Source organism: Xenopus laevis, chromosome 1S, assembly GCF_017654675.1.
Source record: "Xenopus laevis strain J_2021 chromosome 1S, Xenopus_laevis_v10.1, whole genome shotgun sequence".
NCBI lineage: Eukaryota > Metazoa > Chordata > Amphibia > Anura > Pipidae > Xenopus > Xenopus laevis.
The window spans coordinates 61,521,280-61,665,458 of record NC_054372.1 but is presented as its reverse complement, the minus strand read 5'-3'; the positions used below and the strand labels follow the sequence as shown (position 1 = coordinate 61,665,458).

The following is a 144,179-nucleotide window of genomic DNA, read 5'->3' as shown; positions in this document are numbered from 1 at the left end:
CATCATCTTCTTTGGAGAGCTATTATCACCTGTTCCATCTCTGAGAATAGTCTTAATTGCTGTTTCCTTGCGCAGGCACTAAAACCTAAACAGAAAAAAAGAAAAAAAAAAGTAAAGCCTCCCTATTCATGCAGAACAGTGAATGTAAGCTTCCTCGTCAGACCCTAATGGGGTTTTAATAAACGCATTTGCCTGTGGGAAGACTTTTAAATGTAAAAGGAGACTGGTGTTTGTTGAATATCACAAAGGCAGATGGGCAATTTGTGTGAAAAATATACCCACCCACCCCAGCATTGACCCAGTTAGGAACAAAAATTTCAGAATATCAACGAGTGATTTGCAATCACAACCCACCAACACTAGTGTTTTGTAGGATCTGCGCTTGACATTCAGATAATTAAAATGTACAAGGGTTAAATTGAGCGCCCTTCCCTTCCACTTGTTTGAGGCTGATTATACAGTCCTGGCCAAATATCCCGCTGTGCAACATTTTTTTTAATATTAAAATAAATCTCTCAGTGGACCAAATTATGTTAGGAAACTGGTTAATCATTTGATTAATATTTTAAACTTAATGTATTTATGTACATTTGTTATGCTGATCCAGACATTTTCGTGGTGCCTGTCATTAATGGTGTACATCCTACATGTGCCCAGTATTATGCTGCATGTTTATTATGCTTCACACAATCTCATATTGTGCATTTGTGCTGATGCACACAATCCCATGCGGCATGGCTGTGTTTATAGCAGATACAGTCTCCCGTGTGTATGTATGTACAACATACATGGTGGGACAAATAATCTCTGCTATGTACAGGTTTGAGATCTGTTATCCAGAAACTCATTATCCAGAAATCTCCAATTTACGGGAAGGCCATTTACCATAGACTCCATTTTAATCAAATAATTCACATTTTTAAAAGTGATTTTCGTGATTTTCCTTTTAATAAGAAGACGGTACCTTGTACTTGATCCAAACTAACCCTATGGGGCATATTTATTATGTTGTGTAAAAAACAGATGGATACACCACACATCGCCAGGCTTTGCCATGTAAAAAAACGGCGTACATTTTTTATGTTTTTAAGGGGCATATTTATTATGCTGTACAAAAAACAGCAGAATAATACATTACACATCAGCAAGCTTCACCATATAAAAAACGGCGTAAAAATGGTGTAAAATTTGTATGCGTTTTATCTTATGTGACCTCCACCAGAAGCAATGTAAAATAACGGCACCAAATCTGGTACTCGCATGATGTAAAATTACACACACCTTCCTCAATGATTTTACACAGATTTTGATCAGCGAATTTTGTTTTACACAGAGTTATAAATATGCCCCATAGAATGTGTTGCGCCGGAAGCAATGTGAAATAACGGTTTCAAATTTGGCATTTGCATGGTGTAAAATTACACACAACTCGATAAACTCGCCATTTATTTTAGCACAGCTTTTTACACCGGTTTTTCTGTGAATTTTGTTTGAAACAGCATAATAATTATGCCCCTATATGAAAGAAAATATCTTATTGGGTTTAATAAAGGTTTAAGTGATTTTTAGTAAAGTAGTAAATATTGAGATCCACTTATGGAAAAATCCCTTATCTGGAATGCCCCCGGTCCTTAGAATTCTGAATAACAGGTCTCATACCTGTATATATTGGTGTAAACAATACAATGTAGTATGTATATGCTAGTGGAACAATGTAATGATGCACGTTTTGTAAAAAAAAAATCTTATGTTACATGTATATGCAGGTGCAAACAATGTCTTGCTGTATGTGTATGCTGATGCAAATTAATTCATGTTATATGTATATGTAATTACAAACAATCTAACGCTGCATGTAAATGCTGGTGTAGACAATCTCATGTTCTATGTCTATGCTAATACAGGTATGGGATCTCTTAGTCGGAAACCCGTTATCCAGAAAGTAATTAAGGAAAGCCTGTCACCCATAGACTCCATTTTAATCAAATAATCCACATTTTTAAAAATGATTTCATTTTTCTCTGTAATAATAAAACACTACCATTTACTTGATCCAAACGAAGATATAATCAATCCTTATTAGAAGTAAAACCAGACTATTACGTTTATTTAATATTTACATGATTTTCTAGTAAATCGACGAAGATCTAAATTACGGAAAGTTACAGTTATCCGGAAAACCCCAGGTCCCGAGCATTCTGGATAACAGGCCTCATACCTGTATGAATCTAACTTTGTATGCACAGTATATACTAGCGCAGGCAATATACTGTTGTGTATCTATTTGCCTGTGAAACAATGCCACACTCTCACGTTGCATATTACATGCTGGTGCAAACAAATTAAAGCTGTATGTATATGCTGATCCAAACAATCTTAGGTTACATGTGCGTGTTGGTGCAAAGATCTCTTGTTGAATGTATATGCAGGAGCACAAGACAATTGATATTGTATGTATATGCTGGTACAAACAATATTATTAACATTACGAATAACATGTAGTTATAAAATACCAATATGTTCTGCATCGTTGTACAATATATAGGTGCATATATTAAAGATAAAGAAAAAAATCACAAAAACCACCAATAACCAATATAAAAGAGCTTACAATCAAAATACGATGTTGATTACAGGGCCACACAATCTATTGTTGTGTGTATGTGCTTCTGCAAGCAATCTTATTTTGCCTGCATGTGCTGGCGCAAACAACGTTATATGTATAAACTGGTGCACTCAATCTCCTTTTTCTCATGTAAATGCCTATAACCATATGTTCTCCAATGTTTTAAATAACATCCCTATGACTAGAGGCCTGTCTGCTTCTCACCCACCGCATTAAAAAAAAAAATTTGGTTCCTTTAATTAAAACCCCATTATCACAACTTCTGGCTAATTAAGCACTTAAATACCAAATAAGCTACAGAGCTACAGCATGGGTTTTATGGAAATGCCTCATTATACTTTCCTTTATTATCATTTCAGCCTGAGATCACAGCACAGGGGCCAAACACCTTTCTTTTTTTTAAAAAAAAAATGTCTATGTATATTTATTGGAATGTACCATAATCTGAGTGACAGGTGCATATGAATGTAAACTCCAGTGGGGGCAGGGACTAACGTGCATGAGGTATAGGGTTGCCATCCGGCCCAGTACTTTACCAGCCTGACCGTAAAAATGATGGCTGATCCCCAGGGCTGGATTTGCCCTGAGGGCGCATGGAGGCTGGAGTCCTCCAAAAGATAGTGCGCATCCTCTTAGCTTGATGCCGAAGCATTAGCCTTTTCGGTGCTTGATGAGCTCACGAGGCTGGGCGGCATGCCGCCCCTTAATTGATGCCGCCCTAGGCCTAGGGTTGTCACCTTTTCCAAAAGTTTTTACCGGCTGGTGGGGGGCGGGAACAAAAGGTGGTGGTCCATGATGCAAAAGGGTCGGAGCCAAGCAATGTTCCACAAAAGTGGCGGAGCCATGTCGAGCATTGGCCAGAAGGCCGAATAAAAGGTAAGTTCTAAGCGAATTGAGGACGGGCCAAGGGCTTTTTTTAAGGGTATCACAAATTTACTGGCAGCTACATTGTCGGTAACTGTGTAATACCGACCCCGGCCTTGACAGGTGTTTTACTGGCTAGGCTGTTAAAATACCCGGTGGCAACCGTACCTAGGCCTGAGTCTTTGCGACCTCACTGCAAATCCGGGCCTGCTGATCCTAGGGTTGCCACCTTTTCTGGAAAAAAATACCAGCCTTCCTATATATTTATCTTTTTTTCCAATTAATAACATTGGGATCAACCTTAATTTTTACCGGCCAGGCCGGTAAAATACTGGCCAGGTGGCTACCCTAGCTGATCCCAATGTTATTAATAGGGAAAAAGATAAATATATAGGAAGGCCAGTATTTTTCCCAGAAAAGGTGGTAACCCTAGGATCAGCAGGCCCGGATTTGCGGTGAGGCTGCAAAGGTGGCAACCCTACTCATGAGGAAGGGCGGCATGCTGCCCTTTAATTGATGCCACCCAAGGCTCAGGCCTTTGTGGCCTAGCCGCAAATCTGGCCCTGCTGATCGCAATGTTATTTATAGGGAAAAAGATAAATATACATTAAGGCTGGTATTTTTTTTCCAGAAAAGGTGGCAACCCTAATGAGGTATAATCTGTGTGGAGCACTAGAGAATATGTCAACGCTATGGTTATATAAAAAGGATAATAATGAAGAGCATTGGCAGTGAAAGAGTTAAGAGATTTTACAGCCGCTTTTGACAGGATTTTGGCACCTGCTTTAACATGGAGGGGGGGGGGAAGCGGCAAAGCAATTCCGGCTGGATGCGGAAAGGCCTTCATTTTGCCACCCAGAGGAAGAGGAACTAAAAGGATTAGAAAAGTTCAGATGAAAATGATATGAAATCCAGCATTTGGCTGCAGCCCCAGCGCCTAGGCCCTGCCGAGCTAATCTGTATGCACTCTGTGACCTCCTCGCAGCGAACCCTGCTAAATATATTATTCCCACGGGGGCTTTCACTGCTGCTTGGTGTCAGAAATCAATATGTATGAGGCGCGTGGATGGGAATTTCTAATAGATCTGCCTGGCCCTGCGCTGCTTTTCAATATCTGCCTTGGACTATTAGTGCCGCCTCGGTGCCTGTGAAATAACCGAGATAATCTTTTAAGGTGCGCTGTTAAGGTGGAACCGCAGTGTTACCCTCAACGAAAAGAAAACAAAAAAAGCGAGATTTCTAGAAAATCTATATACACACGCATACGTATATACATGATTTGCTTCTGCCCAGCCTTGTCTAAGTGCCTTGTAAGGCTCATTAGTTCATTGGGGATTAAGGTATTAAGATGCTTCCAGTTCCATTTAGTACAATTTCTACACAAAGGAGGGTTACACCAATGTACCACAGGGCTGCTACTGTATAGCTCCATATTCTCCCTTTCTTATGGCAGCTCATAAGCCACACATATAGAGACCAGCTGGCTCTTCTTTTTTCCACATGTTTTTGCATACTGGCACATGGCTGAGTTCTATATTTACAGCAGAAACAGTGGCACTATATAGAGATGATGGAATTATTTTCTATCAAGCAGTACTGGGTTCTTCTATTAACCAGGGCTCATTTTAAAAAGGTGGCAAAACAATTATGATAAGAACTGCCTTTCCTTAAAGGGGACCTGCCACCCAAACATAAAAAGCTGTATAATAAAAGTGCATTTCAAATAAAACATGAAACCCAAATTCTTTTTTTTTATTAAAGTATTCATAGCTGTTATAAACTCATTTAAAAATCTCAGTTAGGCATAGGGGCGGGGCAGGCAATTACTTTCACTTTCCATTCAGCACTTCCTAGGTGTAACTGCTCTCCCCACATTCCCCCGTTCTCTTTACCATTTAATTGTGTAGCCAGGGCATGGGGATGGACATCAGGTCCCCATTCTGGTGCACAAACAAGATTCTGAGATGATGCAAGGCTTGCCTTAATAACAGTGTCCACAAAATGGCTCCTGCCTGCTTGATATAATTATGAATTCCCAGACTGAGGGAAACACAATTCAAATAATTTATATAGTGTAATTATATTTTAGTGACGGGTCCCCTTTAAGGGGGAAGTAAAGTCTAAAGTAGAATAAGGCTAGAAATGCTGTATTTTGTATACTTAACATAAACCTGAATTTACTGCACAACAAGCCTAATCAAACAAACGATTTATGCTTTCAAAGTTGGGCACAGGGGGTCACCATCTTGTAACTTTGTTAAACATTTTAGCGAGACCAAGATTGTGCACATGCTCAGTGTGGTCTGGGCTGCTGTTGGGAGGCTAGGCTTAGGGATTGTCTTAAATGATCAAAACAGCACAAGTCAAATAATATCTGCCAGAAGCCGATACAGCAAGACTGATTAATAATCAGAATAGGCAGACTACACTGGGTCTTGTGCTGTCATGTAATCTTTCTCCAACTCTGCAGAACCAGTGGCTGCAGCAAAAAAATCCTCCAAATGGAATCCCAGTTTATCAGTTTAGTTTATACTTTTTGAGTTATTTGCCTTTTCCTTCTGACCCTTTCCAGCTTTGAAATAGGGGGTCACTGACCCCATCTAAAAAACAAATGCTCTGTAGGCACCACATTTATTGTTATTGCTACTTTTTATTACTCATCTTTCTATTCAGGTCTCTCCTATTCATATTGCAGTCTCTTATTCAAATTAGTGCATGGTTGCTATGGTAATTTGGACCCTAGCAACCAGATTGCTTGAATAGCAACCTGGAGAGCAGTGGCGTAACTATAGAGGAAGCAAATCACACAGTCGCAGGGTGGCCCTGGGAACAGGGGGCTGGACTGCGAGCTCTGCTTCCTCTATAGCTCCCTTTGCGGCAGAGAAGGGGGGTGCAAGTCAGCATGGGCAGGTGATCCCAAAAATAGTGATCCCCAACCAGTGACTCATGAGCAACATGTTGCTCTCCAACCCCTTGGATGTTGCTCCTAGTGGTCTCAAAGCAGTTGCTTTTTTTAATTCCTAATTTGGAGACGTTTGGTTTCTGCCAATCAGAGCCTCCGGTAGGCTGCCAGTCCATATAAGGGATACCATCATACAGATACCCAATCACAGCCCTTATTTGGCACCCTCAGGACCGATTTGGATACTTGTGTTGCTCCCCAACTTTTTTTACACTTGAATGTGGCTCAGAGGTAAAAACAAAAGGTTGGGGACCCCTGCTCTACATCATCCCCTTTTAAATGCAACCTTTGCTATATTATTGCCAAATATTGATATACACAGGGATATTAAATGGGCACCCATATGGCAGCTGCTATTATGTCAAGCCCCTCTCTAACATCTCAGCTATTTTACTCAATGCCCCTCTTTTTATAGAGGTGATGGTGGAACAGCAGCCTCCCACCCACCAGAATTTCATACAACACCAGTATCCACTTGCTTCAAAGCTGAAAAGGAGTTGTTTAGGGCTGTAGTTGCTATTGGTGGTGGAATAATCAGTGGGGTAACTACCGGGGGAGCAGGGGGTGCGATTGGGCCAGGGCTCGCACCCCCACAGGGCCCCCCGGCAGCTCACGCGCCACGATTCCAGCGGTTCCGGGTGTACGGAGGGGGGCGGGGGCCCGGCAGCGCGTCCCGCGCCAGGGCCCGTCCCCCTCTAGTTACGTCACTGGGAATAATGGGAGTTGTAGTCTATCCAATACTGAAGGGATTGGAGGAACATCTGGGAAATCTGGTATAGGTTTCATAAAATTCAACAGCATCATAGAGAGAAGAAATGCAAATCTCTTGCTAGACAGATAACGGATGCAAAGAGACAGACAGACAGATAGGAGGATAGTTAGGAAGCAAGATATATAGTGCAAGGTTCTCTTTACTTCTTTTATTGCTTATCACTTGTATAGTTGTATGTTGTCAATATGTTATATATGCATAATACACTGGTGCTTTATAAATAAGTTTTGATAATAATAATGATAGATAGATAGATGCAAGGCCAAATACATATCAGTGCCTTTTCTCTAAGAAAGTGATATGGTTGTGGGTCGGAAGCACAGTAAAAAATCCCTGTTTATTCTCGTGCTTTGTTCTCAGATCCCTTAAGAGGAAGGTGTCTCAATTCATCGCACACAGAGGCCTACAAAGGCTATAATGTGAAAAGAGGCCTTTTTATTAGCACCAGGAAAGGTAGCAGCACTAATGCTTGCATACTGTACATTTCCAGGCACAGGACCTTGCAAGACTGAGTTCAGACACTGCCAGATAGCAGGCATCTAAAATCCATCATCCTGCTTCTTTTTTTTCTTTTTTTAAATTCAGCTTGGACATGTTTGCCCTTGTGGGGTTGTCGCCTTACCAGAGGTTGGAAAGCTGGAATTCAGCCTTGAGTCTGTGCTGCACACTTCACTTAGCACAGCGCAGTCCACCTGACAAATCACTGAAGAAAAAATCTCTACTGCCTGTCTGCCCCTGACTTATCTAGGCATGACTGCAGGAGACAGCGAGCTCAGATTAAAGATGTGGAAACATTGCAAGGAATCAGAGTGTTTAGAGGGCATATTTAATTTCAGCAAGACAGGAAAACATGCGTACTTAACAGGGAATTCTGCAAACGCATGACTTTGTGGGTCACGTCCTGGGCATCAAAAAGTAAAAAAAATCCTCTCAGCAGAAAAAGTTAACGTTTGAATGAAATTTTAACATTTAATCATTTTATTCTGTAATCTGATTTCAAAGTGTGAAATATGATGAGTTGCTGGGAAGAGGATTAATTCCAAACAATGGTGTAACTAGAGATTTATGGGGCCCAGTGCAAAATTTGCTCCTACTTGAAGCAGGACAATGCTATAGTATCACAGGCCTCTGGTGCAGTCCCATACCCTGCAGCCCCTATACTTGCACCACTAAAAGCAAGACATAATCTCTGGTTGCCACACCATTACTGTGTGATGTGGACAAAAGAGTCTGATTGTTATTCATGCTTGGGAGGCAACTAAAGCAGTGGACAAAACGTTCGAGATTTTCCCATGTGCAATTTCCCAATCATATTAGAATGAGTTGTTTATACCCTGAAAATACCAAAATAAGTGATAAGCAGATAAAGTCATATATAGGTATAGGGTTCAATTACCTGTAATATAAAAAAAGCTTTAGGCTATGGGCACAAAGGCTGTTGGCTGTGGCTGTTGTCAGCCTGAGAAATGTTGCAGGCAGAGAAAAGCAGATCTGCTCCATTGATTGGAATCATATTAGCCCGTGTACAGTCACACACTGAGGTAAGCCCAAATACTGACCTTAGCTTCAGCTCCACTGTGTCTGTGTGATTTAACAACCCAGTCATCTGTAATAACACCTGAATCCTTACCTACCTGCTCCATTTTAATACATAGAAACAACTAGGCGCCCAGGTGCGTAAAACAGAGGAAGCAGACCCTGTGGCTGCAGGGGGGCCCAGGAGGTAAAGGGGCCCTATGAGTTCTAATTCATATACAATTTGAATAAATATAGGTAAAACAGGTCAACCATTATAGACATTTTGGGGGCCTGAAAAATAATTTGCTGTGGGACCCAGTAATATCTAGTTACGCCACTGAAGATGCCCTTGATCGTGACCCCTTTCATACACGAGTCAAGTCTAGGGAGCAGTTATGTGGCTATGTTGACATTTCTCTCACCCAAGTCCCAAAATGGGATAGGCAGACAGACTACATGTATACTGATCCCTGACCATTGCACCCAAGGCACATGGCTCATCTGTGTACCCTAGTTCTGGCCCTGGAGAACACTATAAGGAACAGGGCCGACTAAGGGTTGGGTGGGTTGGTGGTGTGGCCAGGGGCATGATAGGCTGAAATAAGGTTCTCCCAAATTAGTTCCAGTTGACATCTCTAAATACCTTCACTTCAGCTCGTCTAACATTCAATTCAATGGAAGGGATGGGAGGTGGTCAAGGGCACTTATAAGCAAGTTGTACTATGGCTCATATCACACAATTGTTACTGGCTACAGTCTTTGTTTCCCTTGGGGGATAATAGCTATACCCCCCCCCAAAAAAAACAAAAAACAAGGACATTTAATTCAAGACAGCCACAAGTAGCAGAACCAAATCTCTCTGTGTGATTTAAGCCTCAAAAAGCAATTTTAACATGGCAAAGCTAATGCATGGATAGAACCAATACAAATCTACGGCCACCTGAGACATTGAAAGATTGACTAAATAACTCCCTCTGTCACCTACATGATCATAGCATTCTAATTAGGAATCTGTATTGGCTAACCACACCAGTGACCATGGATTTATAAGAATCCAACAAACTGGAGAGTGCTCTAATGGTCTATGAGGCCACAGCTGGAATTGTGGTCTATACCTCATACATTTCCTAAGTAATCCAAATCCAAAGGGAATTCGGCTTTATTCTGGGAAACTGTTTCAGCGAGAAAGCTATTCTGAAGTAATGAATGGCAAATGCTCCTTCAGTACAGGAGAAAATGAGACAGTCTCATTTGGAAAGCTAAATTAGGAAAATGGTTTTTATTAGCTGTCTTCGAGCTGATTAAATCTACCTGTCTGAGATTAGAGGAGGATCAGAGTATGGAGTCTGAGTAGCCACAATTGAGTTCAGTAAGCTCCTTTCAGAGACAGCGAGACGTTCCTGATGAACCTAGTAGAAGGCACAGGTATAGTAATGGAACTACTTATGTTTAATTAGATTCTAGCAAATGAGTGCTTTGTTGTTCTGTTTGTTCAGTGCTTGTGGTATTTCAAAGGAACATTATTAATAATAATTCCCAATGAAACAGAACACTTTGCTGTACAAACTATGGTCTAACTGTCATGATATGGCCACAACATGTGTATATGTGATGAAAAAATAACTTAATAAGAATAATGTATCCCTGGTTAGCCCAGTCTCTGCTCCCTTATGATTACTAACAGCAAATGTTGGGGATCTATTGAGATATTGGGGATCTTAGGGGATCTAGGACTGCATCTATGCTGACCAAGAACAAAAACAGTGGATGGAATAAATGTCATTAACATAAATTCTTGCTGACCCTTCCTCTGTCATATGCTTAATTACAGATGCAAGAGAATTGTCCAACAATCTAAAGGGATTACCATGCAGTTTTTGGTTGCTAATATTACACCGGTCCATAATCAAACTTCACAAAGGTGGATGTAATGCTGTTTAGGCTAATGCCTGACGGGGCCCATATGTTAACATTAAAATTGGTTGAGAATAAGGATGCAAATCGTCTGACAATCAGCCCCTACACTGGCATTAGCATCCTCTCCTACCTGCACCAGGAGCAATTGTATGGACCTGGGTGCAGGCACAAGTGGTTGATTTCGGCACAAGAGTGCAAAGTCTCACATTTTAAGGTGAAATCATCCTCGTGTGACAATTTTCAGCCATGTTTGGCATTAGAATTAGGAGTTCAGACAAGGGAAAGTTGTGCTCACCACTAGTTTTTAAAACCATTATGCGGGGGTGCAATGAGGCTGTGACCACAAAATACATATAGACAAATGCAAGAGTCCTCAGCACTCAACCCATTATCAATATATTTAAGACAGAGACATTTTGTGCATATTGCTACTGAAAAATGCCTTACCCTTTAAACAACACAGGGATTGTTTGTCCATATATTGCAATATATTTAAGCTGGCCAACTACGTCAAAGTCATCCCATATCTGGCCAGTCCTATGCTTAATTTTCATCTGATTCATTAAGAATTCTATAGACTACAGCTCCCATCATACTTGTCAGCTCATGGTACAGAATGTTGGGAACTGTAGAACTACGCTACATTGCTGTGGAAGATATAGAGTATGTCCCCTTTAACATAAGTGATAAAAATCCATAGCATCTCACTTGCACACAAAGATAGCCCACTTACAGAAAAAAACTATTTTTGTGTTAAATAAATAACCCATTTTCATAGGTCTCATTCACCATTTTTATATAACTTTTAGGACATACCCAAACCGCATCTGATTCACCAAGAATTCCACTGCTTCATTATACATTCCAGAAAGGCACCAAGTTTTGGAAGCAGTGGAATTCTTGGTGAATCAGATGCGGTTTGGATGTAGGACTGGCCAGATATGGGATGACTTTGATGTAGTTGGCCAGCTTAAATATATTGCAATATATGGACAAACAATCCCTGTTTTGTTTAAAGGGTAAGGCATTTTTCTGTATGCACACAATGTCTCAGGGGCACATTTACTAAGCTCGAGTGAAGGATTCGAATGAAAAAAACTTCGAATTTCAGAGTATTATTGTTGGGTACTTCGACCATCGAATAGGCTACTACGACCTTCGACTTTGATTCGAACGATTCAAACTAAAAATCGTTCAACTATTCGACCATTCGATAGTCGAAGTACTGTCTCTTTAAAAAAAAACTTTAAATACATACTTCGGCAGTTTAAACCTACCGAGGTACAATGTAAGCCTATAAGGACCTTCCCCATCACTTTTCTAAGCTTTTTTTGATCGAACAAAAATCCTTTGATGGATCGCTTAAAATTGTTCGATTCGAAGGATTTTATCGTTCGATCGAACGATTTTTATTCGATCGTTCGGTTGTAGGATTTGCGCTAAAATCCTTCAAATTCGATATTTGAATTAGAAGGATTTTACTTTGAGGGTTTACTAACCCTTGATATTCGACCCTTAGTAAATGTGCCCCTAAATGTCTTAAATATATTGATAATGATCTGTAACTTGCAGCATTCTAAAAAAGTTACCAGGTGCTATTCCTGGTCTTTATTGTGTGGGAACCTTTACATAGAGTGTTTATATGGGCATTGTTCTGCATTGTTTTGTAGCATAAAGGTCATATCAATGCTCAAGAATTGCAGATGAATACATAAGGCTCTCATTTACTTAGGCAAATAACGATACGCCCAGTCAATAATTACCCTTTAATGAATCTAAGCTTCTATAATAGGGTCGGGATAACTAGGATTTGGTCAGGCGAATCCTGATGCTCTAGATTCATTACTAATCTCCGTGGAAAGAGAAGGCAAAGACCAAACTGCAGAGAAATGTGTCGGCTCATGAAATGTAATTACTTGTGATTTCTTCCTAGAGGAAACATTTTTCCCAGGAAAGTTTTATAAAATATTTCTGGTGAATCAGTGGGAGAAAAAAATGATTTATGCCATCCCCATAAATAATTGAATCAGCAGATCAGCAGACATTTTTGCTTATTTAAGCTGCTAATGTATAATCAACCAGCTTTAATGTTCTTAGAATATGAGTTTCATCAGGTTTCAACATACAGGATCTAATTACGTTACGTTCAGTATTTGACACGAAACAAAATAGTAGGAGTCCAAGGGCAAATTCTAACTCATGTCTTTTATTGTTATCATTTATTAATAATCACCAACATATTCTGCAGCAGCAGCATATTCTGCACAGAGATTATACATAATTCCATGCCCAGAAGTGCTGCCTGTCCCCCCTGTCTTAAGTCTTAAGAGGGGCCCCTGCTTCGCACCGACCCTTCTCCCCGCCCCTTTGCAGTCCAGGGGGGTATATTTATCAGAGAGTGAAGTTAAAGATAGCCACAGTCCACTAGAGTGAAATACCGCCTCTCTCCAGTCATTTCTATGGGATTTTTAAAGGCGTAGTAAACTTTCACCCTTTGATAAATACGCCTTTAAAAATCCCATAGAAATAAATGGAGATACGGTATTTCACTCTAGTGGACTGTGGTGATCTCTAACTTCACTCTTTGATAAAAATACCGCTAGGTTCCCTTGTTCCTCAGGTCTGCTTCCTCTATTGTTACGACACTGTCCAAGTTCATTACAGTCTAAGTCAGTGGTTGTCAAAAGTTTTCCATTTAAACTCTATTTGAAGACCCAACCTTTGGCCAGGGCGCCCCTTGAAGGTCCAACCATTGTTCAGGGCCCCCCTTAGTTCATGAATATGTTCCAATTCATAGTAAAATATCAGTACATTGGTCATTTAGTTATAGGTTTTCATAGTTTCAGGTATATCTAGGAGAACTCCTGCATATTTGCACCAACTGTCCATCATGCTGTACTTTTTGGTGTATCCAAGCACTAAAAAGCCATTTTCACCCTAATTGGTCTACAAGCTGAGCACCCCCTTCTATTGATCCAAGCCCCCCCTCTCCAAAAGGACCAGACACCCAGTTTGCTGGCTCCTTATCACGTCCAGAGTGCTACATTTTTTTGTCTTTTCATCTTCCTGTATGTTTGTTTTTGGATAGGGTCTTTGGGGATGAAAACCAGATTACTCAGAGGAACCCTGCACAGACACAGACATAGAAGATCATACAGACTCTTTGCAGATATTGGCTGGAATTGAACCTCGGACCCCACCTCATCTTTAAGACTGATATGAGAAATTAAGACTTGGTTTATCATTTTTTAAAAAATAAAACTTTTGGTTGTCAAAATGTATTTACTATTCAGTAAAATGTGGTTTATAGGAAATTTCAACAACAGGTATGACCAGAAGTACAGTGCAATTTTGGATGCCTGTTTTTACTGTCAATGTAGCTCCCCCCCCCCATAGTTGCAGAGTTGTATCTGTTTGGGGAGTTCCACCCACTACAATTGTGCAGAACGCGCCAATAATAATGCAATTGTGTGTATGTGTTTCAACAAATTACATGCAAGTTGCAGCCAAAATTGTCACAGTTAGGATTTTGTAACTGATAGTGTCAATATCGCATTTTCACACAATTTCTTTTTTAAAGGTAGCCATAGACGTGCAGATTTACCTTCACATCGGACGAACAATCGTTCTGTGACATTTCCCGACCTGCCACTAACCATACAGATCAAATAAAGTAGTAAAAGAACAGATCAGATGATATTCTGCCCCTGACAGCAATCGTATGAAAGTTATGTCCGACAAAAGCTTGCGTCAGATCGGCAATATGCAGAGATATTATCGGTAGCCAACAGAAATTTTCGAACCTGTCCGATCGCAACAACCGATTGTCAGGGCACGAAAAATCTGATTTTTGCATCTATTATCTATCTAAGTCTGTGGAAATTATAGAATTCACTCCTGTCCTCATGTTGTTTTCTTTCAATAGGATTCTCAATCTTTAGGAGGCGATAAAGAGGATTAGATGAAGAAGAAACAGGTTATGGCTGAGACAAGGCAGTGATTAACAGCTTTATTAAAGTTACAGGAATGTGATTATATTTACCCAACATTTTTCCATTTGCAAAATAAAGAGCAGAAGAAGGATCATTGATAAATCAACAGACAGTATTTTTATTGGAGTTTTAACACCATATATAATTCATTACAAAAGGACTGATTCCTGAAAACTCTGTGATTACTGCTTAATCCATGAGTATTGTTGGTTGGTAAGAATGAATAAGCATCAATGTGACTCACACTCTACTATTCTCAATCTGATTGCTTTGTGTGGCCATGAAGCTTTGCTAGGATCACGTGAAATCCCCAAGCCTTAAGTTAGCTTCCCAGACTCATGGCCGGGATTCTTTAGAATCTTGTGCTAAAATATAATTTTTCTTCTCGGAACAGAATGATTATTATTTTTGTACATAAACAGGATAAGGATGTGTTTCCAAGGGACTTTCATTTATACCCATTCATCAAGGAAGTTCACTGTATGATTTAGCTTTTTTATGATGGATACATATACAATACCTTCAGTTTTCATTTTCACACAATGACTTTTCATTGGTTCGTTAGATTTATATTGCTACATTAGGTTATTGAAAGTGAAAACTATTGGTGCAAACTGCCATTTCTCAATGTAAAAGTATTCACTAAAGACCAAAGAAGGTCCCTCATATTCAGGAAGGTCATCGTTCAGTGAGGCATGCCAAAAAGAGATAGCAGGCCTTCTGAACACTGCTGAACTGGAGGTGGCTGCAATTGTAAAGCAACAACTGATGAAATCTGGTAGTGGACTGGGCAACATAATGGTAATGACACTGGCACATACAGTAAGAATATATTTGCATGACCTACAACTGCTTGCTAAACCCACAGAAAAATTGCACAAGCTTTTACTCCTAAGTGGTTGTGCTTGTAATACAGGTATGGGACCTGTCATCCAGAATGCTCAGGACCAGGGGTTTTCCATATAACAGATCTTTTCATTGGATCTTCATACCTTAAGTTTACTAGAAAATCATGTAAACACAAGTAAATCCAATAGGCTGGTTTTGCTTCCAATTAGGATTGATTATATCTAGTCCAAGGTACTGTAGTACAAGGTACTGTTTTATCATTACAGAGAAAAAGGAAATTATTTTTCGGAGCTTTCTGCATAACAGGTTTCCAGATAATGGATCCTATACCTGTTGTAAAGGGATTCCCAACTATATGCATTTTTATAAACTCACTGTACAGTGGAGAATAAAAACCAACTGATTGTATGTGATGTACCCGTCACTCCATGGATAATAGGGATGCACCGAATCCACTTTTTTGGATTCGGCCGAACCCCCGAATCCTTCGTGAAAGATTCGGCCTAATACCGAACCGAGGCCGAACCCTAATTTGCATATGCAAATTAGCGAGGGGGAGGGGAAAATAGTGCCGTGCACGAGGTGTGTGGTAAATATAATTTTTTTACTTCTATGTTTTGTGACAAAAAGTCACATGATTTTAAGGATTCAGATTCGGTTCGGGCAGGCACAAGGATTCGGCCGAATCCTTCTGAAAATGACCGAATCCTGACCGAATACCCAACCTAATCCTGGATTCGGTGCATCGCTAATGGATAAGAAAGAGTATATAACTATAATAATAAAGAGTTATAATTATGAGACTGAAATCTATATTGGGTCATATTAGATAATGAAATATACTAAGTAAATGTGGACTATGGAGAACACAAAAATGGTCAATGGGGGCTATACTGAAGTAATGTTGGTGGAAGAAATTATGGAAAGGTCTGTTATCTGGAAAACCCCAGGTCCTGAGCATTCTGGATAACAGGTCCCTTACTTGTACTATACTGGGGAATGGGGACAATATACTGGAACAATATTAGCTACAGTATAATACTTGTTGTCAATGTGGGTCAAAGAAGCACCATACTGCGGCAGTAAACAATCTTGAAAAACCATATTGGAGCAATGTGGTCTATGAGAGCGTTACTGTATAATAGGGGCTAAAGACACTATATCTTTGCACTGTTGATTATGCAGGGGCATAGCAACAGTGGGGACAATGTGGGCTACTGGCACAGAGCACATTTTCTTTTTCGAGAACCTGTAGTTCGTGCAGTGGTGTTCTATGAAAACAAAAACTTTCTGTTAGTGTTAGGTTAGTTTGTTAGGAAAAAAAAAAGATTTTTTGAAGCTTTGGACTTCCACAAAAATCCTAATGCATTTCATGCCTACAATAAACTTAATTATTGACTATGATTAATTGTCATGTAGGTATGAAATATGTTAGGCTTTTTACAGACATGTCATTTGAATAAAAACTTTATTGTTTTCTATACTTGGACTGAATGTTGGAGTTATTGACAGCGCAAGTGCAAATGTCATTTTTACAGTGTTCAGTTCCCATTGGCTGAAGGTTTGTGCTTTATATATACTGGTGAGCCTTCTCTCCTATATCAAATAATTATCTACTCTTCGTCCATGGAAACCCTTTGTATGATCAAACCTACTTATATTTTCATATGTACCAAGTTTATTTTGGGGAAAAAAAAATAACGCATGCTCCAATTTGTGAAATTTTTTTGCAAAATAAAATATTTCTCCAGAGATCTTTCAGATATCTACTGGGCAGATTTAAAAATCTCAGCACACAAGAACCACATCAAGCTGTTTATGTGGTCTTCTCCCAATGGGTCTGCATAGTCCTCAACCTCATCAGGCTGTTTATGTGGTCTGCATAGTTTTCACCTGGGTGGCCTCTTTTTCAGCTCCAATTCACCGAAATGGGAAACTCCTGGAGGATGTGAGCACTGTTCAGTCTGAAAACACCGATCTAATACATTGCATTAATATATTATTAGTATACAGGTATGGGACCTGTTATCCAGAATGCTCGGGACTTGGAGTTTTCCAGATAACGGATCTTTCCGTAATTTGGGTCTTCATGCCTTAAGTCTACTAGAAATTATTTTAAACATTAAATAAACCCAATATGCTGGTTTTGCTTTAAATAAGGATTAATTATATCTTAGTTGGGATCAAGTACAAGCTACTGTTTTGTTATTACAGAGAAAAAGGAAATCATTTTTAAAAATTTGGATTATTTGGATAAAATAGAGTTTATGGGAGACAGCCATTCTGTAATTCGGAGCTTTCTGGATATCGGGTTTCCGGATAAGGGATTCTATATCTGTATATAATAAAAATAAATACTTGTCTGTTGCCTCCGTCATCTGGAGAGGCAAAGCTCTCTAGCCTCTAATAATCTGATCTCCCCCTGCTGGCTTTCAACTTGTTGACCAAGACTTTTGTTCAGTTTGTCTTTCATTCTTTCCGTTAATTACTCATTATTATTATTATACAGATAGTAATAAAATATATATCACTGAATATCCCAGAAAGGTCTTCCTAACTCTGGGAACTCTTTAATTCAGCTGAGTAACTTGTGTGCCATACAGTGAATAGTCACTGGATCTCCTGTTCCCCCACAGCCTCCAACAATGGTACAATAAATGTATTATGACTGATTAACACTGGATAAAAAACTGGTCCTAATGTATAAAATATAACGCTTAATATGCAAGATGCTATACATTGACTCTATGAGTTTTCTGCTATCAGAACCCCTAGGGTTGTTACAACATCTTTGTAAATTAAATTAATAATCACGCTGGTGCAGATAGCAGAATGAGGGTCTTGCTGTCTATCCAGTACAATAGAGATGCACATGAATCCAAAAATTGTCATAAAGATGCCTTACAGAAATGATTCTTTACAGTCTGGGCAGTGGATATTACTACAGAGAATTCATTCATTTACTGGATATGTTCTGGAAATCCAGCTGCCAAGGGCATATAGTAAAGTGGCCACCTGTTTAATTCTTAGAAATAGTTGAGCCAGGGAAAACATGTCATTGTTAATTTCGTACCTGTTAAAGGGTTTGTTCACCATTAAATTATTGTTTGGTATGATGCAGAGAGTGCTATTTTGAGACAATTTGCAATTGGTTCAAATTTTCTAGTTATTTACTGTAGAAGTTTTTCAGTTTGCAATCTGGTTGCTAATTGCCCTATCCACCATGCATTCAAATAAGAGACTGGAATATGAATAGGAGTGGCCCTGAATAACAATAAAATTGTAACATTACAGAGCATTTGTTTCTTTAGATTGGATCTGTGAACCCCATTTGAAAGCTGAAAAATTAGATGGTGGCAAATAATTCGCAAAAAAAAAATGGGCAGTGAAGGCTAATTGAAAAGTTGCTTAGAATTAGCCATTCTATAATATGCTTAAAGTTAACTGAAAGGTGAACCACCCCTTTAACCTGTGCAATGCATGGTTTGACATGTTTCCTTTGTTTAAAGGAAAACTATACCCCCAAAATGAATACTTAAGCAACAGATAGTTTATATCAAATTGAATGACATATTAAAGAATCGTACCAAACTGGAATATATATTTACATAAATATTGCCCTTTTACATCTCTTGCCTTGAACCACCATTTCGTGGCTCTATCTGTGCTGCCTCAGAGATCACCTGACCAGGAATACTACAACACTAACTGTAACAGGAAGAAGTGAGGAAGCAAAAGGCAGAACTCTGTCTGTTAATTGGCTCATGTGACCTTACATGTGGTTTGTATGTGTGCACAGTGAATCTTACAATCTCAGGGGTGGCCCTTATTTTTTAAAATGGTAATTTTGTATTTATGATTACCCAATGGCACATACTACTAAAAAAGTACATTATTATGATAATGGTTCATTTACATGAAGCAGGGTTTTACACATGAGCTGTTTTACTCAGTATCTTTTAATAGAGACCTACATTGTTTGGGGGGTATAGTTTTCCTTTAAATCAAATTTGTTTGTTCATGAAATAAAAATATGTGTATTAGCTTCTTACACAACCTTTCCAGATCATATAGAGATGTGCCACAAGGTTCAGGGAGTACGATCTTCAGTTCTATTCATTATATGATGTGCCATGTGCATGAGCAGCAGGGAGTTTCTGTAGTGTTCTAAATTATACAATTCTGATCTTTAAAGATTTAAGAAATTTGGTTTCTGTTGTTCAGCTACCAATGAGCAATAATTTCACTTTTTAACTTTCTTTATTCATCTGGTTTATTCAAAATAGTTTGTGTAAAGCTCCGGCGCATATTAAGAACAGCAATGAGCTGGTTAATTTAGCCAAAATCACATGGGTCTAAGTTAATGGGATTCTATAAAGCTCCCTCATTATATGGACAATTGGATTCAATGGAATCCCTTGCTCCACTGGCTGCATGGAATTTTTACAAAGGCTGCCAGATTTTTTGCTATCTGTTCCAAGAGCTAATTAAAGAATACCACAGTTGCTGTCCAGCAAATTCCATTAAAAAAACGCACGCAATTAAAGGACTCATATTTCTGCAAAATATTTGTAAGGTAAAAGAGATATTTACCGAGTAGACAATCAATATAAAAACCAGTTTCTATGTTTACCAAATTGATATAAAGTTTTGACAGGCTTAAACAATAAGGCCTGGCCATGTAACCTGTAGTAACCAAATTGAGATAAGTCTGCTTTCAACATTTAAACTCTGTTAGCGTAAGGAAACCTAATTGGTAATTGGTTGCTATGGGTTACTGGACTGCATGTAATTGATTTAAACGTAATTGAATTTGTTTATTGATATGTTTAAGTTTAAATGCAAGTCGTTTTTTTTAATTTTGTCACAATGCAAGCTGGAAGTAGGGGACAGATGTTCACAGGGAACAACTAAGACAAAAACCAACTTAAATTAAACAATAAATTGACCAGGATTGGTTGTTGCTTCTAGCAAATACTAGTGAATTTATAATTGAGGAGAAGCGGACAGTTTGGCTGGGATGTTTTCCCCAACAATTACAAGCTATTCATCTGTTGGTTGATTTGCTTTTGTCTTTTAAATAGGGCATACAATCATAACACACCTGCAGGTATAGGGTGATGAGGTCCTTAGGACCTCCAAGAGTTTTTGGAACTCTTATTGTTCATTTATATCCAAAAGAGGCAAGAAACAAAACAGTGAAAAGGGGGGAGAGAGGGAGAACAGATCAACTGGTCACCCCATATTTCTCCAGGCAGCCCTTGCCAGTTAGATAAGTCTTTTGTTAAGGAGAATTTTTTTTTTCCTAGTGCCACAGCAGACAAGGTGCCAGGGAGTGTATGTTTGGAAGTTCCAGGGTTGAGTCATTAAAAGTCAGAATCTCGGTCCAAAATTGTTGAATCCTGGGACATTTACAAAAAATGTGCATATAGTTTATTTGCTCTAGGTTGCATTTGGTACACACATCAGAGTAGCTGGGGTAAATCTGGGCCAGCCTGTAAGGTCCAAGGTTCAACTGTGTCCACAAATCCCAGCCGGCTCCTACTTGTATCCCTCCAAGTCCGCAAACCTGTTACTGAAATAAAAAAGCCAGCGCCAAAGGCACGGGAGACAGACAAACAGGCAAATAGGGTAATATAGTTTTGCGATGTTGCCACCTCTTGTGTAAGAAACAGACCACTTTTTTCACCATATATGTGTTGCCCTCCTTTACTATCGACCTCCACCAAAGGGTTAAAAAACTTTCCTTAGAAACTCGTTTAGGTGGGTACTCACAAACAGGGAATATCAACTTGCACGTAAAATCATGAAGCGCTTCTCCTTGTATGAACTGTGAATCAACATGCAGCAGCGAATAGTGTAAAAATACCTTTTAAATATTAATAAAAACAAAGCTTTAAATGCACTCACATGGCAAAAGTTTAAAAAGAGCATATCTATGCACCGTCCAACTGGAGGCTCCCCCTGTATGCACCAGTCCGCACAAAGAAAGTCCCAGGTTGATCAAGCTTGGGAAGATGTATAAGCGGTTGTTTGTGTCCGTTCGTTCCTCGTGTACGATGCTGGGCGCCTACCAGTGACGGCACCTGCCTTACGCGTTTCGTCTTGCGACTTCTTCAGAGGCTTAGTTCCAGCTGCGCATGTGTGGATCTTTTATTCCGTCTCTCTCTGCGTCACTTGGCGGTTCCTCCTCTTTGGTCTTTCGTTGCTATGGGAACGCGTCGCTTTCTGGGTGTAGTAGGGTCCAGATCGTCCAGGAGAGATGCAAAAAGAGCTACGAAAAAGAAACTTGGTATGTAAATATATCTATCGCTACAAGAGATATTGATCTATGGGATTTGGTTTAGGATTTCTTCAAAGTCCCCTCATCTAACTGGGTGAAGTCCTGCTGCCATTTCTAGGTGAAATGTATCAAAGGGTCAAAATCATCCTGCAGGAGGAGGGTGTAGAACCAGCTCAAAAGTTTAGTGTGGCCATAAGTAGGGTCTCTGCGGACCTCTGAATCGATGGGGAAAACAAGGGACATCCCCCAGTTTGCTTGGAGGCCAGAGAATTTTCCAAATCTAGATATTTACTGCAACAGTCCAGAGCAGGATTCCTTTGGGTCTGCCCAGGTATGTCAACATAACTGCATACAGCAAAACTTTTTCTTCCCAAGTCTACATTTGCAGTCCCAAATAATAGCAGGGTTCTATGGCAAGAGCAAAGAGGTAGGGCGACAATGGGCACCCCTGCCTAGATCCCTTTGTCAATGGGAATTCCTGTGAGATACCAGAGTTTACTCGTACGTTGGATGTAGGGGAGTCAGATAGGGCCCTAATCCAGGCTATAAATTTATCCACCATAGGTAATTGTTATGGACTCCTGGGCCCACTACATATTCTGGTTCCACGCAGCCCCCAGGTGGTGTAGTCTCCAGCGGAACTACTGTTAGGTGCTGCATTCAGCTCCACCCCCCCAGAACTGTTTACTAGTTATCTGGTTTATTCACTAACCAGATTTTGGTCCTATACACAGTCCAATATGCTGTCTACTCATTCTCGAGTAAAGGTGGCCATACAGAGGCCAATAAAAGCAACCAGGTAAAGGTTGCTTATTTATAATTTAGGCATGAGTGATCTCAATATGATATACTTCATTATATATTTAAAATATTCACACTCACATTTACTTTTATATAAAGGTGCTTTAGTGGGTCACTACTATATTATCAGTAAATTCAGAATTGTTTGACTTGCTATTAAGTATTTATATTTACCTTATTTAGTCTTAGTCACACTCAAGGCTATTATTGACTTGAAGGTTATCTGTAAAAACTCCTGTGAAACATATCACATGCTTAAAAAGAATGACATTTTCCTACTTTGTCATAGGATCGCCATTTGCGATCTTTAAGAATACTATCTGACATAGAGATATGTGCCATTTGTAACATATTCTATAAATCTGTTATTAATTTGCATTAACATGCATGCTTAAAATACAGAAGTGTGCCTTATTATTATTCCTATTGTTAAAAAAAAATAATAATAGTGTCAAAGTACATAGTTTGATATTCTTAACATGTTGTAAATTTCCAGATGGAAGAAAGTTATGTCAATTAATTCCCTTTACAATGCATGTAGTTAAATCATTTTAAATGTGCTATCTGTTTAATCCATTGTTCTGCTATTGCAGCAACACAAAAAGATGTTAAGCACTGCTCTAGAATAGAGATACATTATTATAGTGTCAGTCATGCAAGTTTCTTGCACACTTGCCTCAGCGATATAGAAATGATTTACAGACCCTCAAAGGGAAAACTGTATATTGCAGAGAGAGATTCCCATGCCCTGATATAGATATAAGACATATAAGGGAAAAAAAATTTTAGTTACTGCATGAAAGTTAAAATTTCATTTTTAATGTACACAGTAAAAAACTAGTCACAACAAAGCTTACAAAATAATTAGCCAGCATCTTCTGAGGTGTCTCAAATAAGAACGTTTAATTACATTCTCAAAGGAATTTCATCTTCCTAATATCCAACTTCCCTTAAGTCAAAAGGGACTAATTATTGAAAATTATACCACCTTGATTAGTCTTTAACCTGCAAATAAGATTTGTACTAATAATTGCTGATGCATTTCCCATGGCTTGTACTGTAAATAGTAACACTCTGCAGAGAGGTGCTAGTGTGGGATGGTCCTTGTTCTTACCGACTTCTTTATTCTGATTCACATTCCACTGTTTTACATGTGAGGGAGCTGAGGATAAGCCAGTGAAGCAGCGAGGCCACATCAAATGTCCAATAAACACAACAATAAAATTGGCCTAATACAGCATCAGCTAAAAAAGAAGAAACAAACCACCGAGAAGATGGAGGTATATAACAATCCTACCAGTAGAAGAAAAAAAGTTTCACTGTTGCCGGAACTGCTAGAAACAATAGGCATTTGGCTTTGTTACTTTATTAAGGCAATACTGCCCCTTTCAGAATCATGGGCTATAAATACAGTCATATGAAAAAGTTTTGGAACCCCTCTCAGCCTGCATAATAATTTACTCCACTTTCAACAAAAAAAGATGGCATGTCTTTCATTTCCCACGAACATTCAGAATCTCTGTGTTTTACTTGGCTTGTGTGACCTAACATGTATGGTTTGTTTGTGTGCACTGTAAATCTTACGATCCCAGTGGGTGGCCCTTATTTTTTAAAATGGCAATTTTCTATTTAGGATAATCCAATGGCACATACTACTAAAAAAGTATATTATTATGAAAATGGTTTATTTACATGAATCAGGGTTTTACACATGAACTGTTTCATGCAATATCTTTTTATAGAGACCTACATTGTTTGAGGGGTATAGTTTTTGTTTAAAAATAACTTTCTTAATGTATGTGTAAAGGTACATGAATTTCAGCATTTCGTTGAACCTGTCCTTGTCTAATCTTTGGTTACCGGATAGCTACAGATGGGAATTTCTTAAACGACCCTTGTTAAATGAAAATGAATGTTCACACTCAATGTGTGTCTTGCCGCATGTATGTGGTATTGGAGTAGCAATTCCATGCAGCATGGAAAGGAGGCTTTGCAGAGCAACCACTGGCAGGGGCCAATGTAGTGGGGGTGGAAAAGGGCAGTGAAGGAAAATGAGGGAGATAGGTTTATTACAGTTAAGAGGGGACGGAAGGGTGGGGGGGGTGGTCCACATCTAATCAAAAGCAACAGATTAATTTTAGCTGAAGATGCTGGAGGGGGCAGATGTGAACTGGCATGTGTGGAGCAGGCTGACTCTCAGAGCACCCTGGGAGGCATCTCTAATGTGGGAGGTGGGGGTTGTGCGAGGAAGGAAAGGCAGATTTAAGTTATAAGGGACTCAATTATTAGAAAGGTGTATAGGGTAAGCTGTCGAAAAGGACCCTTCATACCGAACAGTCTGCTGCTTGCCTGGTGCTAGGGTTTGGCATGTGGTGGAATGAGTGGACAGTTTACTGGGAGTGGCTGGGGAAAACCCGGCGGTCTTGGTACACATAGGTACCAATGACAAAGTTAGAGGAGGGGGAGAAGTCCTCAAGAATTATTGTAAAAATCAAGGTGAAAAGTTGAGGGTGAGGACTTCCAAATTTCAGAGATATTACCTGTGTCACAAGCAACGTTAAGACAAAGGGAGCTTAGGGAGATTAATGCACGGCTAAGAGATTGGTGTAGGGAGAAGAGGTTTGGGTTTTGGAGAACTGGACTGATTTCTCAATTGGCTACAGGCTCTTTGCCAATGATGAAATGATGATGGTGCAGCAGCTTGAGAAAGGACCTGGATGGTCTGAAACATTGCTTTAGTTACCGTATTAAATAATAAAGTAGGTTTTATTTTTACAAGATGGGAGTGCTGCTATCTTTTCAACTTGGAGCAACAGTATAACCAGGACAGTTAATGCGAACAAGTCTCTAAACTTGTTGCATGACAATTTTATTGCACAAGTTGTTGAGGAGTCAAACAGAAACCATGCTATACTGGATCTAATGATCTCTAATAACCAGGAATTTACAGCATATGTGCAAGAAATGAAACCCCTGGGTAATAGAGATCATAATGTGATATAATTTAATGTCTGGTGCTAACAACAAATATTCACTGAGGCAACAAAAACCCTGCATTTCAAAAAAGCAAATTTTAGCTCCTCAAGGGCTGCTCTTCCAAGCACAGATTGGGGCATTATGTTTTCTACTAAAAACACAAAACAGCAATGGTTGTTATTTTAGAAGATATTAAATTGTTACTGTCCTCTATTTATTCCCTTGAAAAGTAAATGTAGAAGCACTAAGAACCACCCTATTTGGCTTAATACAGAAGTAAAGAAGCTTATAGGAAAGAAGAGAAAGGTATTTAAAAAACTACAAGTACTGTATGTGGGGACAGAAGAGCAATTTAATGAACATAAAACTATAATAAATTTTGTAAAATAGCAATCCAGAAGGCAAAGATAGAAAATTAGGAGAGCATTGCGGAAGAGGCTAAGTCTAACCCCAAAAGTACCTTGATAGTAAAAAGATACATGTTAAGAGAGTGGCTCCTTTTAAATAATGCTACGAATCTGGTTGTAATAGATAATGAGAAGGCAAATGTGTTAAATCAGTTCTTTTCTACAGTATATACAATAGAAGAATCGAAGTTGCCCCACCCACCTCATAGCTGCATTGTTGGTTTACCTCAAAATAATCAATGGCTGACTCAGGATATGGTACATGAAGCTTTACTAAAAATTAATGTGAACAAGGCGCCAGGACCAGATGGAATATACCCTTGGGTACTAAGAGAGCATAGTTTGGATTTAGACCGGTCTATATTTCTGTTTTTTCTCAGACTCACTTTCAGTGTATGACATGTGGATTGGAGGAAGGCTGATGTAATTCCTATATTTAAAAAGGGATTACGAGCATGAAAATTATAGGCCAGTAAATTTGACATCCGTGGTGGGCAAATTATTTGAAGGGTTGTTATGGGATCACATTGAAAATTTTGTCCTGGTGAATGGCATTATAAGCAGTAACCAGCATGGCTTTATGATGTCAGACAAACAGCAGGGGAGCCGTTGATGTGATCTATTTGAATTTTGCCAAAGCCTTTGATACAGTGCCCCACAAATGACTACTTTGGTGTGTTGGGCTTAATGAGAATGTTTGCACATGGATAGGAAACTGGCTACAGGACATTCTCTACTTGGAGTAAGGTTCTTAGTGGAGTCCCTCAAGGCTCTGTATCCACTTTTATTTAACTTATTCATTGATGACTTAGGGGAGTGTATTGTAAGTAATGTATCAGTGTTTGCAGAGGACACAAAACTATGCAGCCCAATTCCATCCAGGATGTGACATCCTTGCAGCAGGATCTTAACAAACCTGCAATCTGGGCAGCTAAGTGGCAGATGAGATTCAGTGTTGATAAATGTAAATTCATGCACCTGGGATGTAAAAATATCCAAGCCACTTTTACCCTTAATGGGACTTTGCTAGACAAATCCATAATGGAAAATGAACATTCCAGTTTTTCACTAGAAAACATTTTTTCAAGGAAAAAAAAACTCGAACTTTTTCGGGATTTATTATACCCCGATGCTGCAAAAAGCCAGAATCCAAAAATACACCATCTCAGACCTGTCGAGGTCCTGTGTAAGTCAATGGGATAGACACCAATCTCAAATCAGGGTCTTCTGTGGTTTTCACCAGAAAATCTGACTTTTTCAGGGTTTTCAGGTAAGAACGTAGAATACTTAAAATAGAGCGATTCGGGGGAAAAATCTTGAAAAATTAGATTATCAGAGTTTTTCCATGATCCGATTAAATCAAATTGTTTTATTAATAAATAAGTTAAAACCTGGCATGGGGGTTTGCTCATGGCTTTTTTTTATGAAATATGAGATAAATTAGAATTTTAGTAAATAAACCCAATAATGTTTAGTCATTATTTCTGAATGCATGTTCCTTAGCATGCCAGTTAATCTACCAAGTGGTTTTGCTCTTCTGTGTTATTTATACATCCTTTAGTTCTATTTAAACTAAGGAAACCACAATTGTTTTTTGCTTCGGTGGTTGAACTCCTCGATAGTTTAACCCCTCGATAGTTTTTGTTTAAATCAGCTGATATTTGTACGAATACACTAAGGAATAAACAAGGAAAATGTTTGGATGTGGGGATGTATGTTTAACTATTAGTAATTGTTGATATGCAAAAGTAATTAGGTTTGCTAAATACCATACCTTGTTCAATCTTTACCGCTTGTTCACCTTCATTATTATATACTGTATTACACTCAGTGTCAGACTGGGGCACATGGGACCCATCAAAAAATGTATCCTAAGGGCCCCACATCGTGATCACTAATGGTGCAGTGATTGTAGACATAAAGAAACAGAGACGTGCACCCTGTTTGAGCCTCTGCAGATCAGGCTGACATACTTTAATTTTGACGGTGCTCTTCTCCAAGACACGCTTCTCATTCACATTGAACTGTGCACCTATTGGAGAAGACAACTTAGACATCCAATAGGCATGCAGCCTCCTCTTTCTCAAAAGATGCGTGCAGTCTGGAGGAGAGCAAGTAGATAAAATTGTTTTTTTTTTTGTGCTGCAAGGGGGCCGCAGGGTTGGGGCCTGATTATATAAGCAGAGCACTTCCTTACAAGGGCCCACTAATATTTTTCCCAGTATCCCATTGGACCAGTCCAAAATGGTAGATTGGTCTTATTTTTATAGAATAATCTGAGTAATTTATACATTGACTGATACAATGGTGCTTCTACTCCGACTGCCTTGGGTGCATATTTGCATAATGAACTTTCCCATTAGATATATTATCAGTAGCATTCAGTGTGCTTTTGGGCTACTGTTATTCATCATTCTGAGACTAATATAGCAAAAACAAGCCAGGTGAATTTAGCCTTGAGCCACCAGCTCTCATGGACACCAGGAGGAAAGTCTCCATCCTGTCTCCAGCCAAGGAATTCAACTACTTAGAACTTTTATTTCAAATTTTCTATGAAAACAGCTTGGTAAGAACTAGGGGTAATTAATTATGTGCATTATAGGACATTCTCATTAACCATGAATGCCTACAAATGCCATTGTTAAAGGGGCACTATACCCCCTTGTTCAGTATGAGTGCAATGAATAGGGCCTATGCTTAACGTATTTTTGCCTATTGTTTTTGTCATGAAAAAAATGTGGATTTTGTAATTTCTTTAGCTAAACATGGCAAACAGGAAAAATTAAGATTCCCAACGAAGAGGTGAAGGGATGGGGCTTGATATTGATACAGTAATCTGTTTATGTAGATGAACGGATTAGAATGTATACTGGTAATCAATAGTGATCTATGTATCCACCTTGCAAGGACAAAACATGGCGTAGCCTCTATTTCCCCATTTGCCCTGATCTATGTATCCACCTTGCAAGGACAAAACATGGAGTAGTCTCTGTTTCCCCATTTGCCATGTCATCATAAATTAAATATAACTTTTATTAAAATAAGCATATAAAACATTATTATACTGGTAATCTATAGTGATCTATGTATCCACCTTGCAAGGACAAAACATGGAGTAGACTCTGTTTCCCCATTTGCCATGTCATCATAAATTAAATATAACTTTTATTAAAATAAACATATAAAACATTATTATTAATTTATTATTAATAGAGTTAATTGCATTCTAAAAATACAATTTTATACCTCACTAAATTGCTTCTTCTAATAGTAGGCATTATGTTAAATAAGATTATCGTTCATCTTAATGTGATGTTCCACGTCACACAGAATCCATGTAAATCACAACTGGTGATGATGGACACGGGGAGTTCTCCATCAGAATGTATACTTTGTGCTAGCAATACTGTTTTTACACCATAACACTGTGTAACTTCAATGTGATGTTCCACAGAAGCATGAATTAAAATCCTTCATAGATGTGTGCAGACATTTATTTGTATCCAACCCTGGCCTCTTCCAGCAAACTATGACAATATAGACATAATGCTAAAGTCAAGCATCGTAGAGTACAATATAGGATAGTTTGGAAATGCTGTAGCTTGCAAAGCTTTCATCTGTGCAGTCATTTTATAAAACAAGTGATTGCATAATCAATAAAAACAAATCAGCTTTTCATCTTTAGTTACAAAAGTTAAAACCTCGTCATGTGAAAAAATCATTCACACTTTTTTCCTGAACAAACTCAGATCAAGTGCCTCCACTGTTTATAATAACCTCATCACCTGAGAAAAGTATTCAATAAGACAAAAGAGAATAAATGAAATAGACTTAAGAGCTCACTTCCCAGAACATCTTAGCATCACTAGAGCAATTGAATTAAAGTGCAATTAATTTAAAGTGCATTCCCTCTGCTACCAATGAAATGATGAACGAGATTTTGTAGCATCCTGCCTGGATTTGGACCAGTGACCTGCAGTTACTGAACAGTCTGCTACACCTCGGTTCTATGTGAGCAGGTAGCTAAGTTCTTGGTTCAGTGCTTTGGTATCCTTGAGTTTTCCGGACAAGCACAATTTGTGTTTCAGCAGTTATTAATCTGGTCACACGTGCTCAGAGTTAACCATCCATCAGTCTGCTAATATGGTTCCCAGCTCTGTGCTCACTCACTGCCTAGGTCAAGTTCACTTGTTCTGCTCACTCACTGCCTAGGTCAAGTTCACTTGTTCTGGGTGCTCAAAGTCCATATTCTTGCTGTTTTCCCTGATTCTTGCTTCCCTAGTCCCATCACTTGTGTTTCTATGTTCATGTTTGCCTCAAAATTCTAAGGCTGTTATCTGGTTCTGATCTGGCCTGTCTGACTGTCTAGTTCTGTCTTTACCGGCTCCTTCGTGGTATTTACATTTGGCTCTGCCACTTGCCCATGTCACATTCTCTGGATTCTTGTGTAGCTCTGGTAGCTGAAGGCCAGCCAGAAGCCAAAAAAGCAAAAAACAATAACATTCTTAACTATGTTACATTTTTTTGATGAATGACATCTTTTTATATGAGAGCCACCTTTTTAATTTTTTTTAAAAGCTGTAATTTAAATTTTTAGCACTTTTTTTATACTATACCAAGTTCCCTGGATTTGTAATCTTTGTGGTGTTTGAGCTGAGTGCAAGAGCCATATTTGCATATTTGAACTACATTTCTTCCCATCGACAGTTATTAATACACTTAACTTTTTCTTGCATTGCAGAACATTTTCATGAGAGCACATACATGCCGTGGCTTTAAGAAAATCCAATTTGTTTTTTCATACCTTTATTCAAGTTCTAGTTGTATGCCAGTAGAAGAGAATGAAAGGACAATTACCAATGCACAGAGAACTTTTCCATCCAAATTAATGCCTGCTAGGTCAGCGTTTACACAGTCCCTGCAGAAATTATACATATATGATATTCTGGAGAATGTGAACCTGAAGAAGGTCTTCGATTGCATGGTGACCTGATATTACCAGGATGATCTTTACAATAAATAAAGTAAGAAATCAATCAGTGATCAAAATTCTGAACCTTTACCTGTAGAGTCACTTGAAGATCAATAGTTTTTCCAGCACTCCATATGGCTCCTGAGAGTGCACATTTCTTGTCAGGAATGATAAAGAACATGATGTGACATTGGACACCACAAACATGTATCAAAGAGATGTCCCTTTATCAGGGTAAAGCCTCTGAGTGCATTTTTATTTTTGAAATAGTCTGAGAAACCCTAGGATTTAAAGATGGAATGCAGGTCAGAGTAACAGATTATGATAAATGAACTTGGCTGGGTTTAAGAGAAAGGATTAATCTGTGGTGGGATTTTCTGCAATTTAAGTGTGATGTGTCACAGATGCAACTACTCATTTTGAGGGGTTTAGAGATTTCTCAAACACTTTCTTCTTCTGTGTGGTAAACAGAGGTAGATTCACATGATAGAAGTATAAACCTCACTTTAACATAACCTGATTTTACGTTTTCCCTCATTATACACCATTTGTATGTTCTAGAAGTTGTAGTAACTGTTGTCACAGTCAAATGCATTTAGCTGTATTTTTCCTCTCCAACAGCTCACCATAGTAATCACTTTTGTAAATCACTCAGAGATAGCAGGTTTTCTCAATTAGTTGGTCATAGTAGTTAAAGAATTGAAAAACTCTCTGAAAAAAGGAGCAAAGAAAAAAATGAACATTTTAGCACACACCATTAAATGAGACATTTGAGGAGGAAATATGCAAAAACAATGAGTAAAATAGTGAAAGATACTCTAAAGAACAGATGTAAAAGTATGGAGTATATAAAGGAGATATTGAGAGGGATTTGGAATGGAAATGAGCTACTGTTACAATTGGTATCCCAAACCCAGAACAAACCCCAAGGTCCCAGTCCCAGACTTCTGCCTTTAACAACCACCTATCATTTTGGGAAAAGCCCTCTGCTACTTGGGTGCAGCCAGGTCTTAATATGAACGGAACAGGGAGAGAGTTCTGGACAGGCAAGGGAACCGCAAGTTATACAGAAATGGAGAACAAGGAGCATAGTTGAAATTTCAGGCCGGATCAATAACAAACAGGCAGAGCAGTACAGTAGCAGAAGACAAGAGCGTAGTCAGTAAACAGGCCGGGTCAATAACAATATGCAGCGTGAATACAGGATCCAGAAGAATGGTCTAATACAGACCTTCATCCTGATGGGTTTTCCCCCTGAAACGTTGATTCTGTAGGTAGCAAAATAAAAGGCTTAAGCTCCCTGACTGCAAACAATTGTGTGTGTGCGGATCCGTTTGAATACATTTGCTGTTCCTAAGGGACCTAACCGGGTCAACAGAGGACCAGCACCACCTGTGCGGTGGAAGTGAACTACAGGTGTGCGGTTGAATTATTACATGAATCTAATACAGGCAGAGGTCAGGACAGGCAGCAAGACAGGACTTGGTCAGGATCAGGCAGGGTCAAAAACAACTATAAGCACACAGAAATCGCACCCAGGAACTACAACTAGACTGTTATGTAGGGCAACTAGTAATTGGCGCCTGTGCCTTAAATAGACCCCGCCGTCGCACCCCCACTAGACCACCAGGGTGAGTTCTTACAGCTCCTTTAAAAAAAATGGTAGGGAGTGAGGCAGTATTTAAATAAGGTTCAGAAGTGGAGAATGCAAGAAGAGAAAAGGAAGAGAAACATACAGAGAATACACCAAGTGAAAAAAATTAAAAGTTTTCAACAAATTCTAGTTCACTTCCCAAGCAACATACTGACATGATCACAACATTGCATTTAAAATTAATTGCTATTGATGTAGCAATCAATTTCTTATTGGCGGTGTCTTTTCTAGCCATTACAAGGTGGTTATTTTAGATAATATACTGCTCCTCAAAAAGCAAGTCACTATACCACTATGCTGAGGGTCTGAGGTTACCTTCAGTGAAGACAGTAAGACATTGGAATTATGAAAAGCTACATGTAACAACAGATTCTGTCACATTCTAGCTATATCTTATACTAGCTTGTATTAAATATATGTGTTTGCCTACAAAAATGTGGTCAGTCAGAGACACTGGTACTGTAGCTTGACCTGTTTGGCTGCAATTTGCCAGTGTCCATTTTGGATGCGGATGGGTAGAGACTGCCCTGAGCTTACTGTCCATTGAAATCATTACATATTATAGAACTGTCTATAAACTGATAGGGGATTATTTACTAAACTCTGAATGGAAAAATCATGTGAAATTTGTGCTTTTTTTTATAAAATCAGACTTTTAAAAAAATCCCGAATTTTTCAGAATTTATTAAACCCTGAGGATGGGAAAAGTCTGAATCTGAAAATCCGGTATCTCAGACCTGTCGAGGTTGCATATAATGAGATTTTCTAATACCGCACACCTCCTTCCACTTTTCTGCGTAGTGGTGCTGGTCCTCCGTTGACCTGGCCAGGTCTCCTTACTGCTTTGTAGTTTTGAAAAATGGTCCGCACACACCAATATTGCAGTCGGGGATTGTGCCCCTTTTATTAATGCCACCAACAATCAACGTTTCGGGGGGAACACAGCGATCCTGAAGAAGGGAGGCTGTGTTCCCCCCGAAACGTTGATTGTTGGTGGCATTAATAAAAGGGGCACAATCCCCGACTGCAATATTGGTGTGTGCGGACCGTTTTTCAAAACTACAAAGAGGTTGCATATAAGTCAATGGGAGAAGTCCCAATGATTTTTTGATGTGCGCTGGGTAAATAATACGATTTATGGTCAACAAAAGTAAAGGAAATTGCATGTGGCTTAAACAAAGAACATTTGAAACAGTAAAGGCACAAACTGTGATCTCTGTAGTAGAACTGTTACAAAAAAGACAGACAGAGAGAGAGCAATAAGAATGATTGAAGCTTAGTTCTAATATACTGTATGTGATTTGGACAGCTACAAAATATTCTAAATGTAGAATACATGCATCAGAATACATTTTTATCAGCTAAATTGTATTGTAAGATATGTTCCCAAATGTCTTGTGTGATACATAGATAAAAAGTCTAAAGTCACTTACCTTTTTACGACAAATTATGCAAAATAAATTAACTTAAATAAAAGATTCAGTTATTTAAGAATGCCACAGGCAAACCTTCTCAATTACACCTTCTGAAATCCAACTGGGTTTATGGGCATTTTGGCAGTAGTTCTTACGTAATGCAGAAATCATTCTTTATCCTTTATTTTTCTTATGGATTTATTCTTCTGGCACCATATTCTTACTGAAATGCCTTCTGTTATCTTCACACGATACCATACCCTTATGGGATACTTGCCCACTGGTCTTTTTTTCAATTACCGTATATTACAATGCCACTATCAGTGTTGTATTTGATATACCTGTACTATTAGTTCTAATTTCTCAATTTCTAAGAGTGGGGACCAGAATCTCCTTTCTATTTTGTTGCTGGGTCCACTGGGTTTATATATAAGACTTGTATTTGAGATTTGGTCATGAAGTATCATATGGCTTCTGTTCATTACCTGGTTAGGTTTGTGTGAAAGAGAGAGTATTATAGTATCGTTCTTCTTGAGTTTACAAGAAAATCATGTAAACAATAAATAAATCCAATAGGCTGGTTTTGCTTCCATTAAGGATTACATTTAAAAACACGAAGACATGAATCATGTCTGGTGGCAAACTTGTTTTCTAACACATTGGCCATGGAATTATATGTCAAATGCTTATTTATTTATTAATATTCATTTCTATATATACATATTTATAATAAATATGTATTTATTTACCAATGTTGGAATTTTTTTTCCGAACCTTACAAATTTACCAAAATACAAAAGATGACAACTTCCCAATAAAAACAGAATGCTGTTGGAACAAAATATTTCTGTAATAAAGATGTTTTTATATTTAATGATTTTTTTTTTTAAAACAAGACACCACAAACAGGATTGAGACATATCCTACAGCAATCAACAAATATTAGAATGATAACGAAATCTACATTTTATTGGCAAAATGATGTATTTTGTAGGCTACAACGAAACCTTCCGCTCTTAAAAAATAACTAGATGACTTTGCGTTAATTCTGAATAAAACTATCCAGCTATCAATATTTTAGGTTAATCTGTTCATAATGGAACCATTGCTTAAGTTTCTGTTCTGCCTTTCATTTCTGGAGGTAAAATGTTGCTAGTTTTAACTAAACAGTTTTTTTTACAGAAATGCAAGTGTTTGTAATACTAAAGTCCTTTATTTAACAACACAGAAATGTCACAAAAACAACTTTACCGGGCAATTTAATGTGTATTTTTACAATTTTGTACATGCCCCATAGGTGATTTTTTTTCTCATAAATACACTGTTTTCCAAAACGGCTTTTTTTTCCATAACTGCACAAGCATACATACACCTTACACATATATCTGTTAGAAAATGTTATAGATAACAGCACAGTTCAGAAATAGTAGAATACTGTGAAGGGAGTGCATATTGGTGGGCCACTTAATGTTCCTAACAAACTAACAGACAAACAAAAATGAAAAAAAAAATCTTTGTTTCCTTGTTTTTATGAACGTGTAATCATTCTAGCATCCAGTAGGAGCTGTCTTTTTATTCACTAGGAACATAGTAGATCTCAGTGTGAGACTGCCAAATTTAATGACAAACAAAATCTGGAACATTTAGCTGCTACATGGAACCGACTGTTTGAAATCACTATGTATCTTACCATGATCAAAGGCCTACTACTGTTTTCTGCTGCAGATATATTCAAACCTAAAGAGTATGTTCATTTAATACATTTCTTCCCTCATTACCTGATTATAGATGTAACCAATGTAAATATTTTCATCCTTTTGAATTAATTGTAAGAGTTACATGCCAAGGGGTTTGAAACACAAATAAGCATTGTTGTCTAGTACAAAACTTGAAATGAAAATTTACTCACAAATAGCGTACATATTAATCATCACATTATTTTAATCTAGTGCACCTTGAAAGAAAATCTTTTTATTTTAAGTCCTATCTGTCCTCTAATTGCAATATACATTATAGCTAAACATTTTTTTTAATACTTGCTTTTCGAAAGAAACCCGTAAAGTAAGTTTCAATTTGAAAACATCGAAAATATGTATCAAAAAATGGATTAAAAAATAAATGTTTTGTGAGAGAAGAAACCAAACGACAATACAACATAAAGTTCTTTGATCACAAACTTCTAGAAATTTGAAAAAAAAAACAACTGAAAGAAACATATATATATTCTAAAGAACAATATCCAGAATTATTAACATGACTAACAAAAAAAATCATTCTGTTTTCAGTTTCAAACGACATGTAAAACAACACATTTACAATATAAATCCATTGTTTCTTTAAAGGAATTTAAAAAAAACCAAAAAACACTCCTACACACACATCAAGACATGCAACATTAGGGTATTGGACAGTGAGTGCATTGCTTGTAGTATCTTGGTAGATATTGTACACCTGGGGCAGATTTATTAAGGGTCGAAATGAAAATTCGAATTTACAATTTTTTCTAATGGTCAAAACTCTCAAATTTGAATTGTGAATTATCCAAACTCGATTTGAATTTTAATTAGAATTTAGAGATTTATCAAACTATGGCACTTGGTTCAAATTCAATTATTCGCCACCTAAAACCTGCCGAGTTCATGTATAAGTCAATTGGAGAGGTCCAGTAACCATTTTTAGGCCTTCCTGACATACAGGTTTTTTTCGGGGAAAAAACTCAATTCAGATTTAGTTGAATTCGATTCCAATTCAATTTGAGTTTTCGGGTTGGTAATATTCGTCCGATTTTTAGATATTCGATTGTTTTTATTAAATAACCCCCAGTCAAATTTCAAGTATATTCGAATTTAATCACATGAATTTGAAATTCAACCTTTGATAAATGTGCCTCCTAATGTATCGTGAACTGACTCATTTATATTTTTGAAAGAGTAATTCATTTTTTTTATAAAAAAAAAAAAAAAAGGTAAAGCAAGGTAAACAGCACGTGCAAATAAGGCTTTTTTAAAAGATCAGTTATTTGAATAACTTGCTATCCACCAGCCAATTGAAAGCTGGGGAAGCAGATTATTTAAAAAAAATAACTTATTGAGCTTGGCAATAAATTGAACAATTGTTTTGTGGGAGACAGGGTAGAGGGGTAATATCTATTTTTGTACTACCTTGCAAAAATTTATGGATTTCCACAATGCTTACAAAAAACCATAACGCCAAACATAGAATAAAAAGAGAAAACACTCAATTGCAGGTTAGAGTTTGATTTCTACGTTGACTTATGCTTAGCTGCTATCTACTGAACATGATAAAAATTAAAAGTAAAGGGGCAGATTTACTAAGGTTCAAATGGTAAATTTAAATTTTTTTTGGCAGTCAAAACTCACAATTTCAAATTTAAAACATCCAACTCGAATTTGAATGTGAGATTTATCACACCTCGACCCTGGACATAGGTCCGTTGAACTATTTGAAGATGTTCATAGCTTTCCTGACATTCAAGTTTCGAGGAAAACGTGATTCAAATTTAATTCGGATTTTCGGGTCGTTCCTATTTGATTAAGGGGCAGATTTACTAAGCTCGAGTGAATAGTTTGAATGCAAAAATATTGAATTTCGAAGTATTTTTTGGGTACTTCAACCATCGAATTGGTCAAATCCGATCAAATTTGATCGAATCGAATGATTCGAACGATTCGAAGTAAAAATCGTTCGACTATTCGACCATTCCATAATCGAACTACTGTCTCTTTAAAAAAAACTTAGACTTCATACTTTGCCACATTAAAGCTACCGAAGTACAATGTTAGCCTATGGGGACCTTCCAGAGCACTTTTTTTTGATCCAATAAAAATCATTTGATCGATCGCTTTAAATCGTTCGAATCGAAGGATTTTATCATTCGATCGAACGATTTTTATCTAACGTTTTGCGCTAGAATCCTTCGAATTCGATATTCGAATTCGAAGGATTTTACTTAGAGGGTCAAATTCGAAGGTTTTTTAACCCTCGAAATTCGACCCTTGATAAATCTGCCCCTAAATGTTAGAAATTAGAGTTCACTAAAGTAAAATTCACATAAATTCGAAATCAACCTTTCATAAATAACCCCCTAATTTCTAGATCCTTTTTAAGTCTTAATTGGTAAGATGGACACGAATCTTCCAAATAAACTACTGTAGAGGGATTTCTGAGCAGCCTGAAATAAATCTACAACAGAAAGGCAATTCCAGACAAAATAAGGTAAACTTGCTAACAAAGCACACTAATGACAAGGGATGCACCAAATCCATATTCAGGATTCAGCTGAATTCCAAACATTTTTCAATTATTCTGGTTCGGTTAAGGGACAGGTTATTCATTTTTAAATATAAGGTTTGAAAAAAAAATAAAGCAAATAAAAAATTAGTCGCGTTTTGTTGCAATCATGATTTTTTTTATGATCAAAAACATATTTACAAAAAACTGGAAAAATCAAGTTAATTAGTGGAAAATCTCAACAAAGATCACATTGTTCCATTTAAAAAAAATTTGGCAAAGCAAAACAGATCAGATTTACCCATCACTAGTTGGAATAGGTATTGGTGTATATATTTTATTTATGTGAGTTATCTGTATACTGTATATGTGCACTGGAAATCATTGGAGTGGTTGAACTTGATGGTCTTTTTTTCAACCTGATCTAACTATGGATCTCTTGTGGAACTGAGCTGAATCCAAAAATTATTTGTTTGGTGCATCCATCCACACTAATAACAATTACCTTCAACAGCAATGAAAAAAGCAAATTTTAATTATATGCAATGCGCATTCAGTATTTTTTTCATAAAGAGATACTTTTTTTCGGTTATCTAAGCGTCAGGATAATCTGTGACTAATCATTCCAAGTGACTGTATACTAAGTAGAACCTACTAAAAAGCTATTCAGCTATTTAATGGTGTGTAAAATATTTAAAATGTTAAAAACAATGCTGTAACATTAACCATTGTAACCAAATTTTTAATGCCAGACTAATGGCTAAAAGGACATTATTTTACACCACTCTAGACCTGGCATAATACCCTGCAGCCAAATGGGCAAATCCAGGCTGTAAATACTTAGTGGAGGGAAAAGTGGTGCAAAATTCTCAATGAACTCAACAAAGAATTTAACATGGCAATTTTATGCCATAATACCTGGCTACGCATTTTCATAAAATCATTATACAGCTTTGTCAATATTGTATTCATCGCTCCTTGGCATGAAAGTGCTGATGTTCACTGGAATCCAATGCTGTTTGTTACACACCTTTACAAATATGCCCCTTAAATTTAGTAGAAGCCTTCACAACTATTAAATTAGACCCTTGAAATAACATTTTGCAGCCCAAATGTATTCTCCTCTACTTTTGGGGAACACCTAAGATGTCTGGAATTGCTCCTCTGCTGCAATATATGTGTGTGTGCTTGTGTGTATTTTACTTTGGTCATTCCAGTGAGAATGCATTTATATTTTACAGTGTTTACAGTTACTATAGAAAAACCTAATCAGAAGGCATGTACTCAGTTACATGGTCACAGTACACTTCTGTTTCCCTGAACAAATAATTCAAAAGATTGGTCCTACTGGGCTGAACTACAATGCTGTATGCTGCCTGACACTGCCCTACAGAGAAATTGGGTCAGTTGTCGTAAGTGCTTTATCACAAGGGATATCCTTTGAACATAATGACACAAGTGCCCACCAACTGCAATGGCGCATCCTTTTGCTTGAATTGTGCCTATAAAAATGTAAAAGGTGTCCTGGATAATAAGGTAGCTCGGCCATTTTTAACAGATGCAATGAAATAAATTTTGCCCTCCTCGTTTTCCCTACGCTTGACAATTATTGATAGACGGGTCATCATCTTTTAACCTTGGGGAATTACAAATCGGATCTCTGGGGATGCATGATATAATACAGTGCTGTTGCTGCTGCTGTGACTAACCAGCTGGCAAAATAACATTTAAAGCTAGAATTTATTGCTCCAGATTTAGGTTGCAGAACCACACTGCTGAGTACAAACTGTTAATCTTCATATAGATGCTCAGACATGATTGTCTCCTTGTGTCTAAATGCACAAAATACAAGCAGCTATCTGTACAGTTTACAGTACTGAAACACATATTTGGAAATGAAGAATAGATATTTTTTTTTTCAAAGTTACATCATTTTACAGCAGGGGGTTCACCCAAATGATTTCCTATCAGTCATTTTAAAGTAGACAACAATTTCACTGTTAATTATAGCTAAATTACATCAAAGTATGAACCTGTGTATTAAATGTAGGGTGAACCAGCTGATCCCAAGGCTCAGGTGATTATTTTATTTTCGTATGTTTGAAGAACCCTCTGTACATAAATGAAAATAGTCTTTCCGTAAATTCTTCAGTTGCGGACATTTGCAGTTCCCAAAATATGACCAGTTTTTGTCATTCGCCTTTAAAATAACATATTTTTTCAAGTTTTAAAAGAACCATCGGAATGCTTCGGCGCTGGGGACCGGTGTTCTCTGTTGAAAAGAATTAAAATAAAAACATTTAATCACATTTTTCTTTCTATGGTAATATCAAACATGTACTTGTTACAGTAATGAATACCAAAATCCTATAAAAGTCAAATCTGCAGTATAACAACTGGATCTGGGTGTTTGCCACTGACACCATTATTCTATAAATTTAGGCTGCTGTATTCATATTTATTATATTTATATTGCTTATGGACTTGTAGACAATGCTCACACACACATTAACCTATAAAGCTGGGCTCTGTCCTAAAACTCTCAAATGAAAAGATGTAGTTTTTACTAGCCCAGTATCTAAGTCAAGTCAACTGGACATTTACGGGGTTATTTATCAAGGTCCGAATTTACCTTAGTATTTCTAATATCAAACTTCGAGCAACTCCAAATTCCTGAATGGATCTTATTTATAGAGAAAAAATGCCAGAAAAAATAGGGTTGGGCAAACTTCTGAGCTTTCCCCGAATACTCCGAATTGTTTGGAGTTTTCCGCAAAAACTATGATTTTTTCGAAGTTTTCTGACTTTTTTGTGCCAAATCCCCAAAATCATTGGATATCGTATCGACATCAGCGCAGACACTGGGACCTTCCCCATTGACTTATAAAGGACCTTGAGAGCTTTTAGATGCCTGGGTTTCGGATTCTGAGTTTTTAGACCATTCGTAGTTTTTTTTTTTTTTGCTCCGAAAACTACGAATAATTCGAGGTTTGGATATTCGGACCTTGATATATAACCCCCTTAAAGTTTTTCTTGAAAACTCTAAGGGGCAAATTCACTAAGGCGCGAAGCGTCGAACGCTAGCGTTAATTCGCTAGCGTTTGGCATTTTCGCTACTGCGCAAATTCACTAACGAACACTGGCGTAGTTTCGCTAGTGTTACTTCGCAACCTTACGCCAGGCGAATCTTGGCTAGCGACGAAACTACGCAAATTCACTAACTTGCGCAGTGTACTGAACGCTACCTTTTACGCTAGACTTCCTTCGCCACCTCAGACCTGGCAAAGCGCCATAGAGTAGATAGGGATTGTTTAAAAAAAAGTCAATTTTTTTTCTAAGTCCCAAAAAACGCTGGCGTGTTTTCTACATGATGGCTGATAGGCTGAAAAAGATCGAAAATTTTTTTGGGCTCCCCTTCCTCCCCCCTACATTTCCTGACTCATGGCAACTTACCTAGACAGTGGGCACATGTGTAGGGCAAAATAAAAATTTTATTTGCTGATTTGAAGGTTTTCTAGGCATTTGTAGTGCAGATACGTGTTCCTCCATTGAAATTTGAATTTCGCGCCGTATCAACGCTAGCGCAACTTCGCAACCTTACGCTACCCCTGTGCGCAACTTCGGATTTTAGTGAATTTGCGGAGCCCTGGCGAAACTACGCCTGGCGAAGTGCGGCGAAGTTGCACCTGGCGCAACTTCGCATCTTAGTGAATTTGCCCCTAAGGGGGTTATTTATTGAAGAATTAAAAAAGTTAAAAATTCAGGTTTTTTGCTATAAAATTTTAGTGGAAAAAAACCTCAAATTTAGAATAAAGATTTAGGGGGTTATTTACTAAGCTCTGAATACCCGAAATCTGAAAAATTCGTGATTTTTTTGTGTTATAGTAGCCTTTTAAAAAAAAATCACAAATTTTTCGGAATTTATTAAACCCCGAGGGCTAAAAAGCCTGAATATAAAAACACGGCATCTCAATCATGTCGAGGTTGCATAACAGTCTATGGGAACAGTTCCATTGATTTTTGATTGTGTCGGGGGTTTCGGGCAATTTCATGATGATTTCAGAGCTTTTGGGTGAAACCATGAAAAATTCGGAGTTTTCAGGGAAAATTCACAAAAAAATCGTGAAAATCTGAGCTTTTCCCGCAAAGGCAATTTTTGGGAAAATGTAATAAATAAGCGTTAAAAACCCGAGTGGGTTAGATGGAGTTTGTAGCAGCCGATATTGAGATAATTTTGGACCTTGATAAATAACCCCCTTATTGTACCCCTGAGGTTGCAAAATTCTGAATCCGAAAATCCGACATCTCAGACCTGCCAAGGTTATATATAAGTCAAAGGTAGAGGTCCCTATCCTATTTGGAAGTTTCTGTGGTATGCACTGGAATTAGCCTGAAAATCCGACTATTTTAGGCCTTTTGGGCAAAGATCTGAGAAATTCAGGCTTTTCGGGAAAAAGCTTGAAAAAATTGAGTGATTTGGGGGAAAAAACAAAAAAATTTTACGATTTGTTTTTTTCCTTGTTTTTATCAAGTTTTCTCTGATCCAGTTAAATCAAGCTTTTTTAATACTAATAAGGTCAAATTGTGGATTCTAGTTTGATCTGAGTTTTTAAAAAAAAAAAATTCGAAAAATTTGGATTTTGGTAAATGACCCCTTAAATGTCCAGTTAATTCTACTAGATACTGTATATCATGACCTGGATAAATCAGAATCTTCATAGACATTTTACTAGCCCACTTATCATCCATCATATATATTTATTGCTCCCGATAATAGCCAAGGGGCAATGTGCATCTATGTTAAGCATTAGACTGATATGTAGGGAATGTACTGAAAATGTTTTATTTTTTAAAATAAAAGTACTAATAGATCAACTTTTTGTATTTTTACTCTTTCACCTCCTTTATTTAGGGGAGTTAGTTAAAAAAGCTCTGTATAAAAAAGTTCCTATGTTCATGTTTACAGAAAAGGAGGTTTTTGTAATAAAAGGGGTTTACCTGGGAAGGATAATGTAACTCTATAAACTTCTCTTCCACCCAATGCAATTGTTTGTAGACACTAAACCCTCATATATGCACAATGGACTGTTAATCATAAAGGGTTGGTCAATTTTTTTATTTTAATTAGATACCTTGTGAGTGGCCTCATTGGCTTTTAGATGGCACCGCATATCAGAAGCTACATAGAAAGTTCACATTCCCACTATTTGCTGTGTTTGGCACAACTTGCTAGTTGGTTTATGACTAATCCCAGCATTTCTCCCAAAGAACCACCTTTACTATTTAACACATAATCATATCATAAACGTTTTTAATATTAGTCTTGTTTGCTACAAAATGAGCAAATAATTAAATAAATAACCAATTTAAGTTTCTAGTACAGAATTGTTCCTGAATATACCATATACTTTGAGTATAAGGAGTGTTAATTGGTTACACAGATTGTTGTGTGAACACACACATGCCAGAAGTTTATTGTATTTGCGCAGTACTCATACTGTCTCATACTATGCATTATGGCTTGCTCATAAACTTTCGGGCTTTCTAATGAGGCCTACAACAGAAAGGGGCACATTTACTATGGGCCGAATATCGAGGGTTAATTAACCCTCGATATTCGACCATCAAAGTTAAATCCTTCGACTTTGAATATCGAAGTCGTGGATTTACCGGTATTCGTTTGATCGAACCATTGAAGGATTTTAATCCATCGATCTAACGATTTTCCTTCGATCACAAATTGCCTAGAAAGCCTATGGGGACCTTCCCCATAGGCTAACATTGGTGCTCGGTAGGTTTTAGGTGGCGAAGTAGGTGGTCAAAGTTTTTTTTAAAGAGACAGTACTTCGACTATCGAATGGTTGAATAGTCGAACGATTTTTAGTTTGAATCGTTCGAATCGAAGTCGTAGTCAAAAGTCGAAGTAGCCAATTCGATGGTCGAAGTAGCCAAAAAAATACTTCGAAATTCGAAGTATTTTTCCTTCTAATCCTTCACTCGAGCAAAGCAAATGTGCCCCAAAGTGTCTGCACGATGAAGTGCTATATATTATGGTAATCAGCAACTTTCTCAGCATTGGTGATATTATGGCACAAATATTGTGTTGGAGCAGGTACTCTGTTGATAAAAAAACAGGTGCAAGGTTTATTGGACAGAGTATTGTGCCAGCAGCCTATTCCCAAGTTTATATCCTTTGATTTCCTGGGGATGCTGCCTGCATACACAATATAGTTTCTAATATTAATGCATTTCTCTAGAGACATGAATTTTCATAAATTGTTTCTCAGCGGCAGAACGAAGCCCAGTTTGATTGTTTCTTCCACTTAGAATTTCTCTTCCACTCTATGACAATAGGTGATTTAGAAGCAGGAGATTGCAGACTGAAATTGCTTGTCATACCAGTTAATATATTGCAGGGACCTTAACAATGAATAGTATGTGTGAGCTCTGACCATGTGGACACAGACCTTTCTCAAGGAGTAGAAGATAACCCACAGCAGTTGTGTTCTTGTTTACTGTCAAACTGAGCAGAATTATGTACAGGTATGGGATCCATTATCTGTAAACCTGTTATACAGAATTCTCTACAGTATCTAGTAAAATTAAAATTACCCAGCAACACCCTAAGACAGAAGTCACTAGGGAAGATGTGAAAGATGGCAAACTACCATTTTTGGACTGTGCAACAGTTATCAAGGAGGGAGGAAACTTGGATGTTGTAGTAAACAGGAAACCCGCTCACACCGATCAATATTTGTAATGTATTCCCATAACCCTCTGGAACATAAACTGGGGTTATAAGAACTCTACACCATGTGCAGAAGCGATAAAGAAAGAATACCAACATCTGAAAGGAGCTCTGAAAACTTGTGGTTACCCAGACTGGGCCTTTAGCAAAACAAAATCTGGGGGAAGAGCTTAGCAGGGGAAGCAATATTGTCATCCCATATGTGGTATCAGAGAAACTTCTAGAAACACCATATTTTCTGGAAATATCATATTCCTGTGTATTTCAAACCCAGCAACACCTTAAGACAGAAGTTGGTGCACCCTAAAGACCCAACACCAAAGAAGAGCAATGTGGTCTATGCTGTCCAGTGTAGTGAGGAGTGCTCTGATCTATACATTGGGGAGACAAAGCAACCATTCTGTAAGAGAATGGCCCAACATAGAAGGGCTAACTCCTCAGGACTAGACCCAGCAGTCATCTCAAGGAAAGGCCATTCCTTTGAGGACAACAATGTGCACATTTTGGATAGAGAGGACAGGTTTGAAAGAGGTGTGAAAGAGGCCATTTAAGACAAAGTGAAAAAAACATTCCTCAACAGAGGAGGGGGCCTGTGACATCCTTGTCATCAACATACAATGCCGCTTTGACATCCCTACTCTGGCGGCTTCACAACAATTCACACCTTGTGATGGGCGAATTAATTTGCGAAACGGCTGGGAAAATTCGCCGGCGTCAAAAAAAAATGGACAACGGCGTCCGTTTTTCGGACGCAGGCGCATTTTCGCCAAAAAACGAGATGCCATTGCCATCAAATTTTTCGGCGAAACGGCGCAAATTCGCCCATCACTATTCACACTCTCATAGACTCCATCTTAATCAAATAATTCAAATTTTAATTAACTTAACTGAGATATAATTAATACTTTTTTGTGGCAAAACAAACCTATTGGGTTTAATTGCAGTTTAAACATTTTTTAACAGGTATGCCTTTTTAGTAGATGTAAATTACAGAAAGATCCCTTATCAAGAAATTCCCAGGTCCCAAGCATTCTGGATAACAGGTCCCATACCTGTGCTGTGTTTTATTGCTTACTATTACTGAAGTGCCTGACTCTTTAAATTCAATTAAAACTCAACAAAACACATGGAAGTTCAGCTGCAAGATATTAAGCCCTTTTCAATCTTGTGATCCTCGTATGTAGAAGGCAGAAAACAAATCAGTTGGGATACCGAAATATCATGCCAAATAATATGTAATTTAATTTATATCAGCTGAGGATGCAAGGGCCTGATTAAAATTAAGACACAAAATAATCTGATTACAACACTCCTGCATGTAGGCCCATAGAAAACATATTGATAAAGATCTCAATGTTTTCTTATTCACAAATTTTGGGCTTATTAATCTTTTGACCTCAGGCCATTAACCTAATTAACATAAGACAAGTCAGCATTTAATAAAGGCCTATGCATAGGCAGCTTAACGTTGTAGGAAAGTTGCCCAAACCATAGGAAGGTAATGATTAGAATACATAAACATCTCTCACCATAACATACTCTCAAATAGTTCTAAATCCAATATGATTGTTTGGTCAGTCTTATCTATAATTGCATTTCTTTGCACTTGAACCTTATACACAGGGCAGCAAGGTGGTGCATTGCTGCCCAGGGAGTTTGTATGATCTGTGTGGGTTTCTTCCTGGTATTCTAGTTTCCATCCCAAACATATGATTGGGGCCATAGATTTCAAGATAAACCGGAGCATAGACCCATGTTAATTAAATATAATCGCTTTAAAACGACATAAATAAAGAATAATATATATATATATATATATATATATATATATATATATATATATATATATATATATATATATATATATTGATAAAGATCTCAATGTTTTCTTATTCACAAATTTTGGGCTTATTAATCTTTTGACCTCAGGCCATTAACCTAATTAACATAAGACAAGTCAGCATTTAATAAAGGCATATGCATAGGCAGCTTAACGTTGTAGGAAAGTTGCCCAAACCATAGGAAGGTTGAGTGCAGAGGACCTCTTGTAGTTGACTATATGTATTTTGTGGTCACACCCTCATTGCACCCCCGCCTAATGGTTTTAAAAAATAGTGGTGAGCACAACTTTCCCTTGTTTGTTATAGTTATACAGGAGCAGTGACCAGCTCCATGTTGTAGCTCCCACCCTTCCCAGCTATAGTCAGGTGATCCCACTGGTGTCTAATAAAAGGGCAGCCAAGTTTGGGAGTTTTACTTTGAAAGCAGCTAGTAAGTTGCAGGTAAAACTTAGTCCCTTTGTAAAATGTATAATTAAGCAATTGAATTCTTAATGAATCAGATGAAAATTAAGCGTAGGACTGGCCAGATATGGGATGACTTTGACGTAGTTGGCCAGCTTAAATATATTGCAATATATGGACAAACAATCCCTGTGTTGTTTAAAGGGTAAGGCATTTTTTAGTGGCAGTATGCACAAAATGCCTCTGTCTTAAATATATTTATAATGGGTTGAGTGCAGAGGACCTCTTGTAGTTGACTATATGTATTTTGTGGTCACACCCTCATTGCACCCCCGCCTAATGGTTTTAAAAAATAGTGGTGAGCACAACTTTCCCTTGTTATATATATATATATATATATATATATATATATATATATATATATATATATCTCATTAAAAGAAAAAAGGACAAAATTTCGATCCCCATCTTGGACCTTTATCAAGATAAAGGTCTAAGATGATGACCTAAAAATTGGCCTTTTTTAATCTACTAAATAAAGGATACGTTTTTATTTTTCTATAAAATCCCAGTGTGCATCCAGATTTTTTGATGAACTCTGAATAACCGGCAATTGAATAGCCCCTGGGTTAATGAAAGATTTTCAGAGTGGGAGTGCTTGATCCACCACAACATATTTTATATATATCTATATATATATATATATATATATATATATATATATATATATATATATATATATATATATATATATATATATAGATAGATAGAATATCTTGTAAAGCAAGGCACTCACAGGTCTTAAAATATGGTGAAAAAGAGATAAAGTTTATTTGTTATTCCAACGTTTCGGTCTTCCTTGAGACCTTTTTCAAGGAAACAACAGAGTGAAAAAATTCAAACCTTATACCGCTCCCCTTGAAATAGTAGATTTTGGCACGATTTTCAAGGGGAGAGGTATAAGGTTTGAATTTTGCTTTACATGATATTCTATATGACTTCTCTTTAGTGTGCACCCAGGCTTTTTCTCCAGTAAGTGAGTGCAGCTATTTTTCCTTTATATATATATATATATATATATATATATATATATATATATATATATATATATATATATATATATATATATATATATATATATATTTATATTTATTTCATATATGATAATCATATATAGTATGTTTTCACTTGCCCTGGGGAAACTGAGTGATTGAGTGTGCCACTAATTACAAAAGAAACCCTACCACCGTAAGAAGGCATTTGGAGCATGTTTGGAGTGTTTCAATAGAGAATATTAATATTTAATAATTTAAACATTAACCTTTGCCCCTATTCAATGGTCTTATCCACATAGGATATTCAATTATAACAGCTAAGGTACAAAAATGGATGCATTTCCCTGATTTAATTACAATGTAAATCTATTTTGACTACTGCTTATTTTAAAGTTGCTTATTATTATGTATTTACATTATAGAAATTATATGAAATGATGATCAACCCTATCTCTACCACTGAATTTTGCTCATACATTTGTATAGGGACATATATCTTAAAATAGGCACCTAATAATGTGAGATACATGAGTAGAATATTAGACAATAATGTTCAAGGTTGCCTTTATGTTGAGGGTAGTGTTATAAAATATTTTATATCCCTGATGCACATTTATCTGACACATGTTTGCGAGGCCAATGTCATAAAGGAATAAAGCAAGGAAGTATGGCAATATTCAGAGAAAGAGAAAGCCCCATGCTTAAAAAAATCTGTACTTACAGAAACAGAAGGGTCCAAATGCACACTGGAAACAAACAATGCTAATAAGGATTGTTTACATTAACATTAAGAACATGTTTTAATTATGAAAATACAACATAATACATTTGTTGACCCCACCTAAATTCAGCTAATACTAATATGCCCTAGCACTTTGGAATATTTCTTCTAAGGTTAAAACATATGCAATAAATTATTCATGTAAACTCCTGGCAAGCTAGATCATTCGCAGAAAAATATATGCCATGCATTAAACGTGCATTAGTGTGCAAAGCATCAGCAAGGGAAAAACTCTCAAGTGCATCTCCATTTAATATCAAATATGTATTACAGACCAACAGGGGTAATGGTGGATAATAGATCTAGCATAAGTAGGGTTTCCTATATTTTTATCTTTCTAACCTATTCTTAACATTGGTATCAAGCCTCATTTTTATTGGCCAGCATGCAGTTGCTTGAGGGAAATCATATTCTAAAACAGGTTATTAGAGGGGTAGGTCACCTTATAATTGAAGGGGTTGTTTAACTTTAAATTAACTTTTTGTATGATGTAGAGGGTGATATTCTGAGACAATTTGCAATTGGCTTTATTTTTTATTAATTGTAGTTATTAGTTTAGCCTTGTATTCAGCAGCTCTCCAGTTTGCAATAACAATCTGATTGCTAGGGTCCAAAATGTTTGGAACTTAAATCAGTAGGATAGGGCATGAATAGAAAAATAAGAACTTGAAAATAATACTGACAATATACCATTCCTCAGAATGGATCTGTTTTCTGCCTGCTGGGGTCAGTGACCAAGGTAACAAACTACATTAAGTAGTTTATTAAAGTATTAAAAAATGCAGATTTTTTGGGTGTCAAATCTAAAAAATTTGGATCTTTCAATCCGAAAAAGTAGCGGTTTTCGTGCAACAATCCAATATAGTCGCGCTTCATGGGTTTTTTTTTAAATGATAAAAAAGGGTAAATCGTGGATTCTAGTTTGGTCTGACTTTTTTTTATTTAAAACATGAGAAAAATTCAGATTTTGAAAATAACCCCTATAACTTGCAGGCTGCAACTCATAAGTGATTGAAAAGCTGCTTGAATAGGTCCATCTGTAAAATACAGATACAAAAAACTTTTGGATACCTGGCATCACACTGCATTCTCTTGCTGTTATGTATTTGCTGGTAGGTTTAGTTCATGCTAGAGTCCTGCGCGGAACCAATTTCTAAGACCCGAACCCGCAGCCCGCGACCCGAACCGCAACCCACATATTTACACACTTTAATCCGCTACCCGACCCTGACCCGCTACTGCCTTATCCGCAACCCGACCCGTAACCTGCTGACCAGCATCAAACAGGAAGTGATGGTTCTGTAAACCGGAAGTGACATCATCAAAAGTGGGTGGGGACAAAAACAAGTTTTGGAATATAGTAAAATATAGTAAAATATAGACAATATTACATAAGATAAGAAATTTAGATGAGACCCGCAAACCTGCGGGTATACCCGCACCTGAAAATCCTCCCCTCATTCCACAGGGTGCCCATTTTTTTTGCGGGTAACCCCCAGGTACCTGACCCGCTGCAGGATTCTAGTTCGTGCAACATTAAGATTTCGCATAATGCTACATTAATTCAAATCTGCATTTTAAAGAAATGTAAATGCAGGTTTTCAGGTTGGAGCCTTAAAAGCAAAATATCATGAATTAAAAGATTGCATTTAGCAAGTATGAATGGATTTTATTTAACCCTGAACAAGTGGGCATAGGGAATGCGTTTTTGTAATAATTAAAACATTATAAATCTCAAAACAAATTTTTATGCATAAAAATAAGTCAAATGCAGTTAAACACTAAAATTATTTACTAAAATCCCAAAATTTCCCATTATTTTCTTAGAACACTTCGACCAAACTCCCATCCACTTTTTTACTGTAGTTATCAATAAATTAACTAGAAAAACATCTGGTGTGGGAAAAAAAATCTGAATCGTACGATTTTTTCAGATTTGACTCCCGAAAACCACAAATGAATCCGATTTTTGTATGAAACCCAGCGCACTGGGTTTTCCAACTGTATATTGGACATCTGCCTTTGACTTTTACATGACCTCGGCAGGTTTGAAATGAAGTATTTTTATATTAGGTCTTTTAGCAGCCTCAGGGGATTTAATACGTCTTGAAAAATTTGTGGGTTTTTTTCTACAAAAAAGATTTTGTTTTTTGACTTTAATAAATAAATCCCATTCATGTCTGAGATGGTTCTTCTAAATGTCCCAAATTCCGAAAATACTACTTTGCTCAAATGTTGGTATCACAAGGCTTTAGGGTGAGCTGTGTCAGCATCGATATTCATTCCCATAGACTTCATTATCAGACAACTACATTTTTAAAAAAAATTCAGAAATGGTTCCCTTTTTCTCTGTAATAATAAAACAGTACCTTGTACTTGATCCAAACTAAGATACAATTCATCCTTATTGGAGGCAAAACAATCCTGTTTACTTAATGTTTGAATCATTTCTAAGGAAACTTCAAGTACGGAGCTCACACGCATTCTGGCTAACAAGTACCATACCTGTACTAAATTATGCCAGTAAAGAACATGAATGCAAATATTCAGACATTAAGAAGAGCTGTATTAACAAAACACACACTTTTATGATATCTTATCTATCAAATACATGTAAGTCAGTATTTGTTTTGGTTTGGTAAAACACCCATACTAACATTGCAAACTCAAATGAAGATTGTGTACAGTGCTGGCGACCCGGCTGCCTACGTCCCCTCCATCCTCGCGAGCATGCGTACAAGCATGTGACCACGCATTTGCAGTAGGGCGCATGTGCTTAATATGCGCTACATCTAGGGAAAGGCGGCAGAAGGGGTACATGCCTGGAGCCCTTTATATTTGCACCCTAGGCACATGACTCTTCTGCCTACCCCTAGTTCCGGCCCTGACAGTGTGCATACCATTATCAAGTGGATGTGGTCCACCATTTTGAAAAGTGGTCTCTGTATCATAGTTACTATATACTTGGGTTGACTTAATGCTTGTAAAAAGAGGATGTGCCTTTACTCATGCCATGTATTTGGCCAATATGGTTAAAAAGAGTCCAGGTAAATATGAATAAAAGCTCAGCCTGGGCTTTTGCAGAGGTGAGGGGAGTTGGCCCCAAGAGAGCACCCAAGGGACTCATTGCTCCTGTCTAGGTGAGATACAGTAAAAGGAAACATAGAATCAATGGTGGAGGTCACGTCTCTATCACATGGGTTAAATAGTCTGCTAATAACAGCTCTCATGACTTTTTAGTTTCAAGGGAGATCACACATGAAGAGATACATCTAATTCAGCTGATATTTGGATCAGATCTTTTTTAATGTGGCAATTAGCAATTTGCACAAAAGGTTAATGAGGTAAGTTTCCTGTGATGTAACGGTGTAAAATGATGCTAGAATGAAGAAATGATCTACCCAGCTCTCTCTCCCTGCTTCTCTGTATATTACTGACTACTGGGAGAGAGAAGCAAATACAAATGTTAGCCTGGTAACTGGTAAATATAGCATTTGCTGCTTTTTTTAAGGCAGCTTCTTTATTTAAAAAAAAAAAGTGTTCCTTTAAAAATTAAAACCCAATACTTTCTGAAAACATTTTCTCTGCGACATTTTCGCAGAATTTGCACAAGGGCCTTTATCTCTCTGGAGTAAATACTGGCCTAATATGAAATTATTTTTTTCCTTCCAATAACGTGACAAAACAGACGGCTGAAAATTGCATTTTATTGATTTTACTTCTATTCAATAAAAGAAGAAGCTTTGAATGAGGAACACCGAGGGAGAGGTTATACTATGCTGCTGACCAAAATTTCCTATCAGAATGGAAGAGATTATCCGCGTGAAAGATCTCAGACTGTGCGGCAGCGCATTAGCGCCTATGTGTTGGCCATCTCCATTTAACAGGAGAAATTCAAGGGACCCAGCTGCGGAATCGAGCAATTGATGAGATTACGGTAAATTTCTAGATCTCAGTTATGCTTGCAGGGAATCATTATCCTGAGTGACAAGGAAGACAGATTTCCCGGGAAATGAAGACGAGGGGGAAGGGCGTTATGAGATCTGAGCCGATTCAAATTCTCTGAAGCATCCTTCAAGGCTCAGACGTAAACACTGGCAAAAGCAGCTTTGCTCCCTCGGGAGATAACACATGAAACCTGCAGCCATGACTCTCACTAAGAGGTAATGCCATGAAGCAGGGTCAATGAATACATTATGCACGGAGAACCTGAGAGGAATTGACCTTAACAAACTTGACAGACCTAACCAGATAAAAAATTAAAAACCAAGCCTGCTGTCTACCAGCTCCTTGCTCTCACTCATCATACAGTGTCTAATCAATGCTTTGGTATTATAGCAGAGCTTGTATATTTCAAATATGTTTTCCCAATTTATTCTAAACTCTTTGGCTTTTGAATATGCTCTGACGTTCAAATGTGCAGTTGCTATGTTTTTTGTTGTTGCAGAAAGGGACATTTACAACAGCAAATGTAGCAGGCAAAGTGCAATTTGCTATGTTTTGTTTACCCAGAATGCATCTTTATTCCTATAATTGCAGGGTAATAGCAGGTATAAGGAGAATTGCTTCCAACCCAATTGCAGCGGCTTCTGAAATTGGAAAAATCGACTGTGAGAATTTTGACAAAACGGATGTTCAGAAAATGTTTGCATTTAAGATTTTGTGCCCTTGGCATTAAAATGATGCTTGCGATTCTTGGGCCTGCTTCTTTAGGGGCAAGTACACTGGATGGTTAAATGCTGGCCACTGTGGGAACCATGAAGCTGGTGTTTCCTTTGAGGCTCAACCCAGATTTCCATAACCCAATCATGAGCCATACTGTCGTGCCTGTTATATGTCCCCATGTGATAATGATAAAATGGAGTATCTGGCAGGTATCCATCCCACCAACACGGTTTTTGTTCTTGGCCAGTATCAGTGGTGGGCTGTAACACACAAACTATAAGCCTGAGCTTTTATTGTTGCACCTTTGTGAGAAGCACCGCTTTCATATCAGGTACTTATATCAAAATTCACTTCCATATAGTTGCAACTAGTGCCTCTCCATCCTTCTTGCCTTCCGTCCTTAATTGAGTGTTAATGCACCTACAGACATAAGGGGTCCCAATGGTTACTGCCAATTCTGGTCTAGGAGGTAGCTCCAGGATTTCCATTACATCCTGCATCAATCGCCACAGTTCATTTGCGGAGTAAAAGTAGGGTGCATATATCACTAGCATGCTGAATACCACTAATGCGGGCCCCCAACCATTTTTACCCGTGAGCATCATTCAGATGTAAAAAAGAGTTGGGGAGGAACTCAAGCATAAAAAATGTTCCTGGGTGGTGCAAAATAAGTGCTGTGATTGGCCATTTGGTAGACCCTAAATGGGCTGGCAGCCATACAGGAGACTCTGTTTGGTAGTACATCTGTTTTTTATGAAACCAAAACTTGCTTCAAAGCCAGAAATTCAAAAATAAGCACCTGCTTTGAGGCCACTGGGAGCAACATACAAGTGGTTGGTGAGGAACATGTTGCTCACGAGCCACTGGTGGGGGATCAATGCACTAATGACACCGACAAACACCAGAAATGATGCCAGACAGATTAGAAAATAATCTGTGCAACTGCACCTGATTTGTGATGAAGTGCACTCACAGCTGTGTAAATTTTGCCAGAATGGACACCATTGTGGTAGGTGTAATCATATCAAGAGCATTGCCCCTTTTTACAACTGCAATGATGCTGGAATTCTGGGGGAGAACTTTGCATTGTGGGGGGAAAAGCATGCTAATCTTAAAATTGCACTTTGCTCACTGCAAACAAAATAAGGCCAGACTGCAAAAAACATTGATTAATATCAACACACAAATGAATTCATAAGTACATTTTGATGACCTGCCAGATATTTTCATTTTAAAGTTATAGGTCCCTTCAGAAATCTCTCTCTTGGAAGACTTGACTTCCTTAAAGGGCAACAATCACAAATATAAATACCTCTAATAATCTAGCTCTTACTAAAACAAAGAACTTTGCAAATATGTTTAATTAATAATGTGTCCAGGGTTTTCAGCATTCACCTTAGTATGATATATTGCTTTCTCAGCAGTCTTCTTCTATTGGACTGTCTGTTGGAGTCAGTTTCTGTAGGACCAAATGAGCTATGGAGATATTGTTTTTGTGATATTTCCACGTTACGTAACATCCCCTCTTTGGTTACTAACCCCTCCAGGGTAGGATGCTGTTTGGGAAATACTCTTTATTCCCTCAGAATCTCCATAGAGTGGGGAGGTATAGGCACTGTTGGACTGGCCCACTGGGATACCAGGAAAACTCCCGGGTGTCAGTGGCCCCTCTTCCTTCTAAACATTTGACCTATTTCATGGTCATTCGCTATTTCTTTATGGGGGAAAACAACTTAATAATGGAAGAGAATAAAGGGGTTGAGAGGAGGAAAATAAAGAGGTTGAGTGAAGAGAGGAGGAATAATAGTTTGGAAAGTTGGCCCACGGTCGAAGGTTTTCTGGTGGGCCCCTGGCATCCCAGTCTGACACTGGATATAGGGCAGTACCCCTCATTCTGAGAGTCCTTGCCATAAATAAGATAGGGCCTTTGTTGTGTGCCAGAAAGGAAACAGAAATAGTCACGTGTAGCAGGAAAAAAAATCCATGCAAACATGAAATGTGCCAATGTTCCAGCAGTACAGTAATAGTTTTTTCCAAACTTACACTAATTTACAAACTATTTTTCATTGTTTTCAGGCAAAAATAAACACCTTTTTTATTGAAGCATCCCTATATATACATTCAGAAGGTGCTATCTCAAGCCAACACTTATTTATATTAAAATGAAAACAGACCACTGTTTGGTCCACATCTAGGATCTTTAAATATATTATATATATCTATAACCCCATAGGTAAGAATATCAGACAACTCACATGGGTTTTTCAGGAGTCATCCTGATTTGTTTAGATAAAAGCTAAACCTTGCCATTGATAAACATTGAACACATGTCTGAAAATCCTCAGGCCGAGTCAGGGCATAGGGTTGCCACCTTTTCATTTCAAGGAAAAAGGGCCGGGCTGGGTGGATGATGTCAGGGGCAGAACTGTGATGTCAGAGGGTGGGGCTGGTGTCATTGGGGGAGGAGTTGATGCCATTGGGGGTGGGACTGATGACGTGTCGATCAACTTTGGACATTAACTTCAATGTCCAAAATGTTCCAGATAAGAAAAATCGGACAGTTTTCACTTGGATAGCCCTTCCAATAACTGGGCTGTCCGGGTGAAATCCGACAGGTGGAAACCCTATCAGGGCATGATCAGGGGCATGACCATGGGTGTAACAGGTGTGGCCAAAATACAACCAAAGCTTAAAGGAACAGTAACACCAACAAATGAAAGTGTATTAAATTAATGAAAATATAATATACAGTTAACCTGCACTGGTAAAACTGGTGTGTTTGCTTCAGAAACTCTGCTATAATTTATATAAACAAGCTGCTGTATAGCCATGGGGGCAGCTCAAAAAGGAGAAAAAGGAGAAAAGGCACAGGATACATAGCTGATAATAGATCAGCCCTGTAGTATACAATGGGATTCTATATAGCTTATCTGTTATCTACTATTTATCTTATGCTTGAATAGCTGCCCCCATGGCTACACAGCAGCTAGTTTATATAAACTATAATGATGTTTCTGTAGCAAACGCACCAGTTTTATCAGTGCAGGTCAACATTACATTATTTATTCATTACTTAAAAACACTTTCATTTTTTGATGTTACTGTTCTTTTAAAGGGGTTTTTAAGCTTTACGGTAACTTATAGAATGTTATTGAATTGCTAACTCAAAGCAACTATTCAGTTGGCCTTCATTTGTTATTCTTTATAGTTTTTTAATTATTTGCCTTTTTCTTTCGACTTTTTCTAGCTTTCAAATTTTAAAAAACACTTCGTTCTATTCAGACCTCTCATCTATTCATATTCCAGTCTCTCATTAAAATCAATGCCTGGTTGCTAGGGTAATTTGTTCCCTAGCAACTAGACTACTGAAACTGCAAACTGAAGAGCTCCTAAATATAAAGCTAGATCCCTCAAAAAGTACAAATAATAAAAATTGAAAAACAATTGCAAATTGTTTCAGAATATCACCCTCTACATCATACTAAAAGATAACTCAAGAACTTTTTTTAATACTACTGGGTTGCTAGGAACCTCTGGTCCTAAAAAAAAAAAGTGTATTTTTTCCAGTCTGATTTCTACAAAACCAAACTGGATTGGATTCATTCATCCTTAAACATATTCAACCTGATTACAATAAAACACAGTTGATAATGCTTTGTATTATTAATAATGCAAAGTATATTTTGCACATAAGGTTGCCACCTGTCCGAATTTCACAAGATTTTTGGAAGGGCTACCCAGGTGAAAAATGCCTGTCCAGATTTCCAAATTAGGAAATCCAGACAAGACATTGAAGTGAATGGCATGGCCCGCAACGTCAGTGCCCGCCCCCCAACACCAGTGCCCCACCCCCACATCATTCAGCCCATCCCCCGATGTCACTGGCCTGCCCCTGACATCACCAGCCTGTCCCCTGCCCGTTTTCCCCAAAGAAAAAAGGTGGCAACCATATTTGCATGTGTATATGTATGTGTGAAATGCTAAGATGTGGAAATTGCTTCTTACTTTAAAGCTGCTGTGAATTTAATTGATAAGAGTGAAGGCAATGTAAGGACCAACACTGGAGTAAAAAAAAAGATCAGATTCAATGTATGCCAAGTAAATGGTTAATGCTAGTGATGTGCGGGCCAAGAAAAACTCAACCTGCACCTGACCCTATCCTGCTGCGCCTTAACCCGCACCTGACCCTAACCCGGCACGCTCCACTCTTTATTACCTGTGTCTGCCCTGCTGTGACATCACGAGAGGGGTGGGGCCTGTGAGAGTATATAAAAAGGTGTGTGCAAAGGCAGAAGTGGGCAGAAGAATGCTGTGGTTGGGGAGAATGGAGGCTAAAGTTCAGCCTGAACCTGCCTGCAGCCGCTTCCAAGTTAATGCCAACTTGGTTTTTGTATTCAACAAATTGGAGCTTTTGAGACAAGAGAATACAGTATAACTATCTAAGGTAAAAATGGAGAGAGGTATTACCAATAACTAAGAATTCTAGCAACAAACATACCATGTTTCTGCCTGGAAGTGTACATTAATGTGTATGGCTTCCAGTCAAGCCTCCATGGTTTAGCTATTCATCATTGGTATAATAAAAGGTTTCATTTACATTTTGTTATAGTATAGGTTTTTACAATAGTTACATCTAACACTAGTATTAACGACAGAGACTATAGGTCAGGGATTTAAGGGCACAATGGCATTACTATAGGACACCAAGGAAAATGTACACACAATGAAGCAGTCATTGACAGTCCTGGATCCCTGCTGACTGTCAGGAACCAACAATATGGTCCTGGGAAAAATAATTGCTGTGCCCTATAGCCACTGTGCGCAGACGGAAAGGCTGCCTTCTAAATATATTGATTGTATCTGCTGAATTGTCTCAGTGGGAAATCAGCATCCTGAAGTATAGTATATTTCCTGCATTTTATTTTTCATAAAGTCTCATTTTTGTAAATTTCAGTTGCCTGCATATCATCTTTTAACAGCAGAATCTTACTGTATCATTCAAAGATATTACTACAAATAAAAAATATCTAAAGATATGCTGCACATTATATTTTGGGCTTCTGTGCCAGCCCAAGGCAACCACAGTCCTTTTGCAGTAAAGATCTGTGTCTCCAAATATACCACCAGTAGCTCCCCATCTTCTTTTCTGCTGATTCACTGCACATGCTCTGTGCTGCTGTCACTTACTGAGCTTTGGGACCAACAATATACTGAAAATAAATAAATATATATATATATATTTATATATATGTCACAATATAATTCTGATTAGTAAATAATGCAGGTTATTGGTACATATTCATCTTAAAAACCAGCAGGATTAACATGTAGAATGTAATAATCAGCCCTGTAGCATCAGCTTATATTACAGACAAACCTGATTTTCTAATGGTTTTAAAAATTAGTGGTGAGCACAACTTTCCCTTGTTTGTTATAGTTATACAGGAGCAGTGACCAGCTCCATGTTGTACCCCCCACCCTTCCCAGCTATAGTCAGGTGATCCCACTGGTGTCTAATAAAAGGGCAGCCAAGTTTGGGAGTTTTACTTTGAAAACAGCATGTAAGTTGCAGGTAAAACTTAGTCCCTTTGTAAAATGTATAATGAAGCAATAGAATTCTTAATGAATCAGATGAAAATTGAGCATAGGACTGGCCAGATATGGGATGACTTTGACGTAGTTGGCCAGCTTAAATATATTGCAATATATGGACAAACAATCCCTGTTTTGTTTAAAGGGTAAGGCATTTTTCAGTAGCAGTATGAACAAAATGTCTCTCTCTTATATATATTGATAATGGGTTGAGCGCAGAGGACCTCTTGTATTTGTCTACATATATATATATATATCACAATATAATTCTGATTAGTAAATAATGCAGGTTATTGGTACATAGTTTCTTAGAAACCAGCACGATTAACATTAGAATGTAATAATCAGCCCTGTAGCATCAGCTTATATTACAGACAAACCTGAGCTTCTGCTTGATAATTTGCAATGACCCCTAAGCTTAGCTTCTCAACAGCTGCTCAGAGCTCACTGAGCATTTGAGTGTCACAGACATTCATCGCAATATCCAAGAAGGCTGAGGTGATGCTGAATCTTTTGGCTGGTAAAATTAGTTCAATATAAAACATGGCATTTCTTGCTGTAATCATTTCAGTGAGTTTAGATCTCCTTTAAGGAATTTAGATTCTAATGATGGAGATGCAGTTTTCACCTTTCAGGAAATGTATAAATTGTAGTACATACAAGAGGACGGCACTACGGTAAAAGGGAGGTTTTATTGCAGTATCCTGCAGATATCTATGGCCTTATGCGTTTTGGGAAGTCAATCCCTTAATCATAGACTAGCCTATGATTAAGGGATTGACTCCCGAAACGCGTAAGGCTATAGATATCTGCAAGATACTGCAATAAAACCTGCCTTTTACCGTAGTGCTGTCCTCTTTGGTTTTTGGAATATGTGGGGAATATGTGGGGACACTGTGGACCGAAAACCCGGCCATTCATATGAGAACAGCTACGGGATCGTGAGTTTAGAGCAGTGCCTTTTGTTTTTGTGTATAAATTGTAGTAGCCTTGCAGAGGCCTCCCTCCTCCAACCCGGTGCACCCTCCCCCTCCGTATTAGCCACATTTGCCTATCTGTTTCTAATGCAGAGTAGTGTAGAAAGGTTAGAGGGCACATTACCTAATCTTCTCTGTAAAACAATCACCAACAGTGAGGATAAAGAATTGAAGCCACTCCAGACCTGATTTAACTCCCCATGTACAAGGTGATGGATCACTCCAGAGAGAGAGTAGATTAATTGGCCCAAATGTGGCCCTCTGTACTGTGCTGCATTTAGGAACACATAGGGTAAATGGGGCTGTAATGGTGTGGCACACTGATGCATTTCCAGAGAGGGGAGGGGCTCTCCAGGGCTATTTCATTTTATTTTTGACTGAAGTTCCTTTTTTTTAAAAAAAATCTATAACTCAGCAAAAAGGGTTCAACAAAGTCATACTTATGCTTAATGGGGAACTCCACAAAATGCGTAAGAATGTATAGGCCAGTTGGAGCTTGCATCTTCTAATTTCAAAACCTAAATTAGGTTGACATTCCCAGCATGCACCACAATGCACATTGGTTTAGGAAGAGATGACATCAACTCATTTTCCTATCTAGAAAGTACAGACTATGTACATACAACATGCAGCATTTTGTGTCAGGGTCATCTATAAAACCAATTCCTTACCAAACCACCAGTTGCACTTAATGCAAAATAGGCATTGCACAATATACACAAATAAACACCTCCTAAATGGTCCCAATTTAGGGCTGACATTCTCAAACCACATACCTTAAATGGAGTGAAGCTTAGGAAAATGTGAGGAGTTTTAGATGTATGGAGGAGTGCTTGGGTATTGTCCCAGAACCCAGAGTCTAAATGACTGTAAAAGCCTATCATCCACTATAATGGATTCCATCCTGTTTGTGAAATGTGAATCTCCACTTTGGACTAGTAAAATAAATTAAAGAATGACAAATATAAGCTGCAAATATCTATCCAAGATGCCTGAAGAGTGGCTAAACTAAACTCCCTTCCAGATACAAATGAAAAAAACAACTAACCCCATACAAGCAATAAAAAAAGGATTTTCATTGGGACATGCTTCTATGGCAACAGCATAGAATACAATCTCAGGTTTTGCTATTTCTCAGTTCCAGTGACAGACTCTAAGGGTAATTAAGTGATTAACTGTCGTTAACTACGCTGTTGGTGATGGCACTGCAAATTATATGTATGCCTCCAGCACTTTTGTACCATGATATATCTTTAATATTGTAGTCTTATGGCCATAGGGTTTGGCTGCAAGTGACTACAGTGAGGTCCTGTACATTAAACAATCGGTTAGGAGTAGAGGGTTCTTTTAGCCCCTGGAAACAAGCCATAAAACTACATTTGGGTGCAAGAAATAAGGTATTTTTAATTGTGCATCACTGTTGCATATCATATCATTTGATGATTCCTTAGTGATTAAAGTATTTTGGTAATGCAAGAACCAATTCGGAGAAGAGTAAAATATAGCATATCATATCATTTGATGATTCCTTAGTGATTAAAGTATTTTGGTAATGCAAGAACCAATTCAGAGAAGAGAAAAATATAGCTTCCAAACCATTAAAAGACCGATACATTTTTAATGGGTTCACCATATTAGGTATTAATGCCTAGATCTGTGCAGCTCTCCTGAGGGCTTTTACAATTTAAATCACTCCATGGTGCTGAAAATTAGCTTGAGCTTAATGTAACCTGACAAAAACGCTGGCACCATCACATATACCATGGTTGTATTTTATGGGTATACAAGAAGTGCATATGAATATATGTAAATATTTTTTTTTTGATAGTCAGTGTCATTGTTTAGCAAGCAGCTGGCAGTGTCAGATATGCCATGGCTGTATTTTATGGGTACACAAGGACTGATCCAGCACTAACTGAGCCCATTCCTGGGTCACATACTCTCTAATGTGTATTGGCGTGTGGTATGATACAATTGATCAGAATCAAGCTAGGAGCCCTCTGTGAGAAATTCTGATTGCTTAATCCAAGCAAATGCCTAAATGAGAGACTCAATTTCATGCAGCAGATCAGCAAAGGCTGATCTGGTTGCTATGGGTTAATATATATGAAGTAAACTTTGCACCTTTCAAGGCAGTGCCCATTCTACAAATCTCACAGAAACTGTATAATTTTAAAATAAAAGGAGCAAAGTTCCTTTTATATAGCAATCTTTTATTTTGCAAGAACTGACCATGGACCTGACCCAGTCAATTAAACATATTTCCCCAAACACAATAAAAAGCGCTAAGTTTGCCCAGGAACAGTGACCCATAACAACCAATAAGAACAGTAAACTGTAACTCACAGCTAACAATAATTTTAATAATTTGCACAGGGAACCCTAATTTGCAGAAGGATCTCTAAATCTTTACTTTAAGACAGAGAAGTAGGATATAAAACTAAAGCTTAAATGTTGGATTGCTTTCAGTATCTATTTATGCAGTATATTGGAACTTCTACAACAGAACACCCACAAAAGACAAAAGCTGAAAATAATAAATATAGTATTTTGGGATTTTTTTTCTTTTTTGCAATTTTAAATGGTGGAGCTCGCCCCTAGCCACGTTTCCTTACCCATACACTGAAACAAGCAGCAGAAAGCAATTTCACATCTGCCAGAATCCTCATCCACCCCCATCATCTCCAAACTAGCTATCTTCCATTTCTCTCTCAATCCATAAAATTCAGCAGCAAATCTGTCTAAAAGATGTGCATGCCATGGGAATAAAACGAATGCTACAGTCACTAATCTCTCTGCCCTATGTCGCCCTACCTGTCAGCATGCAATGGTAATTTCATCTCAACCAATGGCATAAATCAGGTCCTCTCACATACACAAAATATGTGCCAGGGCTCTGTATATGAAGAGAGATATTTTAAAAAAAATTGCATCCAATCCACATTAAAGAATGATTCAATCCTTCATTAAAAAGATGTAATCCTACTTAAACAAATGATGTACACACATTAAGGGGCAGATTTATCAAGGGTCGAATTTCGAAGTTGAAATTGAAGTTGAATTTAAATACGAATATTGAATTTGAAGTTTTTTCAGCAAATTTGGCAATCGATTGATCGAATTAAAATCGTTCGATCGAACGATTAAATACTTTGGATCGAACGATTCGAAGGATTTCAACGATCGATCGAAGGATTTTAATTAGATGTTTAAAGACTTGGAAAAAGTTTGTAGAAGGTCACCATAGGCTATAAAAGCAATTTGGCAGGTTTAATTTGGCAAAGTATTGAAGTTTAAGTTTTTTTAAAATGACAGTAATTCAAAGTCGTAGTATCCTATTCGATGGTCGAAGTATCCAAAAAATTGCTTCGAATTTCGATTTTTTTTTACTTAGAAAATTCCCTCTAATTCACTTCGACCCTTGATAAATCTGCCCCTAATTATTGGGATAATACTAATTCATCTATAATGAATACAATTCTGTGTATGCAGCCCCCCTGACTGAATTCTGTTCACTAGCTAGCCTTGTTACTACAGGTATGTGATCTGTTATCCAGAATGCTCAGGACCTGGGGTTTTTCCAGATAACGGATCTTTCTGTTATTTGGACTTTCATACCTTAAGTCTTCTAGAAAATCAAATAAATATTAAATAAACCTATAAATTGGGTTTGCATCCAATAAGGATTAATTATATCTTTGTTTGGGTGAAGCACAAAGTACTGTTTTATTATTACAGATAAAAAGGACATTATTTTTAAATATTTGGGCTATTTGATTATACTGGAGTCAATGGCAGATGGCCTTTACATAATTTGTAGCTATCTGGGTATTGGATTTCCGGTTAACAGATCCCATACCTGTACAACCTTGACCTTGAGGAAGAACCATTTGATTGGATATTTGAGTAGTTCTTTGTTTTTCTGTGCTGTGAAGAGATATCTCTTGCAATGGTAACACTCTTGTATGCCCGTAAGTTCTTATGTAACGTTCCCAAGTTTATTTGAGCTTGTGTCAAATAAACTTTATTTTTATCTCAAGTGGTCTCCGGTTCTTGAAGTTCCACAACAATACCTTGTGCAAGAACTGTTGACCTGCTCCCCCCCCCATATCCTTTTAACCGCTGAAGGTGGATGGGTGTTCTTGGAGTTGTAGTCCAACAATACTGTGAGGCATTGGCTTGCCAATTTGTGGTTTGATTACAAAGATGTAACTTCCACAGAGTACCTTTCAACAAAATTGTTTCCCAGATTTCATTCGATTTTGCATGCAAAAGAGGTGAGTGATTTGGCTCTCTTCAATATATATGTGCAGTATTAGTATTTTCCTTATTTATACAGTACCAACATTTTCTTCAGTGCCTTTACATTATAACATTAGTTCCTTCCCCAGTGGAGCTTATTAATTATCACATACAGTAAACATATACTATAGCTAATTTTATCAGAAGGCAACTAGCCTGCTCATAGGTTTTTGGAGTTTGGGTGGAGACCAGAGTTTGCACAGGCACTGGAATAACATACAGTACAAACCCCTGGCTGGAATAGATCTAGGACCCCAGCACTGCAAGACAAATCTAACTACTCAATTGGCTGACATAAAATATGTGTATTTAAATATTATGATTTAAATATATTTTAGCTGCTTATACATGCTATTCCTCCAGTTTGTTATATGCAGAAGGATTTGAAACCACTACTGTTTACACTGAACCTTTCTTTCACCCAGGGGTTTGTTCTCTTCTTGCCTCTTGTTCCATCATGATTGCTCACTTCACAGACCTCTTCCTCTATGCTATTAAATTCCCAAAACACTACACATAGACATGTATACAGTCTAACAAAAATGCTGTAAAGGCACTTATTAAACCCCATTGGAAGGCATCTAAAAGTTAAACACTTTGAAGGAATGTTTCTTTTAACTTGATATCACAGTTATGTATGGAGCAGTCTGGCAGTGAGTTTGTATCAGTATGTATTCTTCTGTATAAATTAGGGAGGGTTTCACATTCAGTGTAGCACATTTCGCATTGTTTAGATTTTTATTGACTGGAAGAAAATGATGTGAGACGAGAAAGCTTATGAGCCCTCTAAATTCTGAAAGCAGTGCTATGTGGTGGAAGTGTCAAACATAGTTTCCAGCGATGTCAAAGGTATTGATTAACTCACTGACAGAATGTTGCCAAAGGCCAGTTCTTGCTCCTTGGAGTCCCATGGCCTATATCTCTGCAAAGAATATATATCCTGGAGCTATCTCTAACTCCTTTTTTTGCACTCTTGCATTTGACCCAGTAGCCTCAGACTTCCTCCTGCCCACAGCTGCTTTGCCAAGTGTTACACTGGAGCAATGAAAACAACTGAAGTACAGCAGAATGTCCATAACACCCAGAAGTGAATAGAATCATAGTTATAAAGTCTTCATAAACAAGCAGTTATTTCACTATGCTTTTTCTCATGTTGATGCCTGTATCTCCTTGAAGAGGCACATTAAGCTGAGCATACACTATAAGATCCGCTCATTTTTAATCAAAACTCACTTTGGCCACCAACACACTACAAAAAATCCAGATCTGGCCCAAAGGCCAAATAATGAGAACATGATGAAGCCTAGGGAAAACCTTTACGAGAGGACTGTCCCTTTACCTCTTCTGTATATATCTGTATGTTCCATGTATAACAACCGATTATTGTACAGCACCATATATCTTAGCTCTTTATAAATACATATTAATAATAATATAAATAATGTGGCCCTTGTTGAGGGGATCTTTGATAGTAAATACACAAGCCAATAAGCCGCCAACTTGGTCAGAAAGTTTATCATCAATACATAGGCATGGGGATTGTAATACTGGAACACGATCCACGGTGAAACTTTGGTAAAACAAATGCAGCTTTATTAATCCATTTAAAACACAATCAAGGAAGCAGGCAGGGAGACAACAGCATTTACCTCTTTTCGTTTCTGAAGGGTTTAGGCTTTTATCAGCATGTGAATAACCATCTTTAGGGCCAATATATGCACAAATCACCCATTTTATTTATCTAATGAATAGTGAGTTGAATGTTTAATTAAAGAAGAAAAATGTACTCATCAATGCATATTTGTAATACAGTGTATGAATGGACAACAACTGAACTTCAATCAGGTTAAAGCGACCCATGAATTATTGTAGTGCAACTGCTTTTTTATAGGCATATACCTGCTGCAAAGTTACAATACCCACAGCCCAGCCACAGGCTCTGTGCAACAGCTTATTATTAGCTTATTTTTAAGTATTTATTCAGAAGTTTGCAATGTTTCCATTGGTCACGCATGACAAGCAATCCAGATTTTTTTACTATTCATTCTTATATTTTGGGGTCAATGATCCCGACCAAAATCTATTTACTATCGTGCATGTACAAAAAGTTATTCTGCCAATGCACTGTATCTGCCAGGTGATGGTGCACTGGCAGATAAGGAAGTGAAGGGGAGCACATCTTCACCTCCTTGCTGTTTCCCTGGGTTCAATTGTTTGAACCAAGGGCATTGAACAACAGAACCATACGATGTATGGGCACTTGTACATGTATGGCTACCCATGGGACATTTGGTAAAATACCATGTATTGCCAGCCCATGTATGGCCTCCTTAAAGGAACAGTTCAGTGTAAAAACAAAAACTGGCTGTGCAAAATAAAAAGTATTTCTAATATAGTTAGTTAGCCAAAAAATGTAATCTATAAAGTCACTCCAGCCTTTATAGATTACATTTTTGGCTAACTAACTAAATAAGAAATATTTTTTTATTTTGCACAGCCTGTCTATTCACCCAGTTTTTATTTTTACTCTGAACAATTCCTTTAAAGAAAATAGAGCTAGTTTTCAGTAGCAATTATACTGTATTTGCAAATAATATCAAGACCATTGAACTTTATTCATTTATGTGGAACAATATTTAAAGGGAAAATATACCCCCTTTAAGATGGGTGAGGAACTGGCAAACACAAAGGCAGTCTATTACGCCTGTGAAATCAGATATATCTGTATAATAATTAACTACATTTATATTTGGCAGATTAGGCACGGTTTATGCAAATTTTCTGTGCATTTTCTGCGCTTAAATTACGAAGGTTTTGAAGTTATTTGTAAATGTAATTGCTACCGGAAACAGTATCTGTCAAGCTGTACTCTGCAATACTGGTTCTGCCTCCTTAAACAATATATCAGAATCCAGCGGATTAACCTGGAGAGTCAGAACCAGAGAAGAGCAAGGGACAGACAGCTACTGTTTTCAACAGATTACATTTACTGATATCTTTAAAAGAACTAAAGTTCTTTTCATTATACAGAAAGCAGTTTTGGGAGGAGTTCTTCTTTAAGAGAAGGCATAATCATTTTTCATGTTTCAGTATAAGAATCAAACATCTTCAATTTTTTTCTCTCAAGGCATAAACTTGCAAAAAATTGCCTTGATTGTGTATTTCATGGAAATTTACCATTTAAGTTTATGTTTTATGCTAAAATGTACATTGGCTATGAAATATGATTCTATAATCTGCGTGAGTTAGATGAAAGCCTTAAAATATCTGTGATGTAGTGGCAAATGAAAAGCCTGTATCTGACAAGCCAGTATGCAAACCTATGCATATCTGATGTTAGTCTGATTTGCAAGCATAGTTTATTTCTCCTATGTAATTATAATCAACAAGTAAGGGAAATTATGATGAAATATCTGAAGTAAGCACAGCAATAGTACACAGTCCATACCTGGACTGGGGTTTGTGGATTAAAGAATATGCACATTTTACATAAGTATCAGCTTTTACTGAAAAATGTAGCATTTACATTCTAGCCTTTTTGCAGTACAGTTAGTAGTACTCAATCTATGTAATTTGCATTATTAGTACACAGTTTAGTCCATATTTCGTTTCATTCTGTTAAATGGACAATCAGACTGATTTATGAAGATGCTAAAGTGCTTTATTACACTTACTCAGAGCAACCAATCAGAACTTTGTTTCTATTTTCTAACTTGTAGTAGGCTGTTCACATTCACAGCTAATTGCTGATTGCTTGCTCTTGTCAACTGCCCTACTCACTGTTTAAGTGCCACCAGTTTATTTTGATTGAAAAGCTTTATTTAACTTGGATTTGGGGGAAATGAGATTGTATAGGCAGTATCCTAGAGGAATGCTCTACCATTTGCATCGGGGTTCATAGTTAGGGTAGCCAAATGTATTCAAATTAGGAAATCTGGACAGGGCTGTGAAGCGAATAGTGTGTCGATTGGCCAATCACAAATCACTGGACCATAGCTAAGAATGAGAGCTAAGAATTCTGGAGACAGATTTGGCAGAGATTTTTTTCCTTCTGTTTCCATTCATGCTCCAATTAGGGGCAGAATGCTGTCTGGGACTCTGTCTAAGGGGTTTTCCCCAAAAACGTGTAATCCGAACATGTTGCCACAACAAATGTGGGTATTTACTAGTTTATTATTATTAATAATACTAATAATAATAACAACATTTCTAAAGCTCCACCACATCCTGTATAAATTAAATAAACAAAAAAGAGTTTGAGTTTACAAAAAAGTTTGCACACAAGCTTAAGTTAAGTTCAGAGAGAGGTATTTCATACCTATCAGTATATTAAGATACCAATTTAGAAAAGAATATGCAAAAAATGATATCTCAATCTTAACTAGACAAAAATGCACACTCAAGGGGTCATTTAGGATCTAAATTAGCCTAAATTATCAGTTACTAAAGGTACTTACACAAAAATGTGCTTGTTGCACTTCCATAAAGTTGCATTTAATGCAGCTGACTTCTTCCTGCCTCATGCCCCAAATTAAGCACAGTTGCAACCCATGGCCATGGCATTAGATGCATTTATCAAATGCTGTTAACTGCGTTTGAAATTGCACTGCACTTGCAGACCTAAATGGCTGTCTTTTCTAATTGGACATCTTATTACCCAAATGCTGCTGTACTCCCAGCAACCTCCTGCCCATTATCAAGAATTAGCATGATGAGAGCTGTAGTCCAGCAACCATAGAGATGAAAGTTTTCCAGTAGCCCAATTTTCCAGTAGCCCAATTGAAGCAAAAGCATCTTCCATTAAGAACCCTACCTGAAATGTTTATATTTGGTATTTAAGTTTCTCAAGAGGGCAAATGTATAAAGCTGGTGGTTAGTATCTGAACCCTTAAAAGGCTTGTAAAGCAGAATTATGGGGATCAACGCATGTAGAACACTTGCTACAACTGGGCTTTTTTGTGGGAAATGGCATTGTTTCTACAGGAAAATGCTTAAAGGGATTCGGCCATGATTTATATGATGTTGTTTACTGTTTACAATATGACTATGAAGATTTTCATTCATCCAGGTCATTGTATATCCAATATAAGTAATTCAAAAATAAACAACTTGGACTTGAGTAATTATTGATGACGTTTCACTGCTCATCTGAGCAGCTTCTTCAGTTCAACTGACTGGTGTGGCAAATTCTCGTCATATAAACTCTTCCACTAATCCAATCACAATAGCACACTGCAACTCTTCAGAGAGGTGAAATCTGAAATTCACAGAGGTGTTGATTTTGTGTAGTTACTGTGATAGGATTACCCATGTGTCATGCAACTCCTAGAAACAGGTGTTAATGTGAGAGTTGCATGAATGGATGTGTGAAGTGTTCTGAAACTGCGAGGAGTGCACTGATCTATACATTGGGGAGACAAAACAACTGCTCACCAAGCGAATGGCTCAGCATAGGAGGGCGAACTCTACAGGGCAAGACTCGGCTGTCTTTCTACACCTAAAAGACAAGGGGCATTCCTTTGAAGATAGCAATGTCCAAATCTTGGATAAAGCAGACCGCTGGTTTGAAAGAGGCATGAAAGAGGCGATTCATGTCAAGGTGGAGAAACCATCTCTGAACAGTGGCGGGGGCCTTCGACACCACCTGTCTGCTACATACAATGCTGATCTAACTTCTGTTCCCTGGCGGTTTCAGAACACTTCACACATCCATTCATGCAACTCTAGATAACAGATAAGATATGTAGAATCACATTGTATACTACAGGGCTTATCTGTTATCAGCTGCGTTACCTGTGCATTTTCACCTTTGAATGGCTGCCCCATGGCTACACAGTATCTTATAAACAATAGTAGTCTTTCTGAAGCAAATAAACCAGTTTTACAAGTGCAGGCCAACGGTTCATTATATTTTCATTCATTTAATACACTTTAATTTATTGGTGTTGCTGTTCCTTTAAGTCTGTAAATTTTTTACATTAGTTGATTCTCATTATTCTTGATTAAAAGAGGGTTTCTTTCACTGTTTTTGGCAGGCGATCTCCCACAGGTGAAAACGCATGTTTTACATTACCCCACACATGCACTTCTGATGTCTGATTGGAGTGCATACCTCCCAACATTTTAAATATTGAAAGAGGGACAAAAAGATCTTCTGCATGCAGCACTGCAAAAAAAAAACATTTTTTATGATAGCTTGAACACATTTTTGGGAGTTTTAGGGCAATGTTTTATGTGTTCTAAGAGTTTTGCTAATAAAGGTGAAATTGCCCTTTAAGCTGTGAGTCTCAGTTCTCCAAAGAGACTTGGTTATCTTTGTATCTTTGCTTATCTTAAATTGTTACAAATGTATCTAAGTGCCGCTGCGGCGTGTTCTGGGCCTTCTGCTAAAAAGCCTCTTATTTAAATTAAGTTACAGAAACTGTATATTTTTCTGGAGTCAGTGCAGGAGATCAAAGAGAAACTCTGGACTTTTATTTATAAAACCCCGGGACTGCGGGCTGAGCTGTCAAAATCGAGACTATTCCGTAGAAAATGAGGCAGCTGGAAGGTATGGAAATATAAAATTAACAAGTAAAAATGTCATGAGAATATCAGTACATTAGAAAATAAAATCACTGGTGTAGTATTAGTAGGGGGTGTTTCTCATTACAGAACCCTCATGCAATCGTAATTAAGATAGATTGCTTACTTTGGAGAACTAGGGGGTGCAAAATAGCTGCTTTTGGGAAGCTTTATAAGGGCTCCGAGACCCCCCCTTCATTCTTCTGCGTTGGAAAAAAAATCAGATGCATGGGAAAACACTTCTAAACTACAAAGTATTTAGTTATGAAACTCGCAATCTACTGAGTTATCTATATGGAACAGTGTGTATGATTTTAAGATATTAATACAGTAAGATTGTTTCGTAAGTAACATCCACTTATTTATGTAAGAAAAAGCACTGCAAGTGTAATTCAGTATTGTTGGTGCTCTCTCTCTTTTACTGTAGGTAGAGGTCTTGTGTATATAACAGAACAGAGAAAACTCAAAAGTAAACTAATGAGCTCTGGGAGTTTCAGTCCCCCAGTTTTCTCTCTTCTGAATCCTGATAATGTTTTCTCTCTTCTGAATCTTGATAATTGTGCAAACAAAGCAAGCTGCACTTGAATTAAGGCAGGTACACTTTAGCAAGCTACATATGATGTCCGATTATGATCTACATACATAAAGGCATTGTTAGCATTCTGTCCTATGGAAAATATTACTTGAGTACTGATTTATGAGAAAATGTATTTTGCTATATTTAACAAACAACTATTTCTTATGTAACCTTAACATAATAAATATCTGAATGAAAAGCATGAAATAGGAGGTTGATTTAGACAATCTGTTTGTTGATCTACTGATCACCAGCTAAAAGTCTACTGATAGATCCTTTTGGTCACCCCTGATCTAGAATATGACACAGCTAATCTGGATGCACTGTAAAAGCTGGCACCACCAATTCTGAGGCCAGTATTGCTTATAGCAAGCAAATGAAAGAACACCCAGCCTTAGTGGCTACTACCATAAGGGCTCTGCTAAGCACTTTCAGCAATAAAGTCACCCACATGGTGCTGGCCTTTAACATTACATTTGTTTATGATCCAATCATCTATACTGCTTATCTGACTCTAACTGTAATCTCATCAAGTTTTTGGAGAGGGAACACATTCATTTGGTCATTAGACAAATTCTGAAAATACGAAAATAAAAGCAAAATCTCCCCAAAATGCTCATGTTTGTCATTTGTATTGATACCAATAATGATCTGTGAAAGCCATAAACAGAGTGCTTCCTTAGTTTTCCTATGAAAAAATCCCAACATAGCCATCAATGAGACACCATGCAAAAGGAGTGTAACCACAACATTCAATTAACTGCCTAGTTCTGTCCCATGTGGTGTCACAAAAGGGGAAAAATGTAGGGAAGTCCAGCAGGTTTACACACATTGACACCATGACAGGTTGTGTGTCAACTCCCAGCACCCAGCAATAGGGGTGACTAATGAAATATAAATTATTGCAGCACAGTGGGCTAATAGTGAAAATGTGAATTTGTTGGCTCAAAAACTAACAATGAGTCTTGTCCTTTTTTTATTTTTTTAAGACCTTAAATTCATACTTTCACTATTCATTTTGTCCAGTGTGCTAAAATAAAAAATTTAAAAAAAAAAAAAAATCAAAAAAGGAAAGTGTTTTAAAGTAATTAAAATATAATGCACTGGTAAAAACTGTCATGTTTGCTTCAGAAGCGCTACTTTACAACTGTTGTGTAGCCATGGGGACAGCCATTCAAAGCTCAAAAAGGAGAAAGGGCACAGGATACACAGCAAATAACAGATAATCTCTCTACTATTCAATGGGATTCGTCAGAACTTATCTGTTATCTACTCTGTAGCCTGTGCTTGAATGGCTTCCACCATGGTTACACAGCAACTTGTTTATATAAACTATAGTTGTGTTTCATCATTCCATACATCATGTTTACCAGTTGAGGGCAACAGTACATTATATTGTAATTCTTTTAAAACCTTTTTTAATTGTTGGTGTTACTGTTCCTTCAAATTAACATCTACTAAAACACAAAGTATTACTTGTGCATTGAGCAATCCCATACCTTTGGTTTCCAACATTTAATGACATACTATGGCCACCAATATTTTCATGGCTGTGTGATCCAAAAGCATTTCACGAAAGAAACATTGATGGGCCCCTCAGCATTTCAGGACCCCATTAGAACTCACTGTCCCTTTGTCTCTAAGGGTAGGACTCCACAAGCGTTTTTGGCGCAATCCGACGCGCTCTGACTTGTCGCATGCTACAAAAATAGGGTAAGTAATAGAATTGTTGCATCGTTAATCCGACGCGACACGACTGTCGGATGCAGACGCTGCGTCTGCATCCGACAGTTGTGTCGCGTCTGATCAATGCTGCGACACCATGCGACAATTCTATTACTTACCTTATTCTTATCGCATGCGTTTAGTCGCAGGACGTCAGATTGCGCTGAAAACGCTTGTGGAGTCCTACCCTTAGACACTATGCTTTATACTGTGTGGGGCGTGATATCACGCCTCAAAGTCTTTAGCGATATGCACACGCATTTCTGCTGCACAGTTTCAAATAGGTCAGATACTTTCAAGTTGCACCAACACAAATTAAAAATCCTCGTTCAGTGTGTGGTATCCAGTGCTGATTTATCAGGTAATGAGATATTTTTAGAGCATTGCTAAAATAGCGCCTGCTTTTTTCACTATTGATAAATGTATGCTAGGTACTCTTCAGAGCACAATACGCTGCTACTTTAAATCTCCTGAGCCACTCTAATTACCTGCAATGCATTGCTCTGTCAGCCCCGGAGGAGTTTATTTAGTTTCTGCCTTTTACTGGAAAAGAAGTAAAAGCTATAGTAAAGAAAATAAAATCTATAAATTAACACAATATATGGCTTTCCTTTACTTGTTTCCTTTTGTAGAATTTGAAAAATTTCTCCTCTGTGCTTTACATAGGATTAAATGATATGATCACAACTTCATGGCTTGATAGCACTGTCATAGGGGCTTCCCGCAATCCCTGTCTTCATTTCTTATTCTATAAAGCAGACAGGCACATTCTTACTTATGCAAGTTATATTTTTAATATTAAACATTTGATGAAATAGGTTATTTCTGTAACTATAGCTTTATCATGTATGCATCTCATAAAAAGGGTGATAAAATAATCTTTCTTCCTTAGAATATTTTCTTTGACCCCGATTCAGTTTATTTATTCTCTGTATTTTGGTTTTTAACCCTCTAGGAAGAGGATATTAGTGATATATCCCTTGTTACACACTGAAGTTTTGAGAGAGAGACATGCAGATAAATCATATGAGCCGCGAGCCAGTTTATGAATCCAGTGGGCGGAAAGTTGAAAGCTGCATGACTGTGAGAGTGGAAATCCAAAGGCATTTTGTGTGTTTGTGGGAGGCGAAATTAACCAGAAGGATCTGCACTTTGGTTTCTGAACCATGGCCTGCGGCTATGCATAACATAGACCTCCTACTTGGCTAGAACAGGGAGACTTCTATAAGACTGTGTGTGGGCTTCTGACCCATGCTCGCAACAGATAAAAACCTCAGATATTAACATTTACAGCACTGCACTCATTTTGCTGTTTGAACATAGTTTACCACTGATAGATATGTGTGTAGTACGTAACATTCTTTGATACCTAGTACATAGCATCTGAGGTTAAGATAAGACTATCAGGATCTAAGACACTGTTTATAATGATGGCTATTAAAGGCCCCCATACATGGGCAGATAAACGCTGCCGACAGACCGAGTGTGCGGGGGCGTCTGAAGAGCTTCCCCGATCGATATCTGGCTAAGAGTTGGCCAGATCTTGATTGGGCAGGTTAAAAAATTCCGTTGGATCGCCGTTGCAGCCGTGCGTTTAAGCGGTAATGCGACCACCCGTTTTGGATGCATTATGATCCAATAGTTGGGCCCTGGGGCCAATGATCGGATCAGCCCGATATCGCCCACTTCAATGTGGGCATATCGGGGAGAGAACCGCTTGTTTGGCAACATTTTTAAACGAGAGGATCTCTACGTCTATGGCCACCTTTAGAGTTAGTATATAACAGATATTCTACTTAACGGGTTGGGGAAAGCAAACCATGCTTATTGTACATTGATAAAGATTACATTGCTTACAAAAAAAATGCCATATACAAAAACAGTTTCCTTCTGTCTAAAGCACAGATGATTTACAAACTTCTATTAGCTTCCTACCATCAAATGATATTCAATATCAATTTAAAAAGCAAATTCTGGCCCCAGCATTTCAATATAATTTTCCAGGAGGTATAACACATAAGATGTCCCTCTAAAGGATAACTAAATCCTACAAATTAATATGGCCAAAAATTCCATATTTTATATGGTCTTATATGAACTTATTGCACCTGCACTTGTCACAGGGGATCACCATCTTGGAAAGTGTCTGCAACACTCACATGCTCAGTGGGCTCTGAGCAGCTTTTGAGAAGCCCGGACTGGCAATCTGTGGATTCTGGCAAATGCCAGAAGGGCTACTATACGGTGCCATAAGTCACTATTTAGTGGGCTGGTGGGGGCTGTTTGGGCCTCTATGTGGGCTGATTGAGCCTCTGTGTATCTGAAATGCCAGGGCCTATTTTAATTCTCAGTCCGGACCTGGTTGTCACAAATTATCAAGCAGAAAATGAGGTTGGTCTGTAATATAAGATGATGCTACAAGGCTGATTATTATATTCTGATGCTAGTTGCACTGGTTTCTGTGGTGCCATGTAGTAATTGTCTGCATTAATTACTAATAAGCCTTATATTATGGCATTTCTATTCTATGTGTACTGTATATTTTAAGTAGATCCCTAAGCTCAGTAAGTAAGAGCAGTACAGAGCATATGCAGTGAATCAGCAGAAAAGAAGATGGGGAGCTACTGGGACATCTTTGGAGACACTGATCTTTACTGCAAAAGGGTTGTGGTTACCGTGGGATGTTACACAAGTCCAAAGCATAATGTACAACATTTCTAGCCTACTTTTTAAGTTAAGCTTTAGTTCTCCTTTAAATGGCGCACATACCATACATGGCATTTGGGCAATGGACATAAATATTGTAAAATTGTAGCAAAGTACTGTAGCTGCAAATAAGCAGAATCATATGTAATTACCAAAGTATTAAATGCACACATTGTCCATGATCCTTAATGAATTTTTCTTCTGCTGGAAATCGAATTAAAAAAAAAGGTCCAAACCTTTAACTGTGAGCACACACTGTGGAATGTCACCCAAAGTTTATTGACCTTATTTATTGAAGTCCTGGCTCCCAGATTGTACCCCTTAGTATTCATTTAAACAGTATTTGCTCTGGGGCATTGCTGGACTCTTAAACCTGGTGGTGTATTAACAATTCAGGGCAAGGTGAGTGCAGTGCTGTTGGGCACAAGACAGTCCTATATACGTAACACCTGCCATAATTAGCCAGTTTGTACAGAGCTTTGCTACACCTTGCACCCCCTAACTTTTATGTCACATGTGAGGATGGGTAGGGGATGTCCTAGTGCTTCCCTCAGCCTGTTCCTCATGAATACATCACTGCTGAATTCCCTGCAAATGAGCCCACATATTATACAGATAAAAGTATAGCCTTCCAGGGGAACATCCCTAACTTAGCCTTATTTTTCTTAGGATAAGAAACCACTGTACCCTTATCTGTATGGAACCACAATAGATATTTTGAAAATATCATTAACACTTTTTTATGGTAAAGTATATTTAATATTGGGCAACTATATTAACATTCTACCCGAATATACAATAGAACCCCCATTTTACCTTTTTACCTGAAAAAATTGGTGTAAAATCCAGGAAAATGTAAAATCAGGCAAATGTATTATGCATAATATACAGAAGGGACCACAAATAAACAATGTGAAATGAGGGAAAACTTAAAATCAGGGGACTTAAAATGGGGGTTCTACTGTATTGTTGAAAATGAGGAACTAAAGCATGAAAAAACACAATAAGAGAATGGATTTAAAAAGTAAAATGTGACCTTGGCAAAAAAAATGGCACATTGATTTGCATTGAATACAAAATAATAATGCATATCATATTAAAAAGCATCTCTTATGGCTATTAAATAATACCCAGTCGTAGCTTGGCAAACCACGGTTTAATGTTAATAGCCTGGAAGGGTTTCCAAGAGGCACCTCGTGTGTCATTCACTTGAGAAATACAGCATTGAACAAATTGCAAAAATGCAAAATACTGAAACCATAGAGGAGCTTTTTATAGCTATGAAATAAATTAAGTAGAAGTCTAGGAAGAGGGGAAAAGGTATTCCCATAATATTCACGACTAGAAGTTAACAAGCCTGCTGGGATCTTTTTAGCCCCTGCAGAGCTGAGACTTCAACATTATTAAATGGCTGTCGCATCTGAAGTATGGTGAAACATAACTCAATAAACAAGGGAAAGCATATGATAGTGAATGGGGAGGGGGAGCCTGAGATTACCCTGCAGAATAATTTAGTTTTAGGACAGGTGCTTGCTTGTAATAGATCAAGCTTTGAGTGGCAGGGACACTGCAGTGCAGGCGCTTTATAATCAAATGTTAAAATAAAATGTAACAGCATATCAGAGTTGTAGCAGTCACTAGTATCCGCAGATTGTTAGATCTTTGATGTTTAAAGAAGAACTAAACCCTAAAAATGAATATGGCTAAAAATGCCATATTTTATATTAGGGATGCACTGAATCCACTATTTTGGATTCGGCCAAACCCCTGAATCCTTCTCGAAAGTTTTGATCCAAATCCTAATTTGCCTATGCAAATTATGGGTGGGAAGGGGAAAACATTTTTTACCTCCTTGTTTTGTGATAAAAAGTCACGAGATTTCCCTCCCCGCCCTAAATTTGCATATGCAATTTCGGATTCGAATTCGGTTCAGCCAGGCAGAAGGATTCAGCCGAATCCGAATCCTGCTGAAAAAGGCTGAATCCTGGATCTGTTAAAGGGGTTATTCATCTTCCAAACACTTTTTTTTCAATTCAGTTGTTTTTAGATTGTCCCCCAGAAATAAAGACTTTTTTCAATTATTTTCCATTATTTATTTTTTACTGTTTTTCCAAAAATCTAAGTTTAAAGTTTAATGTTCGTGTCTCTGGTGTTTGAGTCTGACAGCTCAGTAATTCAGGTTCAGACTCTAAACTGTTACAGATTTGCAACATTTAGTTGATACATTTCTCAGCAGCATCTCTGGAGTATTGGCAACTATTGTATCAATTCTAACAGCTGCCTGTAATGAAACCCAGAGATTCTGCTCAGCAGGGACAAAGATAAGAAATGTATCGACTGAATGTATCCATTTAGAACAGTTTACAGGGTCAGTGACCCCCCCTCTCAGGGCTGCTTTAGAATGTGAAAAATTACACTTTACACTTCACTATTAGAAAAACGGTCACACATAGAAAGTCATTGGAAAAAGTCGTTATTTCTGGTGATCTGAAAACGACCTTATGATCATAAATACTGTAAAATCCAAGAACCATGTAAAAATGTTCAAAAAGGGATTACCAAATTAGTCTCCAGGGCATTTTAAGGTTTTGCTTATTCCAGCACAGTACTTTACAAACCATGCATTACATGTCTCATCCCAACAACAACTGAAGCTGAGACTGTGATGCTCTGAAGAGTTTACAATGATATTTGGGCCTCCTTCACAGAACTGATTTAAAAAAAAACAAAACTGGATGCTTAGTAGAATGTTATTTCAACCCAGCCAAAAAGTAAACCAAACAGGTCACAGAAAATGTCTACAGATCACATCACTAAGGCTATACATCTGATTTTTTTCAGCAACTCCTCACAGATCAGTAGTATATAGTGCACAACTACATACCTCCCAACATTTTGGAAACAGAAAGAGGGACTAGCCATCATCAGGCAACAGCATAAGAACATGGTGCTAAAAAATGCCTGGGGCTTTATAAAGAATAAAAATAAATACCCTTTTTCTTTATCTATTTATTAGCCATACTCACAGATTTTTACTTTAGAAAACAATGTTTGGATTCCACAAAGGCTGATCAAAGTCTGTTTAATTGCTAGTAGCATAATTTTTCTTTTAAATATTTAAACGGCTAGGAGTGCACGACACATCACAGGGGTATGACTTTCAAGTATTTACACAGCCCAAAATGTGATAGATTTGCCTTACACAAAAAGCAGACTCCAGATGGGGAAAATGGTGCTTCTGCATTATCTCAATTAGAAAAATATTTAGAAGCAATATAGCTATATCTATTTAGGTGGCAAAGCCACAGGATGCTGATTACAGAGAGTTTCTATATTTAGTAAATTGACATATTTATCATTGGACTCAACAAATTTCACCATACTAATCAAACCCAATTGCTTATTTTTTCCCTTGAATGGGAAACGGGCATCCAAGAATTTTCTAAAACCAGTGTATCCTCAGCTGTATAATTATAGATTGAATAGATATTTTTTAAGTGCATAAAATCTGCTTAAATCACACTTGTTATTCAGTTAAGACAAATAAGGGACCACTCTTCACATGCAACTCATGGACTGACATATGTCCTGGGTGCCCAGAATTAATTTGATGTGACAATCATGATATGCATGTCAATTAAGATTTGTTAGTGCATTAGATTCATTTTTTAAACTAAATGTAAATTACAAATAAGTCTACCAATTTTCCAAAACATATTAGTTGGTATGCACTAAATTCATAATTTTTGGAATTTTGTACAAATCTAGTTTGAATTCACATTATGGATTCAGTATACATTTGATCCTTGATCTGACTATTTAGATATGAACAAAAAAGTTAATCTAAAATCATGCACTACTTTAAAATCCACTGGGGTGTTGGCAATTTGTGAGGCAGCCCAGTAAATATAATTGCTAACCTTAGACCCAGGGCCGGTGCTCCTGTTTTCTGCAAAGTGGGGTACTATTCCTGCCACCATCTTTCCCGAGCCTCAGAGATCCTCTGCATTGTCTAATAGTGAGCATGTGCAGTAGATAAAATATACAGCAAAAGTTACTTTACTCTTTTGTGAAAGTGTGCTGACGCATTGGCACAGCTGACAGCGCTACTGGAATAGTACCCCAGGCCAGTCTATGGTAAGCCTAACACATTGGCAACCCCAGTAAATATCACTTTACTTGACTATTAAGTTCATATATACATATATCCATTCCAGTGGTCAAGTTCGTATATTGGAGCTCACTTTGCATAGGAAGACTGTCCTGGGGAAAGGTATTTAATTGTTGTTAAGTGTTAGGAAGCTCTCTCTGAGCAGGGCACAGAACAGGAAGATTACCTGTCTGTGTTAGGAACACCAGAACACCCCAATGTTGCCTGCCACTGCAAGGAGTAGAGGGAGACTTGACCAGGTGACTGAGAGTCAAACGGGATTGAGGAAGGCCAGAAGGTGAGACAGACCAGAGGCTAGTGAGCTGGTATACCAGGAGGGGATAGTTAGCAGGGCTTAGACAGAAGCCCAGAATATTCCAGAGTGTGGAAACCACCCTGAATGGTGAGAACCCCAGAGTGTGAAAAGTCCTGAATGCGTGCTGTTGAAACGCTAATGAACGGTGTTCCTGGTATCTTTATGATGGTGTTTTTGCCTGAAGACATGTTGTCCCTGTCTTTATACTCCTGATCATACACTTACCTGCCTTCCATTGCTAATTTTCCAATAAAAATGAAGTGTACAAGCAGCCAGCTTGTCACAATATATACAGTATAAATCCATAAGCACTATGAATTTGGTCAAATGTAGATCCTGCAAAAAGTGCTGAGGTTGAAAGAAAACTGTCAGGGATGACCGTATGAGTAGTGGAGAATCCCCAGAACTGCAGGCCAGACTAGAATGAGGTAAAAAGCAGGACAAATTAAGAAAAGTGTAGTCTGAGTCCAGGCTGAGGTTAGGGCAGGCAGCAAAGCAAACTTAAATGTCCATTTTATACACAAGGAAAGGTCAGAGACAAGACAGTCAGAACTACTGTAGAAACAAGCAACAATACTTAAGCCATTTCTTAAGAGAGCTCTTATTGGCTGGTCCTTATTAGCTAACAGGTCCACAGGGATTCATTTAAAACACAAGGACCACTAGTCTGCTTTTCTAGCTCATCATCATTTATTTATATATCAGAGCTCAATTGGGAGACAGCTCAATGGATGTAAGTACTCTGTGCCACTGCAAACACTTGCATCTGACTACTCAAAAATACTACCCTCACGCAAAAAAAATGCCTAACACCTATGGTAATTAGACAATCACATTTAGGTGGAAAACAGCAAGGCTCAGAACATATCTATCTGCCTACCATGAATATAGTCTGCTTGTAACCTTATGGCTGTCTTTAGTTTTATTTCCCAAATATTTCTAGGGTAATTGGTGACATTAAGACGACCTATAGTTTTGGCCTGAACACAGGCTCATGCATGCATGTGCAGTAGCAGTTGTTTTGGCAACTGTCATATTAAAGGAAGAATAACAAACTATTTAGGTGTTTTAAAGGAATTTCATTATAACGTACTATTGCCCTGCACTGGTAAAACTGTTGTGTTTGCTTTAGAAACACAACTATAGTTTATATAAACAAGCTGCTGTGTAGTCATGGGGGCAGCCATTCAAGCACAGGATACACAGTAGATAGCAGATACGTTCTGAAAAATCCCATTGTATACTACAGAGCTTATCTATTATCTGCTGTGTATCTTGTGCCTTTCTCCTTTTTTAAGCTTTGAATGGCTTATGGTTTCACCACATCTTATTTATATAAACTATTGTAGAGTTTCTGAAGCACACACATCAGTTTTACCAGTGCAGCAGAAAAGTACATTATATTTTCATTACTTTAAAAAACTTAAATTTTTTGGTATTACTGTTCTTTTAACTCGGGGGAACTGTGTGCCAATGTCTAATTGTTTCTACTGAATCAATCAATATGAAAGCTCCCACTCATATTTTATTGGTAACAGGTGATACTCTGCTCTTATAATTACAGTCATATGAAAAAGTTTGGGAACCCCTCTCAGCCTGCATAATGATTTACTCCACTTTCAACAAAAAAGATAACAGTGGTATATCTTTCATTTCCCAGGAACATCTGAGTACTGGGCTGTTTTCTGAACAAAGATTTTTAGTGAATCAATATTCAGTTGTATGAAATTAAATCAAATGTAAAAAACTAGCTGTGAAAAAATGTGGGTACCATTTTAATTTTGCTAATTTGAATTCATGTAACTGCTCAATACTGATTACTAGCAACACCAAATTGGTTGGATTAGCTCGTTAATAGTGATGGGCGAATTTGCGCCGTTTTGCTTCGCCGAAAAATTCGCGAAACGGCGAAAAATTTGCAAAATTGCACCGGCGCCTCGTTTTTGACGCCGGCGCCCATTTCTGGCGCCGGCGTCCGTTTTTTCAAAAAAAAAATTTTGACGCCGGCGAATTTTTGACGCGAATTTTAGCAGGCGTTTCGCAAATTTATTCGCTGGCGGCGAATCGCGCAAATTCGCCGCAAATTCGCGCCTGGCGAATAAATTCGCCCATCACTACTCGTTAAGCCTTGAACTTCATAGGCAGGTGTGGCCAACTTGCAATTTGTTCAGAAAACACCCCAGTACTCAGATGTTCCTGGGAAATGAAAGACATACCATTAAATGTAGTTAAAGTGTGCTTCAAAAGCAGATTAGGCTCCTTGCAGCCCTGGGTGCAAGCCGTACCCCCTGCCAGGGCAAAGTATACATGTAGCAAATAAAGCAGCAGCACTCCGGTATCTTTGAAAAATTTGCAAAACTTTACTCAAATGCCATAGGCAATGTTTCGGGCTACACAGGCCCTTTGTCAAGCCAAAGACATACCACTGTTATCTTTTTGTTTGTCTCTCCTCTGAAGAGTAACAGCATGGGATTCTCAAAGCAACTCTCAAAAAATCTGAAAACAAAGATTGTTCAGTATCATAGTTTAGGGGAAGGCTACAAAAAGCTATCTCAATGGTTTTAAACTGGCAATTTCAACTGTAATGAATGGAATCAGGAAATGGAAGGGCACAGTCACAGTTGCTGAAAAACCCAGGTCTGGCAGGCCAAGAAAAATACAGCAGTGGCAAATGCGGAGAATTGTGAGTGGTTACAGACAACCCAAAGATCACCTCCAAATAACTGCAAAAACATCTTTCTGCAGGTGGTGTATCTGAACATCGTTCTACAATTCAGCGCAATTTGCACAAAGAACATCTTTATGAGAAAGAAGCCCTTTCTGAACTCACGCCACAAACAGTCGCTTGTTATATGCTAAAGCCATAGTTATTTTGGAACAAAGTGCTTTGGACTGATGATTTAAAAATTGAGTTATTTGGTCATAACAAAAAACGCTTTGCGAAGAAGAACACTGCGTATTGCATATTTTCTGTTAATCCAAAAAACTTTATGTCACTGCTGAAATACTACTGTTTCCATAAGGCAGGTTATATATTAAAAGGAAATTGCTTCTTTAAAGTGGACATGTCACCCAGACACAAAAAGCTGTATAATAAAAGTCCTTTTCAAATTAACCATGAAATCCAATTTATATTTTTTAATTAAAGCATTCATAGCTGCTCATTTAAAAATCTCAGCTGTCAATCAAATATTGTCTGCCCCTCCTCTATGCCTTAAACATAGAGGCGGGGCAGACAATTACTTTCACTTTCCATTCAGCACTTCCTAGAAATCACTGCTCTCCACACATTCCCCCATTCTCTTTACCATTTAATTGTGTAGCCAGGGCATGGGGATGGACATCAGGTCCCCCATTCTGGTGCACAAACAAGATTCTGAGATGATGCCAGGCTTGCCTTAATAACAGTGTCCCCAAAATGGCTCCTGTCTGCTTGTTATAATTATTCAAATATTTTTTTATAATGTAATTAAAGTTCATTTTGCTTGACTAATGTGATAAAACAGGATTTTTAATAATTTTTTTGGGTGACGGGTCCCCTTTAAAAGCTGAGCCACTGATAAACAAAACTCCAAAGAATTAAGAGGGGTTCCCAAACTTTTTCATATTACTGTATATATTAAAATATGACGTCAGAGATTAGTGCAACAGCATGGGTCACGCAACACAAATATATATAAATATATATATATATATATATATATATATATATATATACACTTTGGATCTACCTAAAAACAATAATCATGTACAAAAATAGTAATACAGTAGAACGTTGGGGACAGCATCAAAACAGCATAACTCCCAAAAAAAAGTTAAAATCCGGGGGCATAAAATCAGGGTTTTACTGTAGATAAATTGAGTAATTATGTGATGACTGTATTCTTTTGAGTTCACGTTTAAGCACTTGCATAGTTGCATAAGGATTATTTTGAAATTAGACATGAACCAAAGCTTGGAAACAATTGTGCCTATGCAGATGCAGCAGTCTTACATCAGTGAAGATCTGTGTATCTGAATATGTCACCTTTAGCTTCTAAATCTTGTTTTTACTGCTGGGGCACATCACTTGCTCAGTGTGCTCTGGGCTGCTGTAGATCAGTGGAGCTTAGGGAGCCGCGTATAATACAGAGATCTGTCAAATGTTAGGCAATTAGCGTGAAAAGTAACTCATTTCAACCTGCCCTCCCTGCTCTCATGCTGGGAGAGTAGAAAATTACACAATTTCCAAGTAATTGATTATTAAATGACTTTGCCAATCAGTTTGCAGTAGGGAGAAATTGCAAAACCCAGTCCCTTTCATCAACCACCCTGATACCCTAGACATAGAACAGGTCATAAAAACAGACACGCATAATTGTTCATGTATTTTGCTTTGATCTTCTTAACACCCTGAGTATATTGAGCAGAAAATATTACAAGCCAGATACCGATAATTTGGGTCCAATGAACACTACTAACTTCAGTGTTTACTGTTGAGCCAAGAAATGCAATTGCAGAGAGAGGCTTTGGTTCCCTATTAGGTCAGACTCGCTGTTGATTGGCTTCTATACTACAGTGCAGTTGAGTGCTGCCGGCTCCCCTGCACAGCCTGGGAAAGCAGGCAGCAGGAAGTGGAATGGATGGGTGGGGCAGTAGGGTTTTTGCAGAAATTATAAATAAATCTGGCTGAAATACTACTTTTTAAATCTCTTTTCTTCTGTACTTAAAAGAGCATAATGCACTGGCACTTTCTTGTTTTTCACACAATGGGGCAGATTCACTTAAGGGCGAAATGGCTAGCCAACATTTCGCCAGAAATCCCATCCGCAGGGACATTGCCAATTTACTACCAGGTGTAGATGACAATTCGCTAGTGAACAGGACGGACAATATTGTTCGTTCACACTCTATCGCCAGACGACTTTTCGCTCTAGTGAACGGGCATAACGCCGCAAATTCAATAAGATGCGAATTTTACTGAAAGTTACCTCTTTCACCAGTTTCCTTCGCCGCCTCAGACCAGGCAAACTGCTAAAATTAAGCTACATCTTCTCTCAGTTACATCATATCCTGTCTGCCGGAAAATGCATTAAAGTTGTAAAAACGCTGGCGACTTGTCCTTTTTTTAAGCAGGATTGACTGCAAAAGTCCTAACTATTTAACTTTTTTTCCCCAGACATTTGAGGTTCATGGAACATTCGTTTTAGGGTGGGCTCATGTGTGGGGCATTAGAGGATCTCTTTTGTCTTTATTCAGGTTCCTTGGACTTTAGTAATAAAAAGTGGCCACTTCAAGCATTTGCACCAATTTCTCTAATAAATATGTCCATACAACTTTAATGTACCAGGCCTTTTAAAAGGGTAAGGGAGCTAACAAAGTTTCACTAGGCAGAAGTGATTGCTAGCATCATTTGGAATTTTGAAATGCTGGCATTGCCAAAGTACCACTAGCGAAAAGTTGCCAGTGTTCGGCATCCAGGACGCAACTTAGTGATTTAGCATAGTGGTAACAAAATTTCACCTGGTGAAATGGCGCAAAGTGCGACAAAGCATTCACTGGCGACAATTTGCCTTTTAGTGAATTTGCCCCAATATGTCTCTTAAAAACTGTTGCAAGAGATGTATTCAAATCAATGTTGCCATGTAGAATGCATTGTTGCAATTACAATAGGCATTATTTGTGTCTGAAATGCTGTCATTGCTGCAATGTACATGGTAATGGGTAAAGTAATTGCAATTTGACATGTGCAGCAAACCACCCTGTCTGCCATTACCCTTAAAGTGTTCCCTCTGTGATGTAACTTTATAGCTAAAGCATGGAGGTGGATGCAGTAAAAGTAAGACTACAAAATTGGACACCTTTAAAAGCTCATACCAAAAACTGGACACCTATAAAATATGGTAAATTCTGCATCCATTTAAATGAGAAAACATAGTAAATAGGTGCTGCTGCAACAATCCATTAAATAAATGCCATACAATTGAGTAACAACTACGCGTCACACATGCAGCTGCGTCTGTAAATGAGCCCTGTAACATTCTAAAAGTGGTCTGTGTGACATGGCCCATATGACTAAATTCTGATTACATACGTGTGGTGCCAAGTCTTCTTAGTGTACCCTTTTAATTGTACAGGTGGTCATTTTTAAAGATATCATTGGACAACTCTAAACCTTTAAAACCAAAGTCCTAAGAAATCTACGTGTTGCAATGACAATTTGGATGAGGTTTACAATGCACGGCAACATAAAAACTGATAATTAGTATAGGACCTGTTATCCAGAATGCTCAGGATCTGGGCTTTTTAGGATATGGGATCTTTCTGTAATTTGGATCACCACACTTTAAGGGGCAGATTTATCAAGGGTCGAAGTGAATTAGAGGGAATTTTCGAAATTCTAAATTCAAAGTAATTTTTTGGATACTTCAACCATCGAATAGGATACTACGACTTCGAATTTACTTCGAATTCGATTAGAAGTGAAATAGTTTGAATATTCAAATATTCGATAATCGAATTACTGTCTCTTTAAAAAAGCTTAGACTTCAATACTTCAACAAATTAAACCTGACGAATTGCTATGTTAGCCTATGGGGACCTTCTACAAGTCTTTACACATCCTTCGAATCGTTCGATTTTAATTCGATCGTTCGATTGCCAAATTTGCTGAAAAAAACTTCGAATTCGATATTCGAAGTATTTAAATTTGATGGTCGAATTTCGAAGTATTTTCAACTTCGAAATTCGACCCTTGATAAATCTGCCCCTAAGTCTACTAAAAATTATTTAAACACTAAATAAACCCAATACGATTGTTTTGCTTCCAATTAAGATTAATTATATCTCAGTTGGGATCAAGTACAAGGTACTGTTTTATTACTACAGAGAAAAAGGAATCATTTTTAACAAATTGAATTAATTGAATGAAATTGAGTCTATGGAAGATGGCCTTCCTGTAACTTGGAGCTTTCTGAATAATGGGTTTCTGAATAACGGATCCCATACCTATACAGTCTGTGTCGATTAGTAATCTGTAATTCTTTGTGTCATTGGCAATTCACTTCCATTTCGGTTTATGTTTTGATGAATTGACAGTATTATAGTTGTCTTTTGATGTACTAAAATGTGTCATTACTTAATGCTCAAAAAAAGAATGTGGGGCACTTTTTGCAAAACATGCTAGAATTCTTCTCCAGACAAGTTGTATTTTGGACAACAATGCCTATTTACTACATACTGTAACTGCGAGCAACATCTCATTCCAGCAGTTCTGCCCCCCAGCTTTTGCACAGCCAGAGTATCTTGAATAAGATCGAATAAGGAGCTAAAGACTCATGGTGGACCAATATCCGTACTTAATTTTTGCCTGTAGTGACCTGCTACCCATTCCAACTAACAACAGTTTCATCTGCAATCCACTGGCCTCCATAAACCCTAAGGAGCCATCAACAAAGGGTAGGGGAAAGATGAAAGGGGCAACAGAAGACTGTTTTGTGACCCTGTAGGAATGCACGATTACCTACACTTAGGGGCAGATTCACTAACTTCGAGTGAAGGATTCGAAGTAAAAAAACTTTGAATTTCGAAGTGTTTTTTGGGCTACTTCGACCATCGAATGGGCTACTACGACCTTCGACTACGACTTCGAATTGAACTATTCGAACTAAAAATCGTTCGACCATTCGACCATTCGATAGTCGAAGTACCGTCTCTTTAAGAAAAAACTTTGACCCCCTAGTTCGCCATCTAAAAGCTACAGAACTCAATGTTAGCCTATGTCGAAGGTCCCCATAGGCTTTCCTAAGTTTTTTTGATCGAAGGATATCCCTTCGATCGTTGGATTAAAATCCTTCGAATCGTTCGATTCAAAGGATTTTATCGTTCGATGGAAGGAATAATCCTTTGATCGTTCGTCGCACTATTTGCGCTGAAATCCTTCGACTTCGATATTCGAAGTCGAAGGATTTTAATTCCCAGTCGAATATCGAGGGTTAATTAACCCTCGATATTCGACCCTTTGTGAATTGGCCCCTTAATCTGCCCAATACCGAAAATTTCATTGGGTACCATCAGTTACTCTATCTATATGCATTCTATCAGGTACAATGTTTAAATAATAACAACTACTGTCTAACTCCCTTGTAAATGTATCTGAGAGCAATCAGTAGAAGAATAAACATACAGACTCCTGCATCATGTCAGTATAAAGCCATTACTCGCTAAGGTAACACTGAATCTCTACATATTACTGAATTTCCCTATCCAGTATGCTGTGCTTGACAAGTAATACAATGCAGATGCCTACAGAGGTTTCAGTATTGTCTCCTGATCAGAGCTTCTCTGATGTAAGCAAACTTTCACTTCTGCTGCTTTGAGTTCCTAATTTAATTGTGCATGGCATTCATGTTTTCTAGCACTACTGGGTCTGCCTAAAATGTTTCATTATCATTTACTAACGTTTTACATTTAGGGCAACTGAACATCACAAACAAAACAGACTATGGAATGAATGAATTTCATAAAAAGGGATAAAAAAAAATGTCGGAAAATGTAATTGAACAGCCAGAGCATGTCCTAAAAGGCATCTTTTCAGGCCATGTACAGTACCTATTAACGGGAGATACATAATTTGGACTCCTCATGCCTATGGTTAATTGCTCAGTACAGCTATTTGTAATGTTTACATTAAGCAATTATTACAAGGCATGCTTTGTGCCTCAAAAACAGCAATTACTGCTGAAACCATTATACCTACAGAGAGCATGTGAACTAACAGTGGTGGTCAGGAAGGCCATTAATATTATGCTGACGTCAAAGATAATGAGCAATTTAATTCATCTGTCATGTCCACCAACATACAAGCTGCATACAACACTAAGCATACTTCATAACTGAGACAATAATATTTCAATGATACTGATCTTTGTAGTAAAACCTGACACTGGGAGGCACATTTATCAAAGGTCAAATTTCGAATTCATGTGAGTTTTTTTAAACTCCTTTAAATTCAAATATACTCGAAATTCAATTGGGGGGCTATTTAATAAAAAAATCGAATATCAAAAACAGATTTTACCGACTTGAAAACTTGAATCGTATTCGACTAAACTCAGTTAGAGTTTTTCCCCTGAAAGGAAACAGGAAAACAGGAAACAGGAAAGCTACTAACGTCCAAAATGGTCCCTGGACCTCACCCATTGACTTACACATGAACTCAGAAGGTTTTAGGTGGCGAATAGTCGAATTCAAAAAAGGAAGGAACGGTAACACCAAAAAATTAAAGTGCTTTAAAGTAAAGAAAATATCATGTAGTGTTGCCTTGCACTGGTAAAACTGATCTGTTTGCTTCAGAAACACTATTATAGTTCATATAAATAAGCTCCTGAGTAGCAATGGTGGAAATTGAAAAAAGGCTATATGGCATAGGATAAATAATGGATAACAGATAACACCTTTATGTTCTACAGTCAGGGGCGATTCTTGCTATAATGCTGCCTGAGGCGGCCTTCTTTCGCCGCCCCCTTCCCTCCTCCCGGCACTAACCTTTATAGCGCCGGAAAGGGCAGGGGCGGTCCGCGACGATTCGTGCAGAGAGCGCAATAGCGCTCTCTGCGCTAGATGAGCCGAATTTCCGGTTTGAAAACCGGAAATTCGGCTCTTAGTTACCAGGAGCGGCATTTTTGCCGCCCCTGGCAACCAGGGGGGCGCTGCCGCCTGAGGCGAGTGTCTCAACTCGCCTCATTGGTGGAGCGCCCCTGTCTACAGTGCTTATCTGCTATCTGCTTTGTAACTTCAGCCTTTTCTCCTTTGAATGGCTGCCCCCATTGCTACACAGCAGCTTATTTATATAAACAATAGTAGTGTTTCTGAAGCAAACACACTAGTTGTACCAGTGCAGGGCAACACTGCATTATATTTTTATTACTTTAAAACAATTTTTTTATGTTACTGGTCCTTTAAAGGGCCAGATTATGATAAATCTCGAAATTCAAAATCAAATTAAAACTCAAATCGAGTTTGGTTAATTCACAATTCGAATTTTAGAGTTTTGACCATAAAAAAAAAATAGAAAATTCTGACAATGGGTCTGACAATGTAATGGACTGCTCCATGTTTTTTAATCATATTTTATCAGATGGGTTGCAACATTGTTCAGGTGTCAAAGACAGGAGTGAAGAGAACATAGACAGACAGATACTGCTTTTAAATTTAAAACCATTGAAAATGTGTAATGAATGAATGAATGAATTGAATATTATGATAAATGAATTGAATATTATTAATACAGGTATGGGATCTATTATCCAGAGTGCTCGGGACCTGGAGTTTTCCTGATAGCGGATCTTTCCATAATTTGAATCTTCATGCCTTCAATCCACTAGAAAATCATTTAAACATTAAATAAATCCAAAAGGCTGGTTTTGCTTCCAACAAGGATTAACTATATCTTAGTTAGTACTATATCTTAGTTAGTTAGTACTGTTTTATTATTACAGAGAAAAGGGGAATCATTTTTAAAAATTTGGATTATTTGGATAAAATTCAGTCTATTGGAGACAGCATTTTCGTAATTCAGAGCTTTCTGGATAACGGGTTTCCAGATAAAGGGTCCCTTACCAGTTCCTTAGAATTACTTCTTCAAACAAGAAGACAGTTCCATAACATGATAGTATACATTACTGTGTTTGTAAAGTCTTAGTCCTGTACATCAAGTGGTACTATGAGTAAAGATAGTACAACCACTATCCATTTCAAGAAAATTGAACTTGAGTTAGGAAAAACAGGGCATAAATTAAGGATAACTCTAAAGCAACAGAGATGCACTAAACTACTTTATTATTATTATTCTTTATTATCTGAAATAAAAGAGATTTGTGGCCTTGTAATGCATGTCATCTATTTTAGGGCTCTTACACAAGATTTTTTTCTCATGATCTCCACGGCAAGAGAAAGCATTGCTGGAACCAATTATTGGTGTTAGTACAGGTATGGGACCTGTTATCCAGAATGCTCGGGACCTGGGGCTTTTTGGATAATGGATCTTTTTCGTAATTTGGAGCTTCATACCTTAAGTCTACTAGAAAATCATGAAAGGGATCCTGTCATCGGAAAACATGTTTTTTTTTTCAAAACGCAGTAGTTAATAGTACTACTCCAACAGACTTCTGCACTGAAATTCATTTCTCAAAAGAGCAAACAGATTTTTTTATATTTAATTTTGAAATCTGACATGGGGCTAGACATTCTGTCAATTTCCCAGCTGCCCCTGGTCATGTGACTTGTGCCTGCACTTTTAGGAGAGAAATGCTTTCTGGCAAGCTGCTGTTTTTCCTTCTCAGTGTAACTGAATGAGTCTCAGTGGGACATGGGTGGTGTTGTTCTTAGATCTGCCAGGCAGCTGTTATCTTGTGTTAGGGAGCTGTTATCTGGTTACCTTCCCATTGTTCTTTTGTTTGGCTGCTGGGGGGGATGATATCACTCCAACTTGCAGTACAGCAGTAAAGAGTGATTGAAGTTTATCAGAGCACAAGTCACATGACTTGGGGCAGCTGGGAAATTGACAATATGTCTAGCCCCATGTCAGATTTCAAAATTGAATATAAAAAAAATCTGTTTGCTCTTTTCAGTGCAGAATTCTACTGGATCAGCACTATTAACTGATTCATTTTGATTTTTTTTTTCCGTGACAGTATCCCTTGAATGAAAGCCCAATGGACTGGTTCTATTATCATCATCATCATCATTTATTTATTTATTTATTTATTTATATAGCGCCGACAAGATACACAGTGCTTTACCTTAGTTATAACAAACAGGGAATAAATGGTGGATAACAAACAAGGGTTACAGAGTACAATAGGATTAGAGGGCCCTGCAAATTAGAGTTTACAAAGTAAAGGTTACGGTACAATTGAGACATTAGGATTTTAGAAACAATTTTGTGATTTATGATACAGAAATGATTGCTTTATTAAGATACATTGAATAAGCTTCTTTAAACAGGTGGGTCTTTCAGGAGCACTTGAAAGTTTTGAAAGAAGGAGAAAGTCTGACAGCTCGAGGCAGAGAGTTCCAGAAAAAAGCAGAAGCCAGAGAGAAGTCTTGTAGGCAGAGGTGATGAGAGGAGAAGTGAGACGAAGATCAGAAGCAGAGCGAAGGTTTCATGAAGGAGAGTATTTGGACATCAAAGATGAAATATAGGGAGGGGCTTCATTATTAAGGGCCTTGAAAGTGAGTGTTAGTAATTTGAATTTGATTCTAGAGGAGATTGGGAGCCAGTGAAGGGACATGCATATGGGAGCAGCTGATGTTGAGCTGCGAGATAGATGAATCTATCTAGTCTAGCAGCCGCATTTAGAACAGATTGGAGTTGTGAAAGGTGACTTGTTGGAATACCTGCCAGGAGTAGGTTGCAGTAATCAAGGCAGGAGATGATGAGAGACTGAATCAGTGTTTTAGTTGATTCTGAACTGAGATATGGTCGTATTTGGGCAATGTTGCGCAGTTGAATACAAAATGATTTTGCAAGTGTTTAAATGTGTGGGGAAAAAGACTGATGTGAGTCTAGGATAACTAGGCAGCGTGCCTGTGTGGTGGAATGAAAGGTGATGTTGTTTACTGTGAGTGATATCTGAGGAACAGGGGAAGATCTTGGAGGAAATATAATGAGTTCTGTTTTTGAGAGGTTCAGTTTCAGGTGGTGCTGTGACATCCAGGAGGAGACAGCAGAGGGACAGTCTGTAACTTGGGAAAGGACAGAATTAGATAGATTAGGAGTAGACAAGTAGAGTTGGGTGTCATCAGCATAAAGGTGATACTGAAGTCCAAATGATTGAATAAGTTTTCCTAGCGAAGTTGTATAGAGCGAGAACAGCAGGGGGCCTAGAACAGAGCCTTGAGGAATTCTGACAGAGAGAGGGAATGTAGTAGAAGTAGAGTTAGAGAAGGCAACTTTAAAGGAACAGTCAGACAGATAAGATGTAAATCATGCAAGAGCAGTGTCACGAATGCCAGCTGAGTATAGAATGTCTAGGTGGAGTGTGTGGTCAACTGTGTCAAAGGCTGCAGAGAGATCTAGAAGGATTAGCATGGAATAGAGACCTTTAGACTTTACCAGTAGAAGATCATTGTTTACTTTGGTGAGTGCAGTTTCAGTTGAGTGTGATGGGCGGAAGCCAGATTGCACGGGGGTCGAGAAGGGAGTTGTGAGCGAGATGCTGGATCAGGTGTTTGTAAACAAGCCTTTCTAGTAATATGGATGTGAATAGAACCGGACAATAGTTAGCGGGTGAGCTGGGATCAAGGGAAGGTTTTTTGAGGATAGGAGTGATTAGTGCTTGTTTGTATAAGGATGAAAAAGTACCAGTAGAGAGTGAAAGATTAAATAGGTGGGTAAGTGCAGGAGAGAGTGTATCAGAGATTGGACAGAGAAGGAGAGAGGATATGGGGTCAAGGGAACAGGTTGTGGGTTGTGAGCAGGCTAGAAGTTTGTTAACTTCATCTAGTGTTGCAGGGGTGAAGGAGTTCAAAGTGGATGTGAGTGGACTGCACGTTAGTCTGAGATTGTTGTCAGACGGTATGCTCAGCCTAATGGGATCGATTTTTTCATTAAAGATATGAGCAAGATCTTGGGCAGTTACATTAATGAGTGGAGGGGGTGGAGGGGGGCATAGGAGTGAGTTAAATGTGGCAAACAGTTGCTGTGGTTTAGAGGACAGAGTGGAGATTAAAGAAGAGAAGTATTGTTCTTTAGCTAATGATAGAGCTCGATTGTAGCAGGAGAGCATGAATTTGAAGTTGATGAAGTCAGGATCAGTTTGTGACTTTCTCCACCATTGCTCAGCTGATCTACTGCATCTTCTAAGGTACCGGGTTACAACAGTGTGCCAGGGTTGGGGTTAAGCTGGTCGGCTGTGACGGGTGGTAGAAGTTGCAAGGGAGTCAAGAGCTGTTGAAAGGGCATTATTGTAGAGAGAAGCTGCCATATTTGGACAGGAAAGATTGTTAATATGAGAGATGGGTTGTGCTGATATTGTTGATAATTGTTGTGGATCGAAGGCGTTTAGGTTTCTGTATGTGTGGGCAGAGAGAGATGGTTGTGATAGTGCAGGTGAAAGTGTTATCTGAAAGGAGAGTAGGTGATGGTCAGACCCTCGATGTGGGTAGGTGAGTCGGTCCACTGAGAAAGACCAAATGAAGTTGTTAGAGAGAGGAGTTTAGAGGTAGCAGGAGAAGCAGAGTTGACAATGGGGATGTTGAAGTTACCTAAAATGAGAGCAGGTGTCTCACTAGAAAGTATGGAAACCAAGCAGCAAAGTGATCCAAGCAAGTAGAGTAGGGACCAGGGGAGCGATATATGACTGCAACACGCAGAGAGATTGGAGAGAACAAACGTATGCTGTGGACTTCAAAAGAAGTGAAGGAGAGAGAAGTTGGTGTGGTTAGATTTTGAAACCTACATTTGGGGAAGAGAAGAAATCCTACCCCACCGCCATGATGCCCATCTGGTCTAGGGGTGTGATTAAGTGAGAAGCCTCCATAGCAGAGGGCAGCATGTGAAGCAGTGTCTGTGGGAGAGAACCATGTTTCAGTGATAGCCAGAAGGTTAAGGGATTTGGATATAAAGAGATCATGGACTGCTATGAGTTTATTGCAGATTGACCGTCCATTCCAGAGGGCACATGAGAAAGGCAGAGAGGGTGATGGCTTTATGTGAATAAGGTTTGCAGGATTAGAAGTATGTGAAGTTTTAGAGACTGGAAACATTGTCAGATGCCTGAGAGTGGGAATTGGGGAGGGGAGGAATGAGTGAGTGAGTGGGACCAGGGTTTGGGGAGATGTCCCCAGCTGCAAGTAACAGTAATAATGAAAGTGAGACGCAGAGCGGCCTTGTCTTCTAAAATAGAGGAGGTCAAAACAGACCTATCTCTCCTACGAGCTGATCTCCAAACGCTGAGGGAAAGGACAGCCGAAGCTGAGCAGCAGATATCCAGATTGGAGGATATGTGTAATCCTCTGGCGCAGCAAATACAAGAACTGAAGGCCCAAAACATCGGGGTCAGCTCCAAGCTGGATGATTATGAGAACAGGCAGCGCAGAAATAACATCAGGGTGATAGGCCTCCCAGAGAAGGCAGAGGGAGAAGACCCTGCGCAATTTATGGAACGCTGGATTCGGGAGCATCTCCCAGAGGCCGCACTCTCTCCTCAGTTTGTAGTGGAGCGTGCTCACCGAGTGCCTGCTCGGCCGCTGCCCCCCGGGGCCCCACCGCGGCCCTTCCTGTTCAAGCTCCTGAATTACAGAGATCGAGACGAAGTACTAAGAGCCTCTCGCCAAAAGCCTCAACTAACCTACCAGAACAACCGGATTCATCTGTTCCCTGATTACTCTGCGGAGCTCCAGAAAGTACGTGCAACATTTATCGGAGTTAAGCGCAGACTGCGGGAAGCGAATTTGGCCTACGCTATGTTATACCCGGCCAAGCTAAGGGTGCAAGCTGATGGCAAAGCACAATTCTTCACAACCCCACAAGCAGCTTCGGAGTGGCTCGATAATCGGGGGCACTACAATTTGCGGGAGGAAGACCGCCACTAGAGGTACGTGAGTATACTGCCTTGCCCAACTCGGGATCGAGCCCTAATGACCAGAGCTCTGCACTTGGCCTAGGCCTTCCCTCAAGCCTCCCACTAAGCGTTGGACTCCTACCGCTAATGCCTACGCGCAAGCCAAGACTTTAGAGGCGGGAATACTTCAATAGCCAGCCCTGGGGAGACAGAGGGTTAGATGCTGGCCTATTGTTTTCTCTCAACCTACCCCGTTTATTTTATTACCTTCTCTGTGTTTGGTGGACTGTGGATGTGTAGGACTGCCAGCACCTTTCACTTTAGTAGGCTCGGACGAAGGATGGAGATATGGATTGTATCGAGCGGACGCTGCGCACAAATATGAGGATGGGGATGATGCAATGGCCCTCCGGGGTCGCGACTGAGCCCATTGAGCCGTCCGCTGCCCCATGACCCACCCTTGCTTTAGGGTATTTGCAGACCCCAGGAGCCTATGCAGCAAGTCCCCAGGGCCTTGCACACCGCAAGTATATGCTTTGTATCTTCTTGTTGTCCAGTCTGTTTCTATACTTCTATTTGTTTATATTGCTATCTGACTTGTTGTGCAGGTTGACCTGTTTGTTACTGTAACAGTGGGAACACAAAGGGAATTTTTGAAACCGGGTAGGCTGGAGGTGTAGTTCTGAACCCCTTCTATGGGCTTTTGTCTTTCCACGAGTAGGCAGTCCACATGTATAGTGCCACAGGGGCTGATATAATCGCCCAGAGATGACCTAACATTTTGGCGGCAGCTGGTTAGACCCAACTGACCACTCCCTGTAACCAAGTTAAGAGTATAAGTTATGGGATCAGAGACCTGCCAAGTTTCCCGGCAGGTAGGGAAGTTCGACGGGAATGTAAGTAGTTTTTACTTAAGTTACCCCCCAACCCCACCCCCATCCCCACTTACAGGTACACGGTCATTTTTTGGTACGCTACTACCCAGTGTCACTGATTCTGGTACAGGTTGCGATGGAGTCACTTAGTATTATGAGTTGGAATGTTAGGGGTTTAAATACGAGGTTTAAGCGTGCCCTGGTGTTTGATTATGTACGGAAACACTCGCCTCATATCTTAATGATGCAGGAGACGCACTTGGTGGGGCAGAGGCTAATGGCCCTGAAAAGGCCCTGGGTAGCGCACATGTATAACTCCACCTTCTCCACACACGCTAGGGGCACCTCAATCCTAATTAGGAAAAATCTCCCATCTGAGCTACTTCATCTAACAATGGACCGGTATGGTAGGTTTGTTATACTGTCCCTACTTATAGCAAACAAACCTATTAACCTGATTAGCTTGTATGCCCCCTCGCCGATGGCACCATCACTGTTGGACCTATTGCTTACTACCCTCGCCAGTCACCCAATAGCGCCCTTATGTATAATGGGTGATTTTAATGCGACAATGGCGGCAGATAAGGACAGACTCAACATCACCTCTCCACATAATAGCAAACTGTCACAATGGGCAGAGGCCATGCAACTAACTGACATATGGCGCTGGAAAAACCCAGATGAGAGAGTGTTCTCATGCTATTCTGCTACGCACAATACCATGTCCAGGATAGACCTGGCCCTAGCTTCCACTGACCTATTACCATGTGTGCGAACAGTGCAATATTTACCCCGTGGTGTCTCTGATCATGCTCCCCTACTTGTCACCCTAGGATTGCTCTCACCCAGGGAAGCCAAACCCTGGAGATTATCCCCACTATGGCTAACCATGGCGAATTTATTCGCCAGGCGCGAATTCGCGGCAAATTTGCGCGTTTCGCCGCCAGCGAAAATTCGCGGCAAAAATTCGCCGGCGTCAAAAAAACTTTTATAGAAAAAACGGACGCCGGCGCCGTTTCGCGAATTTTTCGCCGATTCGCGAATTTCGCGCGAAATTCGCAAATTTTTCGGCGAAGCGAAACGGCGCAAATTCGCCCATCACTACTAACCAATGATACAGTGGCGGAGACATCAGCTAAGGCTGTGGCAGAATACTGGGCCCTAAACATTGAAACTGCAACTCCTCCTGTAGTATGGGATGCTTTCAAGGCCACAATGAGGGGTACCCTTATCAGTGCCATAGCGGGAGCTAGAGCCAAAGCTGCAGAAGAAATCCAAGCAACACAGAATACTTCCTCTAGGGCTGAGTCCCAGTATATAGCAGACCCCTCACCTTCCAACCTTCAGGTGTATAAAGCAGCACAGGCTGAACTGGAAAGAGCTAGAATTAAAGCGACTAGGAAGAAACTGTTATATGCCACCCAACGCACATTTGACAAGGGGGAAAAAAATGGGAAGTTACTGGCCTATCTGGCGCACACACACTCTGTATCTATGGCGGTTCCCAGAATCCGGATTGATACTGGACATATAGCCACGGATCCTCATAGCATTGCTGAAGTATTCTCCACTTACTATCAGGACATATATACCACACGAACCAACAGCGACCACTTCCATTTAACTAGGTACCTAGACAATATACCCATTCCTAGACTCTCACACGACCTGCGAGTGGTACTGAATGCCCCAATTACTGTGAGTGAGATCTCACTGGCCATTAACTCTATGCCTGCAAACAAGGCACCAGGTCCTGATGGTTACCCGGCTGAATGGTACAAATTTAATACAGATGTAATAGCTCCACATATGCACAGAACCATTTGTGACGCGATGATTCAGGGTTCCCTTCCACGCTCCTATCATGAGGCCACAGTAGTGGTCATCCATAAAGAAGGCAAAGACCCGATGCTCCCAGGTTCATACAGGCAGATTTCCCTATTAAACGTAGACACTAAAATCATGGCCAAGATACTGGCTACTAGGCTGAAACACGTCATCACTGAAATAATACACTCAGATCAATCTGGGTTTATGCCAGAGAAATCGACGGATATTAATATCAGGAGACTTTATACTAATATACTAGCAAAACACAGGGAAGTGGGCTCTAGAGTGGTAGTCTCTTTAGATGCGGCCAAAGCTTTCGACTCGGTCGAATGGTCATACCTGTGGGAAGTGATGGCAAGATTTGGCCTGGGTGACCAGTTTATTTCATGGGTGCGACTCCTGTATCAAAACCCCCAGGCCCGCATTAGTGTCAATAATGTACTGTCACGTACTTTTCAGCTGAGTCGTGGTACTCGCCAGGGTTGCCCCCTCTCGCCATTGTTGTTCGCTTTGGCGATAGAACCACTGGCTATTTTGATACGCGCTGCTCCCAGTATTGAAGGTTTGCGGTTGGGACGGGTGGAGGAGCGTATCTCCTTATATGCTGATGATGTGTTATTGTACTTAAGTGACCCTGGCCCTTCGCTACAGTCAACGTTGCCAATTATAGACGAATTTGGAGGGTTTTCGGGCCTGCGCATGAACTGGGAGAAATCCAGCATCTTCCCGATAGATGATGGCATAGACCCCACTAGCTATCCCCCCTCCCCCCTGCGATGGGTGAGCTCCTTCAAATACCTGGGCGTTATTATTTCAAGGGATAGTGCTAAATACACCGAGCTCAACCTTTCCCCGATCACAGACACTATGGCGATCAAACTTAAGCAATGGGGGAACCTCCCTCTAACTATATGGGGGAGGATTAATTTGATCAAAATGGTATATCTGCCAAAATTCTTGTACATCCTCCACAACTCCCCTATATATATCCCAAAATCCTCGTTCATTTGGGGAAACAAATCTCCGAGATTTGCCAGATCCAAGCTAAGAGCCCCAATTAGTAAAGGAGGACTGGGCTTCCCAGACTTACAATTCTATTTTTTAGCCTCCCAATTGTACTATTTAGGCTGGTGGTTCATGCCAGACCCTAATAACCCCAACTTTCAATTACAAGCTACCCTGGCAGGCTCAGCTTAAACCCTAAAATGTATAATATATAGGAGATTAGCAGATCTGAAGGTACGACATCCGATTCTCACTACCCCACACAAGGTCTGGACTGTACTTCTACGGCTTACACGCCTAAAAAACCCACTACTCACACTGGATCTACCCCTTTGAGGAAACTCACACCTCCCCCACTTTCACCAGATCTTACCGTATATGAACTGGCCCAGAGCCGGAATCAAGACTTTGGGCGATGCTGCACCTGACGGGCAGCTGCTCACCAGAGACCAAATCTTGCTCAATCACCCTGGGGTCCAAATTCACCCCCTAGTATATCAACAATTTAGGCATGCCTTTATAACGCAATTTGCATCGTCAAGAGTGGACCTAGTCACTTCTCCCTTCTTAGAGGCACTTAGGTCGCCAGACCAAAAGAAAATGGTTACCAATTTATATGCGAAGCTGCTCTCTACACTTCCCTCACCCTTCGTCAAAGCATATGGTGCTTGGCACGTAGATATCCCCACTTTGACAGTGGAAGAGTGGGAAGAGTGTACAGACAAAGCGTACCAGTATCTTATTGCCACTAGAGACAGGCTAATCCAGTTCAAGATATTACATAGGATTCATATTACGCCACTGCGCCTAAGCCGCATGGGTGAGGTAACTAAGTCATATTGCCCAAAGTGTCGTCAGCACGAGGCTGATTATATTCATATGTTGTGGAACTGCCCTCAAATCAATCATTACTGGAACAGAGTTATGTCCCATATACAAGACAAAACTACCTTCCCCAAGATAATGTCTCCACAAGTCTGTATACTGGGGGTGATAGATGAAGTTGTCCCGCAAAATGCCAAGAGAGATCTGTGGAGATCCTTGCTGTTTTATGCGAGAAAAACTCTGCTTATGAAATGTATGGACTCGAAGCCGCCTTCCCTTCGATTTTGGCTAGACCTAATAAACAAAAATCTCCCACTCATACAATTGACGTATCTAGCTAGAGGGTGCCCGAGCAAATATGGGAAGATCTGGGATGAGTGGATAGAGGCCAACTCTTAATGAACACCACGGTTTGCCAGCACACCACTGGCTGTATCCAACCCCTTCTCTAATGCACTGCTGTGAATTGCAACTTGACTGTACGCACTGCTGTATGATGTGATATTTATTGTGACCTGATTGTACCTGGAACCCCCTCCCTTTTTACTTCTGTACCCCCTCCCCCCCCTTTTTTTTGGTTTTTTGAAAATTGAAAAATAAAAACTATTAAAAAATAATGAATGTGAGACAAGCTGTGACCTAGATTTGACAGTGCAAGCATTGTATTGTTTGATGGGTTGAGAGGGGATAAGAGATTTACAATACAAGACAGGGTGCTTAGATGGAGAGATGGGTGATGGGAGCAGTGAAGAGGAGATTACAATTTCAGGATAGTTTGATGGATGTTGTAGAGGATATATGCAGAAGTATAGAGGAGAGAGAGAAAAAGCAATCAAATTAAACATTGTTAAACGGTATAATACAGCTATTATCAATAAGGATTAATTATATCTTAGTTTGGATCAAGTACAAGGTATTGTTTTATTATTACAGAGAAAAAGCAAATTGGTTTTAAAAATTTTAATTATTTGGATAAAATGGCATCTATGGGAGATGGCCTTTCTGTAATTCGGAACTTTCTGAATATCGGGTTTTTCGGGTATAAAGGATCCCATATCTGTACCTGTGAACACAAGTGGAATGCAGAAAGTTGCTACAGATATAACCATATAAAAAGGAAACCCATAAAATATTGATAACTTTACATATTACAGAATGTATACAGATTTTATACCTAACAGTCCTATCTCTTCTAATCTTAATTTTTATATAATGCATGTTTCATTTATTACAACATGAGCATTTATAATCTTATTAGTTTGCAGTCTTCTTTCCTTTTCTATATACAATTTAAAGATGACTAACTAGAGCATCCAATGCGGACCTTAAAAATAACGATACCCCTTTTCCTTCCGCTGTTTCTAAACCAGCAATCAGTTTCCCTTTTCCCTTGTTTCTGTCTTTAAGACAGCTTGATGATGACTGCGAAAGAATGTAGCTCATCTCTGCAGAGCAATTAACAGCTGTCTTCAGCCAAGGGAGGAAGGGAAAGGCTTCTGTCCCCAGTCACAGTATTTAAGCACTAGGCTAATTGGGTGGAAACTGGAAAACAGGAGTATAACCCCTAGACACTCTGCAATACACAGTTACAAGCCTCAATATATTAATCTAAAACAACTGCTTTTCAGCGGGCAGTGAGAATGTATTTATCCTGTGCTGTATATTTGGAAATTGAAGGGAAAGTATACCCTTTCTAAAGAATGCATTCAAAAATCTTTGCACATAATTTAGCATGGGTAAGCCTACGGGAAAGAATTGCTCAGGGGAAAAGTAGGTATGGGGTGGTAATATTAGAGGCAGAGTTGTCACTCTAATCAACATCATAGTAATTAAGCCATTATTTAAGTTCCAGATAACATTGCAGTGAATTTAACCCCATGCACATCAACAAAGCTTAACTAGCCCAAAAGTACTATGAGACCCTGTTTACATAGGGGCAGATTTACTAAAGGGCGAAGTGACTAACGCTGGCGTAAATTCGCTAGCGAAGTCAACCTACTGTAGCGCTACTTTGCATCATTACGCCAGGCATAGTTGCGCAATGGCGAAGGGACTACGTAACTATGCTAATTCCCTATCTTGCGCATTTTAATGAACGTTACCTCTTGCGCCAGACTTGCCTTCACCACCTCAATAGAGTAGATACGGATTGCTTGAAAAAAAGTTGAAGTCCCAAAAAATGCTGGCGTCTTTTCCTTTTTAAAGGGTGATAGGCTGAAAAAGATCGTAAATTTTTTTGGGGACACCCTCCTTCCCCCCTACATTTCCTAACATATGGCACCTAAACTATACAGTGGGCACATGTATAGGGCAAAATATCAACTCTATTTTATTTAATGAAGCTTTCCCAGCCTTGTGTAGTGTAATCTATTTGCTGCTAAATCTATTTGCTTGACGAATTAACGATATCGAAAATTCTCTACCGTTCGCCTCCCTGAGTGCAACTTCGGATTTTAGTGAATTAGTGGCGCCCTGGCGAAACTTCGCGCGGCGAACTGCAGCAAAGGCGCCGCTAGCGCATTTTCGCTGCTTAGTTAATTTGCCCCATAGGCTCTACTTATTGGGTAACTTTTTCTGATATTTTTGCTTTTTTGATTATGTTTATGAAATAAGGACAGTATTTTAATGCAATACCTTTTAAAGAGTATGTATCGTAGAGAGATTCTAACCTGATAACAAATTAGGCAGTTGGGCTGCTAGAATTCCATCAATTTCTCTGTGCCTCAATAAACAGTTATATAGTGCATCCTCTTGATCCCACCCCACCCATAGCCTTTGTATATTACCAGGGAAACTCTACTGACAAATGGGTATGGTTTAATTACATCAATGAAATTAATTGACAGCATCATTATAAGCCCCACCTTGAAATGACAAATTTGACCTGTGTTTCAAGCAGGCAATACACAAGTCCAGTCGACAACTTAAGGCCCCCATACACGGGTCGATAAAAACTGCAGACAGACCGAGCCGGCAACTTATTGGCCCATGTGTGGGGCCATCTGACGGGCTTCCCCAATTGATATCTGGCCAAAGGTCGGCCAGATCTCGATCGGGCAGGTTAAAAAATCCCGTCGGATCACGGCCGCATCTGTGTGTTTACGCAATCCGACCGGCCATATCGGATACATTATTATCCGATCGTTGGATAATAACGGTCGGATCAGCCCAATATCGCCCACCTCAATGTGGCCATATCGGTGAGAGATCGCCAAACAATCAGACCTCTACGTCTATAGCCACCTTTAGTGGCCTGTCTAATAGTGATGTGCGAGCCGACCCGATACCCGATACCCGCGGGACTCGCAGTGCTCCTCGTGGGTGGCGCCACCTTCAAATGCCAGCATCCGACTTCTGGGTTCCGGTTTTATAGTCTTGCGTCTGCTCGCCCCTTTTGTGACGTCATTGTGACGTCATCGCCGGGGCGGGTCGGCGCGGGTCTATAAAAGGACCCCCAGAAGCAGGTGCGGGCAGGCGCGGGTCATAGCAGGGCGGGTTAGGGTAGGGTGCAGGTCGGGGAAACTCTGACCCGCACATCACTACTGTCTAATGCCTTTCAGTTGCATGCCCTTATCTGCCGGCAAATCGGAAGATATCTACTGGATAGGTTTGAAAATGCCTGGAACCTAAGTCGCCAAATAAATCATAGTGATACAACATGTGGATGACCAGCTTTACAGTCCTAACATGTCATATATGGCAGAACAATACATTTTCTTTTGATTTTTCATGCCTTTACAACCCCAGCTGTGAAGATATACCTGAAAAACTTCCTACACTTTGTTTCCAAAGGCATTCATTATCATGTGATTTAACTGAAGGAAGAAGACAATGTGGTGAACGATATCTGAGTGGGGGCTGGTTAAGTAAATAAACACGTAAATAAATTATATATTTCTGGCTATCAATTATTAGTGGTAAGATTCATTGCTGGCTGGGCAAGATTTGTCCAACCTAAGCAGTGATAAAGTGCTCCGGTGAGTAAACGCTTTTTAGTTCCTGTGTTATTTTATGAAACCTATTTATCAAACTGTCAAAATATTCTCCTTTGATAATGGCGCTCCCAAGAATGCTACAGTAAGTTCAAGAATTTCTAAAGAGAGTTTTTATCACTGTAGTGTAGAGGTGCTTGAGGTTCTTCTTAAGGACCCCAACAGTTTAGACCTCAGAGGCTTTCATATACAGCTGCATTACAAGAAGTTACAAAAAAAGCCCTATAAGCTCTCTCTGTTTGTTTAGGATAGCAGCTGCCATTTTAGTAATAGTTTACTGGTATTACTGGTATATTTATATAGACCTGTCTGATAAAGCTTACTTAATTTTAGTCTTTCCTTCTCCTTTAAAAAGGGCAAGTAGCAACAGTAAGAGCACTAAGGTCACAAACTCAGGTGCAAGACACATTGCTGCTAGGTGCAAGGGATCACTGTACTTAAAGGAGAAGGAAACCCCCTGGGTGTAAAAACCCTCCCCCCTCCCCTGTGTTGCTTCCCCTCCCTCCTCCCCCTTGGCCTACCTGTCCCGCTGGGCAAATGCCCCTAACTTGTTACTTACCCCTCTGCGCAGGTCCAGTCCACGGAGTTCACAGATGCCATCCTCTTCCACGCAATCTTCTTCCTGCTTTGACCAGCGTTTTTGGCACATGCGCAGTAGGAGCATTTCGCCGGTACGGATCTACTGCGCATGCGCCAAAAGTCACGAAGTTTTCCGATTTCACTTTGTCACTTTTGGCGCCTGCGCAGTAGATCCGTACTGCTGAAATGCTCCTACTGCGCATGCGCCGGTCAAAGCAGGAAGAAGATCGCGTGGAAGAAGATGGCGTCTGTGAACTCCGTGGACTGGACCTGCACAGAGGGGTAAGTAACAAGTTAGGGGCATTTGCCCAGCGGGACAGGTAGGCCAGGGGGGAGGAGAGAGGGGGGGCAACACAGGGGAGGGTTTTTGCGCCCAGGGGGTTTCCTTCTCCTTTAATGCCTGCTATAGGAATTCAGCCCGACACTACTCAAGTGGCACATTGTCACTAGATGCCCAATACCTCCTGAATACGGCACTGCTAAATGCATACACTGTGCAACCGTTTGTGCTCAAAAGTACAACGAACTTTCTGTCCATTTTATGAACTTTGCACCTGTTTAATTGTCACATTTTCTTATTATTGCGCAGAAAGGGGAAATCTATCACGAAAACTTTGTTGAAACAATGCACTATTTTAGCTGTCAGGATAATGCACTTCTAGATAACAGACACTGAGACACCCTGTTCTGTTTCTTGTGTCTCCCTATTACATATACAATAGGACAAACAGAGTGCAAGTAGAAAAGTGGCTTTTTACTGTTTTTGGAATTAAAGTCATTTTTTTCCAAATACTACTTATTGACTAAATGATCATTTTTTTTTATGTTAAAACACTTTCTATTTTGCTGATAATGTCCTTTAAGTCTTTCTACAGCAGACTAATGTTTCCTGATAAAGAAATGAGGCATGCAAATGGAAATTGCTTCCTGCAGCCAAGTGAAAAACAATATTTGCAAATAAGACTTTTGCCTGAAGTATAACCAAGGTATTAAAGGGAAAATAGACTTATTTGCTTGCATCACATCACAATACAGAGGGCATTATCCTATTTTAGCCTATGGAAGTGATTACTTTCACAGCGAAACCGGGTACAAATGAAACTGAAATGTGACATTATTATTTTTCAGAAATATTTAAACATTACCAATAAATCAGCTGTATCGAAAGCATAAGAGTTGGTCCATCACTTATAATTAACATATATACAGTATGCAAATAAATTAATTTCATATTAATATGCTGTCACCATGGTACCACAGGTTAGTAAGCATAACATGACTATAAAAACATCTAGAGGATAAAGTGATTTGCCTGGGCCTACAATGAAACACTGCTAGGTATTCACATGAAAGTCCACACAAGGATCAGAAAATTACGCAGATACCTTTTAGGAAGACAAATACAATCCCAGACATAAAAGGAGAAAAGCCAAGGTCACTAAGGTGATGGTGATACAGGTGATGATTAGCACAGTAAGTATTTTTTTTTATTATCAGATCATTGTGAGGTTACCCATATGATCCCTTTATATGGAGAAAGCCAGTGTGTGATATATTGGATATGATCATTCAAAATTAATATAGTGATAATGGTGCCAATTGGCACTTTTAAGCAGCTAACATTAAGGTGTGAACATGCCACAGTTGTATCTGTGCACAACCAAAGACAAATCAGAGACAACCAAATTGCTCAAAAGAAAGTCTACTGAAAAATTCGAAACAATGAAAGAAAAGAAAAACTGGCAAGATGTGTGATCTAATTTTTTTCGACTCTATGGGGCCGATTCATCAAGAGTCGACTGGGAATTAAAATCCTTCGACTTCGAATATCGAAGTCGAAGGATTTTAGCACAAATAGTTTGATCGAACGATCGAAGGATTATTCCTTCGATCGAACGATTAAATCCTTCAAATCGAATGATTGGAAGGATTTTAATCCAACCATCGAAGGAATATCCTTCGATCAAAAAAACTTAGGAAAGCCTATGGGGACCTTCCTCTTAGGCTAACATTGAGTTCGGTAGCTTTTAGATGGCGAACTAGGGGGTCAAAATTTTTTCTTAAAGAGACAGTACTTCGACTATTGAATGGTCGAATAGTCGAACGATTTTTAGTCTGAATCCTTCGATTCAAAGTCGTAGTCGAAGGTCGAAGTAGCCCATTCGATGGTCGAAGTAGCCCAAAAAACACTTCGAAATTCGAAGTTTTTTTACATCGAATCCTTCACTCGAAGTTAGTGAATTGGCCCCTATGTTGTTTTATTCATTGTATTAATTTATTGAATTTTAAAATAAAATCATCAACTATAAATACTATAAAAACTAAATAAATACTTTATATAAAATGCCAACAAAAATAAATGTGTATTATCTAAACTACTACTATTCTAAGAAAGTAAATGTATTATAAAATAGTCTAAAGTAGGAGAGCACAAGAAAAAACCAACGGGACACCCTTCATTTATGAAAGACGCTCTACCCAAACCTCAAGAAACAAAATGTAACTGTTAAGAAAAAAAACATTAATGAGCATCTGGGAATTTTTAGCCAACCTACTATCCACATAATATTATTATGCTTTTTCAGTTTCCGTTCAGTTTTTTTAAAGGACAAGTTTTAGACACTGTTAACTTGCCTTGATATATATGTGCCTCCCAGCCTCTGGCCAAATACCACTATCTGAATTTTCAAATATTGGCATTTTAGCAGTTGCTGTTTTAGCCTGTCAAAATATGTGACTCATGTGTCGTCAAAGACCAGCTCCCTATCCTAAGCAGTCCTTTTAGATGACACTTCTGCACATGCAACAAACCAAAGCCAACAGGAAATGGTCATTCTTCATTAAATATCCAGGCTGCTTCCAGGCAGCCTGCCTTGGGTAGAGGCTTAAGATATTAAATCTAAATGTAATATATGGCTGACTTATAAATAAATCATCTCCTGTCCTAAAAGAAGGCATCCCATGAGCTAAACACCTCCCCTCTAGAAATTAACCAAAAATGAAGCTCAAGTTCCACTAAACCCTGTAATACAGTAAATGCCTGTTTCCATATGTAATAGTGGAAATTTGGATGCTGATGATCCATCAGCACATATGGGGGATCACGTTCAGGAGTCCTCCAATCATGTTGTTCAGTTCAAAGTCTGCAGCAATAAATATGTGGTATTTGGCCATCAAACTGAGCCAAAATTCATATGGATCTGAAAATAGTAAACTGTATTTATTGCCAATAGATTAGCCCCAATAGTCAGTGCCGGAACTAGGGGTAGGCAGAGTAGGCACGTTCCTAGGGCGCAAAGCGGGGGGGGCGCCGGGCACGTACCCGCTCAGTCGCCTACCCCATGTCTGGTCCCGTCTCCCCGACTGCTGCATCTATCTTTGTATAAATGGGTTCCTGCGCATGCATGAACGCCGTTTCGCAGATGCACGCTGGAATGCAGTATCGCATGCGCAATTGAGTGCGCACTCAGCCTGCGCCGTGGCCAGCCAGGTTGCCTAGGGCGCCTGGCCAGGTTGGCCTGGCTCTGCCAATATTGCAAGCTATAACACTATATTTATTGTGCAGAATGCTTTACCATACCTGAGTAAACAGCTCTAGATGCTCTCTCTGTTTGTTTAGGATAGCAGCTGCCATACTAGCTTGTTGTGGCATCACTTCCTGTCTGAGTCTGTCCCTGCTTGCTCATAGCTCTGGGCTCAGCTTACAGCAGGAAGGGAAGGAGGGAGGAGATAAAACGGAGGGGGATCGGGAGAGAGGAGTAAACTGAGCATGCTCAAGCCCTAGCGATGGAGGTTTATGCTAAAGCCGGGAAGTCTGATACAGAAGCCCATGTATGCACAATAAACGGAAAGAAATGCTGTTACTTTTGACAGAGCGTTACTTTGAGGTGTATTTATATAGACCTTTCTGATACAGCTTATTTAATTTCAGCCTTTCCGTCACCTTTAAACATAAACATCTAACTATACAGCATGATTCCACAGTTCTCACTACAGGTCAGGTTGAAACATGCAATATTTGATTCACAATCTGTCAGGTAGGACCTCTGCTAGTAATAGAATAAAACTACACAAACATTCTCCATATGTTTAACTCCATACAGTACTGTAAATTCATAGCTATAACCTCTCCATGGTTTATTATGAGGTCTAAAATGCAGGGCTCACCATTCCAATTGGGTAGGGAAGTTTCTCTCACATAGAAACAACAATGTTTAGTAGAAACCTCATGTCAATACTTATAGAACTTAAAGGAACCGTAACGCCAAAAACATGTAAAGTATGGTTAACCTTTCCTTTAAAGATATTAATAATTTAACAGAGTCATTTTGTTTGGCATATTCTATGCTGTTTCATTCCAAACACTTTCTATGCTGTCTCACGTTGGCAAGTTTGAAGTAACATAAGTCCCATATTGCAGAGAAATAGGGGACATTTCTATGTTAAAAAGAAACATAAATGCAGAATGTCAATAGACAATTTGGTAGCAGCTATCAATGACCGTAACAACAACAAGATAAATCGTTGACTGGTCCAACATATTAGGAAACATGACACAAAACTAGATTATTGTTTTTAAAACGTATACAACATTACAATTCTAGAGAATGTTCCTTTAAGACAAAATATATCTCCTCAGGGTGCAGTATTTTAATGTCCTACAAGCATCTCAGTGTATAGCTAAGACCACCATGATGGTACCAAGAACATCTGGATTACAAGTTGGAGGGGCATGGTATGGGAACCAAGATATATGTGCTGACTTGGAACACACTGCGTTATTCATTCATTTAATATGGGAGTGAACTTAGAGATCAAACTACAAGACTTTCGAAGTTAAGCAGCACAACACGTTTAAGAAAATGTTACACCTGAAACATTAAAGTAAAATAATGGAATTTTATTCTTATTGACTTTAAACAAGTATGGGACTTGTTATCCAGAATGCTCGAGACCTGGGATTTTCCGGATAACAGATCTTTCTGTAATTTGGATCTGCATACTTTAAGTCTACTAGAAAATCATGTAAGCATTAAGTAAACCCAATAGACTATAGATTAATTATATCTTAGTTGGGATCAAGTACAAGGTACTGTTTTATTATTACAGAGAAAAGGGAAATCATTTTTAAAAATGTGGATTTGGCTGAAATGGAGTCTATGGGAGACAGACTTTCTGTTATCCGGAGCTTTCTGGATAATGGGTTTCCGAATAACAGATCCCAAAACTGTACTACCAAATGTTACAGTAGAATATTGTTACATTTGATGTATTTTATGATTCATATAAATCAAGCATATTTCATCCCAAAAGACCTCGGTTGTCATTACCTTAATTATGGTTCCAGATAATGAGCACCACATCTGTCATGAGCTTCATATATTAAATACAAGCTGTTTATTTTGCCTGGGGAAGTTGCAGGTCCAAACTGAGATTACAAATAGGTCCTGGCATTTCAGGTAGAAAAGAGGCCTAAACAGCCCCCCTCAAGCCAATATATAGACAGCATCTTAAAACACCCCCTCTGGTATTGGACAGAATTTACAGATTACCAGTCTGGACCTGGCAGGATGTTTATATGTTCTGGTATGCTAAGATCATGGTGGATCTAGTATTCATGATTGTAACAATACAATTTGCCATATTTCTAATTGAGGGGCTAGATGGGATGTCTTCATTGATGAAAAGACATCCCATGTCCTACAAGAAAGCATCCCATGAGTTGAAGACTTTCCCTCTAGAAATTAACCAAAAATGGAGCTCACCCTTCAACTAAACCCTGTAATAAATGCCTGCTTCCTTATGTAATAGAGACAATTTGGAAGCTGGTGACCCATCAGCAAACATGGGGAATCATTTTCAGGAGTCTTCCAATCACATTATTCTGTTCAAAGTCTGCAGGAATAAATAAGTGGTATTTGGCCATCAAACTTTGCCAAAGTTCATATGGATCAGAAAATAGTAAACAGTATTTAAACATAAACATCTAAATATACAGCATGATTCTACAGTTCTTACTGCAGGTCAGGTTGAAACATGCAATATTTAATTTGCAAATTGCAACCTGTCAGGTAGGACCTCTGCTAGTAACAGAATAAAACTAAACAAACATGCTTGTCTTTAACTCCATACAGTACTGTAAATTCATAGCTATAACCTCTCCATGGTTGATTATCATTATCACCACCAAATGGGTAGGCAAGTTTCTCTCACAAAGAAACAACACTGCTTTGTAGAAACCTCATATTAATACTTAGGGCCATATTTATCAAGGGTCGAACTTCGAATTGAAAAAACTTTGAAATTCGAATTCAAAAAGACCATCCGAAATTAAGTCAAAGTTTTTTTTTGGTCGAATAGTTCTGTATTCGGCCGAATTCGAATCGTCCGAATCGAAGGATTAGCACATTCGATTCGAAGTCCACCAATTGATTCCAATTCAGCAGCAATTCAACAGGTTTTATATGGCGAATGCTTGAAGTCAAATTTTAAAGAGACAGTACATGATAAGTTTAGATATTCTAGTTATCCATTTTTTTCAAATTAAAATCAAATTTGGACTATTCCCTAGTCGAAGTACACAAAAAATAGCTCCAAATTCGAATTTTTTTTCAATCGAAAATTCACCTCGACCTTTGATAGCTCAGCCCCTTATAGAACGTAAAGGAGAATTCAACCATTTTCAAAAAAAACCCTACCCCCCACCCCACATAGACCCCCCTGTAAAGGTCCAGTAACACCATAAAAATGCAAAGCATGATTTATGTTTGCTTTAAAAATATGAATAATGTAACCATACTGTCAGACATAGTGTTTTAACATTATAAAAATATAATCTACCGTTGCCTGCACTGATAAAAGTTGTATGTTTGCTTTAGAAACACTACAGTTTATATTCGTGATAAGTGAAATTTTTCACCAGGTTACGCTGCAAAAAAACACCCATAGACTACACTGAAAAAGTTGCTGCGAAAAAAAAAGTTGTGCAGTCACCGTACAATGCCCATTGACTTTAATGCGTTTTGCAGAACAAACTTGAGGTAGCCATTTAGATAAAAGATTAGGTTACATAGCAGATAGATACATTCTGTAGAATATAATGGTGTCCTACATAAATTATCTATGTGCTATTTAAACTGTGCAATTTAGCCCTATTTTAACTGCCCCAATGGCTACACAGCAGCTTCTTTATCTATATTATATACCTATATTATGGTTTCTGAAGCCAACACAATAGTTTTATATATAAAATAAGAGTACATTTTCTTATAAATGGAGAACTAAGAAGTCACACGCCAACATAATTAGCAGCCCTGGAAATGGGGAATAACCTATCCATTTTGTTGTGGTACCAATCTCTGATGTACATGTTCTGATTGTCCATCCTTGACAATACCACAAGAATTTAGGAAATTGGATTATTGAGCTTTAGAAAGTTGGTGCAATGTCGTAAGATATCAATGATAGGATTTTTTTGTGCATGTCTTTTATTTATTGTCCTTGGCCACCAATTAAAGGAATAGCTTTAGAAAGGGTAAACGCTGAGGAGAATCTACCTCAACTTTTTTTATTTTTCCATAAAAAGAGACTGATAAAGAAAAGTATAGACTAAATAAAAATGACCCAGTATGAGTCCCAAGTCAGGCTGCACACATTTATGCTAAAAATACATAAATTATGAATTATACACGCACACTTCAGACTTAAGTGTAAATAGAAATGCACTAGCTCTCACCTAGTTGTATCACCTTGGTGTCTGAAGAAATAAAAGAAATATTGACTACTAAAACAGATACCCACTAATTTGGCCAACCAAGTGCTCTGCTAAATCAACAGAATATGATCACTCAGCAATCTGGCTAATGATCTGAGGTCCATGAAGATACTGTCCTGGCAGCTCAGATTCATATCTGAATGAACCTTAAACATATAGGGGCAGATTTATTAAGGGTTGAATAGTACATTTTCATTTTCAATTTTTGTTGTTGTCAGGATTCACGCATTCGAATGTAAATTCGAATGTGAGATTTATCACAACTCGACCATTCAAATTGGTATATTCGCCACCTAAAACCTGCCGAGTTAATTTACAAGTCAATGGCAGAGATCTGTTGAACCATTTGAATATGTTAATTGCCTTCCTGACAATCACGTTTTTTAACCTCCTATTCGAGTTGTGAGTATATTTGAATTTATTAGCGTAAAAGAAATTCACATAAGTTTGAAATACAACCTTTGATAAATCTGCCCATTAATGTCTAGAGCAAAAAAGTTTTTGAGGCCATAATTAAGTAAATCTCAACTGCTAACCTAGTAAAGATTAAGGAACAGTAACACCAAAAAATGAAATTAATAAAATGTGATGTACTGTTGCCCTGCACTGGTAAAACTGTTATGTTTCCTTTAGAAAGACAACAATAGTATATAAACATGTTGCTGTGTAGCCATCGGGGCAGCCATTCAAGCTTTAAAAAGGAGAAAAGGCACAGGATACACAGCAGATAACAGATAAGCTCTGTAGTATGCAGTTAGATTCTTCAGAATGAATCTGTTATCTACTGTATATCCTGAGCTTGAATGGCTGCCCCCTGGCTATACAGCAGCTTGTTTATATAAACATTAGTAGTATTTCTGAAGCAAATACACCAGTTTTACCAGTTCAGGGCAACATTACATTATATTATCATTGCTTTAAACCATTTTCATCTTTTGGTATTACACTTCCTGAAAGCCAGTGTTTTTGTATGGGTACGGTTATGATGACCAGCCGATCTCTATGTACTATGGATATTGGTTGGCTTGGGGATTAAGTAATTAGAAAGGCTAATCTTCCAATACACCATACACGCATGATGCAATCTGCAGCGGCAGATAAGGAATTGAAGAACTTCTCTTCTCACTATTTTGGCTACATGCCTTGAATGACTGAATCATAAGACTGCCATATATGGCCCTAAGCATGGTATCTATCATTTTGTTAGCCTACTGGTTAGATACCATGGGTATTGGTCTGTTTATGGCTCACTTTAGTGAACCAATCCACTTATACTCTGAGGTTCTAGATAAATTGCAGCATGCCAATTCATTCCCACCAGCAGTATTAGCTAAAAGAGTGATCAGAGATTTGCCACTAAACTCCTCCACCTATGTAAACAAATGCAGCTTTGACACTGACCTTACCTAGCACATTACAATAACTATACAATGATGAGACTGAGGTCCACCTAAAAATAACTTTTCTGGGCTACTACATTGAAGTTACCTAATCTCCAACAATACACAATAATTGCTATCTTTTTTCCCGTTAAACAGCATCAAAACATAAGGGCAGGTTTTTTGTGCACAAAACATTATTGTTCTTAACATTAGCTGTCCATGCCATACTACTTGCTTTTGCAGATTGAACGGGGTTGTAAAGGAACAGTTCAGTGTAAAAATAAAAACTGGGTAATTAGATAGGCTGTGCAAAATAAAAAATATTTCTAATACAGTTAACCAAAAATGTCATCTGTAAAGACAACAAACGGGAGGGGGGGTGGGGGGTTTGCGCCGACTAGGTTTCCTTCCCCTTTAAGGGGGGGGCACATGGGACATAACTGTTCAGTGAGTCTGCTATTGATCCTTGGCATGCAGGTCAGATTCAAAGGCAAACAGTTATGACCCATGTGGCCTCTAGTCACTGATTGGTTACTGCCTGATAACCAATCAGTAGAAACCAAGAGAGGTGCAAAGCAGGAAGTAGTGTTCAACATCCAGTCATTCCAGCCTTTATACATTACATTTTTGGTTAACTAACTATATTGAATTTTTTTTTATTTTGCACAGGCTATCTATTTACCTAGTTTATTATACTGAACAGTTACTTTAAATAAACGATATTGTCTATAATGAATGCCTCTGTTGAGGTAGACAAAATGAAAGACCCTACTGAGCAGGATAATCAGATACACAGAAGGAATTTTGTGCACGCAATTAGAAAGGTGTTTATACTTTACTGAAGACAAAAAAATACAAAATGTATCCTATTTATTATTGAGGTTGTTATCATTTGTGTTTAATGTCCCAGAAGCAATACAAAGATGAATATCTTACAAAGGTGCTTATCAGTACTTCCCCACAAAAGTAGCCTCTGAGTACACTGACGTTCCTTTAGCTGAGGTTAAATTTCCGGTAAAACGTCCAACTCAAACAATAATATAAAGCAACTTAAACTCAGGGCGGCACACAATAAATCACCCTGTCAGCTGGATATTGATTTTGCGGGGGGGTGGGGGAAAGATGAAATTTCCAGCAGTTCAATGCCTTTATTAATATCAATAACATAATTATGACCTTGCTTGATTTAAAGCATTAAATGTACAGCCTTGTTTTTTTCTCGTCAGGCCCTTTGGTATCTTTGATGCACTTATCTTTGCAAAAAGACAATTTAAAAAAAATGTAAGAGCATAGTACAGATGAACTGACAATAGAGAGCAAGTCTCAGTTGCACATAACACGTGAAAAGACATTGTATGTTCACTGACCCCGTCTGCAAATCTAACATGCGGGGTGGCAGGAGTTGTGCGGCACTCTTTAGATACTGTGTTTGTATCTGGCTATAAAGACAAATGTGTACCATTAAGCTTTTACTGAATGAGTCTGAAGCTGGTAATTTATGAATGAATGCAGCAGCCATGCTTGTACTCTCTATAACAGAAACATTACAGTTTCTATATACATTGAGGGATCTTTTTAGCTTCCTGAGAGATAAACACATCTTTACATACTCCAATATATTATGCTGAAAGCATCTGAAAATGTATAGACTTTATAAGCAATGTCTCTGGAATTAAGCTGCTGGGGTGTATTAAATCACTATTAACGGAATACATAGGATACCCGTGCCAAACCAAATGGACGCAGTTTACAACATTCAGGTATACCGTTTATGTTGCACAAGCTTATAGTCATTTTTGCATTTGTAGTAATTTAATGCCCCAATGGCAGCTCTTTATTGATAGTGATTTGTGCAGGTACAATATATAACAGGGCAGGCCAGTAGGGCATCGACTTAAGAAACAAAAAATGTTGCAAAGTTTGGCAGTGACAAATATTATGAAATTACATTGTCTCAAAGTCTCATAAATACAGTCAAACACTGACTTCCAAGTTTCTAGCATACACCTTACTTACACACATATTATGGTTTATAAACTATCTTTCTTTCTTTCTTTCTTTCTTTCTTTCTTTCTTTCTTTCTTTCTTTCTTTCTTTCTTTCTTTCTTTCTTTCTTTCTTGATTCATTACTACACCACTGGAGAAATCGCCAATGATATTCACCCTGTGTCTTTGAGCAATGACATCAGTTCCCTCTGCCTATAACTGCTTAAAGGGGTTGTTTACCTTGAAATTAACTTTGAGTATGATGTAGAGCAGGGATCCCCAACACTTTGAACCCATGAGCAACATTCAGAAGTAAAATGAGTTGGGCAACACTAGCTTTAAAAATTTCCTTGGGGTGCCAAATAAGTGCTGTGATTGGCCATTTGGTAGCCCCTATGTGGATTGTCAGCCTACATTGAGGCTCTGTTTGACAATGCACCTGGTTTTTATACAACCCTCCAAGCCAGGAATTCAAAAATAAGCACCTGCTTTGAGGCCACTGGGAGCAACATGTTGCTCACAAGCTACTGGTTGGGGATCACTGTTGTAGAGAGTAATGTTCTGAGACCATTTGCAATTAGTTTTCATTTTTTATTATTTGTGGATTTTAAGGTATTTAGCTTTTTATTTAGCAACTCTCTCTCATTCTTTATCAGCAATCGTGTTGATAGGGTCCAAGTTACCCTAGCAACCATGCATTGGAATAGGAGATTGCCTGAAAAGAAAGATGAGTAATAAAAAGTAGCAATAACAATGAATGTGTAGCCTTACAAAGCATTATTTTTAGATGGGGTCAGTGACAGCTGGAAAGAGTCAGAAGCAGAAGGCAAATTATTTAAAAAACTATAAAATAAATAAATAATAAAGACCAATTGAAAAGTTGCTTAGAATTAGCCATTCTTTGACATACTAAAATGTAACATAAAGGTGAACAATCCCTTTAAAGACATAGGTGGGTCAGATGACATAGTTCTTAGCCCACACGTACAATTTAAAAATGTAAAAAACAAAGTTGTTCTGAGCTACTAAACATGGAGGAGGGATATAATCAACTTTTCAAGCCCTTAGAAAGGCAGACTGTAGCAGTGTAACCACTTTTTTAACTTCATTTATATGAGCACAAGCAAATACCGAAGCATGTAGCAAAGTGGAAAATGATGTAGCATTATATGAGACTACCTTTATCATATTCATTATATTGTCAACTTATTTAGTAGTTATTATCTACTTTGGTGCCAGTGGTTAAGTCATTGTTTGCTTTTATAGAATCTTCTATGAAATCTATAGATCTGTGTTCTGTTAAACCTCTGCCTGACGATTTCAACTGGACCTAGGGTCAGAAAACAATGGAGACAACAGCATTGGGAAAAAAAAGCATTGAACAGGTAATGTGTACTCAACAAACAGTTAATACTGGCATTTTCGGTCCATTCACCAGACAGAAAAGAAATGCTGAACACAGGAGAACTCGTCTGTCTGTGACATGAAAATAGAAAGTTAATGCTCTGTATTGGAGAGCAGATGTAGAAAGAGCAACTGCATCCTCACACACACATACACACACAAGATCTCTCTCTGTGTATACACAAATGTGCATTTATTACAACCTCACAATCTGGAGGGGCTTTCAGAGAAGGAATGGTGCATCTTGAAGGGAGACAAGAAGCACTGGAAGGGCGGGGAAAATGGGGGAATTAAGGAGCTGGCTAGGCAGGGAAAAAAAGAATCATCTCCTCTGACCTCTAGTGAAGTGCCAGGTTTTTTCTTAAGCTCTTCACATTTCCTAAATTTGCAGATCTGGTGTCCTGTTTTACGGTTCCTGCAACTGCTGCAGACTCCACAGTTGATGAGCCGCTTGCAGGGGACACAGACCCCACACCTTTTCCTCTTCTTCTTGGCAGGATTCCCGCCGGCTCCCGAGGAATTATTCTGCGGGCAGTCTGCCAGATTGGCAATTTGAAACGCACTGTCTGTGACGGCTGCCGAGGCTGCTGCGGGGGAGTGAAGGGCTGTCATGACGATGACCCCTGGAGGTAATGAGATGCCCCCTAGAGCTGGAATAGCGGAAAAAGTTCCAACACGTTCAGGGAGATTCATTATCTCTGCTTCAGCAGCACCGCATTTGAGCTTGTTCATGCATTCCCCTGCCAAAGGTCTGCAGTGTTCAGGGGATAAGGTGGAAAGGAAATTATTATTTGCCATTTGCAAAGACTCTGGCGCCCCGCCAGGCTTTCCCAGCCTCTGGGAGTCATTTCTGTGCATGCTGGTCCTATTAGGGTTGATAGCGGCTGATTTCCTCCCCCAGAGCATTGCATTATCACAGTTCCAAGGAGACATGCCAATCCGTGCACTGGGAAAAATGGGGGTTGTGATCCTGGCAATCTTAGCAGCCTGGGGGAAAGCACCATTGGTTTTGTAAAAGGTGGCAAAGGACCTATACCTCTCCATTTCTGAATTGTAATCCATGAGGCTGTTGAGAGCCCCCTCCACCAAATTATCCTTGGGGAGCACAGCAGCCTCGGGGTTCTGTCCATTCTCCACACAGACATTAGTGTTCATATTGGACATTTCAGAGGAGGGTAATTGGAAGGGGGTAGGGGGAGAGAGGGGGGGGAAACCACCGAAGCTGCTTAACTCAGTCACCTTTATTCCCTGGGCAAACCCTTCTACAATGAAAAATGATTTGGTCTGGTGTGTTTTGTTTTTGAAGGAGACGTTCCTTTTATTTCTTTCTAGGTGTTTTTTCAGCAGACACCACTTTGTCACGGAGCATCTTCTTGTGCATTGTCACAAACGCCAACTGTTCCAAGTAAAACAAAGAGAATCATTCCAAAAAGGTGCACAAGAGAGGAGAGAAAAGAAATAAATAAACTGTCAAGATCATTTCCATCACATTAATAAATACGGCTTCCCCCACCCACCTCCTACTCCCGTAGATAATTGAATTGCATAATAGCATTAATAGCTGGATGGAATACCTGAAGGTGGCGGGGTGGAGGAGGAAATTGAGGGTGTTGACAAATGCCAAGAGAGAGGGAATGAGGAGATCAAAAGAAATCATAGATGGAAAGGGTTATAATACCTTCTAACCAGAGGGCATTTAATGTTATGAAATGAATGAACAAAGTCTTGTCAAGGCACGGAAATGATGGAAGGCTGAGAGCAAAATGGTCTTGAGCAGAAAAATGAACAGGAAATTAGCAAATTAAGTGCTGAGAAAGTCGACAAAGCATCCGAGTATAAACTGGAGGGGAGCACAAAGCATCTGAGAGCCAGCCTGTATACAATCTGAACTAAAAAGGCAAGGAAAAATAGAAGCTACCAGCTGCCACAGTGTCCTTCTGTGTCTGACGGTCATTAGTTTGAATCCCAGCACAGCTGGCTCTGCTAGGGTCTTAATTCAATGTACCAAGGACAGGTCTCAATTGGAGCAGCCATTTAAATGGTGGGGAGTGGGGAGGTGGGCCCCTGCAACGTGAGGGAGGGAGAAAGGAAGCAATGGGAAAGAGAGGGAGATGAGAAAGGGGCCAGATAAAAATAAGTCAGGCAATTTCATATTCGTCTTGTGTTATCTAAGAGCTAGCAGCTGTACTGAAGCTGAGCTCTGTACAATCACAGAATAAGAAGCCCTAGCATCCCTAGGCACGGGTGGCAGCACCCAGGGACCATAAAAAACACCTGCACAGAAATGACATACGTATAAGGAATGATACTATAATGGCCTTAATAGCAGGGACACTTTGCATAAAAGGTATAAAACAAAACTTGGATAGCAATTTTTTTCTTCCACCTTCTCAATATGCTCAAACTTTTTCCGGCATCAATTATCTATTCAGTGAACTCAACTGAAGCACTTAAGATGTGTCCTCCTGCCTATATCTACAATCACTTCCAAGTACCATTGAAAAAACAAATATTTTCTGAAATTGTCTTTCTCTGAAGCAGCTAAAAAAAAACGTGCTACTTCACTAATTTAATATCGCCTTCGGATATGTACAGCTAGAGTCACGAAACGAGAGCAAACACAATTTCAGACTCCAAAAATTCAAAGTTCGAAATGGTTATCAATTACAGTAATTAGACACATAATTAGATTAATGAAGCGTTTAAAGCCCAGCTTATGAGTACAAGGCTTGATCGTCAGCAGATGCCAGCTACACGATAGGAAATGAGAGTTTGTGTAAATAAATATAAAAGGGGATCTAGATTTTGCTGAAGGATACACCCTGGGGGAATGCTGATAACACACTGTAAATCCCCGAAAGACCTTGGTCTCAGTGCCAAGAGTAAGCGCCACTGCCTCTGCCCTCTATCAAGGAAAGCTGAGACTCTTAACATGCTGAGGTTTGATGGCAGTACAAAAGGCTGCCCCAAAAGGCTCCAGGCTAAATGCATGCAAGGGAAAGAGACGCTGAGAGGAATAGGCACACATGGGACATTCTTCAGTTCCCACAGATTCAATCACATGCAATAACTTGCAAATGCACACAAACTAGTTATGCCAATTTAAGTGGAACCAAACAGGCAACTGCCAATCATTTTCCTCTTTCATTTTCATACCAATTGGACCACACCGACCTTCCTTTAACCACACAGATTCAAACGAAATAGGGAGACATCACTTTCTATCAGCATGGCACAGGTAGTAAGTGCAAGGGTGTAACAGGTAAAAGGTAAAATCAAGTACAAGAAGAGGAGAAAATAAAATTGCTGACCATAGACGACGCTCACAGTTTAATCATCTTCAGCCCACTAGCAGCTAAGCCAAGGTAGCAATGCCCTGCTCAATATGGCACGTCTCCTCTGGCTACTGAGGATCAAAGGTCATATTTAACATCAAGGGGGGAAGGGGCAGGAGCAGATTAATTAATAAATGAGCGCAGCTCTCTCCACATTATAGTAATATATCCCAACAGACTGAATGGGCACAACCATGCATGGTGAGGGGGGTAGGAGGAGTAAAATAGTCATATCCCAATTTTTGTACTTACCCCTATGTGTAGGATATAACGCAGATGCTGCTAGCTTGCCAATGCATATAATTACCCACACATCACCCTGAGGCAAAAGAAATAAGGCCAAGTCCAAGTGCCCCTGTACCAGTTCCAGGTGACCCAATTTAATACTTAAAAAAAAAAATACAGGTATATCCTAAAAGAAAAAAAAAGAACAAATGAAAAAAATGTCCAAGATAAGGATATAAGGTGACAAATCGGTGAGCGGTGCTGCAAGCTGAGGTAGAAAGAATAAAAACTAGGGAGGGGGATGAGTGTATTGTGCAGCTGATCTCTCGGTGGTCCCTGTTCTCCCCTCTGTGTTAGTGTGGATGTGTATGAGTGTCTATAGCTGCCTCTCCAGTCAGTTTCCAGTCGATGTGTGTGTGTGAGGGAGGGAGGGAGGCAGCCTGGGAGTCAGTCAGTCTCTCTCTCTTTCTCTGCGTGTGGCTGAGAGGCATGGGGGGCTGTGAGAGGAGAAAGAAAGAGGGGGGGTAGGAAACAAGAGGGGGGATGGTGGAGAGAGGGAGAGAGAGAGAAAGAGAGAGAAGGAGGAGGGGGGAAGCATTAGAGGTGGAGAGTTATTGGCGCTGAGGTGAGGAGGATGCAGGGTTGTGGACACCTACTGATGATTGGCTGCAAATTACACCAGGAATGAGAGGCACACATGCGGGCACTGCTCTCTCCAGCCTCCCCTCCCTCCTTCCTCCAATTACACCCCCTCCTCCTACTCTCCAGCTCTGACTTCCCAGTGCAAATCCTCTGCTTCAGAGCAGTAAAGGCCACGTCCCCCGCTCCCCCCAGCAGCCTCCGCAGGGACACGGCTGGCATTATTATTATTATTATTGTCTTGGGATGGTTATTAGGGGAGTCGCGCTACCATGTCCTGCAGAGATACACAGGCTTATAAAGCATGGTCGGGGGAGGGGGTCGTAAAAAAAATCCAGTTTTATACACCAGCCTTGGCCTTGGCAATGGATTTTATCTGACCTTTCTTATTTCTGAGCTGCAGTTTGAGGATAGAATAATATGGCACTGCAGCTGATGCCCAAAGTCTAAATAAAAAGATGTGGAACTTGTTGTGTCCATCTACATGCTGTTAAACCATAGCTAGCAACACTAGGGTTGCCACATTTTCTGGAAAAAAATACCATCCTTCCTATGTTTTTGCCAAATTTTCCTATTAATAACATTGACATCAAGCTTCATTTTTACCGGCCAGGCCGGTTAAATTAACGGCCAGGTGGCAACCCTAAGCAACACCCATATCCTATACCCACCGACGACTGTCTTTCTGGTGAGGCAGTATGAAGGAAACATTGGTGTTTAATTGCCCTTCCTTTTCTACATGTTTAGTGATGGGAAGCCATTTCGCTAGGTATATACTCTTGGCTGGCAGGATTGGCTAGATTTCTGACAGGAATACCAGACGCTGCCATCAGTCCTTTTAGATATTTGAAAGGAAATGCAATTTTAAGTATGTGATGGTTTAGAAAAAAGAATGGTTAATCTGTGCAACCACCCCCAACAAACATTAATAGATAACACCTCCTCCAATTTGTGCACCCCCAAGCATTAATGGCTAATCTGCAGCCCTCCAAGCATTAATGGCTAATCTGCAGCCCCCAAAGCATTAATGGCTAATCTGCAGCCCCTCAAACATTAGCAGCTAATGTGTGCACCCCCCAAGCATCAATGGCTAAACTGTGCACTCCCAAATATTAATGGCTAATCTGTTCAACTGCAGCCCCCTCCAAGTATTAATGGCTCATTTGCAGCCCCCCCCCCCCACAGTTGCAGATGAATTACATCTGCCAGACAGAACTGGGTGCTGTTTTTAGCCATTACTGGAGGGACACAGTCTGGATATCCCTAGGCTGAATGTTACAAAATAATGCAGTTTAACGTAAAAATTTATTTTTATGCATGCATGACTGAATTGTGTATATCGGGTCAGTGGTTATAATGGGATTTGCTTATAATGAAGGATGAGGGAATTGAAAAAAATATGGAAAATAAATATTTTTTTTTAGCTAAAAAAACGGCATCATTGCAATGATTGGTTCATTTGTTCATTTGGTAATGCTGATACATAGCCAAGTAAAGGAATGCAAAAATAATTTTTGATTTATGTGTTCACTGATTGAAATAATCCAGGGTATTAATATAGTATAGGCCTTGTATTGGTGCTGGGACACTATATTCTCTTAACCCTTGTGCAGCCGCATGCTCTTGCTTCCTTGAACTGAACAACTCTAGTAGAAAATGAGTCACCCTGGAAACATAATAGCAATTATCTGGCCATACAGGACAGGTCAGCTAATGCGCACTCCAATTTGAGGACACAGACATGGCAGACTTTCAGTCTAAGCCTTCCATTTGCCTGCACAAGTCGTGCCTAGTGTTCACATTTGCTGGCTGCCAGCAGAACAGAGTCACTTTGCCAAGTGTCATTTAACTTGTCGGGGGACTTTGCAAGACGTGTATACAAAAAAGAAAAAAATAAGCATTGTTGGTGTGTGCCCTATAAAGAAAATTTAGAATAGAGCTGGTCCTTATGTTGTTTCATAATGTCAAGCCTGTTCTTGATTTATATGAATATTATTATATGTGAATATTTGTATTATTTCTAACTGTTGTTAAGGTGGAGCAACACATGGAGGACTGTTTATAGAATATTTAGTAGTACACGACTATGGGCCACTGGGAGCTTTGATCAAACTAATTAAGGGGCTACAATCTGAGACCAAAGGCTACTCGTGACTCTTGAAATTCCTCTCAAAGGAAAGCAGCCTGTTGTTATTCCCTGTGCTTTGATAAGCAGCATGTGCCATAATGCAGATAGAGCATGAGTGAGGTAAATGTAAAGAGCTGGTTTCCCACAAGCTTAAGAGAACCTGGATTTTTATTTCAAGTTATAATAATCTAGTTTATATTATAGCTTGCCTGATCTTGTAAATGTTACTATTAATTATCACCCACACATACAATTAGTCAATTACTTTTAATGAAGCAGGTGAAAGAAAAGGGTAATGTTACTGCAGGGATTGATTAAAACTTTGCAGTGCAAATGAAAAGCAGTGTAGAGAATGCAGTGAAGGATGAAGGTTGTGTTCTGACAGATATATCTTGTATGTAAGGTAAACAGAATCACAACAATTATCGCTAATTTGGGTCTGTTGAAATTCTATGTACTGACCATTTTCAGTTGGGACTACACTTTATACTATAGCAAAAAAGGAAACAAATTTAACCAATTTTGAATTATTAGGCAGGGTTGCAATCAGTGTGACATCATAATTCATACAGACAACAAAAACTCTGCATTAACATACATATATAATATATTTAAAAGGGTAATTCACCTTCAGGATAATGTTTAGTATTTTATAGAATGTCCTATTGTTAGCAACCATTTAAATGGTCTTCGTTTTTTCCTTTTTATAGTTTTTGACCCATTTGCCTTACTTGCATTCTTCTTCTGACTTTCAGCTTTCTAGCCCCAGTAGCAAAAAAAACTATTGCTCTGTGAGCCTACAATTGTATTGTTATTGCTAATATTTATTAATTATCTTTCTATTTAGGCCCTTCTCTATTCACATCAGCCTCTCTTTCAAACCACTGCCTGGTTGGTAGGTTAAATTGGACCCTAGCAAATAAAATCTAGCAAGACATCCAGCTGGGTCAGCAACTGAAGGCCAATGAGGAAGGAACCCTCCTTGCCAAACACTATATTAAAGTGTGGCAGGGAGTGGTCATAATCCTAAGGGCCAATAACAGAATTAAGTATGTAAATTATATAACTAGATACTGTACATGGGCATATGCCCAGTAAGAAGTGTAGGGATTTAAAGCAATATGCTCATCCTATAGGTCCCTACATATACAAGGTTATCCTTGGTTTGGCCAGTCTTATGCTCATTTTTATCTGATTTATTAAGAACTCTGCTATTTCTTTAGCCATTTTTATAGGAACTAAGTTTTATCTGCAACTTGCTTTCCATCTTTGCCTTTCTCTTTTTCTCTCTCACTTTGTGTTACAAATGTTCTTAAACATTTGCTTCTTACCCCAAAATACATAGTCCAAATACCGCCATATATCTTAAATTCTTTGAAAAATAGGAACATTGACTTTTTTTCTGAACAGAATATTTTCATGTCCATTGACACAGCCACATGATTTTTACTTCTTTATAGTTTGACGCAAATGGGAAAGGTTTGGTGCTAGCACATCAGGTAGATGGTAGAGGCATTTAATCTGTGCATGAAGATAGAGACTAAAGCTGGCCATAGACACAAAGATCTGATCGTATGAATCGAGAATTCATATTATTTTCGGACCGTGCGTGAAGAGTCCCGTCATTTTTTGTCTGGCGGAGATCGGTCGTTTGGTCGATTGGACAGGTTACAAGATTTCTGTTGGTTGCTGATAATATCTCTGCATGTATTGCGTACGATTTTCAGTGGGAGAATGTCACTAGTTTTTGTCGAACATAACTATCGTACGATTTCTGTCAGGGGCAGAACATTGGCTGATCTGTTCTTTTGTACTTTATTTGATCGGAATGGTTAGTGGCAGGTCGGGACATGGGGAAGTCCAATCGTACAATGATTCGTACGATTGGATCTTTGTGTCTATGGCCAGCTTTAGGGGCAAGTTTACTAACTTCCGAAAATTCGCCAGAGACGTCTTCACTCACATTGCAACATTTCACCAGGCGTAGATTCGCCAGGACAACGATAATTCATTAAAATCCAAAGTTGCGTCCACTGGCGCTAGCGTTACTGCGGCAAGCGAATTGAAGTTGTGCTAGTGTTGCCTAATTTGCATACGGCGGGAAGTTAAAGTTGAATGGCCGTATATGTTGCAGCAAATACATTACACTACACAAGCCCAGGAAACCTTAATAAAATAAAATAGAGTTTTTGTGTATTACCCTACACATGAGCCCAGTGTATAGTTTATGTACCATATGTTAGGAGATGCAGGGGGAAAGCTGGGTACCCCAGAAAAAATTTACCCCTGAAAAATGAAAAGTCGCCAGCGTTTTTTGGGACTTAGAAAGATTTTCAACTATTTTTTGAGGAAGTCCTATCTACTCTATTGCACTTCGCTTGGTCTGAGGTGGCGAAGGCAAGTCTGGTGCAAGAGATAATGCAATCGCCTGGATAGTAAAATCCGCATCTTAGTGAATTTGCGTAGTTACGTCCATTCACCAGAGCACAACTTCACCAGGCCTAAGGGAGCAAAGTACCCTAGAGGCTGTCTCTTTCACTAGCGAAGTTACGCCAGCGACCGTTAGTAAATAGGCAAAGTAACAAAATGACATCACGCTGGTGAATTTTCACTAACGTTAGTCACTTTGCCCTTTAGTAAATTTTGCCCCTTAAACTCTTCGTCCACCGCTGTGCCAGCAAGAGAAAAAAGTTACTAAAATGAACAACCACTGAGCCCAAGTTACCATAAAAAAGATATTAGTGCATTATTTTGCTTTTTTTAATGCTAAGTACGCTACTGAATACTGTTACTGAATATTGATGATCAAAATAGTCCAAGTGTATATATATATATGACTACTCCTCAGTTTCTGTACATGCGATGTTGTTTTCTGTCACCTTTTGTGTTTGCAAACAGGCTTTTTTATATATTTCACACACTTTATTGTTGTTTTTACGTTTGTGTATTGCCCCACCCAGTGGCGTAACTTCGGATGCCAGGGCCCCCCTGCAAAAAAATTTTCGGGCCCCCGTCTGCACAAAATAGTGGGAGAATTGCATGTATAATATCCCCAGAAGTCATAGAAGAATGTCACAGTCGCAATTTTATATATAAATACCCCAGAACTATAGAAGGATGGTACAGTGTCAATTTCACATATCTCTCTGTAAAGGCTATGAGCAAACTTTGGTTGTTACCCTGGGATCAACTTGAATCAGTAGTAATTAGGAGGCGGAAGAGAACAGAGCGAAAGGCAAGACCGGATTTTTATTTTATTTTTTTCAACGCGGGCTGTTGGTTCATCTCAAGAGGCGATAGGGCTTCGAGTGTGAAGAAGTGCTTGTGACGCTAGGCCTTACGCATCCATTGTGTTGCCGGGCCTAGAAGCGAGAAGCACAGTGAACGCGGAGGCGAGGCGTACAAGTACAACTTACGCTCTTTACCCAACACGCCGAGGGAGTGAAGATCTGGAACACTTAGTGAGCCTTCTGGGAGCCGGACTGTACCATCTGGGACCAGGGCCGGAACTAGGGGTAAGCAGAAGAGGCAAGTGCCTAGGGCGCAAAGGTGGAGGGGCGACAGGCACGTACCTCTTCTGCCGTCTTCCCCTAGTTCAGACCCTTGTGTCTCACATCTCAGGCAGCTCCTCTTGTGTTTTTAGTGTGTGCCTACCGCTCGTGTCCCCCACCGCCTGCAGCAGCTCTGAGCCTCTGATATCAACGTTGATTGCGCGCCTGAGCAGCTCCTCTTGTGTTTTTAGCGTGCGCCTGCCGCTCGTGTCCCCCACAGCAGCTCTGATATCAATGTAGAGCGCGCGCGCAAGTGCGCACACGCGCTAGAGTCTGGAATTCCTGTCAGGTGCGCCTCTGCACATGCGCGCACACTTGAGAGGAGGGCTACGCAGTCAGCTGCGTTGCCCGGCACTGTCTGGGACACGGGCTGAACCATCTGGGAGCCGGACTGTACCATCAGGGCGCCTTGTGGGTAATCCGGCACTACTGAGGAAGCAGGCCCCGGGCCCCCTGTACCCCCGGGCCCCCCAGCGACTGCGGGGTCTGCTTCCTCGGTAGTTACGCCACTGGCCCCACCCACATTCATGAAACTCTATGATGTCACCCATTCCCTTTTCCTGCCTTTGATGCTTTAAAATGGTTGTGATTGTTTGTTTCATTCACTTTGAGAAAGGCTAAGGACCTAGCCGAAACGTTAGTTTTTTTCTGTTAAAATAAAAACCTTTTTTTCTCCATAAGTCCTGTGAGTGCTAGCTTCTTTTGAGCCATTATAAATATACATATATATATATATATATATATATATATATATATATATATATACACACACACACACACACACACACACACACACACACACACACACACACACACACAGGTATGGGATCCGTTATCTGGAAACCTCTTATTCAGAAAGCTCAGAATGAAGGAAAGGCCATCTCCCATAGACTCCATTTTATCAAAATAATTCAAATGTTTAAATATTATTTGCTTTTTCTTTGTAATAATAAAACAGTACATTGTACTTGATCCAAACTAAGATATAATTAATCCTTACTGGAGACAAAGCAAGCCTGCTGGGTTTATTTAATGTTTAAATGATTTTCTGGTAGGTATGGCGATCCAAATAACTGAAAGATCCCAGCATTTTTTTTTTTTCAAATATATTACTTGGCATCCTGCTAAAGTGATATCCCAATTGGCCTTGAGAACCTTTTATTATTTTTAGTTGTCTTGCCCCTTTTTCAATAGTTTGGCAGTATGTGCATCACAAACACACTTTTATGGGTCCATTTCAAGTATTTTGTTTTGCAAGTGTTTTGTCGTTCTGTGGGCAGGAAAAAATACTGAAAATCAATCCCTCATTCATTTCAATGTCAAATTGCCTGAAAGTGCATTTTTATGACAGGGCGATTATTGCTCATAAAATTCAAAGTTTATGATACATAATCTCCTGTCAATAAAGTTCACTGACACTTTATTTACGTTATTTCCTTTCAAAGTGAATATGTCAATTCGGAGCTTTTGTCCCAATGCCATGGAGCTATAAAACACCTTAGGAGATAAAATGATCAATATCAAAATGACCACATGTGACAATGACAGTATGAAAATGATATCTGTATTTGTGCCTTAAAGTACTATATAATGTATAGTTGAGTAGAATAATTTAAAAAAAGATGCTGACTTTTGATTGAACATAGAAAAGGTTATTTCCTTGCTTCTTGCATAAAGCAGCAGAATACTTCTGTTGGATGCCCCTTTCATATGTTTATACATTTATGCTAGGGGTACTGTATATCCCAGTACTTTAATATAAGTACAGCCAGCCGTACTTTTGGAGAACTAGGTGCATTGTCTTAGATTCCCTTTGCATCTTTAGGTTTTTCCCCTTTATTTGCTTGTTGCTTCCCCACTTCTCCCCACCATTTCTGTGAGCTGCACATAATACATTTTTCATTGCACCCAACGTGTAATAATGCCTGGGGGTAAGATTTGTGATCACAGTGGGTGCTTTTGTGGAAGTGACAGGCAGCAGATTTTTGTTAATTGCAGTAGAATTTGTGTCTGGAATGGCTTTGGAGGCAGACACAATGCAATTATATAATTTTATACAGAATATTATAGAAACGTGAATGTTTATTTTTGAGAAATAAACACTTTGAGATACAATTGTGATGGATAAGAGAGAAATTTTCTATAAACTTCTATTAAAAATAAAGTTCATATTGACTTGTGACATTAGAAATACTCCACTGAAAACACCTATTTTTCTTATATTATATTATATTCTTATATTATTGTCTGCTTTCCGGTATTATCAGTCAAGGACATATTCACATGTCTGGGGGTGCTGTCCGTGCAAGTCTGGGTCAATGGGGGCAATGAGTCATTTGTTTTGTTAGTGCTCTTACTGAACAGTGTTTTCACCCTGAGCTCCACTGTGTTTTGTTTTAATGTTTAATTTAATGTTCCACCGCAGGGAAGCGCAGGTCCAGTTGCAGGTAATTCTCCTTTATAGGCCTGTCCTTACAGTGACTCATGCAAGTGCCGAATGCAGTTGGAACGTAACATGCTGCGTCCCCTGTGGTTGAGCTGATTAAAACGGAACTCTGGGCGAAAAATGCCCACCAGTAAGAGCCCTTAGTGTTGCTGGGTTGGTAAATTAAAAGTATATTAAGGCATATTTTCTAACATAGGTGCTAAATTGTTCAAGTGCAGTGGCCAGTAGCAATCAATCAACAGCTTTGAAGAGTCTACTACAAACTAGAAACTGGAAGATCTATTTGCTTGCAGTGGTGCACTGTTATCCAGAATGCTTGGGACCTTGGGTTTTCCAGATCTATCCAGGTCTTTCCATTATTTTAGATCTCCATGCCATTCTCCATAATATAGTAAAATAATTTAAACATTAATTAAACCCATTAGGATTGTTTTGCCTCCAAATAGAATTACCGTATATACTCGAGTATAAGCCGAGTTTTTCAGCATCCAAAATGTGCTGAAAAAGTCTACCTCAGCTTATAGCAGTCACTTTTAATCATTCCTATACCAACAGGTCGCTTGGGGAGAGACTGCAATATCACACAGCGCGCTCTGTTGGTTATATGAAAGAATAACAGTGCGCCCTCTGTTGGTTATATGAAAGAATAACAGTGACTGCAATATCACACAGTGCCATCTGTTGGTTATATGAAAGAATAACAGTGACTGCAATATCACACAGCACCCTCTGTTATTTATATGAAAGAAAAACAGTGCGCCCTCTGTTGGTTATATGAAAGAATAACAGTGACTGCAATATCACACAGGGCCCTCTGTTGGTTATATGAAAGAATAACAGTGCGCCCTCTGTTGGTTATATGAAAGAATAACAGTGACTGCAATATCACACAGCGCCCTCTGTTGGTTATATGAAAGATTAACAGTGACTGCAATATCACACAGCGCCCTCTGTTGGTTATATGAAAGAATAACAGTGACTGCAATATCACACAGCACCCTCTGTTGGTTATATGAAAGAAAAACAGTGCACCCTCTGTTGGTTATATGAAAGATTAACAGTGACTGCAATATCACACAGCGCCCTCTGTTGGTTATATGAAAGATTAACAGTGACTGCAATATCACACAGCGCCCTCTGTTGGTTATATGAAAGAATAACATTGACTGCAATATCACACAGCGCCCTCTGTTGGTTATATGAAGGATTAACAGTGATGGCAATATCACACAGCGCCCTCTGTTGGTTATATGAAAGATTAACAGTGATGGCAATATCAAACACCACCCTCTGCACATGGTAGTGGGACAGTGGGACAATGCACACAGTAATCTGTTTGGCAATTCTCTGTCACCATCAACTTTGCAAAGAAGTCCGGTTGATCGCTGGGGGGGTCGCTTTGGCAGAATGTGCGCTGCTGGGAGACAGGGCTGTAGTTGTGTTTAGGCTTATACTCGAGTCAATGTTTCCCCAGTTTTCGTAGGTAAAATTAGGTATCTCGGCTTATACTCGGGTCGGCTTATACTCAAGTATATACGGTAATTATATCTTAGTTGGTATCAAGTACAATGTACTGTTTTATTATACAGAGAAAAAGGAAATCAATTTAAATTATTGAATAAAATCGAGTCTATGGGAGATGGCCTTCCCATAATTCAGCGCTTTCTACTTAACGGGTTTCCGAACGGATCCCAAAAAAATGGGAGTAAAGGCTACCCATGCATAGAGCCAACTCTAGGCACATATAAGAATTGATATACTTTACATATAATATGGGGGGAAGAAGTTGCATGCTGGCATAATATGGTTGAGACTATAGCCATACAGTCCAGGCATTTGTGTGCTCTTGCAGATATTGCCTTTTATATATACATAATTTAAACAACATCAGCAAAATAGTATTTCAGAGCTATCCATTAGCAGATTCTGCTAGAGGAATTTTGCTTTTAAATTAACTTTCAGTATGGTATAGATGAACATATTTAAGCAGCGTTACAAATGGTTTTCTTTTATGATTATTTGTAGATTGAAATTACAGGTATGGGACCTGTTATCCAGAATGCTCATAACCTGGGGCTTTCCTGATATCATATCTTTCCATAACTTGGATCTTCATACCTTAAGTCTACTAGAAAATCATGTAAATATTAAATAAACCCAATAGGCTGGTTTTGCCTCCAATAAAGATAAAGATTAATTATATCTTAGTTGGGTCCTCTAAATGGTACTGTTTTATTTAAGAGAAAAAAGGAAATACTATTTAAAACATTTCATTATTTGGATAAAATGGAGCCTATGGGAGACGTAATTTGGAGCTAAGCGTTTTCTAAATAATGAATCCCATATCTGTCTTTCCTATGACTGAAAATTTGGTTGTATGGGCACTGACTCCAATAACTAAAAATAAATCGACTTTGTGGCTTCAACTTTATTGTTATTCCTATTTATTGCTTATATTTCTGTTCAGGCCCTCTACTATTCATCTTTATTAAAAGATTCGAATATAAAACATATGACAAAAAAGGCTGATTGATGTTCTAAAAAAATACGAATACATTGAAAACCTCTAATAATTCCAGTTTTTCGGACAATTCATAGTGGAAAAAAAATAGGATCAGCACAGCTCCCATGGACTTCTATAGCACCTAGACAACTTTTACTTGGCAACATTTGGTATTAAAAGTGATTTGTTTTTTTTTCACATAATAAATTTAGAGCTTTTTACAAATATAGGAAAACCACAAATTTTTTAAAGATTTCTTTAGAAATTCACAATTCGAGAATTTGCGGAGTAACGTCCAATTTGGCTTTGCACAAGTCCAAGGCAATGTCAGTAAAGTTTTATAGAGGTAACTAACTGCATGTTGAACATGACAAAGGAATCTATCATTGAATGACAAAATTAGGGATGTATTGAATGCAAAATTCAGTGTGGGAATCAAGGAAACCTACCTTGAGTTTCTGTGCTCACAATCGGGTTTCGGTACAAAAATGCTCATCAATTTCAATAATTTTCCCCAAACAGGCTTTTGAAATGAAAAAAAACTTTTAGCAGCTTTTAGGTTACCCACTACTTCATTACCTACTTTCTTCTATTTGTTACGGATTTGATAAATACATTTCTAAACTTTCAACAGGAATAAATACAAAGTGGGTGAGTTTTTCTGTGTTTTTTTAATCTTATATTTTGATATATCTGGATGCTACAGTACTCCAAATTATCTATTTGACATTAGGCAGCCTGGCACTGTGCCACGGATTCCCACTGTAATAGCGGTTCCTTTTCTTAAAAAATAGATTCTGGTTTACTTTGTAAAAAAAGGCAGTAAGCTATGTGCATTATTCTGGTGTTTGGCTGTATTTCAATTATATTGCTAATATGGTTTCATTGGAACCATTTCCAAAAAAAAATCTAATATGAATGAATTTGTGGCCAAACATATATAATAAAGCAATGGCTACTTGGTACTGTACAGAAGCCTGTCTAAAGGGCATATTTGGCATACAGTATCAGAAGTAAATAGTATAATGTGTGTGTCCTGCTATTCATGCACTAGTATTAAATCAACCCAACTAACCCACTAGTAAGCCTGCCCCTAATAAGAAAGCTCCCTTGATTACCTTGCTATTTTTTATTTCTTATTTATATAGTGTCTACATATATATTGCAGTGTTTTACATTCAAATGTAAGCCATTTAGATTGTAAGTTCCAGTGGGCAAGAAATATGGTTTGTTGAACGGCCCAGGATCTTCATGGTAAGCCCTGTCCAGAGATTTGAGGCAGCAATATTAACCACTGCCCAACCATGATGATACATTAGCTCATACTAACATTGCATTTTTGGGTATTTATTTAAGGCAAGGTCTCTCATTTATAGCCATTTCAACTAATAACTACTAAGTAACCCATAGCAATCCATTAACAATTAACAGTCTATTGTGTTTAAAATAATGAAAGCAAATGTCTGGTTCCAAGGGTTACAACACTGTGCAGCGATAATAGTACAGCTGAGTAAACCATATATCCAAAATGTTTCCATTGTGAATTCAGAAGAAATACGTTAATATAATTCTAATTTGTAGCTGTGTTCATTTGTGTACATCTTTGTATGGGTTCTTTACTTATGTAAAAGCAGTGTGCCAAAAACAACTGCAATTGGTGTTTGCACACCTGACTCTTCTCTCTGCCCATTGTTTGTGAGCACAGAGCCCTGTGGCTGCACCAAAGAATACAGCTCTGGGCTGTATACATGAGTGTTAGAAGGTAAAAGGCATGTACCTGTCACTTGCAATTGCTATCATTTAGGACGCAGGCTTCTGTCCTTGCCATCTGCCCTGTAGCACTCACTAACACACATGCTACACTTAGCACCTGATCTTTTATCTGGCTGCATATCACTGGGTATGGAACCCTGCCCAGGCCATGTCATATTCCAACCAAACACCTCTCCAAAGTCCTTCTTAACCCTCATCATTCTGAACTAAACCCCTTTACCTTTTTCTGTATAGATCCTTATTTAGAGGGTAATGTAATTAAAGGAGCAATGTTCATTTCCGGTCATTCTGTAGACAACAATGACATTGTGACGATTGCCATAGGGTGCTAAGGGAGCTACCTCTACTTCCTCACCAGGCAGTAACTCCAGGGTTCCCTCAGTGCCCTGCGTCTATAGACAAAGTGGCACCCAATTTGGAATGGAAAGCAGAAAGGACTGAGAGGCGCTGAGCGCATTTCAATACAAGTACATTTCATGAATGGCTTTAGACTCAACTCACTGCTCGGCAAAGCGCAAGTTGCCCCCTGTGTAGGAAGATGAAATGAGCCCTCAAGGTTAATAATATCACAGAAAACTTTTAAAACTTTTTTTTAAATTTAACTCTTTACATTAGTGATTCCCAAACTGTTGGGATGCCTTTATTCTACTGTTCATTTAATCATAGTTGTATCATTGTACTTGCTTGTCCCACATATATTAGGCAAAACATGGATTTTTTTTAGTAGTAAATAGCATTATACAACAGACGTAATGTAGATACATACTATAATTTAATGATGTGTCCCATAGGTGGAAGTATCACTGTTGAGCCCATAATAAACCATGACAGTTTTGCAAGATAGACAGCGTTATCTGTTGGATACCAGCAAAAAATGCTGTAGTGATGTTTCTGATTTAACCAGTATGCTTCCATCCTGTAAGGAAATGAAGAGTATTTGGTATTTCTCTATATTTTTCTTGTATGATGCCCAGATAATGAATATCTATGCACCATTGCATATAAGTCAAGAAACAGAACAAGAGAAATGTGACCATACCATGTATGGTCCCTTGTACTGTACCCTTCCATTTGACCCAGACTGTACAGTATCAGCCAGTGTAATGGCTGCTTGTGGTGGCAGATTAACTGTTCAGGCCTACAGGCCAATATTTATCTGTTCTAGTCTGAGAAACATTCATCACAAGCAGGGCTGTAACTAGCGGTAGGCAGAAGATGCACATACCTAGGGTGCAATAGGTGTTTGTGGGTACTCTAGTCAAATATCTGTCTTCCCACAGTTTCAGCCCTGGGTGATGGAAATGAAGGTCCTGGAGGATCTTTGGACTAGAAATATGTAGGGAATATGTAAAACAGCTCTCCAGCATGGACCAATATGTGAAGTGTCTGATGGGAATCCTATTTAGAAACTGAAAAGGGAAGCAGATGATTTTCTACTGCAGGATGAAATAATTTGCTAAAATAATTTAGCAAATAAAGGTTACAGAGTAAAAAATTGGATTAGAGGATCCTTTCTTCCGGCATGCAAACAAATTTAAACAAATCAACACATCCATCTGCTTTGAAAAATGTGTCAGTTTATTTATACTCACCTGCCAGTGAGTTTCTTGACAGACAGGAAAGTAATGTTACCTGTTGGGGCATAGAACTTCTTCCACTTATGTCTTGAACAGCATTTAATCTTGAATGCAACTGTCTGTTGTATTTAACTTTACTTTGTATTTAATGATTTTAATTCTTGTATTGCCCCTTATTGTAATGTATTGCTCTGAGCAGACAACTAGAGCTATATGAATTAAAATATTCTACATACATACATATACATAGGAAAAAAGATTTACCTGCTGGGATACCTTGTGTATCCTCAGCTCAGTCTGACTTGGGATATGGACAGTGTAAACCATACTACGATATGCAAATTTTTTCGTAATGCTGTAATAAACATATGCACCGACACAATACAGACTCTCCAATTCTACCAATGTAGTTAGTACCTCTTTGGACCTTTGAAGGCTGCCATACATCTCTATGCTTTCTCCTATAAAAAATATGGGCAATGAATGTGCATGCTTCATAGTATTGTAAGGTTTCCTAGTGTTGAATACTATTTCATAAAACAAGTTTTATATATATCCATGTTAAGTCACCCATGAGAAACCCTAAGTATACACATTCTTTTTTTCGTATGGTTTGGCACAAACCCAAATATTTTCTTATTATTAGTAGTCTCTTCTACAAACTATAATGCGATGGGATAATTAATGATAAATTAATCTTTTGAGTACTCTCTGACCTGTACATCCAAAAAGGTGTTGACTTCACCGTGATGACTGCCTTGCACAGTTTATAAATTGAATCTGGGCCAGGATCCAGAATTTAATTCAAATAAGATTTTTAGTGTGAAGGATTTAAAAAATATGTTGGGGTATTTGTTTAAGGCTCTGGAGAACGCTACCAATATATATCACTTTGTTATACTATATGTGTGGGCTTCCTCCTGCTGTAGTGATTAACAACATTACTCGAATATCAAAACACAATATTAGATTCATGACTATTTAATGAAGCAGTATATCCCCTTATTGGAGTCCTGCACTGGTCAAATTTTTAAAACCCGAACCTAGCCTGGACACTAAGGAGGTTATTTATCAAAGTCCAATTTTATCTTAACATTTTCTGCTGCAAACTCCATTTAAATCTGCTCTGTTATTTTACACTTATTTATTATTACATCTTCCCGAAACTTTGCTTCTTGAAAACGTCGGGGTATTGCACGGAACCCAGCACACATGAAAAAATCATTGGGACTTCTCCTCGATTTTCTGATTTAGACTTTTCCATCCTCAGGGTTTAAAAAATTCAGAAAAATTTGTAATTTTTTAAAAGTCAGATTTTATTAAAAAAAATCACAAATTTTTCGTGATTTTTGCATTCGGAGTTTAGTAAATAACCCCCTAACTTTTACCCATTTGGACCCGCTGCCTTACCTTCAACATAACCTGCTACCTTCTGACAACCATTAAACTGGAAGTTCTGCTGCTGCAGAAAGTGAAAACAAAAGTGGGCGGTTGCAGAAACATGAAAAGAAAGGTTTGAGGGGCATCTATACTAACATTGGAGATAAATATCTGGAGGGATTTCTAGAGATTTTGCCCATGGCAACCAATCAGATCTTTGCTTTTCTTTTCTAACGTATAGGTGGCTTTTTAAATCTAATTGCTGAATGGTTGCCATTGGCAACATCTCCAGAAATCTCTCCACATATTTATCTCCAATGTTCAAACATGCCCCTAAATGTGTAAACTATATATGAGACCCTTGACCCATAGACAGGGGGGAGAGCTGTAAGGGGCCTCGAGGGTAAGGGGGGCCCGGCCACGCCACACTTACTTGATTAGCCGAGCCCCCCATCTTTCTGAGAGTTGCTGACTTCGGGAAGGCTTGGACATTTAAGGGGCCCTGGCCACCAGTTTTCTCCACCAATTATTTTTTTCTTATGTGGGGTCCTAGCCACCAATATTTTTTAATGGGGGGGCCCTGGCCACAAATTTTTTTTATGGGGGGCCCTGACCACCAATATCTTTTTATTTTTTATGTGGGAACCCCAGCCACCAATATTTTTTTTACTGTGTGGTGGGGGGCGGACCTGTGGGGAGGGCGGACCTGTAGGTGGGGTTTGCGGTGGGTGCAGCCCAGGGGGCCCAGGAAATATTGTTGTATGGGGCCCTGCAATTTCTGAGTTTCAGACCTGCTACAGGAGTCTACCCCTGGTTATGTCAGGAGCACCCGACAACCACCAAGATGGCGGTTGAGGAACCGAGGTGTCATCTTGCCACGTCTGCCGCAAAAATGATAAATAAAAAGACGCAGAGGTCACGGGTTCAATGCCCGATTATAGGTCCTAATTATTGGTGTTCCTGGGTGTTCCTAAATATAATTCTAATTGATTGCTGGACTTTGATCCTGACTTTGCCCGTTTCCTGCCTGTCTTGAACCTTTTGCTGAATTATGACAATGACTCTTCTTAACCCTTTGGATACCGGGAACTGGACTTTTAGACCTAGTGCTTCTTTATTGTTCCGGACTTCTCCATCATCTGAGCCGCACGGCCCTGACACGTTCTTAATAATTTCAATTTCAATTCAGTTAATGCCTTTAAGAATGGCTTGGATGATTTTTTGGACAGACATAATATCAAAGGCTATTGTGATACTAAGCTCTATAGTTAGTATAGGTATGGGTAGATAGAATTTAATTAAAAGTAGGGAGGGGTGTGTGTATGGATGCTGGGTTTTCATTTGGAGGGGTTGAACTTGATGGACTTTGTCTTTTTTCAACCCAATTTAACTATGTAACTATGTAACTATGTAACTATGTAACTATGTAACTATGTAATTAATAAAGCTTGGGCTGAACTATCTTACACTCACGCTCATAATAAGGGTGAATAAAGGGGGTTGTTCATTTTTTACTATACAACTAATATTAATGGTATGAAGTCTGAAATATAAATAAGCAAAGGAATGAAAATAAGCAGAATGTATTTACTAGTTTTGGAAAATTATGTATTTTTGTGCATAATGCCTCTTTAAATGAAGTGTGAACTAAATGTGTATCCCCAATAGATTTCGATTTTAAGGCCATTGTGCCAGGTTGTTGTGCACGAAAATAGCATTAACAGTCATTTAAATTGCCAATTGCAAAACTGTTTTGTGAACGTTTTCTCCCACCACTAATGCCACGTGAAACTTAGAGTGTGTGCATAAATATTCTCATTGTACAATTTTTGCCATATTTTAAAAGCTCTTATGGACATTTACAATTGGAAAAAAAAAATAACAATTCTATTTGCACATTAAAGGAATTGTTAAGTATGAAAATAAAAACTGGGTAAATGGATAGGCTGTTTTACAATACAAAATGTTTCTAATATAGTTAGTTAGCGAACATGTAATGTATAAAGGCTGGAGTGACTGGATGTCTAACATAATAGCCAGAACCCAACTTTCTGCTTTACAGCTCTTATTGGTTACCAGTCAGTTACCAACCAGGGGGGCATATGGGTCATAACTGTTGCTTTTGAATCTGAGCTGCATCCTAAGGATCAATTGCAAACTCACTGAACAGTTATGTCCCATGTAGGACCCCTTATAGTCGCTGACTAAACTGAGTTAGAGAGCTGTAAAGCAGGAAACAGGGGTCTGTTATGTTATGTTAAACATCCCGTCACTCCAGCCTTTATACATTACATGTTTGGCTAACTAACCATATTAGAAACTTTTTTTATTTTGCACAGCCTATCTATGTACCAAGTTTTTATTTTGACACTGAACTGTTCCTTTAAATACACCACTTTATAACCATGCGCAGGGCAAATATGTTCACTGTACAAATCATTCTGTGTTGGGTGAAGTTTATAAATGAGCCCCATTTTGTACAAATTCTGGTCTAGCCACTCCTACACCCAACTTTCATCTGATTCATTAAGAATAGGGATGTAGCGAACTGTTCGCCGGCGAACTTCGACCGTTCGCGTCCGCCGAATGTTCGCGACCGTCGCGCGACGTTCGTATTTTGAGTTCGCGTTCGACCATTCGACCATTCGAATTCCTTCGACCGCTAAAAATCGAACGATTTCCATTCGTTCGAACGATTGTAAGCATTCGATCGAATGAAAAGCATTTGATCGAATGCTTCGATCGTTCGATTCGAATGAAAATCGTTCGATCAAACGATTAAAATCCTTCGATCGTTCGAATCGAACGATTTTAGCGGGTGTTCGAAGTTCGCGAACTGTTCGCGAACGTTAGCATTTTTTGCCGGTGTTCGCGAACACCAAATCGGCAGTTCGCTACATCCCTAATTAAGAATTCTACTGCTTCATTGAACATTTAACACAGGGACGAAGTTTTACGCACCAGCTTTATATATTGCAATATATGGACAAACAATCCCTGTTTTGCTTAAAGGACATTTTTTGTAGCTAAAGGCACAAAATGTCTCAATGTCTTAAATTTATTGATAATGGGTTGAGTGCAGAGGTCGTCTTGTATTTGTCTGTATGAATTTGGTGGTCACAGCCTCATTGCACCCCTGTCTTATGGTTTAAAAATGAGTGGTGAGCACAACTTTCCTCTTGTTATAGTTTATACAGGAGCAGTGACCAGCTCCATGTTGTAGCTCCCACCCTTCCCAGCTATAGTCAGGTGATCCCACTGGTGTCTAATAAAAGGGCAGCCAAGTTTGGGAGTTTTAACCTTGAAAGCAAGACAGTACTGAGCAAAAGATAGGACAACATATTGGAGTATCATAACCATATTAAGTATCTCCCTATGTAAACTGTCTTCATACTGAATTATTTGTTTCTCTGCAACTTACATTTTACAACTCAGTGATGGTGGTGCTGTTCAGGTAGAAGATGGATAGTAGGTTGAAGATTGTAACATAGACGTCAGGGGAGTAAGCAGTGCGTAAATATGTGGAAAGTAAGTTAGATGAGAATTTGGGCATAATAGGTAAAAATGGAGATGGAGATTTGGACAAGGACTTTATTAATAACATGGAGATATTATTATTTAACCCAGTATAAAGTGGTTGTGGTGGAAAATTAGAGGACTGAATCCTGATGGATTAAGCTTTTTAAGTGATTGTAATGGTCAGGCAAGCTAATTGTAGGGGTATGCTAAAGACCCCCTGACATAACTGGAATGTAGGTGGCCTAATAAGGTCCTAATTAAGGATTTGTTTCAATAGATCTTAGTTGAATAGGTCAACTTACCAATACTAAATTGAATTGGGCCTAGTAACATCTAGTTTCACCAGAGTTCCACCCCCTTTGTTTCATCACACCCAGTTTTTTTCAGCTATTTCTCCATTTCATTTCTCTTCTTTGCTTCTCTGCTACCTCTTCTTCTCCCTTACCTTTCAAATGTACAAGTTCTAGAATCTTTGCATAATAGTGATTATAATGTTATCTCATGTAATATATGTTGAGAAATGCAAACATACACTGGGCCAACAAAGACTAAATTTCAGCAAAGCGAATCTTAGCAGCTTAAAGATATTAATTCACAGGAAAACAAAAATGCCTTAGTTAATAGTGTTCCTCCAGCAGAATCCTACAGTGAAATCCATTTTTAAAAATAACAAAAAGATTGTTTAATATATACTTTTGAATTTTGATGTGGAGCTAGACATATTAATTTCATAGATGCTCTCTTGTGACTTGTGCTCTGATGAACTTCTTTGCCGCTGCACTCCTAGTTGCAGTGATATCAACTCCCTCCCTTTTTGCCCAGCAGCCCATCAGCAACAATGTGCAGGTAATGCGATAACTGCATTGCTAAAAATGCTCCCCTAGTGGTAAATATGACAATAACATTTAATAGTAAAAACCTGGCTCACACAAGTCTTGAGTCCTCCAGTTACATTGAGTAGGAGAAACAATAGCTTATCTGAAAGCAGTTCTATTGTGAATTGGTGGCTTGTTCTGAAAGCACATGATCAGAAACAATGACCTCAGATGGCTGCTTACACATTGATATTGTAAAAATGGTTCGAGAATACATTTTTAAATGGTAGATTGAATTGTTTGCAATATACACAGTGTAGTTTACTAATAAAAACTGCAACATAAAAATCAGGACAGACTCCCTTTAAGATGAGTAATTCGGTGCACAGATTAGGACATTAGGTTTTTACCTCTAAAAAAATGAAACAAAAATGGTTGTCATTGAAAATGATATTAAATCAGCACTGCTCTTATTTTACTTTATGAAGTAAATATAAGCATGTTAAGGACTACCCTATGTGGCTTCACTTGGAAGTAAGGAAGATAAGAACTGTTCCAATGCAGAAAATAAATAGTTAAAGACTAAAGTGTTGGTAAAAAATTATTGAATGCTAACTATTATTATCAACACAAATCAGCCCCTAAGTTTTTATTGTGACCTATTCCAGGCAATTTATCAATTATTTGCTGTTTATATTGTATGATTTATCTATTATTATTATTATTATTATTATTTTGCTCCTCTCCAGCCTGTAAGTGAAAAAGCTATCTGTTTGTCAGGATCACACAGGAGCCTCCTTAATTTAGAAGGATTTGGGGATTTTTGTGGACAACAGACTGTGCAACTTTAGACAGTGTCTCTCAGGCTACTTTATAAACCCATGGGCAAGTTTGCACCTGGGTAGTAACCCATGGCAACCAAAAGTTTGTTTTAATTTTTCAACCTCCACCTGGCCTATAAAATCTAGTTACAGGTTGGTATGGGTTTCTGAAAATTTAAAATATGCCATAGTGTATAAATGACCCTAGGGTCTTCTAAAGCAAAGAAAATACTATTGTGCATAAAAGGGTTCTTAACTTGAGCAATGAAAGCATAATTTTGCTCTTTATAGATCCCCGGTAAGGTTTCACCTTGAGTTTTTTTGTGAGTAATTTTTTGTCAAAGCAAAATGGCCCAGTTTCCCACCACAACTGTATTTGTGTATTTAAATCTGCTGAGGATAATTCAAAAGGGTCGACCTTAATGGTCTATTGCAATTTTTCAACCCAAATTAACTATTTAACTATGTCACAGTGCCTTGAATTAAGTGGATAACTGTCCCTAGATTGGATCAAATAATCATAATAGGAAAAAGAAAAAAAGCGCACCACCCAGATCTTCCTGAAGACGGCTCAAGGGCTAGAGCCGAAACGTTGATAATACATTTTTGTTAATTTTTACACTATTCAAAGTCCTGGGTGGTGCGTTTTTTTCCCTTTTCCTATATATACAACAAAAAAAGTCCGTACTCATAGGTCTTGTGAAGGAAAAAGAAAGTGGATTTATTCAATGTTTCGGCTCCTCATCTCTGTAATCTGAGTAGTTTAGAAGTACTATACCCCCACCCTTATCAGCTGGGCGTATTACTAAATTTGTATCCTCCTGGAGAGATTTAATGGCAGCACGTTCATTTTTAGTAATATTCTGTCTGGCCCGAGGAATAGGGGTATTAATTTCCAAATCATGTTCTACAGCATGTTTAAAGAGTTTAATCGACACATTCTTAGACAAGATAGTGTTACTTGAACAGTTTTGTTACTTTATTACCAAAAATGTAGCTTTAGGTAAAGTACCTGGCTGACGAAAGCACCAATATTGTCCATTGTCTGACACATTTTTTTTTATGGTTAGCACAGCCCACATGGGTCATTTTGGAGCACGTGGTTGGGTGAGTGTATTTGGTTTTAGCTATTTATTCACAGAACATTTTTAATGCTGTATGTATGGTCTTGAGAGAGGTCTTAGGCAAAGACCGAAATGTTGACCTGTTTTTAAAGATGTACTAAATAAAGAAAGAGATTTTTTATTTTTCTAAAGGCACCTTGCTTTTTTGTTTTATATATATATATATATATATATATATATATATATATATATATACAGTATATATATATATATATATATAATTTTTTCAAACGTTATTGCTGATAATGGTGTTCATGAATTTTCTGCTAAAACGTACAGGTTTATGTATTGTGTCCATAAATTAAGTAAAATTAGATTAGTCTACCTTAGTCATTGCTGTGACTTCAGGTTGCTTTTATACTGTATGTGAGACACAGAAAGTTAAAAAAAAGCCAAGAGGCTCTTTTCTTTTAGACATCTTCCCTTTACACCATGTGTTCACTTTAATTACTATTCTTTATCTCCCCATTCAGTTGTAGCAATCAC

At 38.7% G+C, this 144,179-nt stretch overlaps 1 protein-coding gene across 2 annotated transcripts; it reads right to left on the bottom strand.

Annotated features, from left to right (window-relative positions):
* Nucleotides 1–38,614: 38,614 nt before the first annotated feature.
* Nucleotides 38,615–122,158, bottom strand: LOC108706732 (CXXC-type zinc finger protein 4). 2 transcript variants are annotated; one of them, XM_041579666.1, is made up of 3 exons: nt 121,445–122,152; nt 118,194–119,253; nt 38,615–40,531 (listed from the first exon to the last, which is right to left on the bottom strand). In XM_041579666.1, exons 2-3 carry the CDS (start codon nt 119,019–119,021, stop codon nt 40,487–40,489), a joined length of 873 nt encoding a protein of 290 aa, XP_041435600.1. In that variant the 5' UTR covers nt 119,022–119,253; nt 121,445–122,152; the 3' UTR covers nt 38,615–40,486. The 2 variants fall into 2 exon arrangements, with proteins under 2 accessions (XP_041435600.1, XP_041435599.1); XM_041579665.1 differs by lacking the exon at nt 38,615–40,531 and having other exon boundaries at nt 118,024–119,253; nt 121,445–122,158.
* Nucleotides 122,159–144,179: the final 22,021 nt, after the last annotated feature.

Bases quoted from the DNA above. Each gene is read 5' to 3' on its own strand.
- LOC108706732 (XM_041579665.1), bottom strand. From the start codon at position 119,021: ATGTCCAATATGAACACTAATGTCTGTGTGGAGAATGGACAGAACCCC.